Consider the following 141,817-nt stretch of genomic DNA (forward strand, 5'->3'; position numbering starts at 1 on the left):
TTCCTGAGCTATCATTTTGTTTTGTTTCAGATTGCATCCTCTGCTAAGTTGAGGTCATCAATTTCTTCTTCTACCTTTAGAAGGCATTACTAGGTTATGTTCATTTTTTGAACTCCAAATTGGACGATATTCCAGCTTAAATATGTTAAAGCTTTAGTTTGTTGAATTAACAATATAACAAGTTTATGACAAAAACGAACCATGATACAGTGCATAAAAGAAGGGCCCGGTAAAGTCAAGGGTCAGAAGTCAAAAGGACGTGGCAGTCAGAAGTCAAGGAAACATGACAGTCAGAAGTCAAGGGAATGTGGAGTTAAGAAGATGTGGCAATCAACAATCAAGGAAAAGGAGTTGAACCGCCTCACGTCATCAGCCGCAGAATTCCCGGTCGGTCATAGTCAGGGCAGACCCAGATCTGATACATAAGACGGAGGTTGAACTAGTTCCTGACCTGCCCCCGACTGATTAGACCTCCCCAGCTCGGGCTGCATGAATGATCTTGGTACTTTTACTTATACAACTCCCGATCGGCTCTTCAATGGTCAAACTATAAAGGATGGATTTCTCGCCATAGTGTCAAATAAAGCCTGGTCAGTTCACTACAGCTCATTCTCCTCATCAAAGCCCAATCCCGGCAGTACAGCTAAGTGGTCATCCCGAGCTGTCTGTAGCTGAACCCGGACAGGACGAAAAGCGCTAAGCGACAACAATGTCAGGGAATCGTAACCTCCTGTCAGAGAATAACTCATACGTCAGTGAATATTCCAGTGGTCTGCTATCATCTGCGAATGGAACTTTCCTTCCACCAATAGGAGGCCACCATACCTCCTCTCTCATCCGACAGGCCCTAACACCCGACATTCTCTGATAACATGCAGGCTCTGAAGGTACGCAGCATCTTATAAAAAGGAAGGTCCTCTTCCTTAGCCAAGTACGCGCACATTTACACTCGTCTTCTACAGTTCTTTTTTCCTTCGTACACTGTTCTTTTGGGGAAAAAGTACCTGACTTGAGTGTCGGAGGGCCTACGCTGGGGACTTTTTTCTTGGTTTCTGGTCTCTAACACTCCGTGTACTTGTCTGAGTGTGCGCAGAGCCTAAGTACCGCCGGTTTCGTCACCACTATCCCTGAGTTCCACGTGGGGATTCATTTTTCCGGTCCACATACGCTAGGTGTGTCAAAGTCGCCTCTCCGTCAACACCAACATCATCTCAACCGGCCTTCGTCTGACTCAAATTCCGAACGAAATCAAACCATGGGTCTCAATTATTTGAATATATGCTAGATGAATCTTATCTCCCCATTTAACTTACATAAAGTTATCTCGGAAATATCCAAAAGATATAAATCACATTTGATAAAATGCAATAGTTTCTCCAGGCTCCTCCTAGCTAGGGCTGTAAACAAGCCGACCCGAGCCGAGCTTTGGGGTGCTCAAGCTTGTTTGATAAGATAACCGAGCCGAGTCGAGCTTAAAATGAACCAAGCTTTTGAAATGAGTGTTCAAGCTTGGCTTGGTTTATTTTTTATGAGCTTGAGCATGTTTGAAGCTTGGCTTAAGCTTGGTTCGTTTAGATGTTATCAAGCTCTCAATTCAAGCTTAGCTTGAGCTTGGTTCGAGCTTGGCATGAGCTTGGTTTGAACTTGGTTCGTTTAGATGTTATCAAGCTCTCAATTCAAGCTTGTTTGATTGTTTGAAACTTTTAATTGTTTGATTGGTTATTAACATTGATAATTTAAATTTATTTATTTATCTATTTTATTTTATTGTTTATTTATCATATTGAAAAGAGTTTTATTAATAAATATGGTTCGTGAATATTGTTCAAGAACATTGGTCACGAACGTTGTTCACGAACATTAACGAGCTAAACACATATGTGTTCAAAATCGTTTGTTTAGCTTAACGAGATGTTCAAGCTTGTTTATTTAATTAATCTTATGTATATTGAACGAACATAAACAAGCTCTTACCAAGCCGAACACCAAACTTGTTCACGAACGTTTGGTTCATTTACAGCCCTACTCCTAGCCCACATTCCAATTGATTCAACTTGACCAACTACTAAAGCTGTTAGTACTTGGTTCTTTTGGAAAATGTTCATACCATTTAACCATATTTTATAGAGGTACACTCAATTTCTTCCAGATAAAATTACCTTTATGGTAACTTCATCTAAGTTAGATTTTTTTTTTTTTTTGAGCAACCATTGTTAGTCTGAGTATTTTTGGTTGTGTACTGCAATCCTATAAATTTTTTCTTTTAATCCTAAGAAGCGACAAACACACAACACTCCAAAAACTTCTCCAAAATTTTAGTCACTATTTATCCTATCTTCACCAATATTTCATTGTTGAATAAGAAGCATCCAACATCTTACATCCAAGGATTACCCATCCATTTAATTTGATTATTCCCTCATTTCTTTAGTAACAGTTGAAATTGCATTTCATATTCTGTCTCAGTTCTGCTTAATTTTAAAAAAAATAGTTTCTCTTTAAAATTCAAGCTTTGAACTTATCCTATATATTCTCATAAATTAATATAATTAGTTACAATAAGAAAGCATACCAGAGTCTACTCTGACATAAACCTACATTATACATGTCTTTTCTTCTCTAAAATCCTTTATAACAACTATTTAATAATTACCACAAACTTTTTCTAACTCGAAAGAAAAATACGTGAAAATCCTTTTTCATTATATTTCTCCATTAACTTCTTCCCATTAATATTATCGACTTTTCATTCCAGTTGATGGATAAGTTCCAACTTTAAAGTGCCATCCAAGTAATATGCATGAATAATCATGAACAGATTGATCAATAAAAAATCAGCCTAAACATCAGAAAAATAATCTAGGATAATCACCAATTTAGAACAATGATCATATGTAGGGAAGTGATAGCTCACTCTAAATAACCCAGTAAATCGGTCTAACCAAATATGACTTAGAATTTATCACTCCATTTTCAAAAAAAAAAATGTTGAAACTACTGACCTGATTATAGTCAGAATCAGTAATATCCTTCTGGAGACGAGTTTTAGCAGCTATGCGTATCTCCTGCTTATTGAGTTTTGCATTAGGTTCTTTGCCCCTGAAAAGATCAATGACAACATCTCTGCCACAAGAAACATGTCTAATATTAGTGCAATTTTGGGAAAATGTAAATAAAAGCAATATAACAAGGCTTGCAAAGTGCATAACCTTAATCGATGGAAATCCGAACTTCCAGAAGATTTCAGAATATATACACCATGTACATCCACCGCGATTTGACTCACAATAGCTTGGAGCTCAGTTACAGGGGCAGATGCACCATTAGTAGCAGCATTGATGATCGCTCTAGTTCTAGGGTCTTCTCTTGGACGAGAGGAGTTACTGATTGCCAAGCCCCTTAATCCATTGATAACTGAGTTCATACTGCAAGCACATAAATTCAAATCATACAACCATAAAATGCATATATGTAAAGTAGTCAAATGCTTAAAGTAACAACCATGCCTGACTATGAATGCTGGAAATAATCTTGCAACTGACAAACTACTGAACCTGGAATATCGGCAAGGTATTTACCTACGAATTTTTTGATCCTGGAAAATTTTCAAGAGAATCTTTGGAAGATGCTCAAGTGTCTCAGTTGACAGTGTCGACATTGCTGTATTCACTGGCTTATCTTTGCCTCCACGCGCACCATCGACCACTTTAGCTCTTTTTCCACTTGGAGTAGGGGCATGCATCCTTTCACCGAAAGATTTAATAATATTATTCCATCTTACCAACCAAGCTTTTTCCTGTTCATCCACTATTTCTGGGTTGTTTCTAATAAAGATAAAATCAGTAGACTCTTTGAACTTCCAGTGCTTGAGGATGCGCCTTTCAATAGCCAATGGAACAAGTATAGATTTTAGACCATCGTAATTTATCATCCTCAATTTGTCTGTTGGAATTATGGGATTCATACTGAATAGATAAAGAAGATAGTCTCTATACAGAGCAGCTTCGCCTTCATGCAACAAGGAGCTCTTTGTAATCCACAATCCTTGAACCAAATCTGCATAATGCAGCAGCACTTTCAGAACATCTTCTTTTGAGTTATCTGGAGCAAGATCCATGAGTGCATTAAAATTATTCACCTGAGAAACCTGCATGTATAGGCAGAGTATGACAAATTAATGAAAGGTATTATCAGAATAATCATTAAGAGAAAACCTTTGAAGCATGGCAACTCTTCTCTATTATGACCTAGCTAATATATCATGAAATGAAACAGACCTCTCCACAAATATCTAGAAGATGTGCAAATTGACTCTTTGTAAAATGCACAGTAACAAGAGCCTCATGCATCAGGATGCCGGTATTATGACCAAGTGAATCTCATACAGAAAAATAATGAAATATATCAGGCGAGGGGAGTAGAATGCACAGTAGCAAGAGCCTCATGCATCAAGATGCTGGTATTATGACCAAGTGAATCTCATACAGAAAAATAATGAAATATATCAGGCAAGGGGAGTAGCTATGATACTTAACTAAAGACAGAAGTCTGATGATCAAATAGTACACAATGGTGATAGGTATTCAGTGACAATTGACGCATAGGTAATACAGGAAGCTTTATTTTAGTTATTTGGTGTGTTTCTAGTGTTTGTAAGCCTTTTAGATTATATGAATAATTTATTGAACTGAACAAGGCAGTCTAACAGTAAGAACAATTTATCCTGGTTCCACTTCCCTATCTCCTCACTTCTCTCATCTCCTGATAGAGTAAACTGATCCCAGTCTTTTCCCCTTTCTCCTATTTTATCTTCCTAGGAATGACATGCAGGAGGCAGGTGGTTTATGCAAAACTTATCAAATCCAAAAACGATATGAAAGATGTTTGCTTTCTTCTTAGAAATGCAGAACCAGATAAAATTTAAGGACAAAATGAGATTAAACCTCAGAAAGCCATTTCTTCAACCGCTCTTCCAAGGGGAGTGAGAGCAAGAACCTATAGACACATGAAGAGTCAGTTTTTTTGCAGTTGCAATATCAACAATAAGAAATCATGTTTTCAAGAAGCATTCAGTTCAACTGGCTATGGCTGACAGGGGTGAAATACAAGGTGGGATAAAATGAGGTTTTAGTAATTTTCAAGTAATGCAGATATAAAATCGAGAATGTAGGTTATGTGATTGACATGGAACACAGCAAAAGAATTCCCAAGTCAACAAGAACTTGTAGAAAAAGCATATATATATATATATATATATAAGGTTGAATAACTCAACTTCCTTCTTTTTTTCTTTTTTTTTTTTTTTTTTTTTTTTTGAGAGTGAGAGAATACAGAAAAGATCAGCTCATAGTAGAAGGAAGTTCCTAGAATGTCATTGTTGTTATTGGAGAGTTGAAGATTTGATATCTGGAATTTTGATATCTGAACAAAACAACACATTTCCGTATTGTGCCGAGCGTGCTGATGTACGGTACCAATTGTGAATTGGAGGTGGAGAAAGGAAGAAGAGGAAAAGATAATTATATTCATAATAGCAAACTTTACAATACCATTCCATACCTTCTAGCTGGACTTTTAATCCATCCAAAATGGTAAAATTTTGACACAATGTTGTGTGGACAAAAACTAAAAAAAAAATATCAAATTTTATTTAAATTCATCTTGACGAATATTGCATCATGCTAAGGGATGTCGAGTGTTTGCATAATCAACACACATGACATAGGAGAGATCACATATACCATTATCAAGATGATATGTTTCTACCATAGCACCTGACATAGTACAAGACTTCAACATATGGGATAGTTACTAGTTATTAGCACTTTAGTTTACAAATAAAAAAAAATTATTGTCTTGGAGTAAAATGAAATTAAGCTTACTAACAGGTTTGGTAGATAAGATGTTCAAATTATAATCCGTGTTTTAAAATGGAGCTAGAAAAGAACCAAAGCAAAGAATATTTTCCTAGAAATGAAAGGTGCATGGCAACTCTTTGTTTGATCAATCATAATATCATCAAAGAAGGCTCCAACTGCAATATGTGTAAAAGACCAATGTATCTCACCCCTTGACCATGTAGTTGAGATTAACAAGGTTCAAAGTGCATCAAGTTATATGGAATAAAGAACAATGCATATCTGCATGGGTTTTGAAATATTTATTACAGTTAAACCATCAAACACCTCAGTGTGAATGAATGGAACTGATATACAAAAAGAGCAATAGTGAAAAAATGTAGTCCAAAGAAAAGGTAAAACCTATTCCTTATTCTGCGAATTGAAGACACAAGCAAAAGATCATAGCTGGAAACCTTACCTTAATGAAGAAACTTTTGTTGTCTTACTGTTTGTTGATGTTCCAGGGTACAATAAGTCGGCGTAATTAGATCTAAAGCATTAATTCAATATGATAAAAGTCAGGAATCTAAATCACATATATGAAAAGGTTTGGAGTATTAATGAGAAGGAAATAACATAAAAAAAAAAATCAAGTTGGGTAGTTCTCTAGTTTGAGGTCTCACGGTTTCATCATAAAAGGAATTTGACGATGATCTTCTGAAATCATTTTCTGATGGTATCTTTCTGTAAGGTGGCTATCAATTGGATGATATTCTAGTGACACCCATGGCTGTAGACAGAGCAATGAAATCGGTTTAACATCACAAAACACATTCTAGCAATTCAGCAGCAAGAAGTTCACAATAAGAACCACCATCCAATACAGGTAAGCAGGTAAAGCTATCAGAGAATCTATTTCTTCAAAGAATTCAATGGAAAACACAAGGCAGATTTACTAGGAAGTCACTTCAACTCTGAAAACTGTTAAGCATGGTTTCAGATTTCATTCAGTGCCAATTGGAGTGGGAAGAATGTTTTGTTCCATCTGCCGACCAGCACATAGAACACCTAGCACCGCGCAACTCCTCGGTTGAGTCTTCCATGAACACCAAATTAGTGCAAGGTTATGAGGAGAGGAGAAGAAAGGTAAACCTAAGCATACTTCAAGTTCGACAAGTGACATAGATGTCCCACATCAGCAGAGAAGTTGGTGGTCAGAGGGGATTTCATGGGTTTCCAAGGCCAATATGATAAAAGTAGGCTGACAAGGGTCCAACACGGCGTAGTCTTCTAAAAATCGGCCTAAACGGTCGCCTAGGCGCTAGGCGCTAATCAGCCTCACCGAAAATATGCTAGCCGGCCGACCTAGACGGCTTTGGCGCCTAGGCGGGATTAGACTGCCCTAGGTACCGACTAATCGGTCGAATCGTCTATACACTACAGAAATAGTGCAAGGTTTTCAAGAATTTTTTATTAGTTTGGACTTTTAAACTTAAAGCCCAATTTAAAACAAAACTGAAATGTAACCTCAAGTTTGTGTCCGACGATGATATTGAGTTTGTGTCCAATGAAGAACAAGTTGTTGAAAATTATAGAGAAGGAAAAGTGGAATAAATTTGTGATATTTTATTAGTTGTGTAATTTTGAACTTATTTTAAATTTGATTTATTGTGTTCGAGTTATAGAATGTGATTTATTATGTAATTTATGTTGATACCATGGAATCCGCCTAGTGGCCTAATCCCCACCTAGGCGGCCTAGGCATTGGTCTGGCCCGACTAGCACCTAGCAAATTTTAGAACCTGTCAGGGCAGGGTGACAAGTTTTAATGATCACAATTTCGAGATTAATAATGGAAGGAACAACGAAAAAAATTTAAGAATATATATATATATATACACACACACGCACAAACTATGATATATGTTATAGTATGTACATATGGATATTGAAAATATGTATATTACTATATTGTCACGATACTAGCACCACATGATACAATACCAAAACTATCTCGTTTCGATTAGTGATTGAAACTACGATACAGTTTGAAATTTTAAGCCTTGTTAAGCCATAATCTAATGGGGAAACAAAATGCATCTTTGATGCATCTAAACAATAGGTAGTTGTTCCTAGAGAGAAAACGAAGGGATCTTTTAACTCCATGTAGCACACTATAGCATCCTATGGAAATATTCATTGATGCTGTGTGAAAAAATAATGATAAAAATACAAAACATATATTAGCTTTGGCTTGTTGACTTCACACGTCTCTTCATATTATAAATCACCCTTTATTCCACCTCTCTAATCCGTTTGTTGGATAACATTGCATGCTTCATTAACAAAGAAGATAATTGAGAACTTAAAATGGAATTCCAAAGCAGAAAATTTAGTTACTTCAATGATGAATCACAACCTATGTAAGTGGTTCCTTCCATATACAAGATTGAGAACTTTGATTGAAATTATGCTTGAATTATCATATCTAAGCTTGAAATTAATCAATTTTAATTGAACAAACAAACAATTTAAGAGACAAGAATCAAACATAGAAAACTAATCAAATGAGTAGTGAGGTACAAGGAGCTTCCAACCTCATCATTTTCTCCTTTATTTAAACTGGCATGGCCAAACCTTTCCTGATCAGAAGAAGAAAAAAAAATGAAAAATGAAAATTTCAGTACAACACTATTTAAATATTAAAAATTAAAACCAGCCCAAGTCATAGATTCTTGATGTTCTAAAGAGAGTATGTATATGTTTGAGAAATTAATATAAATAGGGAAAGCCCTATGTACACAAAGTGGTTAACCTATCATCATATGCAATATAATATTTCCTTTAGAGGAGATGTTGTCCCTCATCCTTTGACCATCTCACCCCTCTTATCATTGTGTCAGCGCAAAAGGCCTTCATTACCGCTATTGCCAACGCAGGAAAAGAGGAATTTGGGGCTCCACTGCAAGTCCTCACTCCAACATAGTATGGCCTCGTGCGCACAATGTTGTCATCTAGTACATTGTCACCTTACGATTGCATGCGACAAGAATCAATTGTGCATGGTAGATGCCTCAGCAAACTTGTTTAATTCCAGCTTCAGCTGCACAACACCTCATGCGACCAACGAGCAGTAGATGATTCTAACCAAGTCTAAACAAGTTCTCTAGCGAATGAAAAAGGATTCAAAGAAGAAGAATAAGCGAACATGGAAAGAGAGAAGATGAATGTATGTACAAGTGTATAACTGTGCAAGAATTTTCTGGGAAAAGATCAAAAAGTCTTCAAATGAAAATGCCATAAACATATCTATAACCCAGGGGACAATATATTATAAAAGAGCTTTTTCAGAGGAAGTGTTTTTTTTTTTTTCAGGAGCAGGGGAGTTAGCATACAAAATTCACCTGCTTGATGGATAACCCAGGTGAATCAACAGCATTGGTGTCAGATTTTGTACTTGATTCGGCAGTCTGCGCATTTTCTTTCATCTCAGGATTTAAGTGTGTCATTGACGGACGAAGTTGGACAACTGCATGGACAGGATTTAAGTGTAACTGCAAGTAATGAGATTAAGAAAAATAAGTTTCTCTTGGACAAAATCTAGGTCATTGATGCAGAAAGTCAAACAGAACACAACATATACACCATCGACTAAAAACTCAAAAGTAACCAAAAATAAGAAATAATATGAGAGATCTAAGCAACACTATCCATTGACTATGACAACGAAACCCATGATTAAAGTTTTGTTTCTTTGAGAAAGTAAAGTAACAAGGAGAAAAAAAAAGCATTTCCTTTGAAGTAACCAGGGTATGAAAAGGCAATAGAGGAAAATTTTTCTCCCCTCAAAATTGATCCATCTAGAGAAAAAATTATAAATGCAGAGAGACACCTTGTCTCCCCTCACTGTCAGCTTGGCCTCTGCCCTAAACTATGAGCCAGTCTGTTGCATCTCCAATCTATGACTTTGGAAGAAGATGAACATGTTATAGCATATATATATATATATATATCACCTATAGAAAAACTATTCTTCTTTTCCTTTCATTTTCTATCTCTATCTCACCTCTTTTCTTTCTCCTGTTCCCATACTCCTTCAAGGAAACAAAGATTAACTCATTTTGCTTCAATTTACCAGGTAAATAAATTGAACCTATAACTCTAAAAGAGAGATTGCATCCTTTTGTTCATCATTAAAGCCCTTGCTCAAAGAAGTTAAATTTTTAGTGCTAAATAGTGACCAGGCTATGAGCTTATCAGTGAAAGCGGGTATTTGTGTAAAAAGATTGTTCTAAGATTAATACTCATGTAGAGTAGTAATCTATTTGAAGCAAATTAGACAAAGATATTGTATAAAGATAGTTGATCGTTTTGATCAGGTGGAATGCAAATGAGTAAAATTTTGCTTTCTTTATGGCACATCTAACATCAATCTTTAAACACTAAAGGAAAATGATATGTAATTTGTAGTTATAGACCCTGTAATAAGATAAGATAAATGCGCTAATCATACAAGCCGAAGCAAAGTTTCAAAATTTATAGTTAAATTCCCATTATAACCTTTATGTATTCTTTAAGCAAATATCTAGTACTTGACACATCAAAGTATCAAACCCATCTGCTAGTGATATGTAATTTGCAAGGCCATCTGATATATAATTTCCAAGGGCATCTAGAATACTCATATCATAAAACACATCCATGTTGACTAAAACAAAGCTTAAATGAAATTTTAAGTTTGTTAGGATGAATAGAAAATCTGGTAATTTGCAAAAATCAATTTTCATTTTTCTCAAAGCAAAATGTGAACTTTGTTCCAATTTAAGCAAAAGAAGGTACCTGGTTTCCATCCAAAATCCCAATAGCATAACTAGCTAATGAAGGTGTCAGTGATGAAGACAAAATCTGGAAAAGTTCAATTTAACTGTCAGGTTGAAGAAAAGCTGACTTTGCAATACAATTAACCTTCATTTATTACTTAAGTTTATAAAATTAGCTATCTAGCAATTATTTGAAATGCTCTGAAATGTCAGTAAGTTTGATGCCAATGAACTCAGAGGTGAAACAAAACCAGGTAGGAAAGGAAGATATGTTGAAGCATAAAATATTAGGATAAGTGAAAATGAAAAACAAATAAATAAAGCCAATCCATTAAAAATATAACCCAGTCCATAAAACTAGGGTTGTAAATGCATAAAACGTCTATGAACCAACTTAATGAGAGCTTTTTTATATTAATTTACATATATAAAGAATGGTAAAAAAGAAGATTTTTGTGAATTTAACCTTAATGTTCATGGAATGAGGAATGCCAATGAATAGATTTGTTTAAAAGCTTGTCTAAGGCTCATTTGTGATCTTCTATATTTAGCCACGTTATCCAAACATATAAAGCATGCAATAACTGTGTATATGCAATTATGTAGATATATATATAGGGATGGCAATGAATGGGATAACACACTTAATTAATTAAATACCTACATCTCCATGAAACAATATGTTACATGTGAGGACTAAGAGAAAACACTAACAAAATAAAATCTGCAATTATACAATATGTTACATGTGAAGACTAAGAGAAAACACCAATCAAAGCAAAATTTAATGAATCTAAAGCATAATGGCCATTGACGATTAAAAGTCAGACTACAGTAATGTTTGCCATAGATTCAGCTACATTCTCAGCAGTGTAAATGACTTTTATTATGAGTATCCAGCAATAAGAAAGAGTAGAAATAGAAGGTCACATAGTTCTCCACCTGCTTCTCTAACCTTAGGGGACCAGAAACATCTTGGTCATAGTTCTCACTATCAATATCCAGACTCAAATCTATCTCAATCTTTGATTTTGTTGGCTTCACTCTAACCTGAAACAACAAAAAATAGTCAAAGAAAGGTTATAATAATGCAAAATAAACATATAGAAAGATCTGAATAAATGTATACAACAATCCCAACAAAAAAAAAACCTAAAAAAGGAAACTACACTTGAAACTGAATCTACTGAACATACCTTTTCACATCTTTCATTCAATTCGTATGGTCTCCAAGAAGGTCTAAGTACATACTGCAAAATATATAGCTGAAAAAGAAAATGTTTATAAATGAATCGTATATTAAATATGATTGAAAGTAGTGTTCATTTGAGACAACTGAAATCCATATGAAACTACGTACAGTTGATAACAACATCAAGATTGTATTGTTTTTCCCTCGTCACTGAGACTACCTAGCCCTGAATATCTTAAGAGACAATGCTAATGCTTATTTAGGTCCTCATTGAAAAAAATAAATTCTTTGTTTCTATTTATGTTGGGTAGAGAGGGGGAGCGTGCAGAATAGCAGAGGCAGCAATCAGCGGCAAGAGAGGCAAAGAACTAAAATGAAAAAAAAAAAAAAAACATATTTCCAATAAGCTTATTTGTTTGGACTGCTTAAAATATCAAGGAGAAGAAGTTCTAGCTTGCAAAAGTTGGGATTTCCCAACTCAATAAAGAACTGACAGATAAGTATAACCATGAAGGTAGAAAAGTTAATTTCCTAATCACGGGTAAGGACCAGAATGAACAGCATTTCATTCCATTCCATTCCCCCAAATACTAAAACTGCGGTCCAATTTCCTGAAATCTCATTTTTGACAAGACATTACAATCTCTTTTTAGGTTCCAGACAATGCACACAACACCAAGCCAAAATGACAGTGACGGCACCTATTCCTTGAGACTTAATCAGCAAACTTGCAACAATGGACTTCCAAACTTAAGATAGTAAATAAGGAAAGACTTACATAGGAATCCACATCGAGAGGAGCTGGAGAACAGAATACGTCAATCTCCCGAACCACGGGATCCTCCTCTTCCACTTCCTCCTCGAAACCTCCATCGACGTCCATCGCACAGCTCGCTGCGACCTCAGCGTCCGGTCGGGATGACGAGGGACCTTGAGACGAAGAGCCAAGTCCAGGATCCTCCTTGACGGGGTCTGGGGCGGGAGGGCCGGTGTCGGGGTCGGGCTTAACCCGGTTTGGGGGCTCGATCTTGACCTTGCCCTTCATCTTCGGCTGGAAGCGGGCGGAGCGCGCGGGGCGCTGGGATGCACCGCGGTCGAGGTTGAGATCGAGGGCCATGTCGAGGTCCGACGCGGCTCCGGCGGAGGGATCGATGCCGTCGTCGCCTCCGTCCATGTCTCTCTCGCCTCTCCTCTCCTCCTCGAAGGCGCCTTGCGTTGTGTGAGCTCCAAACGGTTATCGAAGGAGCTCGAAGTTAAACCCTCGCTATTGCAGAAGAGGTGCCGGTGAACCGGCGACTAGAGGTGTAAATGAGCCTCGTGAGCTCAGATTCGTTAAGATAAATCAAGTTCAAGTTTCGTAATATTCGATTCGTTAACTTATGAACATATTCATTAAACTCATAAATCAATTTTTAAATAAAAAATAATAATAATTTTAATATTAAATATATAAATTTTACATTTTATTTATGAAAAATATATATAAATATATTAAATTTATTTATTAGAATAAAATTATAAATGTTAACAAGAATATTATAATTTTTAAAAAATATATAATTTAGTTTTTAATGAATATTTAAATTTATAATTTATATTTATTAAACTCGTTTAGAAGCCATGAATATATTAAATAAAGATCGAGCTTGACTCGATTATAAATGAACCAAATTCAAATATCCAAGAGTTCGACTCGGCTTGGCTCGATTACACCTCTATCGATGACTGGATCAACGCAAGCCGGTCAAGCCAAACTAATTGACCTGGATCCGACCGAACCATGTCAAATTTTGGAGTCGCAACCAAACCCTATCGGTATCTCAAGATAAAAGGAAGTTTTGGAAAAGTAAATTCCAAACAAGAAAAAATAAATAAAAGAGTAAGTTGTAAGTAAAGAAAATATTTAAGAAATGAATTATGAGGCAGTGAGAAGTCTAAACTAAAGATAATTCTATCAAAAAGTGAAAGTTTCTTTAAATTCATGAAGCCTAATTAATGTTTAACATAAAATTTGAAACTCATATGGTATCTAATTGAAAATATATATATATATATATATAGTAAAGCAGCAACAGCAAAACAGCAAGAACAATACTGAGTAGTAAAGGAAAGGTATGGGAGAAACCTTTTGATTGATCATGGCAAATGCCTTGGGAAGTGTGGTACCAATATTGGAGAGGACCCTTCTTCTAGTTGTTGAAGATATCCGCTGAGCATTGAGATTGTAGTAAAAGTAGGAGTATTGATTATTTTAGGATGGTCTTATATTTTTTAAAAGGAGACAAATTATGACGGAATATTTACTATACTACTTTGCACGAGAAAAGTTAATCATCCAGGAGATATTTAGTACCTATTAGAAATTAATTTCAAGACCTATTGTAACAATCATATATACAGATACCAACTGCATTAATTGTGTCAATATATAGGACGCTAACCCTTGAGATTGAGCTTTTGCCTAATAGTAGCTCCTACGAAGAGGTTTCGTCTCAAGTGTTGATGGTCGCTCTTTATTAGTCAGGCAAAGTGACATATAAGAGTGTTAAAATGGACCTCTTGAAGTGATCCCGAATGAATTTATATAAGGGATATAGGTCAAAAGTAATCAAATCAAGGAAAAAATAATGGTTAATCAGAGAGCACAACTAGACTATAGTTGTAACAATGATAATAAAAGATAATTACGTTTATCTTAGACATCTCTCGTAGCTCATCCTAGGTTGATGTGGCAATTCACAGGAGGTAGTGTCACGTGGCGTCAAGAAGTCAACATACCAAATGATGTGGTAGTTAAAATCAATGACAGATACCTTACTTGGGTAATGATCAAACTAACCGAGTGTGAGTAATTTATTCACTAGAAAAGCTTTTAGTGGTTATAAACCTTACTAAGTGGGTCTAGCATAGAGCTATCGTTCGGCGCTCTGATACCCATTTTAGGTTTTAGAAACCGAGTAATAGTGTGATAATAGCAGGCATCTTAATAGCTCGGGAGGCTAATCCCGAGTCATCTCTTGGGATACTCGTTGCACTAATTCTGTACGTTGTTGTGACCTCTATTAAATGCTTAAACACCGCTTATTTTCAGTATTCATTTATAATGAGATTGTAGATATGTGAAGAAGGGGAACAGATGGAAGAGTCAAAATGTTAATCGCGTGCATTCATTATGTCCTCTTCAATCATAGTCTCATTTAAAGTTTGGAGGTGAAATATCTCTTATAATTAAGGAATCAAGTATTGGCTCATTACTCTTCTATAATAAATACATATGACCTCATTAATGAGGAAGAGGAATGGTTGAAAAAAGGAATGTATAAAAGGATTGATCCTGTCCGAACCAGAAGTCAACAGACGCTGGGCACGTGACGCTCCAAGGCTCGCCGATGTAGGTCTCCAACTAGTGTCGAGATGCTCCGGCTATCCTGCACAGAAGTCGAGCCGGGAAGGGGATTCCCAGCGACGACCCTCCGACGCTCAAGTCAGGTAAATCACGATGAACAAGGTGGCTCCAGAAGTCTCAGAGTACATACCAGAATCCCTTGTCGATGAAACCTGAGGTTCTTTATATAGAGCTGTGAAAGGTTTGGGCACGCGTACCAAGGTGCATAAGTGTCCCCTGTCCTATCCTAGGTATGCGGCTGTCAGAAAGCTTACCTGTCCTTTCCTAGGTACGCGGCTGTCAGAAAGTTTACCTGACCCATAGCATGCCCTCGATGGGACAGCAGAATCCCCTGTCACAAGATTTGGAGCATGACACACACGTGAAACCTACAGGTTGTCAGAGAAAGAAATCCTCTGGCCCTTTCCTTTGCTCCAAACTTGTAGTCCGAGCGGAAAGATACCTAAACATCCGACCGGACATCCGCAGTGGTTTACTTGTGCTTTGTGGAGACTCAAAAGGTCAGCTCGGTCCATGACCTTTTTAACTGAGCGTCGGAACCCCGATTTGACAGGGTGCCTACCAACTATAAGTGCAAACCGGCCGGACCCTTCCGGGTACTCGATTCCATCGGCCGGCCGGCAGTCCAGTCGGACCGGCCATCTATGGCCGTCCGTCCGGTCGGACCACACTCTCCTCTGGGTGGGCGGCTGTTCCGGTGACTTCCACTTGGCGTTGACTTTGCAAGAGAAAGGGGGGGCCCGATTGGAAACCAAAAATAAGAAATAAGAAATAATATGAGAGATGTAAGCAACGCTTTCCATCGAGTATGACAACGAAACCCATGATTAAAGTTTTGTTTCTTTGAGAAAGTAAAATAACAAGGAGAGAAAAAAGCATTTCCTTTGAACGAACCAGGGTATGAAAAGGAACTAGAAGAAAATTTTTCTCCCCTCAAAATTTATCCATCTAGAGAAAAAATTATAAATGCAGAGAGACATCTTGTCTCCCCTCACCGTCAGCTTGGCCTCTGCCCTAAACTATGAGCCTGTCTGTTGCATCTCCAATCTATGACTTTGGAACAAGATGAACATGTTATAGCATATATATATATATATATATATATATATATATATATATATATATATATCACCTATAGAAAAACTATTCTTCTCTTCCTTTCATTTTCTATCTCTATCTCACCTATTTTCTTTCTCCTGTTCCCATACTCCTTCGAGGAAACAAAGATTAAGTCATTTTGCTTCAATTTATCAGGTAAATAAATTGAACCTATAACTCTAAAAGAGAGATTGCATCCTTTTGTTCATCATTCAAGTCCTTGCTCAAAGAAGTTAAATTTTTAGTACTAAATAGTAACCAGGCTATGAGCTTATCAGTGAAAGCGGGTAGTTGTGTAAAAAGATTGTTCTAAGATTAATACTCATGTAGAGTAGTAATCTATTTGAAGCAAATTAGACAAAGATATTGTATAAAGATAGTTGATCGTTTTGATCAGGTGGAATGCAAATGAGTAAAATTTTGCTTTCTTTATAGCACATCTAACATCAATCTTTAAACACTTAAGGAAAATGATATGTAATTTGTAGTTATAGACCCTGTAATAAGATAAGATAAATGCGCTAATCATACAAGCCCAAGCAAAGTTTCAAAATTTATAGTTAAATTCCCATTATAACCTTTATGTATTCTTTAAGCAAATATCTAGTACTTAACAAATCAAAGTATCAAACCCATCTGCTAGTGATATGTAATTTGCAAGGCCATCTGATATATAATTTCCAAGGGCATCTAGAATACTCATATCATAAAACACATCCATGTTGACTAAAACAAAGCTTAAATGAAATTTTAAGTTTGTTAGGATGAATAGACAATCTGGTAATTTGCATAAATCAATTTTCATTTTTCTCAAAGAAAAATGTGAACTTTGTTCCAATTTAAGCAAAAGAAGGTACCTGGTTTCCATCCAAAATCCCAATAGCATAACTAGCTAATGAAGGTGTCAGTGATGAAGACAAAATCTGGAAAAGTTCAATTTAACTGTCAGGTTGAAGAAAAGCTGACTTTGCAAAACAATTAACCTTCATTTATTACTTAAGTTTATAAAATTAGCTATCTAGCAATTATTTGAAATGCTCTGAAATGCCACTAAGTTTGATGCCAATGAACTCAAAGGTGAAACAAAACCAGGTAGGAAAATAAGATATGTTGAAGCATAAAATATTAGGATAAGTGAAAATGAAAAACAAATAAATAAAGCCAAACCATTAAAAATATAACCCAGTCCATAAAACTAGGGTTGTAAATGCATAAAACGTCTATGAACCAACTTAATGAGAGCTTTTTTATATTAATTTACGTATATAAAGAATGGAAAAAAAGAAGATTTTTGTGAATTCAACCTTAATGTTCATGGAATGAGGAATGCCAATGAATAGTTTATGAATAGATTTGTTTAAAAGCTTGTCTAAGACTCATTTGTGATCTTCTATATTTAGCCACGTTATCCAAACATATAAAGCATACAATAACTATGTATATGCAATTATGTAGGTATATATAGGGATGGCAATGAATGGGATAACACACTTAATTAATTAAATACCTACATCTCCGTGAAACAATATGTTACATGTGAGGGCTAAGAGAAAACACCAACAAAGTAAAATCTGCAATTATACAATATGTTACATGTGAAGACTAAGAGAAAACACCAATCAAAGCAAAATTTAATGAATCTAAAGCATAATGGCCATTGACGATTAAAAGTCAGACTACAGTAATGTTTGCCATAGATTCAGCTACATTCTCAGCAGTGTAAATGACTTTTATTATGAGTATCAGCAATAAGAAACAGTAGAAATAGAAGGTCACATAGTTCTCCACCTGCTTCTCTAACCTACGGGGACCAGAAACATCTTGGTCATAGTTCTCACTATCAACATCCAGACTCAAATCTATCTCAATCTTTGATTTTGTTGGCTTCACTCGAACCTGAAACAACAAAAAATAGTCAAAGAAAGGTTATAATAATGCAAAATAAACATATAGAAAGATCTGAATAAATGTATACAACAATCTCAACAAAAAAAAACTAAAAAGGGAAACTACACTTGAAACTGAATCTACTGAACATACCTTTTCACATCTTTCATTCAATTCGTATGGTCTCCAAGAAGGTCTATGTACATACTGCAAAATATATAGCTGAAAAAGAAAATGTTTATAAATGAATCGTATATTAAATATGATTGAAAGTAGTGTTCATTTGAGACAACTGAAATCCATATGAAACTACGTGCAGTTGATAACAACATCAAGATTGTATTGCTTGTCCCTCGTCACTGAGACTACATAGTCCTGACTATCTTAAGAGACAATGCTGATGCTTATTTAGGTCCTCATTGAAAAAAATAAATTCTTTGTTACTATCTATGTTGGGTAGAGTAGCAGAGGCAGCAATCAGCAGCAAGAGAGGCAAAGAAAGTATAACTATGAAGGTAGAAAAGTTAATTTCCTAATCACGGGTAAGGACCAGAATGAACAGCATTTCATTCCATTCCATTCCATTCCCCCAAATACTAAAACTGCGGTCCAATTTCCTGAAATCTCATTTTTGACAAGACATTACAATCTCTTTTTAGGTTCCAGACAATGCACACAACACCAAGCCAAAATGACAGTGACGGCACCTATGCCTTGAGACTTAATCAGAAAATTTGCAACAATGGACTTCCAAACTTAAGATAGTAGACAAGGAAAGACTTACATAGGAATCCACATCGAGAGGAGCTGGAGAATAGAATACGTCAATCTCGCGAACCACAGGATCCTCCTCTTCCACTTCCTCCTCGAAACCTCCATCGACGTCCATCGCACAGCTCGCTGCGACCTCAGCGTCCGGTCGGGATGACGAGGGACCTTGAGACGAAGAGCCAAGTCCAGGATCCTCCTTGACGGGGTCTGGGGCAGGAGGGCCGGTGTCGGGGTCGGGCTTAACCCGGGTTGGGGGCTCGATCTTGACTTTGCCCTTCATCTTCGGCTGGAAGCGGGCGGAGCGAGAGCGGCACTGGGATGCACCGCGGTCGAGGTCGAGATCGAGGGCCATGTCGAGGTCCGACGCGGCTCCGGCGGAGGGATCGATGCCGTCGTCGCCTCCGTCCATGTCTCTCTCGCCTCTCCTCTCCTCCTCGAAGGCGCCTTGCGTTGTGTGAGTTCCAAACGGTTATCGAAGGCGCTCGAAGTTAAACCCTCGCGATTGCAGAAGAGTGGCCGGTGAACCGACGACTGGATCAACGCAAGCCGGTCGAGCCAAACTAATTGACCCGGATCCGACCGAACCATGTCAAATTTTGGAGTCGCAACCAAACCCGATCGGTAACAAAGGATCTCTAGATAAAAGGAAGTTTTGGAAAAATAAATTCCAAACAAGAAAAAAAAATAAAAGAGTAAATTCTAAGTAAAGAAAATATTTAAGAAATGAATTATTAGGCAGTGAGAAGTCTAAACTAAAGATAATTCTATCCAAAAGTGAAAGTTTCTTTAAATTCATGAAGCCTAATAAACGTTTAACATAAAATTTGAAACTCATATTGTATCTAATTGAAAAAAGAACTATATAGTAAATTTGGCAATCCAAGAATCTATTTAATGCCTTCTGAAACTTGACCTATTTTATTGATAACCTCATTGACCTACCTCCACTGCCTTGCTTTAGCTTGTTTGTTTCTTTCTTCTTCTGAAACTTGACCTATTTTATTGATACCAAGAAATAATGGTGTGAGATCAAAACAAGCAGGAACAGTGCTGAGTAGTAAAGAGAAGGTATGGGAAAAACCTTTTGATTGATCATGGCAAATGCCTTGGGAAGTGTGGTACCAATATTGGAGAGGGTCCTTCTTCTAGTTGTTAGTGTTGTTGAAGATATCCGCTAAGCATTGAGATTGTAGTAAAAGTTGGAGTAATGATTCTTTTAGGGTGGTCTTATATTTTTTTTAAAAGGAGATAAATTATGATGAAATATTTACTATATTATAGTAGCTCTTTGCATGAGAAAAGTTAAACATCCAATGAGACATTTAGTACATGTTAGAAATTAATTTCAAGATCTATTGTAATAATTATACATAGAGATATCAATTGCATTAACTGTATCATCATATAGGACGCTAACCATTGAGATTGAACTTTAGCTTAATAGTAGCTCCTATGAAGAGAGTTCGTCTCAAGTGTTGGCTACTCTTTATTAGTCAAGCAAGGTGACATATAAGATTGATAAAATGGACCTCTTGAAGTGAATTGATGCAGGAGCGTCCATTGTTTTCGTTCGGATGCAGGAGCGTTCCCACAGACGGCGCCAAATTGATCCTGTCCGAAAGCTGAATCAACGGACGCTGGGCACGTGGCGCTTTCCGGTTACTGACGTGGGTCTTCGGCCGCTGGTGTGAACTTCCGGCGATCCTGCAAAGAAGTCGGGCCGGGAAGGGGTTCCCGGCGACGACCCTCCGACGCTCACGTCAGGCAACGAATGGCAAGAAGGTGGCTCCAAGGATTTCAGATTGCATACCTCCGATGAAGTTTGATGGTGTTTATATAGAGCCATGAGAGCTTAGTGCACACAACCCGAGGTGTACACGTGTCATACCCCATACCGCAGCATGGGCTTGCAAGAAGAGCATGTTTGTCTCCATGCCGCTACAGTCTGAGCGTTTGATTGATGGGACAGCAGAATAATCGATCGTACCATACTGCGTATGGTTTAGTCTTCGAACATGTCTGTTGTCAGCAACAGGGGTTACTGAGATGACGTCCACACTGTCCCCTACTCTTTGACTTCCTCTTCTAGGATCGACCATCCAGCCGAGGCGCTCGTCTTTTGTCCGAGGTAAGTGGTTACCCGTACGGGAAGACTGAGGGTCGTCGTTCTTCCGCTCGGCCCTTCGTTCCTGGTCAATCGAGCGCCAGAACCCCGACTCCTGCCGAGGCGCCTGTTGCCATTGGTTACTTACCGGTCGGCCGGGCGGGAGGTCGGCCCCTCCTTCTCCGGTCGGCCGATCGGTCCGCCCTTCTCCGGTCAGCCACCTAACCCTTTGACCACCACGTGGCGTTGATCCCTCAAAATGGAGGTCCCCTGTTCTAACCGCCGAATCACTTGCCTCCCCCTCAAGTCTAGTCGAAGGAGGCAATTAGTCCGACTGACTGGACCACGAGTCTAGCCGGGCGGCACCTTCGTGCCCTTATCCTCCGCTCGGCCTACCACATGGATGGCCTTGAAGATTATTCCACAGCAACATCTCTTTAACCTCCTCGTACTCTACGCCAATCTTCGACATTAAGGTTGAGCATGCGCACATTAAATGCTTCAAATGGCGGAATGCCACGTGGCACACCGTCGTCATCGTACGGCGGCGGCAACGTGGTGCTTTGACGGGATCGAGGCGGTTCGAAATGGACGGCGCGATGCGCGCTTCGATTACCGTGACCTGGATCCAACAGTGGAGGTCGTCCGGCCTTTACCCTATAAAGCCTTCGTTTTCTCTTCCGTCGCCTCACTCCTCCTTTCGCGTGCCCCTGGTTGCCTCTCGCATTTTATAGCTCCGGCGATCGTGTCTCCTGTTTCCGGCGATCCCCAGTGTTCTTCCTTCGATCCTCCTTTTTCTTGTAAGGCTCTCCCCCTTTCTTTCCTATTTCCGGTGCTTTCTTTACATTTCTCTCCCCAGTTTTCACCTCCGGGTACTGTTCCGGTGCCTTCTCTTTGTTTTTGTCCCGTCATCTTTTTTGGTTTCATTCGCTCGGACCATGGCTAGTTCTTCTCATTCCGAAGACCAGTCTCTCGGCCTATGGTACACTACTATGCAGTTACGCTTCGACCAGCGTGACTTTGATATTCTGACCGATAATTTTGACATCCCCGCTGATTTTGAACTTCTTTTAGCTGGTCCCTCCGCTCGACCGCACAGGCTGCCGCGCGGAGCTTCTGTGTCTTCCGTGACCAGTTTACTACCGGTCTGCGTTTCCCTGTACATCCCTTCATTCTAGATGTTTGTAATTTTTTCGGTGTTCCGCTAGGCAGTCTAGTACCCAACACCTTTCGTCTTCTCTGTGGTGTAGTTGTTTTGTTCAAGATCCACAACATCCCTCTCCGACCGGAGGTATTTTTTTATTTCTATTACCCCAAGCAGTCCGAGCCGGGCACCTTCATGTTCCAAGCTCGGCCCGGGCTAGTCTTCTTTAACAAACTGTCTTCTTCCAATAAACATTGGAAGGAGTATTTTTTCTATATTCGTATGCCCGATCAGGCAAATTTCCGGACCAAGTGGCAGGTCGACCTACCCCCCACTCCTGAGCTGAAGAAGTACAAGACCCGACCGGAGTACCTTCATGCTGCAAATATGCTAGCCGGTCTACGTCTTGACATCAATAAGCTTCTTCACGAAGGAGTGATGTACATCTTCGGCCTGAGTCCAATACGGACCCCTCTTCCGACCGGCTTCGGTAAGAATTTAACTTGGGTGTATGCTTTAATTGCTAACTGATTTCTCTTTTTTCCTTTGCAGCGAACATCGTCATGGAGTCGGTAATGGCCGGCATCTTGAAGAGGAAGGCGGCGGCCAAAGAAATGGAAGCGCTTGGTATCCAGCCGGTCGGATCGCATGAAGGAGAAAGCGGGACTCAGGCTGAGTCGGTCGCTCAGGCTTCTCAACAGAACGTAGCCAGCGGAGCCACCCCCAGCGGAGGACCAACTGTCCCTGAGGAAGGTTCCGCTCGGGAGGAGGAACAACCTCTACAAAAGAGACGTCGAGTGGAGACTCCCCTGCGGTCGGCTACCTCCGCGGTCCAACCATCCGAGCGGGTTACTGCGACAGCTCGGGGCAAGGCGCCAGAGGTCGAAGCCATTTCGTCCGACCGGACGCCTTCTGAATGGGACGAGCCGGCTGCTCCAATTGAGGCTACTCCGGTCAGCACCCTTCCGCCCGCTCATCCAGTCAGGCATTCAACCATCCACTCTCAGTTTTCGACGCCGGCCTCTGACCCTTTACCGGATGCCGGTCGGACGACCCCAGGTCATGGCCGAACAATACGAGTCACTCTTCATCTTCCCACTGAAGAGTTGCTGTCAGAGGCCGACCAACCGACAACGCCCGAGCATACCATCACTCTGAAAGGCCCACAACCTGAGATGTGGGCCGACGCTCGGGCACGCGTCGCGCTCATCCCCCTTCGAAATTTGGCCAATAGTCATATGCAGCAGGCCACTGGGTAAGTTTATTTTCTTGAGTTTTGTATGTATTCCTTCCGATCGGCCAATAACAACTTCTTTTGTCAGAGATGGGTGGAAGAGATTGTTGCCTCCAACCGCTTGGCCTTAGAAGATGAAGAACTAAGGCAACTGAAGGCGGCAGTCGGTCCGTCCTGCCCTCAAGGCCCTTCATATTCTGAGCTGCAAAAGGAGCTGAAGAAAGCTCAAAATCTGCTAGCGGCCGAGCAGAAGAAGACAGCCGACCAGGCTCACCATCTGGCTGAGTTCGAGCGGCAAGTCAAGTCGCTCGACCAAAAATTTACCCTGGCCACCACTCGGAAGAATACGGCCATCTCCGACTTGGAGAAGAAGAACGTGGAGGCTCGGGGCCTGGAACTGAAGGTAAAAGAGCTGATGGAGTAGCTCGACAGAGAGAAGGCGGGCCGCTCGGCCGACGTGGAAAAGCTTCAACATCTGAATAAGGCCCTTACTGGCTCCCAGGCGGCTCTCAAAGAATGTCAGGAGGCCAAGCCGAGTCGGGTCGCTGCCCTAAGACAGAGCTACATCCGCTCACCTGAATTCTCGGAGAAAATTTGCGAGCGGATGTACACAGCCTTCGACTTGGCTATAACCACCACCACCACGTATCTGAAGTCTAAAGGTCTTCTTCCGAAGTCCACTACTATTCCAGCCGGCAATCAAGTGGCGCTCCTGGACAACATCCCCAAGGACCTTTATGATTACATTGAATAGATGCTTGTATATGTAGTAGGCCGCTAGGCCAAAAAATGATCCCTTTTTGTACTTAGGCCGCCCGACCTAAAGTTTAATTTTAATGTAATGTTTTCCTTTCGCGTACTTTATCCTTTTGCTAGTTAATATGTGTGTTGTCCGCTCGCCTATTATCACACCTCTGGCATTCGAAGGGGATTTTTGCGAAGTACTTGGCGCTGTCCTTCCGCTCGGCTAAATATTTCGAATGCGTAACCTTCCGCTTTGATGGCAGAGATCTCTCGCTAGAAGCCGACAAGTACCTTTGGGCTTTGAGCCGAGCGGGACGTAGAGTCGGTCGAACGATATTGACGGCGAGATTCTCGGACTCTTGCAGTCCTTTTTTTATTGCCTTCTTTCGCTCGGAGGGTTTATAGACGCCGACTCGTCTCTCGATATTTAACGTCGGAGCTCGACGGTCTTCCGCTCGGAGGGTTTATAGACGTCGGCTCGTCTCTCAATATTTAACGTCGGAGCTCGACGGTCTTCCGCTCGGAGGGTTTATAGACGCCGGCTCGTCTCTCGATATTTAACGTCGGAGCTCGACGGTCTTCCGCTCGGAGGATTTATAGGGCTCGTCTCTCGATATTTAACGTTGGAGCTCGGCGGTCTTCCGCCGGAGGGTTTATAGACGCCGCCTCTCGATATTTAACGCCGGAGCTCGACGGTCTTCCGCCGGAGGGTTTATAGACGCCGCCTCGTCTCTCGATATTTAACGGCTCGACGGTCTTCCGCTCGGAGGGTTTATAGACGCCGACTCGTCTCGATATTTAACGTCGGAGCTCGACGGTCTTCCGCCGGAGGATTTATAGGCCGGCTCGTCTCTCGATATTTAACGTCGGAGCTCGACGGTCTTCCGCTCGGAGGGTTTATAGACGCCGGCTCGTCTCTCGATATTTAACGTCGGAGCTCGACGGTCTTCCGCTCGGAGGATTTATAGACGCCGGCTCGTCTCTCGATATTTAACGTCGGAGCTCGACGATCTTCCGCTCGGAGGATTTATAGACGCAAGCTCGTCTCTCGATATTTAACGTCGGAGCTCGATGGCCTTCCGCTCGGAGGGTTTATAGACGTCGGCTCGTCTCTCGATATTTAACGTCGGAGCTCGACGGTCTTCCGCTCGGAGGGTTTATAGACGCCGGCTCGTCTCTCGATATTTAAATTTAACGTTGGAGCTCGACGGCTTTAAAGGCTAATCTTTAACACAGCCGCTCGGCGAACACATTAGTCATCCTTTAATTCATTTTTGCTTCCTGCATTACAAGGACATGGGCGACTAGAATATACACAAAAATGAGTTACATCAGTGCACCTTTCACCCAGCTCGATAAGGCTGGAGATGATTTGCGCTCCAAGGTCGGTCCAGCTGTCGCCCGTCTTCATCCTCCAAATAGTAAACGCCCGAGCGGAGCTTTTCAATGATTTTGAAGGGGCCCGCCCAAGGAGCTTCTAGCTTGCCAACGTCGCCGACCGGCTTCACATTCTTCCAGACAAGATCGCCGACCTGGAATGATCTGGGGATTACGCGCCGATTGTAATTCTGCTTCATTCTTTGACGGTACGCCATCAGCCGGACGGACGCCTTGGCTCTTTCTTCTTCGACCAAATCCAACTCCATGTTCCTCCGCTCGGCGTTGTCCTCATCATAATTCTGGATCCGAGCGGACTCGACGCCAACTTCGACAGGAATAACCGCTTCACCTCCGTACACCAGATGGAAAGGCGTGACGCCCGTTCCTTCCTTTGGGGTAAGAGTGTCAAAAATGAACCCGACCCGACGACCCAACCCGAATCGACCCGAAAAAAATCGAGTTCGGGTTGGGCATTTTCGGGTTCGGGTTGGAGGGTTGGAGAGTAAAAGAGTCTCGGGTTGGGTCGGGTTGGGTTCGGGTTGACCCGGGTTGACCCGGGTTGACTTAAATATAGGGTTTTATGGGGGTTTTTTGGGGTTAAATCAAATTTTATTTTAAAAATTTAGATATTTTTATGTATATTAATATCATGTTTGTATGATAATGATGGAATATTGAGATAAAAGTGAAGAATTATAGGGAAAATAGCCCAAAAAAGTCGTTTTGAATCGGATTTTCGGGTTATATGGGTCGGGTTCGGGTTGATCGGGTTGGTCGGGTTCGGGTTCGGGTTGAGGTGTTTTGGGTTGAACTCGGGTTCGGGTCGGGTTCGGGTTGGGTTAAAAAAAGAAAAACCTCAACCCGACCCAACCCGACCCGACCCACCCGAATTGACACCCCTACTTTGGGGTCGTTCGGATGGCCCACAGGACGCCCGGCACCTCATCCACCCAACTTCCACCTTGATGGTCGAGCCGAGCGCACAAAATGCAAAGGATTTCTCGATTGGCTACTTCGGCTTGACCATTACTTTGGGGATATGCCACGGACGTGAAGTGTTGCTCGATGCCGTAGCTTTTGCACCAATCTTCGAGCAACTTTCCTGCGAATTGCCGCCCATTATCGGAGACCAGCCGGCGGGGGATGTCGAACCGACAGATGATGTTCCGCCAGATAAACTTCTTGACCATCTGCTCGGTAATCTTGGCTAGCGGCTCGGCTTCCACCCATTTGGAAAAATAATCTACAGCCACCAGTAGAAATTTCCGCTGACTGGTCGTCATAGGGAATGGACCCACAATATCCATTCCCCATTGGTCGAACGGACAGGACACAGTAACTGCTTTCATTTCTTCCGCCAGTCGGTGAGAGAAATTGTGATACCTTTGACAAGAAAGACACGTTGCGACGGTCCGAGCGGCGTCTCCTTGTAGGGTTGGCCAGAAGTATCCGGCCAGTAGTATCTTTTTAGCCAGTGACCGCCCGCCCGGATGTCCTCCACATGATCCTTGGTGCACTTCTTGAAGGATGTACGCCGCGTCTTCCGAGCTCACGCATTTCAACAGTGGGCGGGAGAAAGCCTTCTTGTATAATTGATCCCCAATGAGTGTGAACCGACCGGCTCTCCTCCTTAGTAGCTGGGCTTCATCCCGATCGTACAGTGTGACACCCGAGCGGAGAAACTCCATGATGGGTGTCCGCAGTCGCTCGGAAACGTGAGACCCTCCATCCGGTCGATGTTCGCCACCAAGGATACTTGTTCAATTGGCTGCTGGATGGCGACCGGCGTTATTGAGCTCGCGAGTTTGGCTAACTCATCGGCCGCTTGATTTTCCGCTCTGGGTATCTTCTGGACAATGACTTCTCTAAAATTGGCTTTAAGCTTCTCAAAAGCTTCAACGTAGAGCTTGAGCCGAGCGTTGTTAATTTCAAAGGTGTCAGAGAGCTGCTGCGCGGCCAACTGCGAATCCGAATGAAGCGTTACCCGACCGGCTCCCACATGCCGAGCTGCCTGCAAGCCGGCTATGAGGGCTTCATACTCTGCTTTATTGTTTATGGCTTTATAATCCAGCCGGACGGATAAGTGCATCTTTTCTTCTTGGGGAGAGAGCAGCAGTACTCCAATCCCGCTTCCGAGCCGAGTGGACGATCCGTCCACATATACTCTCCACATAGCTTCTGGCTCGGGATTCTGCACCTTAGTCACAAAGTCTGCCAAGGATTGTGCTTTAATTGCCGAGCGGGGTTGATATTGAATGTCGAATTCACTCAACTCCGTTGTCCACTTAATAAGCCGTCCGGACGCTTCTGGATTCAATAATACTCGTCCGAGCGGGCTATTTGTTTTGACAATGATGGTATGTGCCAAGAAGTAGGGACGAAGACGCCGAGCGGCGAGGACCAGAGCGAAGGCTAACTTCTCGAGTCCAGTGTAGTGAGATTCAGCATCTTTTAAAATATGACTCAGAAAATATACAGGCTCTTCTCCGCTCACCCTCACTAATGCCGAGCCGACTGCTTGCTCATTTGAAGATAAATAGATACAAAGAGGCTCACCTACGGCTGGCTTGGCTAGCATAGGCAGAGAATTCAGATATGTCTTCAGTTCTTCGAACGCCCAATCGCACTCGTCGTCCCAGTGAAATTTAGTGGCCTTGCGCAATATTTTGAAAAAGGGCAGGCTCCGATCGGCGGTTTTGGAAATGAATCTGGACAGAGCCGTTATCCGACCGGTCAAACGCTGCACTTCCCTCAGATTTCTTGGAGGCAGCATATCTTTTAGAGCTTTCACCTTGCTGGGATTTGCTTCGATACCCCGCTCGGTCACTATGTAACCCAAGAAACGCCCTCCTTTTGCTCCGAACAGGCACTTCTGGGGTTTAGCTTGACTCCATATTTCCGTAGCGTTCGGAAAGTTTCCTCCATGTCTTCGAAGAGATCGGCCGCTCAGACGGACTTGATAAGAATGTCGTCCACGTATACTTCCAGATTTCGCCCGATCTGCTCCATGAACACTTTGTTCATCAGCCGCTGATATGTAGCTCCCGCGTTCTTTAGTCCGAACGGCATCACATTGTAGCAGTAGGTGCCGTCGGCTGTAACAAAGCTGACTTTTTCTTGATCTTCCGGGGCGAGCGGCACTTGATGATATCCTTGGTAAGCGTCAAGCATACATATCTGCTCACAGCCTGCGGTGGAGTCCACCAGCTGATCGATCCGCGGCAGAGGATAAAAATCTTTCGGGCAAGCTTTGTTGAGATCCTGAAAATCTTTGCACACTCTCCACTTGTTGCCCGGCTTGGAGACTAACACTACGTTCGCCAGCCAGCTCGGGAACTGAACCTCGCGTATATGGCCGGCCTCCAAAAGCTTCTCAACTTCCGCCCGGATGATGACATTCTGTTCGGCGCTGAAATCCCTTTTTCTCTGCTTCACCGGCCGAGCGTCCGGTCGGACATGTAGCTCGTGCTGCGCTATGCTAGGCGAGATTCCGGGCAGCTCGTGCGTCGACCAGACGAAGACATCACAGTTTTTTCGGAGGCATTTGATTACTTCCTGTTTCTGGCCTGCCTCCAGGTCGGACGCAACGAACGTTGTGGCCTCCGCTCGGGTCGGGTGAATCTGCACTTCCTCTTTTTCTTCATAAACTAGAGAGGGAGGCTTTTCAGTTATAGCGTTCACCTCGATCCGTGGCGACTTCCGAGCGGAATTGGCTTCTGCTCGGACCATCTCGTCGTAGCATCGCCGAGCTACTAGCTGGTCTCCCCGTACTTCTCCCACTTTGTCCTCGACTGGGAACTTGATCTTTTGGTGGAAGGTGGAGACGGCCGCTCGGAACTCGCTGAGCGCCGGTCGTCCCAAAATGACATTGTATGATGAGGGAGAGTCCACCACCACGAAGTTTGTTATCCGCGTCATCCTGAGCGGCTCTTCTCCCAGTGAGATAGCCAGCCGGATTTGTCCGACCGGCAGGACTTTATTGCCCGTAAACCCGTAGAGGGGGGTTGTCATGGGCAGCAGCTCGGCGCGGTCAATTTGTAGTTGATCGAACGCCTTTTTGAATGTTATGTTGACCGAGCTTCCTGTGTCAATAAAAACGCGGTGAATAGTGTAGTTGGCTATTACCGCTTTGATAAGCAGAGCGTCGTCGTGGGGCACTTCAACTCCTTCCAAGTCCCCGAGCCCGAAACTGATTTCCGGTCCACTCGCCCGCTCTCGGCTGCAGCCGACTGCATGAATCTGGAGCTGCCGGACGCTCGCCTTTCTTGCTCGGTTGGAGTCTCCTCCGGTCGGCCCACCAGTTATGATGTTGATCTCGCCTCGGGAAGTATTGCTTCTATTTTCTTCTTCCCGAGCGGACGGTCGGGGACGTTCCCTAGACATCCGGAGATTCTCCCGCCTCGGAGAGCGATGCCGCTCGGGAGTCTGTTGTTGTCGTCTGTCAGCTACCATCCGATCAGCTTCACTAGGCCTCTGCCGCCTGTCGGCTAATGGCGACCGACGACCGCCGCCTCTGGGAACGGGGTGGGCGATTAAAGGAAGACTGCGGCAATCCCTGGTGTTATGTGTGTCCGTCCGGTGGAAGGAGCAGAACATTGGGGTCCATCTCTTCTTTGTCCTGGGCCGCTCGGCTGCTACTTCTTGGACATGAAGTCTTGGATGAGCACGAATTGCTTCGGCCCGTGGTCCTCTGGGTGGCTGATGAGCAGCGTGAGGCTTCCGTTCCGGGCCGCTTGCGCTTCCTCCACGTTGATGTATTCATTGGCCCGATGCACCATGTGGTCGTAGTCTCGAGGCAGCTTCCGAATGAGTGACCGGAAGAAATCCCCATCCACGAGGCCTTATGTGAAGGCATTCATCATGATCTCCAAGGTGGCCGTTGGAATGTCCATGGCCACTCTGTTGAACTGCTGGATGTAAACTCGGAGCGATTCACGGGCTTCCTGTTTGATGGCAAACAGACTAACACTGGTTTTTTGATAGCGCCGACTGCTTGCGAAGTGGTGGAGGAAGGCCGTTCGGAAGTCTTTGAAGCTTGTGATAGATCCGTCCGGCAACCTCCGAAACCACCGTTGAGCCGATCCGGAGAGGGTGGTGAGGAAAACTCGACACTTCACCCCATCTGTGTACTGATGCAGGGTTGCAGTGTTATCAAATTTACCCAAATGATCATCCGGGTCGCTGGTTCCATTGTACTCGCCGATCGTCGGAGGCACATAGTGTTTGGGCAGAGGGTCTCGTAGAATTATGAGTGTCAAAAATGAACCCGACCCGACGACCCGACGACCCAACCCGAATCGACCCGAAAAAAATCGGGTTCGGGTCGGGTTCGGGTTGGAGAGTAAAAGAGTCTCGGGTTGGGTCGGGTTGGGTTCGGGTTGACCCGGGTTGACCCGGGTTGACTTAAATATAGGGTTTTGTGGGGTTTTTTGGGGTTAAATCAAATTTTATTTTAAAAATTTAGATCTTTTTTATGTATATTAATATCATGTTTGTATGATAATGATGGAATATTGAGATAAAAGTGAAGAATTATAGGGAAAATAGCCCAAAAAAGTCGTTTTGAATCGGATTTTCGGGTTATAAGGGTCGGGTTCGGGTTCGGGTTGAGGTGTTTTGGGTTGAACTCGGGTTCGGGTCGGGTTCGGGTTGGGTTAAAAAAAAAAAAAAAAAACTCAACCCGACCCAACCCGACCCGACCCACCCGAATTGACACCCCTACGTAGAATAGCCTCTGAAAATTGGCGGTTGATCCGCTCGGGCGATGCATCCGCTCGGGGGGCTTTCCCTTTTCTGCTATCTCGTCTTGGCATTTCATCCGAAGATGATCCCCGATCTCGATTAGTTGCTGCGGCTTCAGAAGTGCGGAATAGAGCTCGATGGAATGGAACCGTGGCCGGTGGTGCTTCCGCTCGGCCACCTGATGCTGATGTGGCTTGCTGCTCAGGCCGCTCGGCTGGTGCCTTGTGTTTTTGTTCCACAAGCTTAGCGGCCCTCAACTCGATCAGAGCATCAAGTTCCTCCGTGGAAAGCGTCACCGTGTGCTGTCGTCCAGCCTCGTCCATTGTTTCCGTTCGGATGCAGGAGCGTTCCCACAGACGGCGCCAAATTGATCCTGTCCAAAAGCTGAATCAACGGACGCTGGGCACGTGGCGCTTTCCGGTTGCTGACGTGGGTCTTCGGCCGCTGGTGTGAACTTCCGGCGATCCTGCAAAGAAGTCGGGCCGGGAAGGGGTTCCCGGCGACGACCCTCCGACGCTCAAGTCAGGCAACGAATGGCAAGAAGGTGGCTCCAAGGATTTCAGATTGCATACCTCCGATGAAGTTTGATGGTGTTTATATAGAGCCATGAGAGCTTGGTGCACACAACCCGAGGTGTACACGTGTCATACCCCATACCGCAGCATGGGCTTGCCAGAAGAGCATGTTTGTCTCCATGCCGCTACAGTCTGAGCGTTTGATTGATGGGACAGCAGAATAATCGATCGTACCATACTGCATATGGTTTAGTCTTCGAACATGCTTGTTGTCAGCAACAGGGATTACTGAGATGACGTCCACACTGTCCCCTACTCTTTGACTTCCTCTTCTAGGATCGACCATTCAGCCGCTCGGCCAGCGCGCTCGTCTTTAGTCCGAGGTAGGTGGTTACCCGTACGGGAAGACTGAGGGTCGTCGTTCTTCCGCTCGGCCCTTCGTTCCTGGTCAATCGAGCGCCAGAACCTCGACTCCTGCCGAGGCGCCTGTTGCCATTGGTTACTTACCGGTCGGCCGGGCGGGAGGTTGGCCCCTCCTTCTCCGGTCGGCCGACCGGTCCGCCCTTCTCCGGTCGGCCACCTGGCCCTTTGACCACCACGTGGCGTTGATCCCTCAAAATGGGGGTCCCCTGTTCTAACCGCCGGATCAATTTTCTTTAAATTGAACATAACTTTTTTCCTACTTAATATAATTTATTCTAAATTCAACACCATTTAAATAAAATATAGTATATTTTCTATCCAATTGAGTATCATTTAAAGAAAATCTAGTATATTTTCCATCTAATTGAAGTGGAAAAAGAGTCGTGCTTAATTTAATAGAAAATATATTGAATTTTAATTTAATGTGTTGAATTTAAGAAAAATTATATTCATTTTTAGACTTTTTATACCTGAAAATATCAGAGATGATTAGGTAAATTAGTATCTATTATATTTGACTAGGGAGTGGGAATAAAGATTTTAGTGAATAGACGAATACGCTCGTCCCCAGCGCTCCCGTCAATTCGTCCCAAAGTCAACACGGAGCAGGTAAATCACGGATAGCTACTAGCCTTTGGAATAGTGACTAGTACATAAAGGAGACATTTATCTTGACTTTATCGAAATTCAAATCTCATATCTCATATCTCATAGTAGCAACATTTTATATGCTAATCATTAGTCATTCGAAGAGCCCTAATGATAACTGCATGTAAATTTCCTCATAAAATAGCCCTAATAAAATTCGTACAATCATTGTAAAGTAAAATTCTATCGATCCTGACCGTTCCTATTCCGACTCCAGACTGTAGAATATCCTACGGTCCGAATAAAGATTCTGTAAACTATGAGATACCACAAGCGAGACTAAATGCACCTGGACACGGTACAAGACATGTTTAGGCTTCCCATGCGAAGAAGTACTTAGAAAATGGTACGGGCAGTGTTGAGCATGGTTTTCTTAGTATTGTTTGTATACTTTCTCTTGTTTAAGCATCAAGGAGAAATAGTTTGCTTTACGGGGAATGAGGTCAATATTTTATTTATTTATTTATTTATGCCAAATAATTATTTATTCTTCCAAGTAATTTGTACAATTTCTCACTTATCTTTGATTTTTTTATTTATTTTTATCAGGACCATTTCATTTTTGTCCTTTTAAATACACCGACTTTATATATGTATAATTACTGATGTCAAAGTAATATATAATGCTAGATTGAGTATAATATGAATAATTATAGAGTATAATATGAATAATATGTATAATTATAAGATTGTACTAAGTTATGTATGGTTCATAACTAGTGGCTTAGTTAAGATTTTTATTCAGGAAGAATAAAGTGACGGAGTCGACGAATGATGGTGGTGATACTAACAACAAATAACGATGTCGATTAAGCGAAAGAAATCAATTAAGTAAATTTCACTTTAATTAAAAGATTTTTTTTTTATGGAGCATCGACGAAGTGACGACGTTAGCCAAGTGAAGACAACGACCATGCAACAAATGACAGTGACGATGGTAGTAATCGATGTCCAACGATAGCGACTTGGGCTATAATGGCAACGACATGTCGCGAAAGATTTTGTGGGTAAAATTAGAGTTAGAAAAAATAATATGAAAGAAATTATAGGAAGAAAAAAATGAAAAGAGGAAAATAAAAGTTCGGATTAGAGGAGGAAGAAGAAAAATAGATAAAGAAAAAAAATTAATTTGGGAAAAAAGGAAAATGAATTAGGTTGAAAGCGTTTTAATTAATTTTTTTTTACTAGAAAGACGAGAAAATTTCAAAATTTATGATTATACATTTTTTTATTTTTTTCTCACCGCATTAATATTTTTCTTGAATTTCAAGGGATGCAGTTGCACCCCCTAGCCTTATAGAATTACGCCTCTGTTCACAACCTATGAGTCATGAATCATATCGTGTTATCTTACTTGTTAATCTAGTCTATGGATTGAGCTAGGGCTGTAAACAAGCCGAGCGGAGCGGAGCTGAGCTTTAGAGTGTTCAAGTTTGTTTGATAAAGTAACCAAGCCAAGCCAAGCCGAGCTTAAAATGAGCCAAACTTTTGAAATGAGGGTTCAAGCTTGGCTTGGTTTATTTTTTATGAGCTTGAACTTGTTTAAAGCTTGGCTTGAGCTTGATTCATTTAGATGTTATCAAGCTCTCAATTTAAGCTTGACTTGAGCTTGGTTCGAGCTTGGCATGAGCTTTGTTCAAGCTTGGTTTATTTAGATGTTATCAAGTTCTCAATTCAAGTTTGTTTGAAAGTTTTAGTTGTTTGATTTATTATTAAACTTGATAATTTAAATTTATTTTATTGTTTATTTAGCATATTGAAAATAATTTTATTAATGAATATGGTTCGTGAACATTGTTCATAAACGTTGTTCACGAACTTGTTCACGAATATTATTCACGAACGTTAACGAATTGAACACATATGTATTCAAGTTTGTTTATTTAACTTAACGAGCTGTTCAAGCTTGTTTGTTTAATTAATCTTATGTATATTGAACGAACATAAACAAATTCTTACTAAGCCGAACACCAAACTTATTCACGAACATTTAGTTCATTTACAGTCCTAGATTGAGCCACCCCATATAATTTAACCTACGAACTAAGTTGAGTTCAATATAGTATAATTTAGTTGTATCAAAAATGAATTCCATCTGTTAATCCAAATCTCATATTAGAATTGGAAGTTTTTGGATTTAGATTGAATTCGGATCAGAAGTTTTTGGATTGATTTAAGTTTGAATTGATCCATATTTAAAATTTAAGGATTTTTATTAAATTAAATTTTATTTTAAAAATTAAGATATTTTATATAAATAAATAAATGATAAAATATTAATATAAAAGTAAATAATTATAGAATAATAATAAAAAAGTATTTTTGGGATTATTTAAGTTCAGATTTAGAATTTTCAATTTGGATTCGATGGTTAAATTTTATTTTTATAATATTTTTGTTTGAATTCATCGAACTGACACCTCTAACATAATCCAACACCTATCTTGGCGATAAGAACTATTTTATAATTTTATAATTATTAATACTAATATTAATAGTAAATATTTTAAAAATCGATTTTTGAATAGTATAAATTATATTTAAAATTTATAAAAGTCATACATTTAATATAAAAATATATAATTTTAAAGAATGAAAAAAATTAATGATTAAAAAAGGAGCAGGTGATGACGTGGCGAAACCCCATGTCTCCGCCAATTACAAGCTTTCGCCTTCGCGTTTTATTTCTTGATCTTTCGCTTCCTCCGCAGCACTCGAAGAAGAAGAAGACGAAGAGAACAACAATGGCGGAGAGAAGCTCCAACTCCCTCCGATATCTTCCTTTTTCTTGTTGTTCATTCAGTTTCTTGTGAGAAGAGTCCAAGATTTTCTCTTCCTGTTCCTCGGAGGAGGAAAAGATGGGATTTTTACCTCTTTTTGATCGGTTGTTCTGCGGAGAAGCGAGCTCGGAGGTGGAAGGCGGCGGAGGGGAGGAAATGCCGCCGATGATGGTCTCCGTAGGCGAGGAATATTGGGCGGAGGCGCTGTCTTCTCTGACAGCCAAGGAAGCAGAGTCCTCGCCCTGTCTCATCGCCGGCGGCTGCAGCGATTCCCACCTCCGGGCGGCGAGGGAGGAGGCAGCCGAGTGGATCGTCCGCGCCGCCTCTTTCCAAGGCTTTTCGGCGCTCACGGCGCTCCTCGCGGTGACCTACTTCGACCGGTGCTTCCTCTCCGAGGCCGGCGGCGGAGGCGGCGAGCTGCTGCGGCTCCACGGTGATAAGCCCTGGATGGGGCGCCTCGCCACTGTGGCGTGCCTCTCCCTGGCGGCGAAAGTGGAGGAGACCCGCGTCCCCCTGCTGCTCGATCTCCAGGCGCCTCCACCGCCGGAGGAAGCCGGATACTTGTTCGAACCGAAGACCGTTCAACGAATGGAGCTCCTGGTTCTCGACGCCCTCGGCTGGCGGATGAATTCCATAACCGCTCTATCCTACGTTCACCACCTTCTTGCCGCCGCCAGCTGCGGCGGCGGAGGCGGCAGCGCTGCCGTCCGTAAACTAGCAAGGAGATCGGAAACGGCCCTTCTTGTCGTAGTCACCGGTGAGCAATTCAGATGACAAATTTAATGGAAAAGTAGCTAAAAATTTAATAAACAAAAATATTTAAAATGTATTTTAATATTGATAAAGCTAATCGATTTCTCCGTCTGCTTCACAAAGACTGGAGATGGGTTCGACATCCAGCGTCGGTGTGGGCGGCGGCGGCGCTGCTCCACGCGACGGAGTGGCCGGAAATCCACCGCCGCCGCCTCGTTTCCCTCCTCAGAGCCCCAAAGGTTGGATCTTTTCGCCACTCTCATATCTCCTCCATTTCTGTGATCTCCCCTGCTCATCGCTGCAACACTCCGCAGGTAGCCACGGAAGAATGCCGCCAGCTAATGGCCGCCGCCATGAACGGCCGCAAGCGCAAGCACCAATCCAGCTCCAGCGAGATGGTCGGCTCCTGCTTCAGCGCCGGCGAGTGCTCGTCGGGTTCATGGCCGCCATGGGCTTCCCCTGTCGAGGCTCCTCCTCCGAACAAGAAGCTCAATGGCGGCGTTAATGGAGATCAGAGAAACTACTAAATTTTTTTCATCTCTTAGAATCAACCGATCGAGGAAGAGCTTGTTCTATCAGATTCTCATCGAAATGCACTGCTTTGCTATTTTTGCCCCCATATTTTATCTATCTTTACACTTTTACCCATCATAGTTCAAAGTATTTTATTTTGCTCTATAGTTCTCAAAACAAAAACAAAGGAAAAAGTTATTCAATAAAAAAATTTAAAATACTTTTATAGATTTACATTTTTAATAAACATATCAAATATCTTCTAAAATACATATTACACTACCATTAAACTACATGAAAATAAGGTACATTAAGGAGCAATTCTATATAAAAAATATAAAATACTTAAAAATTATCAAAAATAAATAAAGATTATGACTTGCAATATTAAGGTCAAGATTATAGTGAGCAAATGTAATATTTTAACTTGGAGAAGATAAAATGGAAGGCTGGGAAAAGTGTGAAGGGTAAAAATTAAATTATCTTAAATTTTGGGGTGAAAATGAAAGGACAGAAGAAAAGAGAGACAGCTTCAAGCCTTCAACAACTACACAACAACATTGACAACTTTGTTTCCTTGTCTGCAAATGGAAAATGTTGAAAATAAATAAACAAATAAATAATGAGAGATTTTGTTTGACCTTGAGATGCTCAAGTGTGGACTTTTGTGATTGAACTGTTTTTAATTAATTTAAGAGGAAAATTTCAATTCACCCCTAAAAGTTATGCACAGTTAAAGGCTGAAATTATTCCCATTGAGATTCAGAGTATCACATCAGTGGAGTTTATAGACATTAGTTTTGAATTATGAGGGATGAATCGATGATTTCAATAATTTTGAGAGGCTAAAGTGAAATGTTGTCTTTATAATTTATTAATCAGAAGCTTAGTCCACAAGTCTTTCTTCCCATGTGAGCTAGTGCTGAAACTTTGAATGATGTACTACTCCTTATTACTTGTTTCAAAGCATAAATCTAATCTTTTTAAAAAAACAAATAAACTTATTTTAGATAAAATATACTTGGTTTAAGTAAAAGAACTTGTTCTAGTGTACGACAGGTAATAACTTACACCCCAAATCCAAATGTTTCTCCACGAACTACCCTAAGATATGTGGAAGGATGACAAATTACAGTACCGAACGACCTCTTAGAAACTTATTTCCTAAAAGAATAGATCCATGAATTCGAAACTTACTTCTATCATCTTAATACCATTCGACTACATATGTGGGGGTAAAGAAAAAAGAGAGAAAAAATATATCCTTGGATGAAGTCTTAATTTTTTTTTAATGAGCACTAGGTATCCAGCTTCCACCGATTAATTCTAAATAACAAAAGTTTTTACAATATTCTTAAGCCAATCGTCCACTAAAAAAAATTGAAATATTTTTCCCTTAACATTCTGACAATTAAATTGATAATTAAATGAAATGATTAATTGAATGTCTGAAATTAAATGCTGGATGAGTGTGGGACCAAACAGTCTTTACTGCTTGTCTTCAATGATTTTGTTATCACCTACAACTACACTCTGACAGCACTACATATCAGTCGATTGTAAAAGCACAAAAATGTGAGAGCATTCAATTACAATTATTGTAAAAGGAAGGAGGAAAAATAAATAAATTTCATTTTCTTCATAAATACTTTAATACTTTTGTTTTCTGAAAATCATTCCCCCCTTTATTTATGACACAAGTACTTTATTACAGAAGTGGTCTTTTGTGTACTATACTTTTTTCTTTTTCTTTGAATGAGATGAACAAACATAAACTTTAAACACTCGTTATCCTTTTTCACTCAACCCTAAAAATCTGAAAGTGACAGCTTTGAATGTTTTGTTTAAGGCTTAGGGGAACGTTTGATTGAATCTTCTTTTCAGATTTAGAAAAGATTTGGGGGTTTCATTGTCATGCGCATTTGAGATTTTAGTTGGATTTGGGGTTAAGGGGGTTTAGGGTTTAATAAGTTTAATCCATCGTAATTAATAGATCAAGATAGTTAGTCGTGTTACATTTCATCGAGCCTTAAGATAACATAAATAGATTCAGACTTAAGGATACCCATAACTTGTGATACTCTAAGAGTGCATATTCTAAGAGTGTGTTTGGTTAAAATTTATCCTTGATAATCTTGATTATCTATCCAAAGTTATCAACAAAAATCCTATTTGATTTAGATAATCGATGATTCCCAAATATGTTCCATGTTTGACTCGTCAACAAAAGGAGCATGTAATTGAAATCGAAAAACTGAAATTTTTCTTAATTCCAGAGTTAATAAAAACTTTTTACCCAAAATACCCTTGAATAAAAAAATGTGATAAAAAAGAAATATATAAAAATATATAAAAAATAAAATAAAAAACATTAAAAATGTAAAACAACATTAAAAATTTAAAAATAGAAAAATATATAAAAATAATAAAAAAGGAAAAAAAATAGAAAAACATAAAAAAATAAAAAAATAGAAAAAACATTCAAAATAATAAAAAATAGGGGAAAAATTTAAAAAACATAAAAAATAGAAAAAATAGAAAAAACGTTTAAAATTTAAAAAAAACATAAAAAATTAAAAACATATATATATAAATAGAAAAATTAGAAAAAATTAAAAAACATAAAAAATAGAAAAAAAATGTAAAATTTTTTAAAAATTAAAAAATAAAAAACGTAAAATTTTTTTAAAATTTTAAAATAAATAAATAAAACTTTAAAAAAAATTTTAAAAATACAAAAAAATAAAGAAAAATGTGAAAAAGAAAAAAACATAAAGTTTAAAAGATATACATGGTTAGTTTTGTAACTAAGGGTAATATAGTAAAATATTAAATTAGGTTATTCATTAAAACCTTCGTGTAAATAAATTTTGTTGCATTAAATAAGTTGAACCAAATAACATTTGGTTATGTTTTATTCTCCATAATTTTGGTCACATAATCAAAGTTATACATGATAACTTGAACCAAACGCACCCTAAAAATGTCTATATAAATCTCCAAGTGAATCTTTTGCGATCTTGTGTAGGTATTAGTGGTTCGTTAGGCAAAGCAAAGGTCGACTGAAGAAAATTAAGATATTTTAAGAACACATTAGATGTTAAAATTACCTAGATTAGGAATATAGAAATGACCATAGCTTGCTAAAACCTAAATTTCGACAATTAAAGTGAAATTTTATATAGATAAATGAAGAAGAATAACTTTATGTTTCATGTCTTACCATCTCTTATATTTCAATATTTGTCACCATAAAGAGTTTATGAAATGATTGATGAGCATAATAGTGACTCAAATATATAAAACTAACACTAAATGAGAGATCAATAAATAAATAAATAAATGGAACCCTATTAAAATTTTACTGAAATCTAGACCAACTTTGAATAAATCAATTGGTACACAATTATCCAGGGAAAACAATGACAATCTTTGAGTCCTCATCATGATCATCAAGTTAGTGTTAACTACAAGTTTCAAACATAATTACCTAATAATACTTAAATCAGATGATTGAAACTTAAAGAACAAGATAATGCGCAGATAAAGCCCTTTCACAGCTAGTAGAAAAATGGAGAAAATACCTAGCATTGCCGAGGAAGGACAGGAGAATGAAGAATACATCTATATTGACTGAATTCCGAGGTGCGAAGTCAGTTCATTCATATCGGATGCTTCGTCTTGTAAGCGCACCGCGTCCAGCTTCTGCTTGAGGACGTCAATTGCGTTGATGAGCATTTGTGAAGCCTTGATGGCACCTGTTGATTCAATGGTGAATATGAAGCTGTCTTCTTTGGCATAAATCTCGACAAGGCCTGGTTTCCCCATAGCTTCAGATTTCTTGAGGACTTCATCGTCGTATGTATAAGCCTCTGAGTCAATAACTACAACCTGATATTGAGAAAAACAATATCAGAATGGAAAGCAGATTCCATATGTATATACTAATAGAAGGCTAAGGAAGGATCGTCTTTGAAGGACCCTTATTATGAATCAGTTTCTCCATGGTATGGGAATCGCAAGGACACTTGGACATGAACAATCGACCAAAGAAGAATGTGCGACATGACGTGATGTTATTATATCATAAGTTGGTCGACTAAAATCGGGTGGTTCATTATGCCTAATAAACTACTATGACCTACATGATTCATCGTGGAAGACTCACTTGGAGATGTTAAAATATATTGTCAACTGAGAGAATCAGGGAAACATCAAAGAAAACCAGTCAAATTACCATTAGAGCATTACAAGATATAGGGATCCTTACTTGCAAACTCGGGCATATCGAATTATGATACCTTAAGGCACAATACATCACACAATAATGCCACATCTCGTTCTCTCAAAGTGGATTGGCATGTCCACGAGGTGAGTATTTTTGAACCAAGATTGTGTTTATGGATAATGAGGGTAAATCACAAAGTTACCTGCAACTTAACCAAACCAACAATAATTAACTTTAGTAAATCATCTTTTGTCACTAGTTCCTTCATTGAAAAGCCATCTTAAAGTTTATCCATCAACTTTAAGTCTAACATTCGAGGACTGTCACTCCAAATTCCAAAATTGAAAAACCCTCTTATTGAAGAGGAACGCTTACCAGTTTGATCAATGAATAGACTTGCAGAACACATATAATTTGAGCAAGAGGCAAAAATTTGTGCGTGTAATTTCTTTGGTACAATCTTTTTATTCCTTAACACTACAAAGTATAAAGCCACAGGTATTAAACCATTCTTTTTTTACCAAAATCAACATGTTTTCAAAGCAAAAGCAGGAAATGAAACTAATACCAAATCCACCTTTGTAGGAATCCCTTACCCATAGAATTTTCAGCAATGAAATTTTAACACCAAAGGAGTGAAAAAAAAATTGGCTATGATGAGAACCAAAATGGACAGTTTATTAAACACAATTATGTAATGAAGCCAAGCTGGTGACTTTAGATAACAATGGATTATCCTATATATATTTATGTTCAGTTTAGAACTCCCAACAAGGCTGTAACTCGTGGCAACTTGCTCGGCAAAAGGACATTGTCAATCTCACAATTATAATTATATGATATTCCTATTGCTATTCAGTCTAAATGGTGCTGTGGTGGAGCCATAACTCACTCTAACATAGCATGGATTCAAAATGGTTTGACTTTTCGAGTAAAAGTTGTTGGAACCTACAACCTATATATTCTTTTTACATTTTGAGTGATACCAGGAAATACTGTTAGAAGAGTGTAGCATTCTTGTAACTGGTACGAAACCAAATGTTAAAATATCCAGCCCAATTGAGTGATCCTATTGTGCAAGATCATAATGAGAATAAAATTGTTTTTTAAATTGTTATCAAGGAAATTTAAATCAGAACACGAGCTTCATTAATTCATGAATTATGGATCTCTTTAAAGACAGGATCACCCTTAACTAGTAAAAAGAGTAAGATTGCCTATAAATCTGGCAATTTGGGGGAAGAGTCAAACCAAGACCACACTGGGTCTATCATACCCCGCCTTACTTTACATTGCAATAGGTTGTTTCCGTGACTCGAACCCGTGACCACATGGTCACATTGCAACAACTTTACTTTTGTACAAAGGCTCCCCTTCTACTCTTGAATTCATATACTTTCACAAATTCAAGAGTAGATATGAACTTGTGTTTCAAAGATTACAAAGAGTAATACAAATGTCAAATATGTGAAAAAATTCTTGGAGGAACAAACATAAAGTAAAGCAAATTTGTGGAGCTAACAATAGAACAAACCTGTTGAGTATTTGGATCAATGCCAAAAACTTTTGTAGGACTGCTCTCAACCCAGCTTCGTTTCTCTTCAAGCGTCAATGTTTCCATCAATTCCTCATTTATATGGATCTGTGGCTCATACATAAATGTAACAGTTGCAGCAGGTGACCATTTAGCGTGATCCTTACCAATCCCTTTTCTAGCAATAGCCCTAAGTCTTAGTTCTTGCCCACGGCGTAATTTCACAATGAGTATACCCCTAGTATAAAATTGACAACCATAAGGCATGTAAGTTAACAACAAGATAACATGATCTTCTAGCACATACATGAGCAACAATGTAGAAGTGACATATAGATATTCAAAGGAACATAATCAACAATACCACCATTTAGAAGTTGAAAAGAACCTAATTTTGTATATAAATGACATTGATATATGGCATACATAAGTTTCCTTGTATTATTATGTCCCAAAACTCCACTATATCGATTAGAAACACTGTATTTATGTATTTAGCTCCCTGGAAAATTGAGAAGATAATTTGGCTCCATAGACACAAATACAAACATCTGACTATAGCAAAATTTATAGACAACCTAGAGAGTAAGAGTCAAGCTAGATGGAATAGGATTGCAACTCTAAGTCTTTGTCACATATACAATGTCCAGAAACTATGAATATATTAAAATCATCGAGAAATCCACAAGAAAACCAGAAAATGCACCAATTTCAGACACAAGAGGAAACATTAGATAAGAAGACAAAGAGCCCATCTTGATTAAATAAATGTCATTCTTGCCATAGGCTACATGCTTCACATCTGACATTGAAGACTATCAAAGGTCCACTAAATCATAGAAGCTTTCTGCCAAGGATAGGGAGGATAATAACATTATATAGTAACTAAATTTCATGAAAGAAATTAATGACATTAAAACAGAAGGCCAACTTTTTTATGCCAACAACTTCAACAATGCCCAAAAGTGTCACTCCTAAACGTTGTACAGGGATCAATCGAAACTTCTAGCAGAAAGCACTTAGTAGCTAAAAGGAGCATGGCTAATTAACAACTTAAGGGATTCATATAATTACAGTAATGAGAAAATTTCAAATGACATGCTCTAGTGAAAAATACTAGAATCAAAATAACATGAATAATGAATTGCAAAGTCAAAGTGGTAATTCAAGAAGATTGAGAGCCAGTTGTCTAGGGTTCTGTTGATGCACTCTGCTGACCTACTTGGTATAATCAACAAGAATATCTATCTGTGCTACTAGTAAAAAAGCAAGCCAACCATTCAATTGAAAACAACTTTATCTGTCCAATAGAGTGTGAGCTAACCTAGATCCTTTATAACATATAAACAACTAGCATCACTGTCACAGGAACGTATATTTCGATTGTTAATACTATATCAAAATCGTACAAATGCCGACTAAGAGTAGCAACAAATAAAATACATGGGAAAACAAACAGCATATCAGCAGATAGCATGCCTAACTAGCAGAAGATTCAAAATCTTCAAAGATAAGGGTTGCAAGTGTTAAGGCGAAATATCAATGATCCTAGTTCAGTTACTGATCCCAACCTTCATTTGTTTGACTCTTAATAGAAACCTTTAAAAGGAATTACTTGGGGATCTAATAAGAAATGGTTGAGGGAACAGAGTTATGGCTACAAGACTGAGGTCAGGGAAGCGCATGGCTTGGGATAATGATCAAACCTAGCATTAGGCACCAATCGAAATTGCTCTAGTCATTCCTAGGGTTTTAGGCTTAACCATGATGAATTGAATTCAGGTTACGGGTTTAGAATGTCATCTATCAAGGAGCAATAGAAGGGGATAAGAAGAGGAAAATGACTACTTTTGCTCGGGGGATTCGTAGCCGCCGGGATCGGCTGACATAGCGCTCGCGATCGCCACATCGACAGGGCAGACGCGGGGATTGGTGCTCTGGAGGTCGGCGCTGGTGACGTCCATCGTCTGGTCAGAGTCGCACCGGACGCTGAGGAAGAACTCGACGGAGCAGAACTCGCACTGGCCGTCCCCGTCGCAGGCGTCGCAGTCACGGGAAAAGCGCATCGTCATGGCGTCGTCGCTGGTGAGAGGGATGAGGCCGAGGCGGTGGGCGAGGAACTCGTCGTTGAGGACAGAGGAGTTGGACTCGATCTCAACGAGGTCGATGGCGACGGTGGGCACCTCGGCGATCATGACGCGGCGGAGGGCGTTGGCGATGCTGACGTCGGTGTCCCGCAGCTCGAACTTGAGGTAGTCGTCCTTCATCTCGCGTATCCGCACCTTCGGAAACCGCTGATAGGACGTCCGCGAAGCCCCGCCGCCCAACATCTTCTCGCTCGCCATCGCCTCGCTCTCCGGAACTCCCTTTCGGCCGCCTCTACTAACAAATTTACAGGGCGGCAGTAAATCACGAGAAAATTTCGTTTTAACCCTTTAAAGCTTTTGCACCGCTCGCAAAGATGATGAGACAATTTCGTTTTAACCCTCTGATTTGTATATGTTTTAAATATTTCTTTATTGAAATTAATATCTTAGAATTGATAAAAATCAAAAGAAGTATAATTTTTTAATCTAAATATCTAAATTTTCGATGGAACTAGTCCGGAAGTGAATGGTCCGATTTCACAGACAAACATTAGGTAAATTTCATAAGAAGTAAATCGTAGCATGTCATCCAATATCATAAGTGATTCAAACTCTAGGGTTATCTTATTTTATTTTTTTAAGTTGGTATCAGGATTCAATTTATATTAATTAATTTTGAAGTATGTTTGATTTGAATTATCTTGATAATTTTAATTATCCAAATGTTATCAATAAAAAATTTTATTTGATTTAGATAATTATTGATTTTCAAGTAATATTTTATATTCAACATGTCAGTAAAAGGGAAATATAATTCAAAATCTAAAAATGTTAGATTTTTGGATTAACGAATTTTTTTTTATCTAAAATATTCTTGGATAAGAGAAAAATATGATAAATAAAAAAATTCTAAAGAAAAAAATAAAAAAAAATAAAAAATAATAATAAATGTAAAAAATAAAAAAATCATTAAAAAAATAAAAAAATGTAAAAAAAATAGAAAAAGTAACAAAAAAATTTTAAAAAAACGTTGAAAAATTTAAAAATACATAAAAACATAAAAATATAAAAAATACATATAAAATTAAAAAAAAACGTAAAAAATTAGACAAAAAGTTTAAAAAATAAATAAAAAAAAAAAAATAAAAAACATTAAAAACATTAAAAATAAAATAAAAACATAAAACAAAGGGGGGAAAAGAAAAAATAATAAAAAACATATAAAAATTTTAAAAAAAAATGAAAAAGAGAAAGTAATGTAGGATGGATTTTGTAAATAAGGATAATATAATAAAATATTAAAATAAGTTATTCATTAAAATTTTTAAATAAATAAATTTTTTATATTAACTAAGTTAAATCAAAAAATATTTTAATTATATTTTATTTTTTATAACAATAATTATTAATTATTATTTATATAACCAAAATTATCATATATATATGATAATTTGAATCAAAATATATCCTTAGAATCTGTTTAGCTTTATGAAAATCATAGAGGGCACCCGGTAAATCAAAAAATACTCAGAATAAACGATTCAACATTATTAAACCAATCATCCATTAAAAAAGTTATCTTTTATTTTATTAAAAATAGAATTCGATCCTTAGAGGTATGAAAAAGGGAGAATTGCTGGTGAGTAATCTTTATTTCAAGATCATTGTAGTTTCTAAAATTACTAAAAGTCCTTGTTTTAAAAATTATGCTTATGTTTTTATATGAAATACTAAAGTTATTAAGAAAATTTAAAATATTATTTCAATTCTAATTATTTAAATCAAATATGTACATTGTTGAAATAGTTTAAGTGCATGCCAAAAAAAAATATTGATACGGTCCATAATGATAGGATCTGGAAGTCAAAAGTCAAGAGAACATGACAATGAGAAGTCAAGGGGATGTGGCAGTCAGAAGTCAAGAGGACGTAACGATCAGAAGTCAAGAGGACGTGATAGTCAATATACGGAGTGGGACCACCCGATGTCATTCGACGTATCAAGCCAGGGCAGGGTCAACCGGTCAGGAAATCAGGTCTGCAGTAGGAAGTGTGATCAGGGCGAAGCCTGACCTGGCTTTACTGGTCAGGTTTTCTCAAGCTAGCCTGCGTAAACAGACTTGTCATTCTTAATCGAGTCTGAAACATAAAAGCCAGAAGAGAGGGACTTCGATCGCACCCTTCCATCCATCAAATATGTTCATCAGCACTTAGCGGACCAACCCGAGTTGGCGCGACAACAGATCAGCGAATCGTAACCACCTGTCAGAGAATATCTGTTGAATGTCAGGAAATATTCTAGTAATTGGGGTCATCTGCAAGGAGAACCTTCCTCCAGTCTATAGGAGAAGGTCATGTGTCCCCCACCACTCGATAAGTCCTGACACACGACACCCTCTAACAAGGGTCAATCTTCAAAGATATGCACGGTCATATAAAAAGGGACGCACTCTCATTTGCGTAGGTACGCTCACCCCGCACACTTGTCTTCTACTTTTCTTCTTCGTACACTGTTCATCTAGAAAAAAAATACCCGACCTGAGCGCCGGAGGGTCTGTTTCAGGGATTTTTTCTCTAATTTTTGACTTCTTACGTTCCGTGTACTTGTCTAAGTGTGTGCAGAGTTCTAGTACCGCCGACTTAGACCCAGCAGTCCTTGAGGGCCACACGGAGATTCGTCCGCTGAAGCCCGCAATATTACAATCTTCTCCCCGTCAATGCCCATGATACTTCATCCAATCTTCAGACTTCATCCGGCTCAGATTCGGGACAACATCAAATATATTTAAAAATTCTAATTTTTTTTTTAAATAATCAGAAGCAAAAAAAAGGGAGTGCGAGCGCTAATCGATTATGGTTTGGGTTTCGGTTTTAAACCCAATTAATAGATCTTGACCGTCGATCAAACTTGGTGTCCGAATTGGATGGTCAAGATTGTTTTAACGACCTGGCACGCTACTGCACTGAAAAGTCAAAATGAACAATTTGTAAATTCTAGGGGCAAGTTGATATTTTTCAAAGATATTAAGGTGAATTAAAAATTTAGATAAACTTTGAGGGGGCAAAGTAAAACTTTCTCACCAGCCAAGCGTTATAGGGCAGGAGGCCACCACTCTGACTGCGCTCCGTTGGCATCTGCTCCGCCTCCCAAATCGCCGGCTTCTTCCTGCCGAGGCTCCTCCAGGTTCGTCCCTCTACTTTCATTTCACCCCGTTGCAGTGATCTGTTCCTTTGGTTGATGTCGGCGTCGTTGGATCTATTCGGTACCTAGATCTTCCAATTTATGGTATTTCTCGGTGGACTTTTCTTTCTGAATCTAAAGATTAAGTTTATTACTGGCGTCGGCTCCATATTTTTCTCGATCGATGCTGGATTTTTTTACTTTAGGCAGGATTTAGGTTTTGGTCATTCGGTTATCGTAGTAGACGACTCTTGCTTGTGCTTGCAGAATTCCCCTATTAGGAAAAGTTGGAGCGCGGTTCCAGGCTTATGATTCTCATTGGATGCTTTGATATTTTGTTGTTAAGCTTCGTAGAAAACTCCCTTTTTATAAAAGGGAAACAAAGCGTCCTAATTTGATATTTTTATCTATAGTTGTTCTCAAAATATTTTTTTTTATGTGGTTTGTGGATTCCACGTTACAGTCGCCTATATGCTTAGTTTGATCAGTTAATTAATAAATCTGAACTCAAATTACAATTGATTGCTCTGTGAATTGTATGCCAAATTGATATTTTTTATCTGTAGTCGTTCTCAAAATCATATCTTTTTGTGCTGTTTGGGGATTCCACTTTGCACTCGCCTATATGCTTATTTTGATCAGTGAATTAATAAGTCTGAACTCAAATTACAATCATTTGCGCTGTGGATTGTATGCCACTGACAGTTGTATTACTTTCTTAATTGTGTGAAATTGCCTTTGTGAACGGTGTTTCTCTCCTGTCTGTTACCTTTCTGATTACATCTTTCTCAGAACTTATCGCAAACTACTCAATGGCTGCTGGACGAGGCATTGGCCAACTCTTGAGAAAGCACCTTCAGTTTCAGTCAGCAGTAAATATTTATCACTTTCCCCATTTTTACAGCATTCGCTCCTCTCACTCTGTTAGAAACATATCATAGGTTACTAGTCCATTTCTCTTGGACAGCCATATCATGCTTTACTTGCCTCAATGCATATACATCACATCTAAGTGAATGGTTTGTGTTCGATTCATGTAAAGACACTATTTGTTCTTTAGTTCTTGTGTGTCTAAACATGCTTTTAGGGTATTAAAATGCTTCAAAACAAGGTTTGCTTCTTCATCCTCGTCCTCTCTAGTCACATGTAAGTTCCCACACTCAGGAATTTGTACAAAAACAAGGATTTTCACACTATCCTTTATTTTTTTTTTTAAACCTCAATAAGTGATATAAATTATGCCATCCTCAATAAATGTTTTGTTCCTTAAATTGAGTACAATACATTGAGGATTACTAACAAATCTATGGTTATGTCTGCGGATTCCTGCTCTGGTGTCATCGCAAAAGCAGGAAGAGGCTATTGTATCAGCTGGCATGAAATCGTTGAAAGCTTTTGCGTTACTTGGAGTTGGGATTACTGGTGCTTTAAGCTTTGCATCCTTGGCATCTGCTGATGAAGCTGAGCATGGTTTACCGCCTTCAAATTATCCATGGCCTCACAAGGGCATCCTGAGTTCATATGATCATGCATCGTAAGTAAAACAGTGTTCGCATTTTGTTTTTCTGGTTTCCTGAAAACTGAAACTTTATTTGTTACAAAATGTTTTTCTTTAAAACGGTTTATAATTTCTGTATTCTTATTCCATGCTTGGGATTTTGCAACTGTCGCCTGTGCACGTTATTGTTGATAATCATTTATGATCGTCTTTTAATGATAATGCGTACTTATTCAGTTTAAGACTGGTTTGAAAACTTACTTGATATGCACAGAATTCGGCGGGGCCACCAAGTTTATCAACAAGTATGTGCTTCTTGCCATTCTATGTCTCTGATCTCATATAGAGATCTTGTTGGCGTGGCATACACTGAAGAGGAGACCAAAGCAATGGCTGCTGAAATTGAGGTCGTTGATGGCCCCAATGATGAAGGGGAAATGTTCACTCGTCCTGGCAAATTAAGCGATCGGTTTCCTCAGCCATATGCAAATGAACAAGCAGCAAGGTTTGCAAACGGAGGGGCATATCCTCCAGATTTGAGCCTGATTACGAAGGTACTACCTCTCCTTGTCTATCTCAGTTACTTGTCACTCATGTTTTCTTCGACAAGCTTGACTTTCTGTCCCTTTTTCCTAGGCCCGACACAATGGACAGAACTATGCGTTTGCTCTTCTCACTGGCTATCGTGATCCTCCTGCTGGTGTTTCGGTAATTGAAGCAATTATATGTGATCTTTAACCTTTTTCATATCTGCAAATATAATTTACAGTTTATTGAACTCGTAGCAGTATAATTTCTCAATGATAGCATTTTTTATATTCTTTTGTTCACAACTTCCTCCAAAAAAAAATTTCTTCATTACAATGAAAACAAGGCCTTGTTTCTTTGAAAAGTCCATATATTGAAAAGATAGACAACATCGAATGTAGTTCATGATTGTCCACTAGGCAAAATTGAACTCAATATTAACTTCAAATTTCATAAGCTAGGGAATTGCTTTCGCCTGTGCAATCTCGATGCGTTTTTAAGAAGATTCAAAGCAATCGCTCGCTAAGTCTTATGTTTCTTATTGATGTGATTACAGATTCGTGAGGGGCTCCACTACAATCCATATTTCCCTGGTGGTGCAATAGCCATGCCGAAAATGCTTATCGATGGTGCTGTCGAGTATGAGGATGGTACTCCTGCAACTGAATCCCAGGTAATTGAACTGAGGATGTGTGTTTGTATTCATAAACTGTGTTTGGTCGGATACTAATTTCTCAAATGCCACTATTGCTCCAGATGGGTAAGGATGTTGTAACATTTTTATCTTGGGCAGCCGAGCCTGAGATGGAGGAGAGGAAACTGGTAAACTCCAGCCTTTTCGTGCTTATTTTACCAAGATTCGCTTCGTGACTAATTGTTGTGCTTTGTGTTTTGGTAGATGGGATTCAAATGGATTTTTGTACTCTCGCTTGCACTTCTCCAGGCTGCATACTACCGGCGGTTGAAGTGGTCAGTTTTCAAGTCGCGCAAGTTGGTCGTAGATGCTGTCAACTGATGCTTTTATTTCTTCACGGGAAAGACCACCGGAATAACGACATTGGATGATGTACATTGTCAGATTGATCTAAAGCAATTTTTGGTTCATTCTCCATGCCGGAGAAGTATGTTCTTCTCAGACTTTATTTTTTGGATTGTCAAGGTTTGGAATGGCGGTCGACGGATGGTTTGTTAGTTATTTTCGAACACCAGATGATATGATTCTGTTGTTTGTGTTGCTTTTGCATAAATAATCAGCATAATGTTTTAACATTTTTGTGATGTTCTTGGAACATTTAACTTTTAAACAAATATCTGAATAGCACACTTCTTTATTCCAGGTAGGTTATATGGATATTTCTACATTATTTGGTTTTATGAGGTTTATGGTTTATTTTATTATTATTTATATTTATATACATTTTATTTTATTTTATTATTATTAATTAAATCTTTTTAGGTTTTTATTGTGGATATTTGTCATACTTGCAAATTATCGGAAATATTTATTAATTATTTAAGTTAGAATTGTAAATTAATCAAATCTTTACTATGAACTTATTTCTAATTGTTTAATACATATAAGATTATTTCTAATTATTTAATACACATAAGATTGATTAAATGAATAAATTTAAATAATTTATTCTTATATTAAATGAATAAATTTAAATAATTTATTAAATTAAACAAGTACATTTGAACACCTACATTCCAATTGGTGCTATTCATGAATAATATTATTAATAAAATTTATATCAAACGGAAAAATATCAAAATGAATAAATAATTTTATTTATCAAGTTTAATAATTAATCAGACAAGTTTAAACTGTAAAAATTTTTAAATAAATTTAAATTTAGAATTTAATAACATCTAAATGATTCAAGTTTAAGTAAACAAGTTTAAACAATAATTTTAATGATTTGATATTCGAATCAGCTTGATTCAATTATTTTATCAAACCAGTTTGAACATTATAAAAATTAACTCTAACTTAGCTAATTTATCACTCTAATTTAAATATAAATTCGTATCATTTTAAGTATCTTTCAGAGTTTTTCATTTTCTCTTCTATTCAAATTATATCATTTATATATATATATATATATATATATATATATATATATATATGTTAACTAACATAATCATTGTCTAATGTACCATTTTATAATCTAATTTTATAGTCAAAGTTACAATTAATAGTCATAATCTTGCAACATAACTACAATGAATGATTACAGTCAATCAGTACAATTAGACGCAAAATTATGGTCGATCGGCGATGGATGATAGTTAAATTTATTTTAAAAAAAACCTATTAATAAAAATAAGCAAGACTTTTTTTTAGATATTTTTAAAAATTAAATGCATCCTTTCATAAAAAATCATGTTTTTTTTTATAATATGTTCCAACTTCATTCAATTTATGTTAGAGGTAGATAATCTTCTCTTTAGTTATCTATAGAGTAAATTCATAAATTGACCATTAAAGGTAGATAATCCTCTCTTTAGTTATCTATAGAGTAAATTCATAAATTGACTGTAGTTTACTTTCTTTCACATAATTTAAAAACGGACTATGAAGAACATATGGAATTAGTGTAATCATCTTTTGCTACAATTTACAAAGTAAATTCAAAATAAAACTTACATTATTTAAAAATTGATATTAAGTATTCAACTTATGTCAACTAATTCTAAGGGTGACAAATCCGGTTTCATAGAAATTTCTCACTAACAAAAGGTAAATTGAGAAACGCTCACACCCAGTTTTCTTAGATCAACCGTTCATTAAAACAAATTTATACATTAATTCATCAAAATTAAAATTTGATCTTACAATTCTAAAAAACTGAGGAGACGTCTTACTACTATGCCATTGCTTAGAGGGCATTGTTATATTGCTTATTCGTATCCATAAATGATTGTCATCGATATAAATAAAGTTACATAAGAAGATCTTCCCTGTTATTGATGCTTAGAATTACAATTATTCTTCTGACTTGTACCTGCAATTCAATAATAATAATTATTATGTGAAAATAATGCAAAAGGTAATTTGAATCTCATTAGCAATGTACTTGTATATAATCAATTAGTGTTGAAAATGAATGATAAATAAAAGTAGATCTCAATTGAATGCCAAACACTATGTAAATTTTCTCAATTGAATGTCATGTTATCACTTACCATGAATATTATAAAACCAATTGCAAGTAGAAGAATTCACATTTGTGTGAAAAATAATCATCAACTTCAAAGGGCTTGTTATTTGTCGAAAGGAAGACTAAAGTTTCCCCCATAGTACTCGCTAATAGAAGCCTGTTGTAAATTTTTTTTTAAAAAAAAGAAGATAGAATTAAAATTCTTGTGTTTGATTTTGTCGACATTTGAAGAAAATCTCATGTGGTTCTTTAGAAGGATGCACAATTTGTAATAACATATTCTGAGCATGAGGAAAGAACATGAAAGACAAGAGAACAATCGATTCAAATTATTCTTAGACATGATGGAGTGAGATCTGGATGTAAACAATCTTTAACTACTAGAAATTAGATGACTCGTCGAAATGAGCCAAGTGGTGCTAGTTTGAATTCTTATCAAACTTAACACCGAACGAGCATAAACAAACTCTTATCCGTTTATGTATGGCTTGTTATCATTTACAGCCCTAAGGAAGTGTATTTGAGCAAAGGAAAAAAGATCATATTTTGGCATGTATGTTAAAAGGATAATTCTTTTAGAATTTATACCTGAAGAGTAGGAAGGATCAGGTCATACACTTGAAATAGGAACTTGAAATCTGTTGCAAACCTAAATGACCAAATTTATCATAATTAGTGAACCAAAAAGTTAACTATTGTACCAAAAAAGTGAGCGAAACATTGATATTCGAAGAAACAAGAGGCTGAGAGGAACTTCTAAAGGATGGTGCAAAATTCTATCTACGGAGGCAAAATTAAGTGACTAGTAGGCAAACGCGTGGATGATTCAAGTGAATATTCAAATGACAAATGCATTACAATTATGAACTTCGATATGTCAAAACACAGGAAAAATATTGAACTTATGAAAAAGGAAATTGCAGAAGAAGAGAATAATGTTGATCTTAGAAAAATATATATGCTACTAAATATAAAGGTGCACCTTCTTAAAATCCGAGAGCAAACATACAACTCTTCGATATCTGATTCAATCTTCAGCTTAATATATTGCTTGAAAAGCTCAACCAAGCTGCAAATCATTTCCTCTGATTCCATTGAACTTAAGTCAGAAAATGAAGGTAGAAAAGGACTCAAGGACTGGAGTGTCAGAGAAAGAAGGCCATTTGTATCAGATCTGGCAAACTGTGTTGCCATAATGTTCAAGACGAAACAATTACTATGTTGGAACTTCTCAACCCAACTTGGAGGAGTTCCTATCCACATAGACATATTAGAATTTCCAGGATTTTCATCTGGGTTAGAGGGCATATCCTTCTCACTAGTGCTGGGGTCATTTCCAGGATAATGATGGGTTCTGTGTGGAGGCAGTGATGCAAGAATATCAGCCTTCAATTCTTTAGGTAGCTGATCAAGCACGGAGTAATCTAACTGACTAAGAGACTGAGGTATCATATCTAAATGATTATCATCATGAGCATCTGCGTGTAAATCATCTGGCCTCGAATAAGATGCCGTACAAGTCTGAATTTGTTGGAAGTTGTCCTCGTTTGCTCCCTAGAGATGCGGATATTACTAACATGAGCATAAATATAGCCAATATTAAAAGAGGATCAACAAAAACTTAAACACAGAGAATCTAAGATAAATGACATTATTTATCTTTGGAACTTGCTCTGCTACCAAATTTTTAGAGATCCAGTAAACTTTATCTAGCAGAAGATGATTAAAATCTACTCTTGTACAACAAAAATTTCAAATAGGAGTTACTATTAAGATAAAGAGCAGATTCTCTGACCTGATGGCAAGCTAAACTCAATAAGAGGAAGAAACATATAGACAGGTTGCCAATGCCAAATACAGAAGGAATTAATAAAAAAAAACAGAAGTATAGTGTGTGAGCTGTCTCTACAAAAGTAGTTTTATTGGCATCAACGAACCAATGTTGAATACTTGCTTGCAAAAAAAATGAGAACATGTAGTAGAATAAAAATATGAATGCAACAAGAAAGATGAGAAAGACAATCAACGACGTAACAGGTTGATATAAATAGTATTTATTTGAAAAATTGGTTTGTAAGTCAGAGACTTCTAGCCAACAGTTTCATCCAATTCTAGATGAACCTAGCTTGTTTATTCAACATACAATTTAGAAAAGACTTAATAGCATTTCCAAGCAAGGACAAACTCAGTAGAATCAGTAACACAGCTAACATAACCATATAGAGTGTTAGATGGATTGCTGAGTGGACAGATGTTTACATAAATTAAAACATTCATGTATTGTAAACCGTGTTATAAATCTAAAAAATCAAAGGAACATGAATACCAATAAAAATATAACAGATAAATAGATACATGTATGTTGAATGTTAGTAGATGAAAACATTTTACCTCCTGCTGCTGATTGCAAGGTCCATTGTATGGATTATCTAATTGTTCCTTCAGCTTTACTTTGTTCACACATGCAAAACTCTGTCCCATCTCTATTCCCTTATGCTTTTCTTTCATATCATTAATACTTGGTGCTTCATATTCCACCTCACAAAACTTTTCCGTTCCATTAAACATAGCTTCTCTATATGTTGAGCATTCACCTTGCTCATCAACTATCAACTGATTCATTTTTTCATTCTTTAGTAACAACGGCCTTCTGGTAGATAGTGAACTAAGAGCTATAGTGGTTTTTTCATCCCTCCGATTTGACACGCTCTTAGAAGTAAAAAAGGAAGACAGCTTTTGTTGCTTATGAGTCCCATTCTCAAGCTCATTTAACTGGTAAGGAACCCCTAAGCAAAATAAGAAAAAAGGCTAAATAAATGAGAAATACATTTCATTTAGCATCAAATAAAATCAATTTTGTTGGTATTTCCAACACGTATGCTAAATATTTCTCAACTATCATTTATGAGGAACCTCACAAGGCCTTGAAGTTAACCAATACTAATCAATTGTGAGAAAATGGAAGTAGAAACATATTCTTGTGATAACATCATCGTCATCATCAAATCATGTTCATTTCAACTATGGGATCTGCTACATGAATGTGTATCCCTCCATCAAGCTTCAAGCAAGATTGTGTCATTGGATTTTGATTGGCGAGGCATTAATTCATTTCATGTGTCATTAATTTAAATACAAGAAATTATGCTAATTGCAAATGCTTTGCTCAAAGCTGAAGATCATATTCCACAAAGCTACCATCTAAAGGGTAAAAAAAAAAAAAACTTCTTTAGCAAAAGGTTGTAGGGTTGTTGCCAAATATCATATGAATGCTAAAATTTTAGGAAACGATAAAAAGGAAAATCATGAGTAAAGACATTTACAGCTCAAAAGCTTATTAGCCGCCACAGATTCAATCACCCAAGCAGGTTTTACAACTGGAAGCCCTCGACTGAATGCCCTGAACCATCAAAAGATTACCATAATCAATTAAAGAATTACTTTAACAAACACATCAGATAGATACCGTGATGCTCCAAGGTGACCTGAAGTTCCTCATTTTGCTGTCAGGCAGATGGCTGCAAATGATATGCGTTACAGAGCGCCTCGAGAAGTAATTCTCGTACCGACCACCATGAATCATCATACAAGCTCTGAGATCCTACAGGAATCCATCCAAGAACACACTATCACAACTAAATCGACAGATCTACTGATAAAATTTCATTAAAAAAAAAACGTAAACAGAAATTAATGGCATACCTGACTGGAAGGGATCGTGAATCCGTCAACGAAGATCGAGATACCAAAGAAAATGCCCTTCCCGCTTCCGAGCCGGCCACGGAAGACCGCACTAGCATCGAATTGCTCCCGAAGCTTTTGGCTTTTCACCGCCATGTAGCTGCGATGGAAGGAGAGCTGGAAAGATGAGGAGCGAGCGAGGACGAGGAATAGATGACGAACCTGAAAGGAGAGCCGCGTGCCTTCCGGGGTGTGCGAAAGGGGGTTTCTTAGCACCGCGACGACCGAATTCTCTAGGGTTCCTGGTCCGTGCGGGATCGGATCTGGTCGCTGTCCATGGAGATAGCGAAGATCTTGACGTCGCCATTCCGAAGGGTAAGGAGGAGTAGGCAGTGGTGGTGGTGGAGGAGGAGGAGGCCAGGCGGCGGTGTTACTGATGGGGAAATGGGCGCCGCCGGATTTGAATCTTAAACGAGCACAGCGTACGGGGGAAGAAAGACGTTGCTGACGCATTCTAGTGGATGTTTTTTAGAAAAGGTAAACTTTGTGAGGTGAAGTGAACCCTTTTATAGGTCTTAATTGACAATAATGGAAACTAAATGGGCCAAATCGCAAGTTTTCCATGCACATTAACAGGTGCAAAATTTTCTAGATCAGAAGAGGTTCTGTCCATTCATTGGATGGGTGGATTGGACCTCACCTGTTAAACAAGTAGGATCCAGCTCATCTAACCAATGAATGAGCAAGGGATCAGGAGTGGTCTAGGGATTCGAGACCAGAGGATCCCTGCCCTGTAGTCCAGATCTTCTAGTAACCTAGTTAAAAAAATGACCAGGATGACCGCTTCTAATTATGATCGAAATCATATTCAGATTGTGATCCTTTTTTAGGTTCATTGTCCTCGAGTTATAGTTTGAGTCTCTGACCATCGAAAGGCTGCCCCTGTTTGACGGCAGGGTGCCTGGTTACTTGTCCATTGTCGACGGTCTCCGAGTGATCTCTGGCCATCCATCCTAACTTAAATTATAATCTAGAGAGACGATGAACCCAATCGTCAGCTGATTGGACACCACATGTTGCGTCCGGCCGGCTGATAACTGGCCATCCATCTTAAAATCGAGGCCAAAGCAGCACGGAAAGCTCCACGATTAGAGGTAAACGCTATTACCGAGAAACCTCCTACCTTGATATATGAAGAAAAAGAGGAGGCACAGATCCACCTCAGTCGGCTGGAAGCCACGACTCTCGTGGCTACCGACTTAGAGGAGAAGCAAAAGACGAAATTGATCCTCTGCCTTAAGAAAAATCATGGCATATTCGCATGGTTGACACATGAACTGCCCGACATCTCCCCAAGCGTGGTCCATCACGAGTTGCACGTCCGACCGGACGCTCGGCCGATCAAACAAAGAAAATGGGACTTTAACGGCGAGCAGAACATAATCATCCGGGCGGAAATAGAAAAATTGTTGGAGGTCGACCACATCAGGGAAGTCCAATTCCCAAGCTAGATCGCTAACGTCGTCCTCGTCTCCAAGCGGGGCAACAAATGACGAGTCTGCATCGACTTTCGTGATCTGAACAAAGCGTTCCCGAAGGACTTCTACCCGCTACTTTGGATCGACCAGATGGTGGATTCCGCTGCGGGATGCGAGCTGGTTAGTAATTAACCCTAAGAGCCAATCATGAGATGATTAGGCCTTTTGATTACTAATTAAGTTAGACTCAAATGAACTCACTCATTGGACTGAGTCCAATCCGAATTAGACACATTGAATTAATCGGTTAGACTCAATGAGTTAGACTTATTGGGTTATTAGATTAATGGTTAATCCAATATAATAAATTCAACCCATTAAGAGGAATACAAAGAGACAAAAATCCTTGGTATTCATTAGATGAATATAAATAGGTTTTTGTCATTTATTTTTCATAAGATGAATAAGATGAGAATGTGAAAAGAAATGGTGACTCTTGATCTCCCCTCTTCTTCCTCCTCCTTCCTTCTTAGCTGATTCTTGGAGTTTTGGATGAATCATTCTTCTTGCTAGCACAAGAAGATGGTTCTTCTCCAAAGGCTTCGTTCATGCGACAAACGAAGGATATGCTCGTGTGGATACCATAGAGGTGCGGACGCTTGAACGCGTTGAGATCTGGATCCAAAGAAAAGGTTGCTGTCAGGATTGCGAATGGCACGCAACAAAGGTATAATCCTATCATGTAACTTAGTATAGATTGTTTGTATGCAATGTTTTTCCCTTCGCATGGATATGCTGGATAAGAGGATCTAGTTAATTTCCACTGCGCTTTCACGTGTTTAGCATGCAAGATCCCAACAATCTACATGTTGGATGCCTATCAGGTGTAGGACCGTTGGGCCGGCTAGGAGAGGGTTGTTGGATAGTCCTGTAAATACAAAAAGCAAACAACAACCTTTCTCGAACTCTTTAAGCTAACACTTGTATATATAAAGTAAGCCGATAAATTGGGGTTCAAACACCAGGGTTATCATCAAGTGTTGCTCGCCCGCGAAGATCAAGAAAAGGTCAGTTTCATTATGACCGACGAAACATACTACTATAACATCATGTCGTTCAGGCTCAAGAACGTCGGTGCCACTTATCAAAGACTGATGAACAAAGTGTTCTGACGGCAGATCGACCATAACATAGAGGTATACGTGGATGACATACTGATAAAATCCCTCCGAACTGCTGATCTATGTGCAGATATTGAGGAGACCTGCCAGACACTTAGGACTCATGGGATATAGCTAATCCGGGCAAGTGTCTGTTCGGCGTAAAGAGCGGATGCTTGTTAAGTTACATGCCACCAAGTGGGGCATTGAGGCAAACCCAAGCAAAGTAAAAGCACCGCAAGACATGCCACCACCTCGAAATTTGAAGGAAGCTCAGCGTCTCACCAGTCGGATCATGGCGCTATCCAGATTCATCTCTAAGTTATCCAATCGGAGCCTACCATTCCTCAAAATACTACGCCAAATGACAAAATTTCAATGAGACGCGGAGTGCGATTGGGCGTTCGAAGAGCTCAAAGAATATTTCAACTCCCTCCCTATCCTAGCTAAGCCATGTGTCGGCGAACCACTCCGAATCTACTTGTCATCTACAGAGTATGCGATCGGTTCGACATTGGTTAGGCAGAATGGCGAAGAATAACCAGTATACTTTTTAAGTCACATATTAAAAGATATTAAGTCCCACTACACTGGTCTTGAGAAGTTAGCTTACGCTTTAGTGCTCACCACGTGAAGGCTTCGCCCGTACTTCCTTGCTCACTCGATAATCGTGATGATCAACAGTCCCTTGGGAAGAGTCCTTCTCAATCTTGAGGCGTCCGACCAGTTGATCAAATGGACGACATAGCTTAGTGAATTCGACATCCAGTATCAACCCCGTACATCTATCAAGGCACAATCATTGGCAGATTTTGTTACCGAAGTCCAAAGCCCCGAGAAAGAGGTCGTTTGGAGGATATACGTGGATGATTCTGTGGGACCGTTAGAGTCGATAGAGGGAGGGGGTGAATATCGATTCGAAAAAGACGAGTATAAACGCAGCGGAAAAATAAAATAGACACAGATGTTTTTACTTCGTTCGGAGCCTGTGACGACTCCTACTCGAAGGCCCGTGGTCCTTGACCACTTTCGTTGGGCAATCACTAACAAGTCGAAATATGATTACAGAATGAGTACAGGAAATGCAAGTGAAAATAAAGCAATACCGACAAGGAAATTAAATAAAAATCGAAGTAGCACTTTGTCGGAACTTTGTTGGCGTCGCACTGAACGTCGAGCAGCAAGACCGGCAGTAGAAGAGTTCTCAGCTTAAATTCCATTCCCCTGAAGCTCCTGTCTGGGGCTTCTTTTATATGTTGTTCCAGGCGCCTGGATCCCTTCCGGGCGCCTGGAATGTGACGTAGCTGCACAAACCATGATGCTCCATGTGGCGATGACTCGGCTGGATAGAATTCGCCTTCCGGGTGCCCGGATCCCTTCCGGGCGCCCGGATCCCTTCCGGACGCCCGGATCCCTTCCGGACGCCAGGACCTCCGGGCGCCCGGATCCCCTCCGGGCGCCCGGACCACCTTGTTTCAGAAAACTCCCTTTTCCTGCAAAACAAAGTTAGTCCGAGGCAAATATGTATCCTGTAAAACAGATTGTTAGCACAGTTAAAGTTCAACAGATGGATAAAAAGAGTATGACTTAGATTCCGTCTTTCCGAGACCGGAATCTAGTCACGATCTCGACTTAGACATTCGAAATGGATCTAAGCCGGATCGACGCCTAATGTTCCCTTCCCGGGAACGCGTCCTCGCAGTCACTCCCCTCCTGTGACTTACCTCACTTACCTGCCAGACGTCCAGTCAGCCCGTCGACCCGTCTGGACTTCTCGCCAAGCGTCCGGTCAGCCCGTCGACCCGCTTGGACTTCTCGCCAGCTATCCAGTCAGCCCGTCGACCTAGCTGGACTTCTTGCCAAGCGTCCGGTCAGCCCGTCGACCCGCTTGGACTTCTCGCCAGCTATCCGGTCAGCCCGTCGACCTAGCTGGACTTCGTGCCAGACATCCGGTCAGCCCGTCGACCTGTCTGGGCTTCTCCTGCACACTTGATCAAAGTGTCAGACAATAACAAACTAACTTAACCTGATTTGTCATTCATCAAAACCTGGGTTAAATCGTTAGTGCTAACCGCACCAACAGATTCGCCCACTCGGCAGGGGAGCGGCATCAGCGTATTGCTCATCTCACCACAAGAAGACTGGATGCAACTGTCCATTTGGCTGGACTACAAAGACACCAATAATGAAACAGAGTATGAGACACTAATTGCTGGCTTACAGGCCGCTCGGCATATAGGAGCTGGCAAGGTCCTCATCCACTCGAACTCTCAGCTGACCTCGCAACAGCTAACCGGGGCGTTCGGGATAAGTAACGCCCGACTCAAGCTTTACGCTGAAGCCTTCGAAAAGCTAAAAGCCAATTTCCGGGAGGTCGTCATACAGAAGATCTCTCGATCAGAAAATCAAGCTGCAGACGAGCTAGCCAAGCTTGCCAGTTCACTATTGTTGATCGTCATAGCGCAACCAATCGAGCAGGTATCTTTGGTGGCTCATATTGACCGAATGGTGGGGCTCGTCTTCCCAAATGATTGGAGGACAACTTTGATAGAATTCTTATGTACGGGGGCTACGCCGCCCGATTAGGAAGAGGCCCGCCTGTTGAGGAAAATAGTTGGGCTGTTCACCTTGATCGGAGATCAGTTGTACAAGAAGGCCTTGTCCAGGCCTCTACTCAAGTGCGTGGGGTTAGAGGACGCTGCCTACATACTACAAGAAGTGCATCAAGGATCCTGTGGAGGGCATCCGGGCGGCCGCTCATTAGCGAGGAAAATTCCGCTGGCTGGATATTTTTAGCCGACCCTCCAGAAGGATATCACTCGGATGGTGGCCACGTGCTTGTCCTGCCAGAAGTACCACAACCTCTCGCACTGGCCAATATAGGAAATGAAGGTTTCCACTGTATCATGTCCGTTCGACCAATGTGGCATGGACATCGTAGGACCATTCCCCATGGCGACCGGTCAGTGGAACTTCTTGCTCGTTGAGGTGGACTACTTCTCCAAATGGGTCGAGGTCGAGCCCCTAGCCAAAATTACTGAGCAGATAGTCATTAAGTTCATATGGCAGAATATCATCTGTTGGTTCGGCATCCCTCCCCGGCTCATCTCAGACAATGGAAGACAATTCGCCGATCGGATGCTCAGGGAGTGGTGCGAGGGATATGACATCCAGTAGGCCTTCACTTCCGTGGCCTATCCGCAGAGTAATGGGCAAGCTGAAGTCACCAATCGGGAGATCCTTCAAATCCTTCGTACTCGGCTCGACCACATCGGAGGTAGTTGGGTTGATGAGCTCCCAAGTGTGCTATGGGCTATCCGCATGACCCAAAAGGAAGGCACAGGCATGCCCCCTTTCACCTGGTATACGACGGTGAAGCGGTCGTCCTGATGAAGGAAACATCGAACGAAGGTAAATGGAGCTCGACTTGGTGGACGAAGCACGAGCAAAAGCAGCCATTCGCCTGACAGCCTACCGGCAACGTATGAGGCAGAATTATAATCGGTGGGTGATCCCGAGATCCTTCTAGGTCGGTGACCTCGTCTGGAAGAAAGTGAAGTCAGTCGGCGATGTCGCTAAGCTCGAGGCACCATGGGCGGGACCATTTAAGGTCGTGCAAAAGTTTCGTTCGGGTGCCTATTATTTAGAGGACGAAGAGGGGAGGCAGCTCGAGAGGCCTTGGAGCGCGAACCATCTGCAACCCTACAGGGTTGGATGAGAGGTCCGTAAGTGAATCCTGTATTTTGTGGCTACTGAGTGGTTGCCGAGTGCAGGGAAAAGTTTAAATAAAAAAGCAAAGGCCTCTTTTAAGTGTGTTACCATCAACGATCGAGCGATGACCTAAAATCCAGGTACAAGTATAAACAAATCATCGAGCGACGACGTAAAACATTTGTCTCCCCTAAGGGTCAAGCGACGACCTTAAACCCTCATCTCCATCAACCGTCGAGCGGCGACGTTAAACTCGAGTCCCCAATAAATCGTCGAGCGGTAACATTAAACGCTTGCCTACATCAGCGGTCGAGCGGCGACCTTAAATCCTCGTCTCCAACAATGGTCGAACAGTGACCTTAAACCCTCGTCTCCATCGACGGTCGAGCGGCGACCTTAAACCCTCGTCTCCATCGATGGACGAGCGGCGACCTTAAACCCTCGTCTCCACCAATCGTCGAGCGGCGACGTTAAATGCGAGTCTTCGTCAAATCGTCGAGCAACGACGTTAAATGCGGGCCTGCTTCGAATCACGACGAGGTTGTATCCGAAGCTTCATCAACTAGACAAGCGGCAACGACAGACCCAAGACTACGCAGGCGGTCGAATGGCTGACTGCAGATAAGGGTTGCCCAAAAGCCCCAAAAGGGCAAATGAAGGGCATGTTCGAGAAAACGCTCCAGAATACTTCAGTCCCAGTGACTTGGAAAGAAATGTGAATCGAGTGGACGCTGTTGGTGCAACATCCCTCAGGTCAAGGTTGACCTGGTTGACCAAGCTTGAGTCTTGGTTTGAGTTTCGATGTTTGACAATGCAAGGTTGATTGAAGAAGAGTCAAGTAGGTCAAGGTTGACCGGATACTTGACTGGGAAGTCCTAGTGAGTAAAGCTAGGCAGGAGGAAAATCCTGGTGAGTGAAGCCAGGTGAAAGACCTAGTGAGTGAAGCTAGGCAATTGGGAAGTCCTAGTGAGTGAAGCTAGGCAGGAGGAAAATCCTGGTGAGTGAAGCCAGGTGAAAGACCTAGTGAGTGAAGCTAGGCAATTGGAAAAGTCCTGGTGAGTGAAGCCAGGCAAGAGAAATCCAGATGGGTCAAGGTTGACCAGACATCTGGTGAGAGTCCAAGTAGGTCAAAGGGATTGACCGGATACTTGGCACGAGGAAGAAAAGTCCAAGTAGGTCTTAGGGAGTGACCGGATACTTGGCAAGAAGAGAAAAGTCCAAGTGGGTCAAAGGGATTGACCAGACACTTGATGAGAGAGTCCTAGCTGGTCAAGGGTGACCGGATGCTAGGTCTTATGTACCAACAAGTCATGGTTGACTAGATGTTGGTTTAGGGGGCTTTGGACTTGGTTTTGGGCAAAAACTAAGGTTTGGATTGATCCGTGGATTGATCCAGCAGGTTTGGATTGATCCGTGGATTAATCCAGCAGGTTTGGATTGATCCGTAGATCGATCCAGCAGATCTGGATCGATCGGTGGATCGATCCGGAAGATTGGATCGATCCGCCGATCGATCCGGTGAGTCCCCGAGAGCCCCTGGATCGATCCGTGGATCGATCAGAAGTCAATCGATCGGTGGATCGATTGGGGCCTGGAGAATGGCCGGATCGATCCGTGGATCAATCCAGGCATGTTTCCAGAGCACAGAGGCGCTCTGGATCGATCCGTGGATCGATCCAAAGCCTCCCCGATCGATCGGGAGCAATCCAATCGATTGGGATTTGACCGTTGGCGTCATTTATAGCTGTTGGCGTGCGATTCCTTCGGCATCTCTTCACCGATTCAACTCAGATCTTCACCAGCTCCTCCACAGCTTTTCTCAAGCTCGAGATCGCCAGTTCTTGAAGGTTCTTGGAGGCTCTTCCAAGTCAAGAGGCGGATCAAAGCAAGAAGAAGAAACTAGGGTTAGGGTTTTTGTACTCATTGTAAGCTTGTAAGCTTGTATTTCTTGTATCCCTTCCCTCTCTTCTTGTATTGAGTCTTGTAGGGCTTCTCCGCCCTTGGTAGTTACCATAAAGGAGAGGTTTATTTAGTGGAGGGTGTGTGTGTTGGTGTAGATCCTTGAATTAGTCACCTCTTGTGAGGTGGATACCAAGTAAACCAACCGTGTTAGCGTTGTGTGATTGTTTCTTTGTATTTCCGCTGCACATCTTTGAAGAAACAAGCACCGCCGAGCACCGAGCGAACGCGACGAGCTATTCACCCCCCCCCCCCTCTAGCTACTTTTGGTCCTAACAAGTGGTATCAGAGCGAGTCCGCTCTTCACCGGAATCATCGCCGGAAGGGTCAAGCATAACAAGAAAAGCTAGAGGGTGAAGAAGTTGGAGCAAATTCTTCAAGTTCAAGACTTTATCAAGCTCAACTTCAAGATGCAATTCCAAGATGGACTTGGATTTGACACAAGGGTGGCTCCACCATACACTTCTACGAGTTTCGATTCTTGGAAATCAAGAATCGAAAATTTTCTTATGATGGAGATAGAGCAATGGTTTGCTCTAATGGAAGGCTTCAAGGCTCCAAGAAACTCAAAGGGTAAAGTTCTCAAGAGGAGCAAGTGGAGCCAAGAGCAAGTCCAAAGGTGCGAGGCCAATGACAAAGTGACCAAGCTCTTGGTCAATTTATTGCCAAACACCATCCTTTGCAAAATTGGAGAATTTGAAGATGCAAAGGAATTATGGAGCAAATTGGCCAAGCTTCATGAAGAGATCCCCTCCACTGTACAAGAGCAAGAAGAATCCAGAGAGGGTGACTCTTTGGAGCAAGACCAAAAGGAGGACTCCGAGGTTGAGAGATACTCAACCTCCGAAGAAGAGGAAATCCAAGAAGTTTCATCCTCAAGGGAATGCAACGAATGGAACAAGGAGGGAGCATACTCCTTGTTTCATATTCAAGATGATGAAGCCTCCACTTCTAGGATTGAGGGGGAGCAATCCTTGGTGACGCCGGATCAAGAAGAAGGAGAAGCTTCTACATCCGGGTCGAGAGAAGAAGAGGAGGAAGAAGCCTCTACCTCCACAAGTCAAGAAAAATCAAATGGAGGAGAATCAAGGTCCGATCTAGAGGAAGCTTCTACCTCCGGATCCAAAGGAAAAGATGTCATCCCTACAAGCAAAGGTATAAATATTTTAATTAATAATAAAAATCATATTATATGCTTTGAATGTAGGGAACATGGACACTACAAGAGCAAGTGCTCCAAATTGGCCAAGAAAAAGGGCCAAATGGCACAAAAAGACAAAGAGAAGCTCAAGGAGACCATCCCCGGAATAAAAAGGAGTAAGGAGCACATTGTGTGCTTCCTGTGCAACCAAAAGGGGCATTACCGAAGTCAATGCCCCAAGGGGAAGAAGATGGTCAAGGCTCAAGGAGGAATTAGTCAAGGAGAAGCCTCCAAGGTAAAGAAGAAGGTAACATTTATTGAGCCTACCCCGTTACATTATGGTAAAAAGCATGATAGTTCAAATTTTTATCATTTTAATGCAATTTACCATAAGAATAGAAAGCATGAGGGCTTTAAGGAAAAGCATGTGGCTCTACATGCCAAAACTACCCAACCTAAGGTTAGGAAGGTAAATGGACACTTGGGCGGGAACACTAAGGATAATAGATACATGCCCAAGAACAAAAATGCTCATGGACCAAAACCTAAGAATTTAATGATAGAAAATCAAGTCTTGAGGTCAAGACTTGATAAAATGGAAAAGACCCTAAAGAGGATGGAAAATATCCTACAAGGGCAAAATGAGAAATACCTAGGGCTAGAAAAATCAAAGCCATCCAATGGTCATAGAGGGTTGGGATACAAACCAAAGGCTAAGAAGGATGTGCCCTCGTCCCATAGAGTTCCATATAGTTATGGAACAAACCCTAGGTCCAGTGGTCAAGCCAAGAATACTAGGGAAGTTATCCCTAAGAGTATTTTTGCGAAAAATGTGACTAAGACTTCTAAGAAGTCTAAGAAAGTCACTAACAAGGTCACAAGGGAGGCTATCCCTAGAGTTGACCTAGAAAATGTGACCAAGGCTTCTAAGAAGCCCAACAAGGTCACTAGGAAGGTATCTAGGGAAGTTATCCCTAGTGAGTACCTAGAGTATCCAAGGAGCACCAATAGGTGTTGGGTTCCTAGGAGCATTTTCTCTACCCCATAGATGGGTTAGAGAGTGTCAACTCCGATTAGAAGGGTAGTTAACCCAACTTTGAGGAAATTGACACTCAAGGAGCATTTTCAAAGTTTTTGTTAACCTTTGAAAATAAATTGGAATTATCGTTTACTCCTTGAAAGAGTAAAATGTGCCTAATGGTGGAAGAATTGATTTTAATCTTAAATGGCACATATTGGGAAATTCATAAGAACCACCAAGTTGGGATTTTGGTATGTTCTTCGGAAATTTAAGGCAATCCGGGCTTAAAGTTAAAAGTGCCACTCTTGTGGAAAAATGAAATATGCCAACATTTGAGGATATGCTTAATTTCGACTGGCAAAAATTAATCAAGGGAATTAGAAATGCCAATTTAGGCTTTGACATTTTCTTGAAGCACTTTAGGGCAATCTAGGTTTAAGTTGTAAGTTTGGCTAAGGTTTTAAGGATACTTAGATAGTTAATCTGGTATATTTTATTTATGCTAAATCTTGCCATGATTGTTTGCCCATCATATGCCATGACATCATGTCTATTTTTGCATTCATGTTTTATTATGAAAAATCCAAAAATATCATGTCATGTCATACATACATCATGTAGTTATAGGAATCTTTCTTTTGAAAGTTATTTTCTTTTGATGTATGCCATAACATTATCATGCATTAAGTTTAATTCCTTGTAATTAAGGACAAATGGCATTTAACAACACTTATTAACAAGTGACATCCTAGGTGGGTGTCTAATATCTCCAAAATGCCTAGATAGATATGCATGATCCCTAGATTAGGGCAAAACCAAAATCTACATCTCACAAAGACCTATAAGATGACTTGTATGTGTTTTTAGTACACATTAGATACAAGTGAGATGTTAGGATGATGAACAAAACTCAAGATGTTGATTTAGTGCATTCTTTTGAGTTTTAGGTTCATCAAAACACATAGTTATGTGTTTTCCCATCATTGGGAAAGCTAATGTACAAGTCATGTGCATTATGCCCAAGGAACATGATGGGATATTGGTTTTGAAAATATTTTTAAAATGCTTTTGGAAAACCTTGGTGAAGGATATCTTTTGATAGTAATCACCATTGAATAGTTAGACACAAACTTGAAGAAAGCACTAAAGTTTTTACAAGTTTTCAAGTTTGTATCAATCTTTGAAAATATGAAGTATTTTCATAGAAAACTATTTTTCCATGATTAAGTATGCCCTAAATAATGTCTACACGAAATTTCATGATTTTTGGATTTTTGTAGAATTTTCTAGGGGTCTCTGAAGTTGACTGAAATGGAATTTCAGCAACTATCAGAACTTTGATCGATCCATGGATCGATTGGAGTGCCTGAATCGATCAGTGGATCGATTCAGAAGGCAATTCTCGCGAGCAGAAGCTCGCTGGATCGATCAGCCGATCGATCCACACATCTTGAATCGATCAGTGGATCGATTCAAATAGGTTGAATCAATTGGAACCCAACTCCAATCGATCCAGGACGCTGATTTTGGCTGGGAAGGCCTGATTTCAGCATCTTTGAACCTTGTTTAGTCAATGTAACCATTCCAAACCCCTCAAAATATATTTGTATACATAAAAAGGGTGTTTTCGTGTTGAAAACAAGGATGGAATGGTTAAAGAAGACTTCATTGAAGTTTAGTTTGAGGTTTGTTTCAAAGTTTGAATATTTGAACCTCAAAACTTCAAAGTTTGGGTTTCCTAAAGGTTTAGGGATTCCAAGTCATTATTGGTGCAGTGACAGAAGTTACCACCATGTCTTTAGGGGGAGGGACTATTTAAAGACATGAAAATTATTTTTCATGAACCTTGGAAGGTGGTCAACCTTCCGTTAAGAACATGCTCAAGGTTGAGCGTTTGAACTTTAATGGGGAGTGGATATCCTCATTGTTCAAGTGGCTTCAAGTGGATAATGCTCAAGGATGGGCATTTGCCTACATTGGGGGAGAATGTAGAGTTAAGGTTAATGAAGGGTATGGGACATTCATTATCGTGTTGGTCACAACGAGTGAAGTTGTGAACAACGATAAGCAACTCTTCAGGGGGAGAGTTTTCAACAATGGGGCATTTGTTGAAGAGTGCCAAAAATTGAGGCATGGTTTGATGTGTGCCAATAGGGGGAGAATGAAAGGAGTAAGTTAGGCTTTCATTACCTAGAGGGAGTTTGCCCTCTTAGGGGGAGAATGAAGGGCTTAACTTATGTATTCATTACCTAGTGGCATGAAGAAGGTTTAGGCTATGGGATTAGCCTAACTTACATGTGGTATTGTAAGTGATAGTGTTGGTATTGTCAAACATCAAAAAGGGGGAGATTGTTGGTGCAACATCCCTCAGGTCAAGGTTGACCTGGTTGACCAAGCTTGAGTCTTGGTTTGGGTTTCGATGTTTGACAATGCAAGGTTGATTGAAGAAGAGTCAAGTAGGTCAAGGTTGACTGAATACTTGACTGAAAGTCCTGGTGAGTGAAACCAGGCAGAAGGAAGTCCTGGTGAGTGAAGCTAGGCAGGAGGAAAGTCCTAGTGAGTGAAGCTAGGCAATTGGGAAGTCCTAGTGAGTGAAGCTAGGCAGGAGGAAAATCCTGGTGAGTGAAGCCAGGTGAAAGACCTAGTGAGTGAAGCTAGGCAATTGGAAAAGTCCTGGTGAGTGAAGCCAGGCAAGAGAAATCCAGATGGGTCAAGGTTGACCAGACATCTGGTGAGAGTCCAAGTAGGTCAAAGGGATTGACCGGATACTTGGCACGAGGAAGAAAAGTCCAAGTAGGTCTTAGGGAGTGACCGGATACTTGGCAAGAAGAGAAAAGTCCAAGTGGGTCAAAGGGATTGACCAGACACTTGGTGAGAGAGTCCTAGCTGGTCAAGGGTGACCGGATGCTAGGTCTTATGTACCAACAAGTCATGGTTGACTAGATGTTGGTTTAGGGGGCTTTGGACTTGGTTTTGGGCAAAAACCAAGGTTTGGATTGATCCGTGGACAGGTTTGGATTGATCCGTGGATCGATCCAGCAGATCTGGATCGATTAGTGGATCGATCCAGAAGATTTGGATCGATCCGCCGATCGATCCGGTGAGTCCCCGCGAACAGAACCCCTCTGGATCGATCCGTGGATCGATTGGGACGCTGCTGCTTCGCACGATAAGCGCTGGATCGATCCGTGGATCGATCCAGGCATGTTTCCAGAGCACAGAGGCGCTCTTGATCGATCCGTGGATCGATCCAAAGCCTCCCCGATCGATTGGGAGCAATCCAATCGATTGGGATTCGACCGTTGGCGTCGTTTATAGCTGTTGGCGTGCGATTCCTTCGGCATCTCTTCACCGATTCAACTCAGATCTTCACCAGCTCCTCCACAGCTTTTCTCAAGCTCGAGATCGCCAGTTCTTGAAGGTTCTTGGAGGCTCTTCCAAGTCAAGAGGCGGATCAAAGCAAGAAGAAGAAACTAGGGTTAGGGTTTTTGTACTCATTGTAAGCTTGTAAGCTTGTATTTCTTGTATCCCTTCCCTCTCTTCTTGTATTGAGTCTTGTAGGGCTTCTCCGCCCTTGGTAGTTACCATAAAGGAGAGGTTTATTTAGTGGAGGGTGTGTGTGTTGGTGTAGATCCTTGGATTAGTCACCTCTTGTGAGGTGGATACCAAGTAAACCAACCGTGTTAGCGTTGTGTGATTGTTTCTTTGTATTTCCGCTGCACATCTTTGAAGAAACAAGCACCGCCGAGCACCGAGCGAACGCGACGAGCTATTCACCCCCCCTTCCCTCTAGCTACTTTTGGTCCTAACAGACGCGTATAAAAATCATGGCCAAACGGAAGAATTATGAGGCTACAATATGGTTAGAGGAAGAACGACATGCGAAAATAATAAGAAAAAGTCACGCCAAACGACGGAACATGCATTAATACTTATAAAAGCTTATAGAGGAGATTTCAAAAGATTGAGTTCTCAACCTCACCCTAAGTAGTCTAACACTTCGTCTGGCAGAGTGACGATAAGCTTATCCTGACTTATGACTTTGCTCGTCACAGCGGTCCGCAAGTGGCCCCCCTCGTGAAGCTGGCCGATCGTCCCTTTGATCGCCAAGTTAAATAGGCGAAGGGCTTAATCGGTGAACCTGTCATAGAACGCATTCGAACGGAGGTAGGCTTGCTTCATGGTTCAAACCTGCTCCCTTCGACGTCCTGGTAGATCTGCAATACCACGCGGGAGCCCTCCAACTCGTCCTTGGCGACGGCTAACACGGCATCCCGGGAGGTCACCTGGTCTCGGAGGGACTTCTCCTCGGTCGAGCGGCTGTTCCGCTCTACCACTAAAAAGTTCTCGCCCTCCTTAAGCTTCTAAGCAAGCTTCCGGGCCTCTTGGGTCTTCAACTCCATATCATTGATGGCCCGCTGCTTCCTGGCGGTGGTCGACTCTATCTTCTTATCGAAGGTGGCGACTTGTTTCTTGTATTGAGCCAACATCACCCCTGGTCGACAAACTTTTTCCGCTCGGCCTCCAGGAGCTTGTTACCTTTCTCCAGATCGACCTTCAGCTTCTCGACCTCGGAGAGGGATGACCCTTCGGAGGAAGAGGCGCCGCTCGAGACCTTGAGTTTCCTAAATTCATCCTCCAAATAAGTCAGCCTGTAGCACATGGCCAATCTCTCCACCCAGTACTATAGGTAAACAAAAGAAGGTTAGAGTCGAACGGAGGTAAGCCATGAATTTATAGAAAGAACTTACTCCGGTGGCCATTTGGGTATGGCTGTTAGCCAAGGCGCCTGGAGGAACCATCATCGCTCGAGCCCGGGCATCCTGCTAGACTTCGACGAGCTACCCCCGAATGAGAATCTGGTGCTCAGGGGTCCGGGATTGGGCGCTCGGCTCGTTGTAGTCCTCAGTTGACAGGTGGAGGATCGTCGTGATAGAGCGTCGACCGCTCAGAGCCAAGTAGGAGGAGGTCGCTGTGCCAGAAGCCGGTAGGATCCCGGACCGTTGAACTGCTACAGGCTTTGGTGGTGGCAAAATGAAGGCAACAGGTGATGCAGCCACGACACCTAGCGGCAGCTCGGCTAAGGAAGGCGCCCGGTCGGACGAGGAAGCCTCCACAGTTTCAAGGAGAGTGGCTGGAATCGAGGTTTCGACCCTCTCAACTAGTTACGCTCCCGAGGCAGTAGAACGCGGAGATGGCTTCGCTCGGCGCCTCTTGCGCCGGGTCAACGACACGTCGAAGGAGGTTGATCTAGAGTGTTCCTCAGCAGGAATGATTTGGCGCTACTACGTTTGAGGCTGGGAGCTCGGGGTAGCTCCCTTGTTCGGCGCATGGCTGGCCGCACCTTCGCCTACTTCTACGGGCATCCCCTCGCTCAGCCCGAGTGGGTCTTCACGAGAGCCAACTGGTTGTCGACCTCGGCTCGCCAGCCCTTCGGCAGCCACCACCTCGATTGCGGCGTCCGAAAGCTTCGCTTTGCCGGCCATCCATGCTCGCATCATGACTCCGGCTGCAAAAGAGAAAGAAAGATCAGTTAGCATCAAAGGGAAAGGCTGGTCGGCAGCCCGGTACGGATCAGACTCAGGCCAAAAATGTACAATACACCCTCTAGCAATAGCTTGTTAATGTGATATTTCTGATCGGCCAGCATGGAAGTCGCATGGAGATAGTCCGAGCGGCTCTTATATCCCTTCAGATCGGGCAGAGGCGCCAGTTCAAGTTGTCAACGGGTCGCGAACTCTGGTCGCTTGGGGAGGTGCATGAAAAAGAAGTATTCTTTTCAATATTTATTAGAGGTCGACATTTTGTCAAAGAAAACTAAGCCGACCCGAGACTGGAAGAGGAAGGCCCCGACTCGGATTGCTTAGGGTAATAGAAGTAATGAAACATTCGAGGAGTAAGAGGGATGTCGTGCAGCCGGAACAAGACAGTGACGCTGCACAGCAAACGGAAAGAGTTTGGTACGAGTTGGGGAAGGAAGATGCGAAAGTATTTACAAATGACGACAATATGACGACAATAAAGGATAGATGGGGAATCGCAGACGGGCGACAAAGTGATCTCTGAACAGATAGATAGTGTCGGTTGGAAGATTATTGGGTCGATCAGACGGAAAAGGTAAAACGATCTCGTGCCCAGGGGGAGTTCAAAGGTATTTCTCAGAGCCTCCGCGTCATCCGCATCGAACCGGGACTCCATGGCGGTGTACCAGAGTCCGAGAACGACAGCGGACGGTTGCGAAGAGCTCGCCATTACGATAGAAAGCAAAAACAGCGGAAGAAATGCAATCGAAATAGATAAAAGACCACCGAAAAGCCACCGGAACAAAGCAAAACAGAGGCAGAGGAGAGAGCTTACTGAAAAAGGAAGAGATCTCTAGGAGAGAAACGCAGGTGGTCGCCGGAGCGAAGTGGTCAGAGGAGCAGCGATCGCCGGAAACACAAAGGAAGACGCAAGTGCGGGCGAGAAGCTGACGTTGCGGGTTTATAAACGCTATACTCGGCCGACCGGAGCCGTCCGATCTAGGTCGTGAAAATCTATGCGAAGATCTAACTGTTGAATTTAAACCGCCAAACGTCGCCATCAATACCTGTCACATTAGGTGTGTGATGGCTGCGGGCGTGACACGTGGCAAGCTACCATGGGTCGGCAATTAAGGTTGGCATGGGAACTTGCTCCGCCTTAATGATAGGAGATTTGCACGCTTCTCGAGAAATCAGGGTGACGTCCGGCCAGCCTGCGTTCACCTGAGATAGATGTAAGAAAAAGCCTACAAGTGTAAGCCTTTGCTTGTCCGATCGGATCAAAGGAGCATGCTTATGACCGAGCGATCAACTTCAAAAGGACGATCGGCGAGGGTCAGGCCTAGCCTGATCAGCCCCCATAGAAAGGAAGGCCGATCGGGATGGAATCTGTTCACGCAATAGTCCAGTCAGTCGGACAATGACCTCCTTCGACTAGACTTGAAAGGGAGGTATGTGTGATGCGGTGATAAGTGTTGGGACCGATTATGTAGCTAGAGGGGGGGGGGGGGTGAATAGCTCAGCGCGATCCTCGTGCTCTTCGTTGCTTGTTTCTTCAATAATATGCAGCGGAAATACAAAGAAACAACACACACAATGCTAACTCAAGGATTTACTTGATATCCACCTCACAAGATGTGACTAGTCCAAGGATCCACACACTCACGCACCCTCCACTAGTAAAAACACTCCTTTATGGTAACTACCAAAGACGGAGAAGCCCTACAATACACTCAATACAACAAGAAAATAAGAGAAGACAAATACAATAAATCTCTTACAAGATATGCAAAGAAAACTCTAACCCTAGCTTCTTTCTCTTGTTGTAGTCACGCCTCTTGACTTGGATATCTCTCCAAGATCTTTCAAGAACTAGCGGTGAGAGTGGAAAACGCTGTGGAGAAGCTGCTGTGAAGATCGGGAGTGAACAGTGTGAGCTCTGCCGAGAGAACAGCTCACCAGCGGCTTTAATCGACACCAACGGTCGGATCCCAATCGATTGGATAACTCCCAATCGATTGGGGAGGCTTTGGATCGATCGGCTGATCGATCCAGAGCGTCTCTGTGCTCTCGGGAAATGCCTGGATCGATCGGCTGATCTATCCAGGGCTTATCGCGCAGAATCGCAACTCCCAATCGATCCACTGATCGATTGGGGGCTCTGGATCGATCGACCGATCGATCCAGAGCTGCTCCGTTCGCGTGACACTTCTTCCCAATCAATCCACTGATCAATTGGAAGAATGCTTGTCGTGGTGACTCGCCCAATCGATCAGCTGATCGATTGGGCATGAGCCAATCGATCGGCTGATCGATCCAGCTCATGGTTTTTGCCCAAAGCCAAGTCTAAAGTCCCCTAAACCAACATTCGGTCAACCATGACCTGTTGGTACAGCATGCCTAGCATCCGGCCATCCTTGACCTGCTAGGACTCCCTCACCAAGTGTCCAGTCAATCCTTTTGACTCACTTGGACTTATCTTCACCAGATGTCCGATAAACCTTGATCCACCTGAATTTCCTGTGACAAGTATCCTGTCAATACCTTTGACCTACTTGAACTTCCCAACACCAGATGTCCGATCATCATTGATCCATATGGATTTTCCTTGCCTGGCTTCACTCACTAGGACTTCCCTTCTGCCTACCTTCACTCACTAGGGCTTCACTCACTAGGACTTCATGTCTGCCTGGCTTCACTCACCAGGACTTTCACCTGACTTCACTCACCAGAATTTTTCTTCTGCCTAGCTTCACTCACTAGGACTTTCACCTGACTTCACTCACCAGGATTTTTCTTCTACCTAGCTTCACTCACTAGGACTTTCACTTGGCTTCACTCACCAAGATTTTTCTTCTGTCTAGCTTCACTCACTAGGACTTTCACCTGGCTTCACTCACCAGGATTTCTCTTCTGCCTAGCTTCACTCACTAGGAGTTTCACCTGGCTTTACTCACCAGGATTTTTCTTCTGTCTAGCTTCACTCACTAGGAGTTTCACCTGGTTTCACTCACCAGGATTTTTCTTCTGCCTAGCTTCACTCGCTAGGACTTTCACCTGGCTTCACTCACCAGGATTTCTCTTCTGCCAGACTTCAGTCACCAGGACTTTCACCTAGCTTCACTCACTAGGATTTTCCAGTCAAGTATCCAGTCAACCTTGACCTACTTGACTCTCCTTCACAATCTCCCCACATGAACAATTGCACCTGTAATCTTCATGTGTTGTCTATATGTATTGTCAAACATCGAAATCCAAACATCAAGACTCGAGCTTGACTCAATTCAAGCTCAGTCAACTTGGTCAACCTTGACCTGGGGAATATTGCACCAACAATAAGGAGGGGCCCATCTTGGGAAAGGTCATCGTCACAATAAAGGTCAAAGTCAAGGCGGTCAACACCCCCTATCACAGGCCGAGCAAGCGAGTGGTTCGCCCGACTGAGATATGAAAGGTCCGATCTGACATCATCACTAGCTCGGCCGCCAGTTGAGCTAAGACGCTCAAGATAGGAATGAACGGCAGGTGTCTACAGAAGCAAGCCAAGCGGCTACCCCGCTCGACCTTACATCAATACTCAGATTAGTAGAGTGGAGTCATAGCCGAGCAGACCACGCATAAACAACGCTAACTCAGTCGAGCGGCTACCTGCTCGGCCAAGGTGCACGCATAGCAACTAGACAGTGGAAGTATTGGCCGAGCGACTACCTCGCTCGGCCAAGTAGTAGATTCATCAGTCAGACAATGAAGATTCAAGCCGAGCAGTCATCCCACTCGACCCATCAACTGACGACATTAGGGCAGGGAACTCTTAGCCGAGCGACCATCCCGTTTGGCTGAGCAACATACACCGCGGGATATCCTTCAACATCCTTTTGGGAGTTAGTGTCGCCGACGGGTGGCATGGTTAGGCAGAAAATCGTACGGCGGAAACTTCCACTGTCATTTCAGAGATATGCTCGACCCGTTAAGATACTGTGTCAGAGACATTTTATTGACATATCTCTTCAGGGAAAGCTTGGGATTGCGTGATCACTTTAAGAAGCGTGCACACACGCTACAGGAGCCCTATATAAAGGGGGTCCAGGCATCGGCGGAGGTATGCTTCTCTCGCGATCTCTACAGTTGCGCTACAGTTCTCTTACTTCTTGCTTCACCAGAGACTGACTTGAGTGTCGGAGGATTATCGCCGAGATCCCTTCCTTAGCTCGGCACTGACGCTGTTTGTGTTGCAGGTAGGAGCAAAGTTCCTCGGAGGTCAACAAAAGTGTCACATCCCCTGCATTCATCTCCCTGACTTTTGGACAGGATCAATATTAATATTTAGATTCGAGTTCGAAAAATAAGCTTGTCAATTTAAATAACTTGAACTCGAGCCTAATTTAAAATAAAATTTGAGTGATTCGAATGGTTCAAATCTTCAATAAGCCCATTCGAATTATAATTACTTAAATTTGAATTAGGTTGGAATTATTCACCTTAATATATTTAAACTAAAATTATCTTAAAATAATTAAAATTTCATTCGAATTGGCTCGTGAACCAAAAGCATAGTATAGATTCAAATTCAGCTTAAAAAATATTCGAATTTAGCTCGGAAAGTTCGAAAAATTCACTAACCGACTCGATTCATTTGCACCAGGCAGGCCTCCTAAACTTCTCCCTCTCTCCAAGTTTAGGCTGTTTAGCATTCTACCAGAGAAGCATGGCCAATGCTGGCACGGTCCCCGCCCTCCCCTTCGTTAAATACCTCCCTCCTCCGCTTCCGCCTCTCTTGGAGCCCTTGAGCGTTCATCCTCCGCTTGGTTCCGCACCAGACGCGAAGCATTTCCCCGGTTATTGTCTCTTCATGGCGGTGAGTCCATTTCTTTCCCCAATTGAGCGTGTGATTTCCTCATTTGTGTTTCCTGGGAAGTGTTCGTGCTTTAATCGCTGCAAGATCGTCCTTTTGGCTTTTTGATTCCGTCGCTTCTGGTTTTCGGCCGCTAAAAGTTGATTTTCGATTGCTTCGAGATCGATTTTCGTTCGTGATGCCGTATGCTTCTGCCGTTTGGGGTTCTTATTTTCACTGATACAAGATGTGTTTTGTGATCCATGATTCCGCCATTTGGCATGTTGATCGGATTGCTTTCTGATAAAGTTTACACTTTTCTTTTTAGGGTTCGGTTTGCATTCTCTGTGTTTTAGTTTTCCCCTTTGTTCTATAATCTTTGACATTTCTCAACTTAAGCTGCAAATTTCTATTGCATTGCTTAGAATCAATTTCTGAAAGAAAACAATCTAATTCCAAAAGGAAAGTGAATTCTCAAGAACTACGGTCTCACATATTGTTTTTGGATCGATTGAATCAGGATTTCGGTTTCTTAGAAAAAATAAGTAAATTCACTCTGCGTACCTACAAATAAATAAATAAATAATCTAGCAAAACACAAGAAGGGTTGGTACAGAAATGCTATAACTCTTTGTGAGATCGGGGACTAAAATTTTCGACAACCAGAATTTGAGTTCCAAAACTTCTATGTTTCCTCATGAATGAATTCATTGTTACTATGGAATTGGAATTCCATTTTTTATGTGTCCTAAGATTTTAGTTTGCAACATAATATCCTGTGTATTCCTTGAGTAGCATTTGCAATATTTATGATATGAGCATCTAGGTGGCAGTAATTGGTTCGCATTAGCTTGTACATATGTACGTTTATGATCAACTTCCATTTTTTACGACATAGGCATCAGGAGTTGCCTGAGAGAACTTGCATTTATGTTTTTGGGGTTGAAATCAAATAATAAATTCCCTTGGTTAGAAAATATTGTGTATACTTTTGTGTTATGTCTATGAGAGATAATCTTATGGTGTCATTGGGCCATATAGTGATTTGCCTATATTTTCATGCAAAGCATGTGGTAAAACATTGGAATTAGTTTGTTAATTTGTTTAATTAGCATGGTATTTTGTTCTTTGTTTTTCAGTTTCTCATGGTATGTATCCACTTATAAAAATTCCTCTAATGATGTTTTAATCTTACAGAATAGAACTAATCTAATAGTTGAAATAGGTTTTACCGATTCTAGATCATGTTCCCCAGTTATTAACTGTTGTTTTCTTCTGTTCTTTATTTCGCAGCAGGGGGCCATGTGCCACGCTTTGGTGATTGGAACCAAAATGCTGCCTACACAACAAACTTTGATACGGCACGCAAGGAGAAAGCTTCTGGTACTACCATTCTCAGTCCATATGATCCAGAGCGAATGATAGAGCTCCACAAACCTGGAGACCTGGCTGTAGAGCCTCAATATCCAAAAGAAGGCCAGCACAGGGACAAACATAGGGAGTTTGGTGGGCGGAATCACGAGCTAAAAGCAAATGATGACAGGGAGGAAAAGAAATGCAAAGGTAGAAAACAACGAGACCATAGGAGTGTAGGTGAAGCTGGATACTCACCTTCTCAGTCCCCCGTCGTGCAGAGAAGAAAAGTAACTGCTCAACAAGGAGGAACTGTAAGAACAATTTTCTTTCTCAAGTATCGCAAAGCAGAGAACAACTAAGCTAAAGTATTCGGTTTCATATGTCGAAGTTAAATCATGATAGTTTCATTTAGAATTTGCTTTCGCTGTTGCTTTCTCATAAGATTATGTTGCTACAAAGAACTTGACATTATATTTATGGCAAAGTCAAGAATGGAACCATAAGAAAGGCGAAGAACCTATTCGCAAGGAAGCTAGGAATTACGTAAGAGAATAACAAAGCAAGAAAGTAATGATTTATGGTGTGCTCAAATCTCAGTCACATATGAGGCCTCTGCACTCAGCAAACACAAGCCAGAATGCGAGCTTTCTGTTCGTTTGAAGTGACCTTATTAGTTTGATCGAGAAAGACTTATCTCGATTGAGGTGGATCCAATTCATCCGAAGTTGAACTATTTTCTAACTATTTATAACTGCCCTCCTAGCCATATCTCCAACCTATAATTGTCTTATTGGTCATCGTGCCAATTGATTGTTACTAACTCTAATTATGTATCTTTATTCCTCATGTCATCCATCTTGCGGTTTCTATTAATAAGCAATTGTTCCAATATCGATCATTGTCGAAGAACTTTATAATTTTTTCTGTTCTTATTTTGACAGGGTCGCCAAAGAGCCACCGCATTACCAAAATTCGGAGAATGGGATGCAGCAGATCCTAATTTGGCCGCTGGATACACTGTCATCTTCAACAAAGTTAAAGAAGACAAGAAGGCGGCAGCTGCAAGTACCATTCCGGCATTTACTCCTCAACCTGTGTTTCCGCCGAGCCACAGGTCTTACCACCAGAAAGATCATTCCTTTTGGAGTTGGGTAAGTTCTAAATTGTGCTGAAATTTTGTTTGTGATGTCATTGAACTATAATTTGTCATTTTACCAACAAAAAAAGCTTTGATCTTAACTTTGAAGCATCTCAAGTAGAACACTTTGAAACCCTATTGTGGCTCTAAATCATCGTAACCCGATTTGCAAATCAGCTTGCAGTGCATTATGTTTCATTTTTCATAGTGCCAACGGAGTTTGCAAATCAGCTTCACATTGCCTGGTTTTCAGAAATTCTAAGTCGAACTTTTTAATTTGCATTGTGACAAATCTCATATTTAGCTTTGGATCAAACACTTCAAGTTTCAAATATGTATCTTTTCCTCCTAAGTTTTGTTGCTAGCTGATTCGTAAATTTGCTTATGGTACCTTTTAGCTGAACAAACAAACTCAGTTAGACAAATGCTATCAAATTTACAGAGGTCGTGTCGAATTCTTGCCTTTTTTTTTTTAACTTCTCATTGGTTTCGCAGATGTTTCCATGCCTACATTCAAGCCTCGGAAACAGATCAAATGAATTCCCAAATAAGGCAGTCTCTCATCCAATGTGAATGTTCCCGCAGAAAGATTTCTTGCTACGAATGGAACTCCCAGAAGGACGAAAACATTAGAAAGATTTCTTGCTATGTATGTATTACAATCCATTCAACCAAGCTACTGGTTGATGCATTTGTTCGATATGTTCAATATGTTACTACTATATTTGGGGGTCGAATGCTTTGAGAGGCTCAAAACAGATGAAAGATCTTACCAAAATTTCAATGTAATCTTTGTATTTGGGTTGTACTTTGTTCATTTAGTAAAAGTTATTGCTGGTGCCTTGAGGTTGTGCCCATGCTACACCATTCGATACACACAGAGATGAAACAAAGAGTATGGTTGCGTTGAGATCGTGCTTGAGAGTCATGCGAGCGTTTCTTAATTTCTCCGAGTGGTGTGGAAAATTTTCGAAGAACTAAATTGGTTATTTTGTAAGTAAGTATACATTGGATATCTAATACATTGTTCTCGGGGTCATGGTATTATGGTAGGATATTCAGGTTATTATTCAGATATCCACGGTTCGTATCCCAACTACGATGTATTTGTAGGAATTTTTTCTCCAAATAAGAGGTGTAACCAAAGGATGCTAGATTTCTGGATTGATTATCGCGTGTGCTTTCTGATTTATTCTAATGATCGGTAGAAAAATTTCGTAAAATCGGATCGGTCATTCAGATATTGTCAATGAGAGTAACTGGGATTTAAAAATTTGGGTACGATAATGCTAAGAAATTATTCTAACCATTAATACAAGGAAAGAAATAAAACAAATTAAAGCTGAATTTTTAATTTATACGTAATTAAAGAAAAGAAATTAAAAATTTTTAAAAATAGAAAATATTCAAGATTGATGAGTCATCTATAATAAATGAAAGGTTTGTTTATTATTATTTGTTAATTAATATATTCTATTTTATAATAAATAAAGAGTAATTATAATCCTTATTAAATTAGTTTATTTTTTATTTAGAATATTTATTTTTATATTAAGTTTTTCATTTTAATTAATTTTAAATTAATACAATTTTTAATTTGACTTCTTTGCAAAGTTATTTCCTTAGTTGCTATATCAATTACATTCCTAATTTTTTTTAGGATATATGAACATAGCGTGATTTTGAGAATATTAGAGGCTAAACTGTAAATTAGGAACTTGTTGGAGTAAAATGGGAAAAAGTGTTTCTCCCTAATATGATATATAGTAAGTACATCTCGCCATAGCTTTGCCCGCACTGGCTTTGGTTTACTTGGGAGGACGAGATATCCAACCGAGGCGGAATGAGGAGATTAGAGGGCAAGGTCGCGATCGTCACGGCCTCCACCCAAGGGATCGGCTTCGCCATCGCCGAGCGCCTGGGCCTCGAGGGCGCCGCCGTCGTCGTCTCCTCCCGGAAGCAGGTCCGCTTCGCCCCAAGTTGTACGGCTTCAATTTCTTTGTATTTGGTAATTTATTGTTTAGCAATCGATCGGCGTTTCCTCGTTTGGGAGAACAGAATAACGTCGATGAGGCGGTGGAGAAGCTTCGGTCGAAGGGAATCGAGGTGATAGGGGCAGTCTGTCATGTGTCGAATCCGCAGCACCGGAAGGATCTCGTGGAGAAGACCGTTCAGGTGAGCGCTTTTTTGCTTGAGTAGAGAGTGATGTTCCTGTTGAGATCTGATTTGGGGTCGATATCCTGCGAAAGGAAATACCCTCTTTTTTTTTTTTTCCTTTTTTGGATTCTGTGAGGATTTTGGTTTGTGAATAAGGCGAATTCGACTTTTGGATTTTGGTATGCAATGCTTAATGAGTGTTCCTGCATCTCCTTGCTGGTGAATTCTGATTGAGATATCTCAAACTAGTTCATGGTGATCAAACCGGTCTTAAGGGATCTGATCATGGGGTTTGCTGTCTCAAGCGATCTAACTAGATTGGATTTTTTTTCCATTTTCCTGATTTCCACCTTCAACCAAACTGGATTGGCCTCTGATTCTTAGTTAAAATGGTTGAACCCTAGTACAGAAGATTAATAGAAAGCTTCAGTTGCAACAAAGGTAGTAAATTGAGATAAAGTAGAGAAGAAACTTGATCACCGTTGTGGTGTTGTATTAATTCTCCCAGAACCTTGTTAGACAACATTCCAGTTAATAGAAACTAGTAGTGGAATTGAAACTTTAATTGCCAGTTTTTCCTTGCTCATGGTACACGAGAGGATAAAACTATATCTGCATCGATAGCCTGATCCTTTAAATTTGATCACTTGACTGGCAACAAGCAATAACCACCTTATGGTCTAGCCACCTTCAAAAACTGACTTGGCCTGCTACAGAAACCATTGAGTTAGTAGCTGGTCTGCATCCCTAATTGACGACTTATTTCCATTTGTTGTGATGCAGAACTTTTTGATTGCCACTTCTCATTCTTCCTCATTTACTTGAACTGACTTTGATGTAAGATACTAATCAAGACATACCATCATGATGAAGCTGAATCTTCAAATAAACTAAAGAGGTTACAGAACATATTTAGATTGCACCACAAGAGAATGTCTCTTTCCTGATTGAATCAATGATGTATCTAGTTGACCTCCTGCAGGTTTAAGCAACAAACTCAGACTGAAACTTTTTTTTTGCTTTGTTGATCCATTGTATTAAGTTAAAATTTAGTACACCTATTTTTCTTATGTATCCCCCATAGAGGATGCAGAAAAAGAAGATTCTGAGATTTCAATGCTGGTTCAGTTGTAACCATTTTACAAAAAAGATATCATTAATTCATTTTTTGTCTATCCTGTTAAGAGTCGATGGGAATGAAGACATGCATTAAATTGCATACTTGAACGGAACACTTGGATTTGAGTGACCAAATGACTACAATGTCAATTCCTTGACTTGTGTTAATATAATAGTTTGGAGAATGTTGAAGTTTTGTTTATTATCCCTTTCTTCTGTAAGTCTTCTGCTCAGGGACTTTCCGTCATCTTGTATGACATTAGTATTTGACACAGATCTGACAGATGTTATCTCTGATACTCTTGTAGAAATATGGTCACATAGATATAGTCGTGTCAAATGCTGCTGCTAATCCATCAGTTGATGGGATACTGTATACCAAAGAGTCAACTCTCGATAAGCTTTGGGACATCAATGTGAAATCTTCCATCCTTATCCTCCAGGTAGTTTGCATCTTGTTCTTGCTTCACTGTCTTGTTTGCGTATATTAACTTTGTTCCTCTTTCAGGCTGCCGCATCTTACTTGCAGAAAGGATCTTCTGTTATCCTTATATCGTCAATTGCAGGTTACCACCCGCAGGCTTCCATGGCCATGTATGGTGTTACAAAGACTGCCCTTCTTGGACTCACTAAGGCACTTCTCTCTTTCTTATTGTTGTATCATATGGATCATATTCCTTAGAATATCATGGTGCATCGATACGACATTTCATAGATTAGACAATTTTACATTACCAGTCTTGCATTAAAGTGAATTTCGACATTTCTATTCTACATGTAGCTGAAAATAGCAATAGACATTGTTAGATTTAGTAGTAGTAGTTTGTGATACATCATATGACAGTCGTCTAAATTTCTTGTAGGCCCTTGCTTCCGAAATGAGCCCGGATACCCGTGTCAACTGTATAGCTCCTGGATTCGTCCCTACGCATTTTGCTAATTTCATTACAAATAATGACGCTATGGTGAGCATTCTCTTCTTTTGTTCAAGGGCACTAGTGATTCCTACTAGTCATTTATCATGCACCCCCGAAGTCTATTCAATGTATTTTGCTTTAGATCGAGGTCACTGTTGGTAGGGCGACATATATAAGGTAGGCATAAAAGAGAGGGGTTGTGCATCTCACCGGTTCAAATGTAGCCTCTGCAAGAGGGACAAAGAGAAAGTGAGATGTCTCAGGTGCGATGGGGAGGTTTAGAAATGACAATGAAAGTAATACATGTTGCCTTCTTTGCGTCGTCATCCCTTTAGCTGAACACACCAAGTGGTATGCCGAAGGAACAAAATGTCGATGCACTTGAATATATAGTACAAATACATGAAATATTTTTCCCTAATGACTTCAGCCTCGGGATCAAGTAGTTTCATACTCCAAAGTTTTCTCACACCATTCTTTTCATCTCTCATCTTTTGCATAGATGACCAGCAGGTTCCTTTTGCTTAAATGCAGAGAAAAACTATCGAGGATCAAACTTTGCTGAAGAGGCTCGGAACTACAGAAGACATGGCTTCCGTTGCCGCCTTCCTTGCTTCGGATGACTCATCCTACATCACCGGAGAAACACTTGTGGTCGCGGGAGGAATGCCTTCCAGACTATAATCCCTCCCCCAATTCTATGAAACCCTTGTGATGGCGATTCACTGGTAGATAACTTTACATTTACTGAATCAACCATTTCCAAAGTCTACGAAGTTACTGAGGCCTCATTTCATTTGATTTGTAGAACTAAAAAAATTTAGACTTATTTAGGCTATTGAAGCTAGATGAATTGTGTTTATGGTTGTTTTCAGTAAATGATAAAAATATGAAATAAATGATTATGCAAGGGCTTTTTCTTTTCTATGATAATTATTGATAAATTTATTAAGCATTTTGCCTTCCTTTTCAAAAATTTGGCCAAAACATTTTTAAAAGGCCTTTAATTTTGAGTTTTTTTTTTGTTACTTAGTTCTCTTCATTAAAAAGGCCTCTAATTTTGGTTATTTATATAGAACAGGGCCGTGGAGGTGCCCTGTGACCACCAAATCTAGGAGGTGGCTCAACTGGTCAAATTAGAGGGGCGTCTGAGACGAGTATAATTATCTTTTTACTCCAATGATTCAGTATAGAAATTTATAGTGGCATCGATTTACTGATTATAAAAAATAATCTTCGATAAGATTCTAAATCTATTCGTGGATTATTTTATCGTCCATCTAAACTCTGAGACAACAAAGTTTCCATCTTCTCTCACAAAAACCTTAGCCGGTAAGCACGAACTCAAAAACAACAACCAACAATCAGTCAGGAACCCTGCACCGACAAATTGGCAGCCGCGAACCCCACAAGAGCCTGCAGAATAGCTGCGAATTGCAACTGTCGCGGCCGCAAATTGCAGATTCCGCGAGCTCATGGCTAAGCCGCAAACCACTTGCAGTCTAACTGCAATAAAAGAAACAAATATGAACACAACTCATCAACCATTTCTTGACTCTAAAAAAGATCCAACTCAACTCATCTTCCTTCAAATATGAACACAAGAAGCGAACAAAGCCTACAACCACATTTTTAATTAACAAGAACAAGTCAAACACTCTACAAGCAAGTTGAAGATTAAGACCATGTGGAATTATTGATGCAACTAGATTAATACCATCTAAATCACAATCTCAAATATTCTTAATCACACAACTTTCCAACCCACTCAATTTGAGAGCCCTAGAAGGCAAAGGCAAGAAAAAAGAAGGAAAAAAGAGATGAAAAATACCTTCACCAGCATGTTTTCAACACCCACTAGATCTCGTTGTTGTGGATCTGCAAAAGCCAAAGCAGACGAATCGAACCGTCAAATACGTGCTTCAAACAAGATCAATGAAGTCGATAATTTGGTCCAACCACTGCATCAACTTTCCTTCACAAATTGGGAAGGTGAGACTTGCACAACACCTAAAGTTGATATGGCCACAATGAATGCATCACAAGTTGAGGGTTGCTTTCTGTGGCTGGAAAGGGGGATAGAAAGAACTTGCAATGCATGTGTTCACATGGTTAACATTAAACATCCCGCGACCCAAATTAATAGACATCATACGAAAGGTTACAAAATAATCGAGATCAATTACAATAACATTTATGCAAGAATAATTTAGCCAAAACAATGAGATTCCCAAATTTGAGTAAAATCGTTCGGTAGGCAATAATAACATTAATGCTGCAAGCATTTGAGACAAAGCAAAAGCAAAGCAAATGACTTCTACTTAGAATGGGGAAAGAAACCAGACAAAAATTGCTAGAGAACAAGGGGAAGTTGAAGAACAGTGGCATCAGCTAGATTAAATGTTAACCGTGTCGGGCAAGCATATTGTGGCCGATCAATGCCAACACCAAATGACAAAAGAGAAAGAGCCAAATCATGCTTGAGAGTTTAAAAATGCATAATGTCACAAGAGGCGAATAGATCCCGCCAACGTCAAAAGTAAAGTGGATTTCAGCAGCCTTAATTTAAATCAAAGTTATATAATGCAAATTGTCTATAGGAGTTGAATTTGTCTACCACAATAACATTCAACAACATACAGAAATGACTGCCTACTAACTTACAAAACTGTAAGAACATAATAAAGAAACTAAAAGCTGGATACCTTGAGTAAGAACATAATGTTAATAACATAACAGTCGTTTCAGGAAAAGTTGGTTCAGAAATCTAACAAATAAGCATAAATTTGGTAAAAGGAAAAACAGATCATCAACAGGAGAAAGAAAACCTGTAGGTAGCTGAATTCCAAGAGCATAAACATGGAGGTGAGTGGCTTAATAGCCGCAAAGACCAGTAACTTGAATATGTAAACAACATTAAGCTGTGCAAACTGCCTTGTAGTTAGAAAACCTCACTTTAGCACAATGCCAATGCAAGCACAAAGAACATCACAACAAAGATTAAACAAGAAAAGAATGAAGATACAGATCCGTGCACTCTGTAGATCTGTTTACACTCAAGTGGGATTGAAATCAACAATGGTAAAGGGAGATTACCCATAAACTTTGATCAGGATAAAACCTTGTAGCTTCCCATGAAATTCTTATCAATAGGTCCTGTTAGAGAGGCAGGCATCAAATAAGGAATAAAAGGTTGAAATTTTGGATAAGAACAATTTAAGCTTGATACTTCTTTAGTTTCTATATCCATTTTGACAAATTGGGTAGAGAACTGTTCGTGCATTGAACAAAAGGCAAAAGAGTAACAAACTAAGAGAAACCTCAAATATGTTCTTACACAATTTGATCCATGAATTATACTCATCGTCATATAGCTTTCAAAACTTAAATTCAACCCCGTACATGTAGATCGAAGTATAAAAAGACAGGGTTCGAATGTTTTCGTGGGGAGAAATCAGAAGAACTCAGGAGAGAAGGGAAAAACCAGTTTTTTTTTTTTTCTGAATTTGTTCTCTTCTCTCGGCCGAGAGAACGCTCATCAGAGGCGGAGAACCGTGTCCTGGATATCATCATCTGGATACGGAAGGTTAAGATCAAATGGCAGTGGCTGCGGCCAGGAAGATATGATCATGTCGTCGTCGTCATCGACGACGGAAGAAGAGGATCCGCAGTCACTGTGGCAGTCACCGTCGCCGTTTAGAGGACGCGGGGGCGCCGGGGGGTTGGCCTGCCGCCTTTGCTCTGGCTGCCGCAGACGGATCGGCACAGAAGAAGACGGCAGCCTCGGACCGCTGGACGACTCCACGGTGCTGCTGTGGCTGCTAGAAACCGGCCGCTGAGATGGCTGTGACGGGTGCTGCAAGGAGAAATGAGCGGAAGCCGCGGCGGCGACGGAAGGATGAGTTGGTAAGGACGATGGCTGCAATGGGAAATTAGTCTTGGCCTTAGGTCCTCGGAGGGCGACAGCCGCCGCGTCGTAGGCGCGTGCGGCGTCCTCGGCGGAGTCGAAGGTGCCGAGCCAGATCCGCGTCTTCTTCCACGGGTCACGGATCTCCGCCGCGAAACGCCCCCAGGGCCGCTTCCGAACGCCACGGAACCGCATCTCCGCCGCCGCCGCCAAAGCAGTTGCCTCCGCCGCCGCCGTCAGCTTCGAGGACTGCGCACGGCCCTTCCTCATCGCCAGCACCACAATCGTAGAAAACAAAACCGATACAAAAGGGGGAGAAAAAAACTATTCTTATCCTCTCCGATTTCAGATGCTTAGGAACCGATAATCCCCGCAAGAAGGGATGTGCAGTAGATGACACACGCTCAGCGGTCAGAAGGCGAGTCTGGAACGAATCATCACCATCTTCTCCGGCGAGAACTCGAACGACCACCGTCTCGGCGTCGTCGTCTCTTCGCCGGTCCTTCTCTTTTATCGACTGCGGTGATAGCACATTTTGCGCAGCATGAAATGACGAAAATACCCCTCAATTATTTATTTTTCTGGAAAAAAATGAAGAAAAAAAACTTGTATGTCGTTGGCGCCACATCCTCATACGTGACCCGTTCCGTACCTTTTCTTTAATTCGTCCTAACGCGGGGCCTGTTTCCCCGGGTCGGGTTCGGAAAACCGAGTGCGATCAGACCGGTTTGGACAAGACCGAAGCGCTTCTTCGTTTTTTCCTTTCCTCCCTAAAAGAAATTATTTTTAAAAAAAAGTTATGGGAAATCGTGTAATTTATTATGGCAAGTTGCGGTCGAAGCTGGCGTGGGCCGTGTCCGGCCAGACCGGACCGAGCTGGACCGGCCAATCAAGTCTCGTTTTTTTTATGGCAATAAATAAAGTTTTTGGATAAATTAAAAAATTAATTTAGTGGGACGGGTTTCTGGTGAGAGGAGCGTGGAATTGAAATCGGCCTATAAATAAATGAAATAAAATGTAAATATAAATGAAATAAAAAATGAAAATGGAAATGAAATGAAGATGGAGTTGGTTTTGGGGACCATCATTCGTCGCGTCTCAATCCGTCGAATTCCATCCGTCCATCGGTCTGCGGCAGGCGGCTGACACTGAACCATTTTTTTTTTAAATAAAACAATTCTTGATTTCCGATTCAATATATCGCGTTTATCCATTAAATCTAATCAATTTAAAACGATTAAATCATTTTTTTAATAAGCCGAATTAAATTTTATCATCGAAATTAAACAATCAAAATCAATATAAAATCGATTAATTACTGAATAAATTGAGATTGTGCTTGAGGTATGACTCCCGGCCCAACGACAAGCTCACGGTTGGCTGTGAGTTTATTGGTGTTGTTGGTCCCCGATTTTGTTTACTTTGAGAGTTCGAAGGAGGATGAAAATTAGTTCCTTCTAATTTTGGATAAATAAAAATATGAAGTATCAAATAAATAGAGAAAGTTATTTGCATTCTAGTACAAATTATTACGGGTGTAAATGAGCCAAGTCGCTCGTGAGCTATTCGAAACTCGATTCGATAAAAGCTCGTTTGAGCTCGTTTAATGAGGCTTGTTAAGATAAACAATTAAACAAACCAACCTCAAACTTCACAATATTCGGCTCGTTAGCTCGTGAACATATTCGTTAAGCTCATGAATCAACTTTTAAATAAAAAAATAATCGTTTTGATATTGAATTTATATATTTTATACTCTACTTATGAAAAACATAAACAAATATATTAAATTTATTTATTAGAATAAAATTATAAATTTTACCAAGAATATTATAATTTTTTAAAAATATATAATTTAGTTTTTAATGAATATTTAAATTTATAATTTATATTTATTAAGCTCGTTTAGGCTCGATAAAAGCTCGAATAAGCTCGTGAGATATGAATATATTCGTTAAATAAAGCTCGAGCTCGGCTCGATTATAAACGAGTCAAAATCAAACATCCAAGAGTTCGACTCAGCTCGGCTCGATTACACCCCTACAAGCTACCCTTTTTTAATCGAGATTGGATTTTTTTTATTTCACTTTTTTAGATTAAGGAATGGTCCATGATGCAACTATAGCCGGATTACGACCGTGATTCAATCATAATTAGTTATAATTTTTTTCTAGGTTCACATTTCTATCCAAATTATACTTTTGAGTTAGGGTGGGCGGCCAAAGGTCACCGGCGATGGATGGGTGGTCGTCCGATCCAAACTACAACCTGAATGAAAAAATAAATTCAAAAAAGAAACACAAATAATTACAACTGAATCACAATAATAACCTGATCACAATTATATTATGGATCATAATGGACCAAAGGATCTTCTCTCCTTTTACTCCATCTTTTGAAATAAATAAAGTATTAGCATTTGACAACAGTCAAGTCTACTAATTAGATGGCCCTCACTTGCAAATCTCATCGCTAACATGACCTAACTTAGATGGACTCATCTGACAAATTAAACCATGGTTCTTATTACAAATTAGTCTATTGGACTAGTTTAGCTCCGTCAATTAGATCTACTTTACTCGATCGACCTAACCAATTGAGGTGGATAGTCACGAGGTCATTATTAAGGGTTTATAATGAAGTTCAAATTCATGTATATATTGTTGACATTTAGAAGTGTTCATGCTGTGAGGGGCAACCACGTGGGGCTTCTCGTCCTTCCTTTTTTTAATTATTAAAAAAATTAAAATATATATAAAAAAATAAAATCAACGAAGAAGTGGCTCTATAACGATAGAGCCATTTTTTTCGTTCGAGTGAAAAACCTCCCTCTCATTATGGGAGGGAGGTTTCTCCCTCATGACACGTCGAAGGAGCTCCCACTGTGGATGCTCTTAGGATGATTCAACTATCAACTTGTATATCATTACCATATTAAAATTTTTAATATAAAAAAATTCATAATGATACATTTTATATATGATATTAATTTTATATCGTAAAATTTCAATATTAGGTATATTAAAAATTTTGATATAAATCCATAGATAATTTTAGTACGATATTATATTTTATCTAATAAAATTGATATATTTTAATAAATTTCGATACGACAATATATCAAATTTTTTAATATTTATTTCCTCTACTAAATTGCCATATCTGCTGCTCCTTCACACGGGATAGCTAAATCAATTAGAGAGAAATTAAATGGTTTAAAATCAAATAAAGAGGATAATCAAAGGATAACTAAATATATCGAGAATGTGAAAGAAAGTTCTAGTAAAATCAAATGCCAATTCGACAACCTCATATTCTTCATCTCTCTCACACCACCCAATTGGGTTAAAATTATTTTTTAAATAATAATAAATATTTTTTTTAAAAAAAAAGAGAGGAAAATATTAGAAGAGACAAATATACACGTGTCCATGAGGCAGTGGCCGCTGGGATTGCTTGGACTCCTATAAATCGTACGGGAGCGACCGCCCACGGCAGGGTTGTGTAAAACCGTCGTCTTCCTCGTGTTGTACGCAGCGCCATGGCAGGCACTTCCGCGTCTTGGAATTCCTTAGCCGTCAACGCGCCTCCGGCGGTGTTCTCCTCTCCCGCCGGCCGCGGTCGCCGCTCGTCCTTTGCGCTTTCCTCCCCCCGCCTCCTCAACTCCGCCAAATCGACGAGCGGGCGGAGGCGCCAGTACCTCTCCTCCCCGGCCCCCTTCCTCCCCCGGGCTGTCGCAGACGACGACGAGTGGGGGAAGGAGAGAAGCGAGGATCCGGAGGGATCGGGGGTAGCTGTGGTGGAACCCCCGGAGGCGACGGAGCCGGACGAGACGGCCGAACTCAAGAAGAAGCTGATCGATCTGCTCTCTGGCACCGACAGGGGATTGAAGGCGTCGAGCGAGACGAGGGCGGAGGTCGTGGAGCTCATCACCCAGCTCGAGGCCAAGAACCCCACGCCCGCCCCCACCGATGCCCTCTCCCTCCTCAACGGCAAGTGGATCCTCGCGTAAGATTCGATCTCCTTCCATCCCGATCCCTCGATTTTTTTTCACTAGAAACTTCTTCTCGATTAGCTAAACCTAGCGGAGTTCGGACGCAGCTATACGTCGTTCTCGCAATTGTTTCCACTTTTGGGATCGGGGAGGCTGCAGCGGCTGGTGAAGGTGGATGAGATTTCTCAGACCATCGATTCGGAGAGCTTTACGGTGGTGAACTCGGTGAAGTTTGCAGGGCCTCTGGCCACCACTTCTCTCACCACTAATGCCAAATTTGAAATCCGGAGTCCCAAAAGAGTGCAGGTATAATCTTGGATGCCCTAATTGACACTGTTTCATGTCTTACAATCCACTGATTCATCATCATTCATCATCTTAATTCCCTTCGTCTAAAGCAACTAAATTCGATCTGCTTCTTAGGCTAGTGAACTTTTCTAGTTTCTACTCAGTGATATATAGCTAAAAGATCAATCGAAGAGTGACGAGTAGACATTGAAATGAACACTTGTGTGACAACTTGCAATTCAGGTCTCTGGTTCTGTCTCCGAAGTGTTCTTTGCGTTTAGAAATGTTATTGCAATGTGTTTCTTTTCCATCTCAATGCAGCTTCGAGTTGTTGTGGTCCTGTTCATGTAAGAGTGAAGAGTAGATATTGAAATGAGCTTGTGTGACTACTTGCAATTCAGTTTAAGGGACACGGTAGTCCTAGATAGAGAGCTTCTCATCAGGTCTCTGGTTCTTTGTCTCTGAATCTCTGAAGTGTTCTTTGCATTTAGAAATGTTGTTGCAATCTGTTTCTTTTCCATCTCAATGCAGCTTCAAGTTCCAAATAACACACAGAAGATCTACATAGAGTTGTGATCTCTTATCTTTTATCGCAATGCAGAGACAGGATTTCAGCTATCTAATCTTCTGATATATACTCTTGAATTCGACAATTTCAGATTAAGTTTGAGGAAGGCATAGTAGGAACCCCGCAGCTGACCGACGACATCGTTGTACCAGACAAGGTGGAGTTCCTAGGGCAAAACATTGATCTATCTCCGTTTAAGGGAGTCATAACTTCCCTCCAGGATGCGGCATCTTCAGTCGTAAAGACCATTGCCGGACGACCTCCACTTAAGATCCCGATCAACAACACCAATGCACAGTCCTGGCTGCTCACCACCTATCTCGACGAGGAGCTCAGAATCTCAAGAGGTGATGGGGGCAGCGTCTTCGTGCTTCTCAAGGAAGGTAGCCCTCTCCTGAACTGAGGAGGACTTCATGTTGGTTTGTTTAGCTAACGTGTAGTGGTACACTAGTTGAAATGTATACATCATCTAGGGTTGCATAGTTGTTATAGATGATAAATGTCAATGAACTATTTACTTTTTATTTAATACACAATAAATGGGAGCCGGATTACATGTGGTGTGCATTTGTCTAGTGATTAGATACAGGAAAAATGTTTCAAAAGGGGAGATATAATTGACAAGTCCTCAATTATTGCCGCGAAACAAGGAAAAAATAAATAAAATTGTCACCAAACCATTAATGATTCAATATGAGTGTTCGATGCCGTGTATGACTCAAGAACTTTTAAAATTTATCACGATACAAAAATGTGCTAGGATCGGATCAATCATCCGTTTGAAAAAACAAAAAAAATCTCATTTAGCTATATAAGATACAAAATATTTAATTGAAAAAATATGAACAAAAATCAAATAGGAGACAAATGAGCGCTCCATTTAGGATTAAAGTCAAATCAGCGCCCCTTTTAAAATGACGTATCCAAAATACTAATATATTAAAATAATATACAAATATACATCTAACATTTTATATCTAAATATGTAAAAGGGCGTAAAAGGATGCTCATCCGAGGGATATATCCAAATACTAATATATTAGAGATTTGTTCCGTTTTGAATGACATCAACTATTACAATAATAGGGTACTCATTCGAGGGAGCATAGGAAAAAGAAAAATTTCATCAAGGGTTGATGTCCATCATACCGATCGGTACAGATAATGAATTATCACACTGTCGAGCCACCGATTTACTATCTGTCTTTGTATATATGATTTGAACAGACGTAAATGCAGCATAATCTTTTGATCCAAGCAGCATAAACTCAGGAGAGTGGTTGGTTCGATCGGACGTGGAAGTCACCAAAAACTTTACTGGTACAGTCAGTCGGACTTGTAACCTCCTTCGACTACACTTGAGGGAGAGACGTGTACAACGATAGAGGGGGACCCACCCGGTATGGCTCAACTGCTAAGTTAGAAGTCAAAGTCAAGGTGGCCAACGCCAAGATTTCAAAAGACTCGTGTATGGTGGTCGAGCGGACCAACCGTCTAGCTCAGACAATAAATGTCCAGGCATGCCAACTGTCTAGCTCGGGTAATATGGTAAAACAGCCAGACGCTCAGTGTGGAGCAACATGACGCTAAGGAGACTGGAGAGCTTGTCCGAGCGAGGAGGGCATGCTACTATACAGTCACCGCAAGGAAGAGCAGTCAAGGTCGACATAGCGGAGGGATCCTAGTCGAGCGGCTACCTCGCTCGGCTAAAAGTGAGACCCTTGTTATCTCTCTGAAGCCGACAGAGAGGAGGAATCCCGACCGATTAGCTATCCCACTTGGCCAATCAGCGGGATCATTATCATATTTCTCGATATCCTTCTGAGAGATAGTACTGCTAACACGAGGCATGGTCGACAACTAGATTATACGACAAAAATTTCTACTGTCTTGTTATGGATATGCATGCCCTGATAAGGAATAATATCAGAGGTATTTTCTTGACAAATCCTTTCATAGGACACATTGGAGAACGTGTCTACACCTCGAGGAGCGTGTATATTGCTACCAGAACTCTATATAAAGAGGGATCCAAGCACCGGCAGAGGCACACTTGATTAATGTTTGCGCTAGCGTTACTGTTACTCCGCTTTCTTCTACACTTTCGGTGAATGACTTGAGTATCAGAGGACCAACGCCGGGGACTCCTTCCCTGGCTCAACACTAACATTACTTTTTTTACAGAACAAGATGCGGTCTTTAGTCAGTCAGCACATCAACCACATCCTTAGCTTTCTACCTTCTCATCATATGTAAAAACTAACATTTAACTTCTACAACATGGATAAATTAATTACTAACTTCTATGATATTTAAAATCTAGTTGCTAGCTTCTACACTAGTAACTTTATAATATTTTAAGTTTATTTTTTAAAATGATAAATTAATTAAAATAACATTTTAATAAACAAATCAAAGGATAGGGACTGATAATGAAGCGTATAACTTCTGTACATAGAAATTAGCGGTAGCTTCTACAACCACACAAAAATAATAAAATCATGAGAGATATGGCTTATTTAGAAAAAAAAAATGTTAATATGATGTTTCTAATTATTAAGGTGCCCTTTTGATTTTTGTTTTTAAAAAAATTAAAATAAACTAAGAAAATAATACTACCTGCAAATAAATCCATCTGGATTCCACATGGCACACTCCTCAATCCTCGTGCCATAGTAGTTGAGGTTTTTATTTTTTTTTGGAGCTCCTCCCGCCTCAGACGCTGTAGCCGACCGCGCTTCTCCTCGAGATCGATCGATTCCGAATCCCAATCCAAACTAATATTAAACCAACGTTCGGTCTCCATCTCCAAACTCGTGATCCATGGCCGTGTCCAACTAGATCGATCTCGCCTGGAATAGCTCGGGCGAAATGGAGGGTGGTGGCCGGCGTAAATGGAACCGCCTGCGGCGGCAGATCGCGCTCATGGGCTGCTGCGCCAGCGACTGGGGCTTCCGCGCCACCGAGGGCGGCCGCGATCTCCCGATCGATCCAGATCAGACGGAAGCGGCCGGGGAAGTGGATCTGGCCACGGCGCTAGCGGTGGAGCGGCGACGGCGACACCGCGCGGTGATGGAGAGAGAACGGGCCTCGGGCGGGAGGGAGGAGGGGGATCAGGCGCGGGCGCCGACGCTGATGAAATTGTTGGAGGAAGAGGAGAGGGGCGATGGGGAAGGCTCCAGCGGCAGCGATAGGTGGTGCTGCTGCTGCGTGTGTATGGGACGGCGGAATGGAGCAGCGTTCATCCCCTGCGGCCACACCTTCTGCCGGGCGTGTGCTCGGGAGATGCGGGCGGCGAGAGGCGCCTGCCCTCTCTGCAACCGTCCGATCGCCGACGTCCTTGACATCTTCTGAACCGACGGCCGCCCACCCAATTTATTTCATTTTTTTTTTGCCAACAGCCCTCTCAAATGTTCCAAAATCATTTTACTCCTCTGCCATTAGTACCAAAATGTTTTATATATTTATTTACAAGTATATTTGTGATTATATACAAAATAGCAAAAGAATGGGCTCCTTTGTGTATGCGTGTGACAGAGAGATGGGAGAATTATTATATTAGCGATGAAAAACCTGAATAAAGAAGACAGGGAGTGATTTTAATTTTAAATCCGATTAAATAATCAGACAATGATCTAATAAAATTCTATCCATATCAGAGAATATATATATATATATAATTTTTTTAATCTAAAATCAATTAACTATTTTTTGTTAGTATTTAATATATTTTTTTATTAAATATGATTAAATTAAATGTTTAATAAGTTTTTTCAATTATATTTTTTAAAATGATACAAATTGGATGGAATGAATGATATTAGAACCTGTGATGGATATAAGTATGAAATGAATATCCGATTTCTTGATGGATATAAGAATGAAAATTAAAAACATGATGGATAAATATAATAAAAGCAATGATATGTAGAGAAAAGTTCTGTCCATCATTTTCATTTTTATTCGCCCCATCACTTTATCTATCTCTGAGATTTTTCCCTCTTCATATCATTTTTCATATAATAAATGATATGAAATCGACTTATTGCCATCCAAAAAGCTATGGTTTAGTGAAGAGGGTCAAGGCAAAATAGGCATGCAGTGTTACCAGGGTTGGCGAGAGTAGAGCTTCGACAAGGAAAATGTCGTCCCTACTCACGTCGTGGAGATTGTGTAGAGAGATAATTCAAGTGATAGGTAAACACACAATAGAATAGTAATTCAAGTGTTGTGTAGAGATAATTCCAGTGGTAAGTGTGTTGAACAAGAAGGGCCTGAAATAACTGTAATGATAATGTAGTTTTCGGTAACAAATTTAAACGATAAAAATGGAGTCTAACCGAACTAGGACGCCAACCTTGGTTCCGAGGTTTCAGCAATGCTTGTACAATTGGAGTGTTCTCGATGAGGTTCAGCAATCCTGGCAAGGTATATACAACAGAAATTTGAATGTAAGCTGGCCAAAATAAATGCTCAAAAAGTCGATGCTATTAAAATAGAGGGGGAAAAAGCTTCAGATATCACCAGAAATTAGTAGAAATAAACAGATATGTGAAGAGGCATGAATTCTGAACTATCAGGTTTAGCTTTGAGTGAGCATAGTCATATACTATCTACAATTCTCAATTTTTTAAAAAAATAAATAATTTCAATGTACTCATCTACTTTTCCTCATCTCACGCTCCTTCGATCAGATGAGGATTTCTCGTGAAAAAAGAAGATGAGATACGTGTTGATGACCGAGTAAAGAAGTAAACTAAATTTTTTTTTTTCCTGAAACAAGAAGTGGGCTAAAGTTTTTTTCTTATATATCGGATATGGGATATCGGATAGGGTATTAATAGGATTTTACCACATCTACCTCCACACCCTAATCCAAAAATACCCATACCCGATTATTATAATGGGGTCTAAAAATTCTTGACATACCCTCCATTCGGATAAGATATCGGATTCCACATCGGATTCAGAGAAAATTGACATCCCCACCAATAATACAAATGAAAGCAATATTAGATGCATTTCAGTTGCATTAAAGTAATTTTACCACTATCTCAATTATTTATGCTCCCACCTTAAAGGAAAATGATAAAAAAAAACATGAAGAAAATTTGAGTAAAAAGGGTCATTTCATATACTTTGTGATAAATATCTGGGCAACTTTTAGCAATGTAGTATGTTGCTTTAAACACAAGAGATAATAATCTCCCACAATCTTGTATGACCAAAATGTTATTTGACCGTTTTTAATAGTTTTACAAGTAAATATTGCATCACTACAGTATTCTGTTTATTTTCAAATCTGTAGCATCTGACTAAAAGTTGTGTGCTCTAAAGTATATATTAAACAAAACTTCATTAAACCATAAAGACTGCATCTACTTATAAGGCTGGGAGATAACTGTGATTAGTAGGTTCATTTAGTAATCTAAGGATCTCTCTGTCAGTTAAGAGAAGGATCTATTTTAGTTTAAAAGTCTTTAGGGACTACATACCTCATTGACCAGAGCAGCAGAAACTTGCTCCATTAAAAAGTCAAAAATACCACAGCTGCCAATAAGATGATTCCAAGAATGCAAAGTTAGACCTCTGCGCAAGATAAACAGATATATGAAATTCCATTTCACTGATCGATAACCAAGTCCTACAAATGTTAATTTTCCAGCATATGTTTATCCTCATCCTTTGAATTTGATTCAGATGCTTCACTGTTTGAAATTGTAATTTTCTTCTCATCGCACTGTGCTTCAGTTTCATTGGATGCGTGTTTCTTAAGAACTGTGGATATGTCCCCTTCAGAAGCCCCTGCTAGCTTGAATCTTTCGGTAGCAGCATCAAGATTCTTTTTCCAGTTGCCAAAACCAAGCTTAAACTCAACTTGGGAACGCTCAAAGAGCATGTTTCCCCAAAACAGGTGTATTTGAGATCTCATTGCCGCTGCCTGCTCTGCAGTCTCCTCAGCTGATAACTCCCCGTGACCATCTGCAGCTCTTTGTTTTTTTCTCTTCTTCAACAACTCCTCCTCCTTGCTTTTTCCAAGGTCTTTAAGCTCATTTATTCTCTGCTGTTCCACCTTCTCCCACATATCAGTAGCAGCCTTCATCTTTTCCTCTGCGCCATCAAATAGTCTGATTGTTTCTGAAGAATCCCAAGTTGATAGATCAAGCTTCTTAGCCAATGCAAAAGACCAATGGAGCTTTGCTGTTTCAAACTCTTGCTGCCCCAAAGCAAGCAAACCTTCAAAAAAATCAGGCTTGATTTTAAGAGCTTCTTCATACTTCTTACCAGCAAGAGCATATCGCTCACTGACCCAGTCATAAGCAGTTTGAAGCTGTGTAGCCAAAACATCTTCGGGTGCAGACTCATCCAAAGGGATGCGTTTCCTTGCAGCACACATGTGCACATTCCCCCAGTTGAAGAAGGCTAGGGCTGCCACTTCCTGAAACTTAGATGCAGCTAAGTCAAACAGGCATTGAGCTTCCTCTCCTGTCACTGTCTCCTCAAGTGCCTCAGAGCACAACTCCATTCCAAGCTCATGCAAGTCTAAATGTGCTTCAGCATCAATCCCAATTTGATTCCTAAACAGTTGAGCAAATTCAAACAACCAATCATCGATATCAACTTCCTTACACTCAGGATGATCACATCCCTTGTGTAGCACTCCAACCTTATCTTTTGCAACTTCTTTTGCTTCCAGACCTGTCTTTATGACCTCATTGCTCATTGCTTCTTCAATGGAATCCCCATTCACAGAATCTGAAACACTCTGGTCAATGTTCATTCCTTCCTCCTCCAGAAGGTTCTCATCTTCAGGAACCTGAGGTTCTTGCTCAGGGTTCACCTCCACAATGTGCAACCGCAACAATTGTAGTTTATCGTCCTTATCAACTCCAGAACCTGCCTTTACTTCATTCTTATTGATCTCATCAACAAAGGATTCTGCCAATCTTAACTCTGCAGTGCTGGTCACAGTTATAAGATCTCCATCAGCATCCTTGTACTTTATCAGCACAGATTTGGATGAAGGAAATCTGTTAGTCACGATATCCCTTAGAATCTTGAAGGTGCAAGTTGCAGGCATTTGGGCAAGTCTGATATCATGGTCATACACGAGCTTCAATGGCCTCCAACGGATAGACTCTGCTTTTAAAGTCTTCTTTTTGACACTATGCTGTGAACTGCCTCTAGGTGACACAATTTGTGATGATTGGGAAGGGGTCTCACCATTAGGAAGCGTAGAGGGAACCAGCCGAAGGGGCTGGGATTTCGTCTGGGGGCCGTTAGGAAGAGATGATGAGCTCGGGAGATGATGGTTTTGAGAAGGAACTGCTGGCTTACTGGCAGTGGGTGAAGACTGCGTGGGCGTGGATGCCTTTTTGGGGCGGGCAGGAAGGCAAGGGCCGAGACCAGAAACGGGAATACCAACCTGAACAACGGAGGCGCCTAGGGCTGCGGGAGAGGGTCGGCTTCCGGGATCGACGGCGGAAGGGGAAGTCGGAGCAGCAGCACGGAGGCGGCGAGCGAGATCGAGGGCGTCGGGGTGGGAGGAATCCTGCGCGAGCAGCGCGTGGACATCCTGGAGGGCGAGGTCGTACCTGCGGAGGGCCTCGAGGGCTCTGGCGCGGCGGAGGAGCGCACGCTGGAATCCCGGCTGAGCTTGCAGCGCCAGCGAACACTCCGCCGCGACGGCCTCGTGGTCGACGGGCCGCATCTGCATAAGGCAGGCGGCACGGTTGCTGTGGAAGATAGCGCGGTCCGGGTGGCCGCGGGGGGTGAGCTTGAGCGCCATCTCGTACTGCCCCAGCGCGCCTCCATAGTCCTTCTCCTGGAAGAGCCGGTTGCCCTCTTCCTTGAGTTCGTGGGCACGCTTCAAGAGGACGGACACGTCCACCTCCACAACACCATTACTCGGAGTCGCCTGCGGAGGCTTCGACGGCGGCGTCGCAGCGGCGGTAGTGGCACCCGCTGCGGCGGGCGCAGGAGCCTGGGATGCGTTCTTCTTCCGGCGGCCGGACTTCCCCATCCCGACGATTGAGTAACTAGGTTTTCGAGGCGGATGAGATCGCAGTTGGAATTTGGGGACGACGATGAAGCAGAAGACGGGGACCTTTTTCACGTTGTCTTCTGGGTGCGTATTTATAGCAGCAGAAACCCTATCACTGGAAGTCCAAAGGTGATCGAGGAGATGGAGACGGAGATAATGAAGCCTGGAAGAGACAGGATCATTCTAGAAATCCAATTGGCCCGATCCCGGGCCTCGCCCTGGACCGGCCCAAGTGACTTGGCTTAAGGAAAATTAAGCCAATATTCTGCTTAAAAATATAAATAGATAGTAATAATAATTAATCCACCACACTGTATTTAAATACCCTCCTAATCATTATCTTAAGGTTAGACAGGATGTAGAAATGAGCCTTATCATTCCGGCACATAAAAATATCCGATTGGGTATGAGAAGGCACTTGTGATTATCTATTCAAACGATCAATTTTTTTCAAATCCTCTATCCATTAAAAAAAAAATTTCTGTATAATCCATCGTAGCTAAATCTCTGACCTTGAAAATTTTAAAATCCATATTTAAAACCACTACATTATAGCCCTAAGGCAACTATAAGCTTTCGTAACAACACGTAAGAGTTATTAGGAGCTAAAAATATCTACATCAATTACCCTATTTAAAGATTTTATCATAAATTTTAAATAAATAGTTAAAAAACTTTTATATCAGCTAATCCATCCATTCCTTAAATTATGTAATTATGAACAATACTTTTATAAATTTAGAGAATAAATTTCATTTACTAAATGTTATTAGAGAAAAAAATAGAAAAATTGATATATGATATATTGAAAATTAGATATCCAAATTTAATAAAACAATTTTTTAATCTTAAATTATACATTATAATTCAAAATTTTAAATGACTAAGAATCCTATCGAACCTCTATATATATATATATAGTTATTACAATATTTATAATTAAATTGTGACATTCATTTACTATGTTCATACGACTCCAATTGAACTATTACCCATACTTTAACTGTATGTATCTAACCAGGGAACCAGAAGGATTCACCATTTGAGGAGGGTGCCTACATCTTGCATACTTTATCATCAGTGCATATTTCACCCTTGATCCAAACAAAATTAAGATACATCAGAATCAGAATTAGTAAATGAACTAGTAAATATTTAAACAAAGAGAAGATAAAATCATCATTTCTAATATATTCATTATCAACTATTTATCAACTAAATTTATTATAAATAAATGATTTCCTTGAAACTGCCTACTTTCATTCATTTAAAAAAATCATTTTCATTTCTTATGTAACTTTATACTTAGTAAAAGAATATTAAAAGTTAAATTGAGTAAGAGCAAGTACAATTTTCATTTGAAAATAGCACACTAACAAAAGTGCATATTTTAATAAAACAATTTACATCTAGTAAATAACAAAGAGTTTTAGAAGTAACATCTAGTAAATCAAGATGAAGAGGGAAATAGTTGATGGTTCTCGAAGATCAATGTTTTATTTAGTTGGGCGAAACAAGAGAGAAAAGAAAGGGCATGGAACAAAATGATTTATTTCTCTTGTTTACTTGGAAAGAAACAGAGGGGAAGAAAATTTCTAACTTTGTCTATTTCCTTTTATTTTGGTTCTACGCAAATCTAATAAAATTTACACATCTCATAACTCAAAATCCTCTCCCTTCAATTCCATCTAAGTAAACAAGACAAGTAAAGTTGGGTAAAACTAAGAAACAATTCATTTCCTCTCTCCTTTTTACTCAAAATAAATTATTCCCCTTTCTCTCTGGTCATGTTCTTAAGTTTTATACATTGGTACAAATATATGAAGTTTGATGTCTGGCTTTGAAGAAATTGTTAGTGATATCAAAATGGTGAAGGAACATTCATAAAATGTGCACAATAAATCTAGAAGAGTAGGATTTTTCCAAATCCTTCAGCAGAGTGGCAATAAGTTTCCACAAACACCTAAAGCCCAAGAGAAGATCTTAAGCAACAAATTATTGCAATTAAACAAATCCAAACACTTGAGATCATCTATGGAGTTTGGATTGCATTTGGAATGAAGGCCAAGACAGGCAGGTACTGACATTTAGGAGACTATCAAATTAATGACTCTTGAACCAAATTTTGCCTCTTAGTTAATGATAGAATTAATAAGTTCTTAAGAATGATGACAGTAACTGATTAATGAACAAAGGCATCTATTTAGATATTCAGATTTCTAAATTATGCTGTCAATTGTACTTAACTGCATTTTTCCTCCTCAATTCCATAATGTCTTCCAATGGAGGACGCCCTATGAAAAGGGTAAACATTATACGCTGTTAACCGAAAGAGGATCCACAAACTTCTAAGTACAAATAAATAATCAGGAATCGAGCAGGGAAGTTTAATAAAGCAAAATTACTTTTCTCAGACTTATCTTATGGAATTCATGTTCATCATCAAGTTGTTTATTCCAACTACTTAGGGTCTGCTTCATGGATTTTATCCCTGCATTGAGTTCTAAACCAAGCTATATCACTTGTAATATTCAGATCAATTAAATCGCTTTTCAATAAATTAACTAGAATCCTTTTGGTCTGGCTCTATCCTTACACTTTCCCTTCTGCTCAATTCAACTCAATTCCTTCTTTTATCATCTATTGGAAATACACTTACAAATGTTCTTTTCATTCTTTTTATAGGACAAACCGTGCACATTTATCTCACAATCCTCATCTCTACTAAATTAATTTTTTTGCAATTTTATTTCTTAACAAAACATGGTGATCCTAAAGTAGAGCAGTTCATACCAAAATTGTGTAAGACTTTTCATTTAGACTAAAGAGCATCCAAAGGTCACTGAAGAATCTACAAGCACATCTAGCTTTCAACTACCCATTATTTATTCCATTAATACTATCTTGATCAATATCTCATTGTAGAATAATATATTCAAGATATCTTAAAACTCCTGCTACAAATTTATTTTTATCAATCTTATTTGCTTTCTTAGTTCTTTTCTTATTGTTGGAATTATATTTCATATATTCATGTAGCATGCATGTTCTATTCTACCCATTTTTTTTCCTTATGTTGGTATTAAAACTGAATGCCCAAATCACCAGAAAAACAAAGCATGTTTTAAGAAAACATGCATAATGTGGACAACACAATCAGGGATAATAATTATCAAAATTTGCATTTCAAATAAATGAAACTTTCAACAGCTGTCGAGCTATTTCACTATATGAGTATACAAAAAATGTAGCTTTCACCATGAATTCAATTTTATTAGATTTGTCATTGTTTTATTGCTTCAGATACAACTGAAGCAGTGTGGAGTTCTACTGTTAACATTGATTAAGCAAATTGTTAAAGCCTAAGAGGGAACCCAATACAATTCAAAATGACAAGGCATTTAGCCGAGCAGCCTCTTGGTATTTAAGTATAATTCTGAGAACCTTATTTTGAGAACCTATCAAAAATAGTTAGACGTGAAGGTCTGGTTTGTAGTAGTGAGAATAAGAAGATACACACTGATGTGAAGGAAATGGCATGTTTAAGTCAATAAGTACCTGTAATTTCCAGACGGTACTTTGCCCAAACACTGTAGATTGCATTTGCTATAGTAGCCATCTGTATCATTTACTGTCATATCAGAAAAGATCGCCTTGTTTATGCTCAGAAACCTATAAAATAGATTGTCTGAATCTAGCATCATCCTTCTAGTTCTTATAGTTTAATGACTTTTCAGTAGATAGAGGCTCAAGTGCAGCGGTAACTTAATCTATTTTATCAAAGATTTCTGAATAATGGAGACTGCAACATGAGGTACTCGAGTCAACACTGAAAACATATACAACTAATAATTAACTAAAGAATTAACATGGATAATATCAATAGTATAGCAAATAAAACTGTCCTAGATATGAAAATTATCTTCCCATATCTCATCCTTCAAGTCCATCTCCAAAAGTAAAAGGAGAGCAAAGGTGAAGAGAGTACCAACACTTGTTACTTACTATATGAATATAAGATTTTCTTCCCATGAGTTACCCTTCAATTCCGTTTGTTGATCATGAAGAGTAGATAAAATACTAAAAAGAGGGGAGGAAAAGGAAAGGGGAGAAGAGAAGAGAAGATGCACCAACTGAAGCACAAGCAATATCAAAGAGGTCAAAGAGGAGTGATGCTGGAGTAGAAGAAACCAAGATACATCTATATTTTGTTTCAGTTTCAATTGTGTCAATTCAAATCCAACTCCATTGGTAAACTACTATAGATATATTTGTAGATGTGAAGAAATCAATTCCAATGCTTAATATCTAGGAGCATTATTTAGTTTAAATTTTAGAAAATTATTAAATTAATCTCACCATTGTGCTACAAGAAGCAATGCTCAAATTATATTCATTTAGTATCAAGAAGGTATAATCACTTGTAATATTTATGTAACTTATTTCTTTTAAACTTTAATTCAATTGATCATAATTTTTATAGGTTTATATTTGGAGGTAATTAAGCAAAGTGAAAAGAGATTATCATATAAAAACATTTGAGTTGATCTCAGAAGACTCTGAAGCATACTAAAGTAAGCCAAGTGTTGGCATGACACAATACTAAAACTGTACCCTTCAGGCCACAGTCTTCGGCAACTATTGGTATTTTAAACCTTGAAAATATAAATCATTTTTAGGTAGGAAATTAGTTTTATGAAAAAAAAATCCATAGTAAAAGTCACTATGAAGCATCACTATCTTATGAACTTTCAAGTAAGGTTGACTTTGAATTTCAGCACAACTTACTGGCTTATATTTTGTAATGGCATAAACCCATCCTAGGCCAACCTCCTCATACAATCTTCGAAATGCCTGTGAAAGAACTTTGATTTAGAAAATAACCTATTACAATGGACGTTAGATGCAAAGTTTAAGCAGCAGATGACCAGATAACTAAAAAAGGCAACTAATTTTCTTTCCATTTCCATTATTCATCTCTATTTTCCACTTCTTTGGCAGAAAATGTTCTTCTAATCTGTCCAGAATATTTATTCTACGACAATGTGCCAAAACATTCAAGGTTGAGCAATGAGTTCAATGTAATCAAAAGTGAATGCTTGTATGTTTGTTATCAAGGAGCTTCGTTCATATCCCTATATCAAATTTCTGGATCTATTGCTAGAAAGTAGAAAACAAGACCAATGAGAAGTGTTCTTCAAAATTATAAGATATTAATGTATTCACTGGTTTCAGTTGCATCTATATAAACTATTAATGAACTGAATATGATACCAACTAGCACAGATGAAGAAAACTTAATTTTCCCACATAGTAGGTCTTCTCTAATATCATTAGCATTTATCAAGAACTCTTAACTAAGTTTATTGAAACATCACAATCATATTTAAAGAATCAAGCAGGAATTAGACACTATTCGATTTTGCATTGGAACCATTTTCTCTCATTTCCCAATAAGTTCTAAAAAAGTTGGAACGGCAAATTAGCATAACCAAAATTGTTAGTATCAAAGATACTAAGGCCTTGTTTGGCTGAGCAAATTTACTAATTTCTTTTTGTTTCTTAGGAAATAGAATTTAAAAGCTGAAAAGGATAAATAAAATAAATATTTAAAATTGACTTTTTTGACACATAAATTTATTAGAAGTAAATGATGTGATAAATATTTATTTTTTATTTTCTATAATTATATTTTATTTTATGAAAACAACAAATTGAAAATAGAAATTTTCAATTTAAACAGGATATTAGTTTTCTTATGCATTATGCTTTCCCTAATACCATTAGGATTTATCATGAAATCTCAGCTTAGTTTAATGAAGTAGCACAGCCGTTTATATTTAAAGAATAAAATGGAAATGAATGAAACTGACAGACATTTTATTGGAACCATTTTTCTCTATGCACTTCCCATGAAGTTCTGACAAAGTTGGAATGGCTAATCAACATACCCAAACTCGGTAGGTGATTTAGGCACCCCAACTATGATTCTCATGTTTCATAAGAATAACATAATTAGATTTGAAAACAGGTAAAAGCTCAATCTATCTTAATTTTTCCACATATTAGGTCAGCATCTACGAAACCAATTGATCCACACCCACTTTACTACAAGAGTTGCTAGGATTCATTATGATTATCCAAATTGATTATAATATTAGAATAATGGGAATTCTTAATCTGATAATTCAAACATCATATATTATACTGAAAAGGCCACTTATCTCAGACAGTTAAAAAGAAGTTCAAAATGTTGGACCCCGTGGTAGTTTTGATGTGATCAACCAAGTTAGTTAGGTCCTGCTGTGTTTGATCCCTGTGTCTGAGTGTGCAGGAGCTTAGGAGCACAAGAAGTCGAGCGGAAGACGCAGCTAGCGAGAAGGACGGCACGGGAAGGGAGCCGACGGGCTCGGTGCGTCCGAAGGACGAGAGAGTTGCGGAAGAGTACTCCGGTGGGCGTGAAGAGCGTGCGTGGCGTTCGAGGGACGTTAAGCCGGGACGGAAGGCTGCTCGAGGAGAAGGCCGGGAATTGGGTTCGGGTGAGCCCTATTCCGGTTGGCCGTAATCACCCAAAAGAACGGAGCTTCGGAAGCCAAAGCGAAGAAGAAAAGGAGTCAAAAGAGGCTGGAAATTACTGTAGCAGAAAGTTACTGTAGCAGAAGTTACTGTAGCTTGAAGGCGCCTTAAACAAGCTTGAAGGCGCCTTCAAGCCTGTTCAAGGCGCCTTCAACAGTCTGTTTTGACCGTTTGCGCTGCGGATAAAGTTTTATCCGCTGACCGAGCTGGAGGCGCCTTAAACCTTGTTGGAGGCGCCTTGGACCCTCGGGATAGATTTTCCAGAAGCTATAAAAAGACCCCTGGAGCTAGGAATTCAAGAACAACTCAAGCATTCAATCTATAGTGTTTCCTAGCAATAGTTCTGAGCTTTTGAAAGTGTAAAAGGCTTCTCCGCCTTCGGCAAAGGAGAGTTTCTTTTAGTGCTCTTTTACTGCCCTGGATTAATAACCTTCTTGGTTGTAACCAGGTTAATTCTTCTGTGTCTTTCTTTTACTGTTTTATTATTTTGTTAACTATTGCACTAACTGAGTTGAAAGCGAGGAGGGTATAGTTTAATTCTTGTTTTCAGCAATTCACCCCCCTCTTGTCGGCGCTCCGCTGAACCAACACAAAATTCATTATGATTTAGTATTGGATGCTACTGCTAATCTGAAATTTTAGAAGCTGTAAATTACAAATACTTTCCACCAGAACCTACAAATGAATACCAATTGAGTTGTTGTATAATTTTCCAGTAGGGTGAGTATAACATACTTCAACATCTGTAACCACCATGCCATCAGATTGAATTGCATGGATTCTTCCCATCACCTTCACAAAAAAGAAAAAAAACAGAACATATTTAGAGTCTTCAGTAGACTTAGTATAGACTAATCATAATCATGAATTAGGGCATCCAAATCCCTCTACAATGAATTGTGTGATCACAGTTTTTTTTAATTTTACAACTACTTTTAATCCATTTTTCAGGAATATGAATTAGAACAAATATATATAGATGTAGAATTTCACCAATTTAACCTAGTGGGAAAAATTGTTGTGTAAAGAAATTCCCATATTTTTAGATGATTAGTCATCAGTGCTACGGTGTTACCTTTGCAGCTAGGAAGGATAAATAACATTGACTCATCTCATGTATATTAGAGTTAGATGTTTGACAACCATGGAGAAAAGAGCAACAAACTAAAATAAAAGTAAAATAGAATCCGTCTTATTTACCATTGGTTTACTGACTATAGAAGAACATTATTATCTTGGCAACCATGAACTGCAATAAGTTACAAATACTCAAATCATGCAATTTGGTTAGACTTTAGATTATGTGAGAAAATAAGAAGAAAAGTGATATCCAAGTCAACTGCCAGAATTCTAAGATTACTAAATAGATAAGAAAGATTCTCTAAGTGATCCCATTCTTATATTTAATTGTTTTCATTCTCAAATGATACAGCTTTGATCAGTACATACAGTTTATCATGAACATGATAATTACCACATACAGTTTTGTAATCGAGACCCTGGTTCTCCTGAGGGGAGTAATCTTTGGAGCTTATGTCAACAAATTTGATAGCACCATATGACTTGTTCCTTTCTCTTAGAAAGTTTACCTGGACAGCAAAGTAAATGGAGAATATATATGTCAGGACTACTCAACCTCACTTCAACAATGTACTTACAGTACAGTTACAACTTAACTACTACTGGTTAAGACTTCATCTAATTCTAGATCATTCCCACATAGTTGCTTCTATGAAGTTGGTCTTCATACCATTTTAAAGGAAAATGAATCTATGTCCTTAGGCCCCGTACTAAATTACTAATTAAAAAGATCATCATATATGATGATAGCATTGAACATTCTATTTTCTTATATAGACAAAACTAGTCAAGTAAATCACGCACAATATATACGAGAAGGAGAAGTGAAAATGCCTAAGTAGATGGGTCAGTTGACCACCAACACAACTAATATACTCCTTGCTTGATATCATGATATGATACAATGCTGTTATCTAATTTATTTATTTATTTTCAATTCACCACATTTAACAGAAGATAGCTTTTCTCCTCAAAAAACAAAAGAAAGTTTCTGTGAAATAGTAGTTTAACAGCTCCAATCAAGTTATAATTCACTACGAACAAAAGGTCACCATAGTATTTGTCACCAAAGAAAAATTGACCTCGCGCATACAAAGAGGACAATCTCCATCGTAAAGCATTTTGATCTTCCATGCGTTTGATGTTCCATCACTCTGATCCTCCTTTACTTGAGTAGTGGATTCCAACTTGGCCTCGGAATGAACCCGAAATCTGAAAACTAAATGGAACAACCAAGTTCTGTAAATGTATTCTTCACTCTTCGGTAAATAGGGGGGCGAAAATCTCCAGATTTGATTTCTGAGGTTCAGAATGAATTAAAACTGAATCTTCTCATCGTGTACAACAAGAAGCTCAACGAATACAAGCTCCGATGATGAATAATTTACAGCGTAAAACAAGACCGAGTAAAGTAACATCTCGATGAGTGTATTTATCGAGTTAATATCATCGGAAAGAAGGGATCGGGGAGAGAGAAGACAATATTACCTCGATTCGAAGGGAAAGGAGAGATCGTGGTTCTTCGCAACGGGGAGAAGGAGACGGAAGGAGATGAAGAAATCGGAGCCCGGAAAGCAGAGCGAGCAAGCGCGGCACGAGAAGCCATGACGATTCGTCGCGAATCGCTCGGGCGGAGAAATTTCTGGAGGAAATAAAGGATTTTTTTTTAAGGGAAAGAATTCGTGTCGCCACGTACACCATAGGGCATAGGAGGCCAGGAAGTTTTCTTTTATTTAATTAATTGTGGTGATTTATTTTATTCCACTATTTAAAAAAATTAATTTTATCATTTTTATCTTAAATTATTCAATATCTTTTTATAGGATTATAAATTAACCGAATGTTTATGAATAAAATTCATCTTTAGTTTAATAACATCAAATCAATTAAATAAATAAATTTAAATAATTTATTAAACTAAATAAATAAACATGAATATATATATGCTCAATTCATTAATATTTATAAATAATATTTATAAACAATATTCATCAATCATATTTATTAATAAAATTATTATTAATATACTAAATTAATAAAAAAACATATTTACAACGAAGAAACAAATCAAATTATCAAACTTAATAATTATTTAAAGTTCGATAACATCTAAATAAATCAAGCTTAAGTCAAATTTGGATTGAGAGGTCAATAATATTTAAACGAGCAAAATTTAAACTAAGTTCAAGTTGATAAAAAAATAAACTAAATTAAACTTCAATAATTATTTTAAAGACTTAGTACATTTTAGCTCCTATTTAATTCAATTACTTTATCAAACAAGTTAGCTCAGCGGGTTTACAACCCTAACTTTTGAGATGTAAAGGCTTTCTTTAGAATTGAGCTCAAGTGTTTAAGATTTTTTATAAGAAAGCTTAAAATCTCATCTTGAATAATTAATTAGTACATAATAAAACCTTCAGAATGAGATGATTGACTGAAAAAATATTCAAATGATAAATAGGAAATATTGACTTCTGAGATAAATAATTTTTCACTCAAAAATAAATAAATAAAGATATTGACTTCTGGATTTGATTTAATCAAAAGCTAGTATATACGTGCAAAATGCTGCATAAAGCGCCAAAAAGGAAAGAAGTTTTTATGAGAGGAATAAATAATATCGCTTCACTTCAAGGTTTGCTTTCTTCATTGAAGAACAACTTTTAGCTCTTTCCTATCGGCACCAAATGCCTGCACAAAGCAGAAATCCAAAAAGAATGAAGTGGTTATCGAAATTTAACGATAAAGAGATCGTATCGAAAGATTCAAGGCACAGCGACAATGAGAGCACACTGACTATAAGGGTTTCAAATGGAGATGCTGAACAAGTTGGGACCCGAGTCTCCCGTTCGGATCTTCTATCCTTAAATTTTTTTTGTCCCCGTGTCCCCTATTGATCGGACGAATCAGATTACATTTCAAGGCATCATGACATCCTTGAGATGTAATTTGGTCCGTCCGATCAGCAAGGGGACACAAGGACAAAGAAATTTAAGGACAAAGGATCCGAACTCCCGAGTCTCCGACCCCTACTGGCTTATTACGGTGTGGCCAGAACACGGTCCAAGCATGTATCCAGCCATGCTCAACGTCCGAGCTAAGTTCTACTACATCTAAAATAGTTTAGCAAACAATAATACTAATACTACTAACATACTCTTAAAACATTTAATTTCTTTATTTTTTTCAATTTGAATGAGAAAACCTATCAAAGTAATCTGAGCATGGCTCATCCCAAGGCTTGTACTAGGCCTAGAATTTGAAATGATATAGGTTAGATAAGTCATATCTAACTCTACCAATTCAAAGTCATGACTCATGTTCGGCCTCATACTCAGCACGGGCCATTCGAAGCCATATGGCAGACTAAAGCAGATCGGAGAATCAACATTATCACTAACAAGTATTTTATATATATATATATATATATATATATATATATATATATATATATATATATATATATATATATATATATATATATATATATTTCTTTATAATATATCTAAAATTTAAAATAAATTTATTAGTGCAGTTTACAGTAACGGTTTAACTCATATTTTATGAATAACAAATAAGTTAAGTTAGGTATTATTATGATCTAACCATCTTACCAAATGTGCAGGAAATTAATTAGATAAGTCAACGGGTTGACCAGATATCTGGTACAAAGTCTAGATAGGTTAACGGGCCGATCGGATATCTGGTAAGAAGTTTAATTAGTTAGGTCAATGGGCCGACCAGATAGCTGGTGCGAAATTTAGATAAGTCGACGGGTCGATCGAATAGCTGGTGCGAAATCCAAATAGATCGACGGGCTGACCGGATAGCTGATGCGAAATCCAGATAGGTCGATGACCTGATCGGATATCTAGTACAAAGTCCAAATATGTCAACGAACCGACCGGATATCTGGCAAAAAGTTCAACTAGGTCAACGAGCCAACCGGATAGCTGGTGCGAAGTTCAGCTAGGTCGACAGACCGACCGGATAGTTGGTGCGAAATTCAAATAGGTCGACGAGCTGACCAGATATCTGGCAAGGAAGTCTAGTTGGGTCTACGGACCAGACAACTGGCAAGTTGGTAAGTTAAGGTAAGTCATTGGAGGAGAGTGACCTTGTGAGGGCGTGTCCTGGTTGAGGAACAGTAGGCGTCGATCCAGGTTAGGTCAATTTCGGATCCCTAATATGAGACCTTGACTAGTTCCTAGTCCTGGGAGGGCAGGAACTAATTCATATTGCTCATTATTATTGTACTAATATTTGTCTTGTAGGTCATTATTTTATTTATTGGACTAACGTAGTTTTGCAGGACAAAGGAGTAAAATTATCTTCAGATGAACAGTGTCCGAAGGTGCCTTCAAGCTTGATGGAAGACAACTTCTTACTATTCATAGAAGGCGCCTTTCGCAGGATGAAATTTGGACTTTGTCATGGATAAGTGTTGGGCTATTTAGGATCGAGTTTTTTTAGGTCAAAGGTGCCTTCAATAACTATGAAAGACGCCTTCCATGCTCTTTATAAGTTTATTCACTCAAAACTTCAATATAGAACACACATACGAGCTACTACGCATTCGATTAAGCATTCGATTGCTTTTGCTTCCTACTGTTACTCTAGAAAGTCTATCTACCTTCAAGCTACGCTTCCGGGACGTTCGAATTATCTCCGGCAAATCGACAGCAACACACCGAGCTCTCTATTTTGTTGGTAACATTTTTATTAGTGTTGCATTCTTAATTCTACTACTTTAAAAGAGAAGTGTAGGCTATTACATTGTCCCTATTCTTGTACTCGATTATCTCTTTCGGTGGTACCGGAAGAGACCTTCAGTGGATTGCCCGTCGATAAGTCTTTGGGACCTAGGTCTTGAGTAGGAGTCGTCGAAAACTCCGAACTAAGTAAACTGATTGTGTTCTCTCTGTTTCATTTTTGTTCATCTATTTTCTTTTTCAACTATGCATACTCGTGATTTTAAACCCAAGAAAATAAGTTTTTTAAAAAACACATGATTCACCCCCCTCCCCCCCCCCTCCCACACACACACACATGCGTCTCGATCTAACAAGTAGTATCAGAGCAGATTTTGCTCTGATTTGGTACAACCACCAATCAAGCCAGGGGAATCATTTTAAGATTTCTTTATTTTTCGCATTCTATTTGAATTGATAAAACTTTACCTATTCAGATAATTTTTTCATTCGGTTTTAACTTGAGATTGGTGTAACACCTCTCAAATTCTTCTATATTATATATATATATCAAACTCTGCTAATCCAAGACCAAGTCTTGGTACCTTCTTTAGTTTATCCTTTTAGCACTCGAATAACACAACTTGAAAGATATAACACCATACATCCCCCACTCTTCAACAGGGATGCCTTCCCATACTGTTAGAAGCGGATAGAGGTGTACCTTAAAACTGACTACGACCAATGGTTTAGCGTCACCAAAGGATACAAGACGCCCGTCGATAACGCCAGAATTCCAATGGACCCGGAGAATTGGAATATGGAAATGAAGAAAAAGGCTCAGATTGATTTCAAATCCCTCAACACCATCCAGTGTGAGTTAACCAAGAAGGAGCTGAACTGCGTCGGCCTACACGAAAATGCCAAATAACTATGGGACAAGCTCATAGAATTACATGAGGGAACCAACAACGCAAAGGTAATAACAAAGAGAGATTTATACTTGAATAAATTATTTAATATAAAAATGCAGGAATGTGAGATTGCCAATCAGCTGCACACGAAGATAAAAATATCCTCAACAGACTTCACACAATTGGCTGCTAGATGAAGGATCGGGATCTAATCAGGTATGTTCTAAACGTATTTCCTCTAAATGCACTGTGGGCATCTATCGTGGATGCCCATAAGATTTTGAGGAATTTGTCCAAATTAAAATTAGACAAACTCTTTTGTGAATTAGAGCTACACGAACAGGCTAACGCCAAACCGAAAAAGGTATTGGCTCTTATTGCAGGAATGTCGAAAGAAAAATCCAGGACCAAGCCGGAACCTGAAATCGAGTCTAACCGAAACTCAAAAGATGAAGAATACCTAGTGAACTTGGTAAGGAAGATGTTCACCAAGAGAAAGAAGAACTTCACCAACAAGGACCTACAGAAAATCAACTCCTCCTCTAACTCAAATAGCAAGAACGTGACATGCTTTGGATGCAACAAGAAGGGGCACTACAAGACCAACTGCCCGAGTCTTAAGAAGAAGAAAGCCTTGAAGGTGACTTAGGACGAATCGTCAAGGGAAGACTCAGACGGCGAAGAATTGAAGCACTCCAACTACCTCGCACTGATAGTGTACGAACCAGAATCGGAGGGTAAATCGGAAGACGGGTCCGAACCCGAGTAGAGCCACGAGTCCGCACTTGTTTCCGAAGGTTTGAATGATGTATATTTTGATTTAAGTAAAAAAAATTTTAAATCATTTCATGTTTAAATAAGAAATTAACTACTTCTGAAAATGAAATAATTGAACTAATCCAAGAAAATAAAATACTTAAAGAACAATTAAAATTGGATCCAACAGTTAAACCAATTCAACCTAAAATTCCAACTCAAGTTGCAAAACTTGAAGAGGACAATCTCAGGTTGAAAAGCAAAGTAGTCAAACTAAAAGAGTTATTGGAAAAATTTACAACTAGATCCAAGTACCTTGACATGATGCTTGGATCACAAAGAGCTATGTACAATAAGTCTGACCTCAGATATAAGTCCAATTCAACCAACAAAACCTTTATTTCTTTAGTTAACCAACAAGGACCTACAGAAAATCAACTCCTCCTCTAACTCAAATAGCAAGAACGTGACATGCTTTGGATGCAACAAGAAGGGGCACTACAAGACCAACTGCCCGAGTCTTAAGAAGAAGAAAGCCTTGAAGGTGACTTAGGACGAATCGTCAAGGGAAGACTCAGACAGCGAAGAATTGAAGCACTCCAACTACCTCGCACTGATAGTGTACGAACCAGAATCGGAGGGTAAATCGGAAGACGGGTCCGAACCCGAGTAGAGCCACGAGTCCGCACTTGTTTCCGAAGGTTTGAATGATGTATATTTTGATTTAAGTAAAAAAATTTTTAAATCATTTCATGTTTAAATAAGAAATTAACTACTTCTGAAAATGAAATAATTGAACTAATCCAAGAAAATAAAATACTTAAAGAACAATTAAAATTGGATCCAACAGTTAAACCAATTCAACCTAAAATTCCAACTCAAGTTGCAAAACTTGAAGAGGACAATCTCAGGTTGAAAAGCAAAGTAGTCAAACTAAAAGAGTTATTGGAAAAATTTACAACTAGATCCAAGTACCTTGACATGATGCTTGGATCACAAAGAGCTATGTACAATAAGTCTGACCTCAGATATAAGTCCAATTCAACCAACAAAACCTTTATTTCTTTAGTTAACCAAAATAAAAAAAAAATCAAATTAAGGCCTAGGTTCCAAAAGCGTGTCTAACCACACAAGTAGAACTTAATCAATATTATATACCTAAAGATAAAATTTATTACATAAATCAAAATAAATTAAATAACTCTCCCTTAAATTCTAAAATTAAATCTTCAAAAATAAATACAAATCAAAAGAAAAACCTTAAGTTAATTAAACTTAACTTAAATGAATACAACATAAACACAAGTTATAACCCAGTATACTACAACTATAAAATAAATTGACATAAACCCAAAGTTAAATCTAAATGTTCAATAATTCAGGGGAGGCTCTAAATTAGTTGGCACCTCCAAAAATCAATAACTTACCTAGATGGGTAATTAGGACTAGTCTAAATAGGGACAAAAGTTTTACTTAATCAACGATACTGATGAAATTTTTGGATGATAGTAGGTTAGAGAAACTCTGTCTATGTGTGTCTAAGAAGATATGACTTCGACCTGGTGTATCTAGCTTAGTGGAACTAATTGAAGCTACCCCTTACGGATCCTAACTAGTTAGACCAAAATTTTGTACTATGTTCAGTGGATAGGACTATTTGGAAAACCTCGAAGACATGATTACTCTAATGATTTTGTAAGGAAATATGTTGCTAAACACGCAAACACGTAGCGGAAAAACATATTTCCTTCAGAAGATTCATGTGAAGGGAAAGAGAAATTCCTACATATACTAAGTTTTCTAACATAGCATAAGAGATTATACTTTTGTAGCGTTCTCACGGACTCCCGACAGCTCAGATCACAACACAATCTCGCGTTCGTGCCTCTACGATATCCACACGAACAAGCGTTCGTTTGTCTCACAAACTTACAAAAGGAGAAAAGGTTGTGCTAGCAACCTTGAAAGTGGATTTCAGCCAAGAGGAGAGGAGCAAGGAGAATGAAGAGAATTCATACTCAGAAATGAAGAACAAAAAGCTTAAGTATTTTCATCCAATGAAAATACTTAATTAGCATTAATAGCCTTAATGAGCATTTACACTTCATTAAGGACCAAACTTGTAACTCCTCATTTCAAATGAGTGTAACTCTTCATTTCAAATTCAATTTCAAAAATTGAATGAAATGAATAATTGAATTTCAAAATTCAATAATTATCTTCATTAAATCTCACTTGAGTCTAACTCAAGTCTCCTCACTTGAGTCTAACTCAAGTCTGCAATTTAAATTCAATGAATCACTATCTCATTAATTCAAATTAACTCCTTGAGTCATAATTTGAATTGGACTTAATGTAACAATTAGATCCAATTGAGTCCAACTTAATAAGTCCAATTCGGATTAGACTTAATCCAATGATTCATCATATGAACCCATCTCCAAATCTACTTGTTCTTTGTGTGTGACCCAATATGTTCTCGTAACGTTGGCAATGTACCCAAATCAATATTTAGATACATAAGCAATGAGTGACATCTAGCAAGACATCATTGCTACCCAAGTGACGAGAAGGTCAAGATCCGACCTAACCTGTCCGTGGCTATTATCTTGTATGACTTTGTCCCTCTATCCTTGATATCTAGGTTGATCAATGAGGCATAGACCATGTCATCCTCTTATCAACCTTTGTGTTTCTTGATCTCTAAGTAGACACACTCAATCAAATAAGCTCAATATCTCATATTGACTCATTTGTGTATGATCATGCTTTCTTATGTCCTACTAATCAAGAGGTCCACAGATATCGCTTCCGTCATATGGAAGGGATAGATCCCATCTACATCACTCAGATCCCTCCACATAATTCATTGCATACCCAGTGATCGACTTATTGTCCACCTTGTTACAGGTGACGTTTGCCGATACCAGAGTACACAACTCCTTATGTAGGGAACCGTAGCGACTTCAGGTCTAAGGACTATTCATACCAATAGTCACATGAGAATATTTATGACACTCATATAACGATCTATGAAACATTCTCATGGCGGGTCATTCAGTATATATTATCTAATATATACTCATATGTCAAACTGATATCTCATATCCATGACTTGTGAGATCAAGTCATATGTTGACCTACATGCTAGTCTCAACGCATTAATATTGTCCTTGTATATTAATGCTCGACTAGGAACAGTTAAGAGTAGTGTTCTCTACAATATCTCGCTATCAATTCAACCAATTGATATATTGTAGATAAGAATCTACTACCTAAGGACATTATTATACTTATTCAATTGGTACTGAACTGAAATAAATATAATAACCAACTTTGCTTTTTATTAATAATGATATATGATACAAAATGAGTCCTTTACAATCATCTCATAATTGATATTAGGGCTAATACTAACAGTCCAAGTGACTCACCATAACCCAGAAGTTTATCCAAAGAATACCTATTTGGTGAGCCCAAAACTAAACTTGAATCTAACACAATGTTAAACTAAATCTTGAAATTAAACCTAACTCATTTTACAAAATTATAGGATTCCCTGATTGAAAACGTAAATCGGGTGAGATAAATAAGGACGTTAAATTAAAAATTTTAACTTAAATTAAAATTAAAACTTAAATTTAAAAAAAAAATAGGCCTACCTAAGACGCCTCTAGGTCAACCCAAACCTAAAATAAAAAATTAAACTTAAACTTAAATTAAAAATTTAAACTTAAACTAAAATTAAAACTTAAATTAAACATTAAACTTAAAATTTAAAATTAAACTTAAACTTAAAATGTAATTTAATAATTAAACTTAAACCTAAATTTTAAAATTAAACTTAAACCTAAAATTAAAAATTAAACTTAAAATTTAAAATTAAAATTAAACCTAAAAATTAAAATTAAACCTTAAAAAAATACCTACCAAAGGGTGCCTCCAGGTCAGAAGAGTGGGAAAAATCTCGCCTTAACCGACCGAAGGCGCCTTCCGAAGCACATGGAAGGCGCCTTTGAGCTGGATTTTTCCATTGAACAGAGCGTTGCTCTGTTTACGATTTCAGAAGTGACAAGGCGCCTTCCAGCCACTTTCTCCCGCGATTCTTCATCCCCAAATCTCAAAATGCCTCCTAGGTATACCTCAACTTAGTCTATCTCGTCAATACTTAGTTCATATGTGTTTTCTTTGTCAATTTATGCTTATATGCTTGTATAAAATTAGGAAAAGACAACATGTTGCCCCTAGGCCCAGTAATACTCCATCTACTATTTCTAGATTCCCCACTGAGTAACTTAGGTTATCTTTTTTACAACATACATATGTTACCTTAAAATCTAGGTTTCTGAGTAAGACTTTCTTTATCCAGTACTGTGCATTGATCATAGAGATTATTGATTACTATGAATTAGATAGACTAGTTTACTGTAGCCATGCAGTAAATCTAGATCTGTGTGCACAGTTTTATAACAATCTAATAAAGATTGATGATCTGATCTATTCTACTAGATTTGGAGGAAAGAACTTTCACTTTTCCTCCACCTTATTATATAATAGCTTAGGACTTAGGAGATCTGCATGCACATTTTTGTGCTACCCTAGTAGGGATCTTCCATTTGGCGAGCCCTACTCTCATACTACATTAGATACTATCTATATGTATTTTTTGGGGGAGGAGAGACTATTTACAGTTACTAACTTTAGGTTACTCTCTTTTAGGGTCCATGACTATATCTTATATTGAGTCTTGACTACCTGCATTTTGCTGATTACAACTCATGATGTTGCGATGATGCAGGCGTCTCATTCATTTTTTCTGTATGCACTATGCCAGTGCCTTGACATTGATATTGCATTACACATATTTCACAATGTCATTTATGCATCTAGTCTCATCACTAGACGTTAGGTTCATATATCCTATTGTCACATCTTAACATACATATTTTCGACCATAGGAGTAGATATGACCCAGGGTACGTCTAGTTCTCTTAGTGCATATAATGAGATTGTTAGCATCAGCTAGCTTTAGTGCATATAGACATCACTGCTCAGCATGGGCGGATCCACAAGGGGAGGGCAGCATCGGCGGTCTCCCCCCTTGTCGGCGGTGCAACCCCTAGTATTATGAGGTTTCACTGGTGAAGATGGAGGATACCGCCCCTTGTTCCTTGTAAAAATTGATTGCGCTCAGCTCAGATCATGATCACCTCTCTATGTTTAAATTCCTGGATCCACCATTGTTGCTCAGGAGATTCTAGCTTGGAGAGCTAGGCCACAGCTAGCCATACCAGTCGAGGCCGAAGATGATTTTCCAGCTGAGGGAGAGGAGTGGCCAGCGTTTACGGCTGAGGAGCTCTTGGGATATCCTTCGACTTTGACCCAACCCTCGACCTTGACCTAGTCCTCAACATCACTATCCATCGAGGATCGACTCGCTCGATTTGAGGAGTCCTCCGCACAGCTTCGGAAGTCAGTCTCGGTTGGATTCAGCACACTTCAGGGGAAGATGATCACCAGATTTACTTCTCTTCGAGATGACATGACCACTAGATTTGAGCAAATTCTTCAGGCTCTGCGAGCACCTAAGCGACCCCTACCACTGCCACCTGCTGACGATGATCAAACTTGATCATGTTATATACACTATTATGCATTGTATATAGTACTTACTATCTTAGTTAGTTTTTTCCCTTTAGTCTATTTGTTAAACTAGGAATGCGTTTAATAGACTAGGACCACTATTTTTAAAATTATTTTTCAAATAATTTACAAATTCTATGGTACCATTTTTCTTACATTTTTCTCAAAGTTTCCTTATTTTTAGAATTTTCAAAATCAATTTTAACCTTAGTCTAGATCAAATGCATAGAAGAGCATGTTCCTATAGATTTAGGACTTGAGCATCTCACCAACACATTAAAGTTACCTTATTTGTGTATTGTCAAACTTAGAAAGGGGTGAGATGCATATGCAGGTTGTTTGGACTTAAGATACTTATATTAATGCATCAGCATAAGTCTGGGCATTAAAAGCTAAATTTATAGTGATTAGGTTAAATAATTCAGTTTAATCAAACACTAACTGGATAAAAAGACTTAACCTGACTAACCAAGTGAACACTGCTAGCTTATGCTAGTCAGTTAGTAACTAACAGTTAGATAGTTAAGGACAATTTTTAGATGATCAGATTATTTTTTAATATCAAGTTTAGGGGGAGAATATTTAAAAATGTCTTTCAAAATAATTTTTAAACATACTTTGAATAGATGTTTTCAAAAACATATTTTCCAAAAAATCTTTTTCAAAATGATTTCTTTAAAAATTATTCTTAGCACATTTTGAAAAATCACATGTCTTGAAAAATTCTAATCATATGTTTTAAAATTTATTTTGAAAACTGACTGCTTCAATTTTGTAAACTGCTTTTAAAAGTTTCATTTTTTCAAAACCTAGTTGTTTGAAAATTTCATTCCTTAAAAGTATTTCTTGAAAATTTTTCATTTTTGCAAACCCTAGTCATTTGAAATTTTCATTCTTTAAAAATATTCCTTAAAATTTTTTGAAAAAGTTTCATTTTTGCAAACCCTAATTGTTTGAAAATTTCATTCGTTAAAAGTATTCCTTGAAAATTTTTGAAAAAGTTTTATTTTTGCAAACCCTAGTCATTTGAAAATTTCATTCTTTAAAAGTATTCCTTGAAATTTTTTGAAAAAGTTTCATTTTTGCAAACCCTAGTCGTTTGAAAATTTCATTATTTAAAAGTATTCCTTGAAATTTTTTGAAAAAATTTTATTTTTGCAAACCCTAGTCATTTAAAAATTTCATTCTTTAAAAGTATTCCTTGAAAATTTTTGAAAAAGTTTCATTCTTATAAAACTTATTTTGAATTTTCCTTAGAACTTTTCATGTTTAAAGCATTTTCAAATTTTTTTCTAAAACTTTCTTGTCCAAAGTATTTTGAAAAGCCAGTACACATTGAAATTTTTTTTTAAAAGTTTCTTAATAGCTATCTGTGTAAAAGTTTAAAATTCTTTAAACTCTCCCGATAACTTTGAAATTTTATTATTACTAAAATTTCACTACTTTTTCAATCAGGTTGAACAAGTTTTAACAAGTGTTTTTTGCATTGTCTTATTTACTCTTGTTTTTTATGAATGCCAAAGGGGGAGAGAGGGCTAGGGATTAGGTTAGCAAACAAAAGAAAAATCAGAATAACTTAAACCCTACAAATGATCAAGACAATAAAAATAATTTACTCATGTTTTATTTTATGCTTATTTTGCATATTTTTCCTAACTTAACCTAAGTTGTCATTGCATCAAAAAAGGAGAGATTGTTGATGCAGTTTGCACTAACGGTCTAACTCAGGTTTTGATGAAAGACAAGTAATATAATCATCTTACTAAGTGTGTAGGAGATTAATAAGATAGGTTAACGGGCCGATCGGATATCTGGTACGAAGTCCAGATAGGTCAACGGGTCGACCGGATAGCTGGTGCGAAGTTCAGCTAGGTCGACGGGTCGATCGGATAGCTGGTGCAAGGTGCGAAGTTTAGCTAGGTTGACGAGCCGATCAGATAGCTGGTGTGAAATTCAGATAGATCAACAAGCTGCCCGGATATCTGGCAAGGAAGTCTAATTCTAATGGATAGCTGGTGCGAAATCCAGATCATTCAACAAGCAAATCTAATGGATATCTCAGATCTGACAAACCTGTCAGACACCAGAAATCTCTTCACGTGTGCGATAAGTGCTCCAAGGATCTGACATCAATGACCATGGTACATCTATGTGTTCATCCCAAGAATATGTGGGATGAAAGAACAACGAAAAGAAAAAAGGTAAGTGCCATTATGAAACAAAATTTTCATATTTCTCTCATAGTTTCAAATATAATAGTTGTTTTCATTGAACTTGAGATGCAAAGGTATACTTCAAAATTTAATAGCTAAGAATAAAAGATGTAATAGATGATTGAACAACACACGGGGAGAGTTAACTGTATACGTTATAGGAATAAAAGCATGGTGTCAACTTTGTAAAGCAAAGCCAAAGAGAGATCAACTCACGACGGATGAGATCCTCTAAACCACCTTTCTTGATTTGCTCCTGGACTAGAAAAGATAGATTGGTGGGAGGTAATAGTCCCCACATGTTAAACAGGCGGGGGCCATTACCTCCCATCAATGCAAATGCTGGATCAGGGAATGGTCCAATATTTACGGACCAGAGGATCCCTTCCTAACTCAAGAGCCCAAGTTTCATCCCTATTGAAGAACAAACTAAAAAATGTGCTAACAGAATATAGTTATATGAGTATGAAAAAATTATACATTAGTTATTCATTCTAAGATTAAAAAAACTACTGGAGATATTTCCAATTCGCAATTTCAAGATTCTCTGAAGGTATGACTAATTTTTCCAGTTGAAAATCTGAATGAAAGATTGATCAAGAAAGATGATACTCACAATAGGTCCATTTTGCAGAGCATACTCCTTTGCAAAATTGGTAACTTGCTTGACAGCCAGAACATCCATTCCATCAATCTATTCAGATAAGCATTACATTAGGGGTAAGAAAACCTAATACCATATCTATTCCATCAACTTTAAGCTTTCATGCTTGATCCTGTCTCGAATCAGGAAAGATGACGCACTAGTTATGTGGAGTCGATATTGATCGTGAGGAGACTTCAAGCAATAAGGACTTGACACTGCTATCGAATCTGTGTACCATAAAGAAGAATTAGAGGCAAAAAATGTCAGTCAGGCCAGGGAGTGGTCTCGGTGCAAACACTGCGATACTTAAGTCAAGCAAATGGTGGTAGAGAAGATGAACAATAACAAAGAAAAAATGAACTTTGATAGCGCAGCTTGGCGTACCTGCACTTGTAACTGGAGGTCCCCTTATATAGTACTATTTTTTCTTTCTACATGAATCTCAATGCATTACAAAAATAAAATCAATCATTATGGTTTTTTGATACCTTTACTAGAATATGTCCGTAATTCCTGTGCTTTGTAGGGTAAAAGTTTCTTGTATACAGCCGGCAAGGAGAATATTCTCCTCTTTGACAATGGTTATACAAGATGCCAAAAAGAAATATTGGGATGTTAAGCTGATAGGTCCCCACTATGCTTTGTTGATAGGCCAATCGAATCCTCTCCAACGTCTAGTCAGACTATATACTTGAGCGAGATTGGATTGAATAGATGTTGACCATTATGAGGACTTGGCCTCCTTAATGACTCAACGCCCGCTCGTGCAAGTAGCCCGAGCCGGGCGGACTTGGCGATCCGTTCGCACAAGATGTCTGATCGGATGGTTGGTTTGGCCGAGCCATATGATTATGCCGCTTTGATTTGAACTGAACTAGGTCGCGACTCGGGATTCCGTCAAGCCGGCCGGGCAAACTTGGGGATCTAATCAGACAAGAGAGAAGATTACTTGCGCCGATAGATGGATACCCCTTATGTATTGTTGTTTTCTCTCTACTCCAATATCAATCGTTTCTAAAATAGGACTAACTATTCTGACAACTTCCCTGAAAGGCTGAAATAGACCACCCATCCTGCATTTTACAAGGTAGAAGATTCTATCGTACAAATTGCATAAAGCATATTGTAGGGGATTGGTGGTCGGCTAGAAGGGGGGTTGAATGGACGATGCCCCCAAATCGATTGCTTCCTACGTATTCGTTAGTGCGCAAGCGGAAATACAATAACAAATACTAATACGAATACAAATATAAACAAGAAAGAAATACAAACCGCTAACACGTTCATTTACGTGATTCGGAGATAACTTGCTCCTACTCCACGGCTGTCCGTAAGGTGGATGATCTCTCAATCCGTCGGTGGATTAGTCCCCGGAAGCTCCGGCTAGCTCAAACCTCCTTGTGGGTAGAGAAACCTCACCACAACACTCACCAAGAACACTTGGACACAAGGGAAACCTTGAGCACTTAGTGACTACTAATTAGGCTTTAACCAAGTCTAATTTTGTCACCTTGGCCAGCCATCCCAAGCTCCTTTTTATAGAGCTTGGAAGAAATCAGCAAGTTGATTTGCTCGTTACCAGTCGACTGGTCCTTGCACTAGTCGACTGGTGCCAACCTAACGACATGCCAATGACTATCTACCAGTCGACTGGTCCCAGGACCAGTCGATTGATCCCAGCCATTTCGGGCACAGAGAGCTTCTGTGCTCACCACCAGTCAACTGATCCCAGTACCAATCGACTGGTACAACCCTATACCTAGGGTTTCCATCCCGAGTACATTTCTCTCAGCACTCGGACCCTCACGACTCACTTGACTCTTCTTTGCAGCTTTGACCTCTTGCCTTCAAGCATACTTCCTTTGGCTCTCGTCCCTCTGATGCATCCAAGCTTGCGGCTCGTCCCCAATGTCATCCTTCGCGTATGCCTCGAAGTTGCTTCCCTCGGTCCTTGTCCTTGCTGCCTTGTCCACGATCCCTCAGATGTATGCAAGCTCGCGGCTCGTCCCCAATGCCATGCTTCACCGGACCCGAAGCCATCAACCTGAGTCACATGTGTATCCTGCAATCCTGCACAACTCAAGTACACATATCAAATACAATGGTGAACATAACTTAAACGCTTTGCCCAAACACCAAAACACATGGTCGCACGGACCATTGGGATTGCTCCAACATATATTCCCTTGATTCTCTAACAACGGTTATACAAAACGCCAAAAAGGAATATTAAATCGTTGGATGATAGATCATTAATATGTTTTGATGGTTGGTCGATTGAGTCCTCTCTAATGTTCGATCGGACCTTGTTCTCGAAAGGGGTCGGGTCGGCTAAAGAATGCTGACCATCTTGAAGAATCGACCTTTTTATGGACTTGACCTCCTCAAGGACTCGACATCCTTAAGGACTCGGCATCTGCTTGAACAAGGAGTCCGGTCGAGTCGAGAGGACTCGATTCTAAATTGAACTAGGACGACTTGAGATTCCATCAATGAGGACTCGATATCCTTGAAAACTCAGCATTCGCTTGGACAAGGAGTTCGATGTGTAGGTCCCCTGGATGCCAGCTAAAGGGGATAGCCCTGCATAAGTAGACTCAAACCTTTCTTGATGTTTCAAACTAAATTAAGAAAACACTTGTTTAATAACAAAAAGTAAAAGCATAAACTAAAGACAGAGGCAAGAGAATTTACTAGGTTTGCAATAAGAAGATTGTGAATCCTAGATAAATGAAGTTCACTCAAATATCTTTTGGGCGGAGTAGCCTCTTTACAACGTTAACAGTTTACAAAAGTAGTAGAACAGAAAGAAATCGTTTACAAGTGTTATTCTTCAACTACTAAAATTAGGGTTGTATTTATAACATTGATCCGGACGGTTGGAAGCGTTTCGGGTGTCTGGGTGGATAAAATTTTATCCACGACACAACGGATCGCGACAAATCGACAAAAGATAAGTTTTTTGACCCTAGCGCCTGGACCAGAGTCGAGTGCCCGAACTGGGTTGAACCAGCCCTCGACCAGGGCGTGCACCCGGGGTACCCTGGCTACCCCGGGTGATCCGAGCGCCTGGACCAGGTCCGAACACCCGGAGCAGAGTCAACTTCCAATTGACTTTCTATCCAAGTCTTTCGCTTCGGTTTCACTTGTTTGGCTATCCAAAATAAGGCTCACCCGAACCCATTTTCTGGCTTGATCTCGAGCAACTTTTCGCTTTGACTTCTCATCCCTCGGAAACGCCACACGCCTCCTTCTCATCCGCCAGCATACTCTTCTACAACACCTCGTACCTCGGACGCGCCAAACCCATCGACTCTCTCCCGTGCAGTCCTTCTTGCTAGCTACGTCTTTCGCTCGACTTATTGTGCTCCTAAGTTCCTGCACACTTAAATACAAAGCATTAAAAGATAATATGACCTAACTCTGACTTGGTTGATCATATCAAAACTATCACGAGATACTTATAATCTTCCTCTTTTTGATGTGAACAACCCAAGTTAAGTTAGGGAACAGGACATTTGAAATAAATGAATATACAAGTTTAAAACATTAGATTTGTAATATTTTGAAAAAAAATGTATCTCCCCCTTAAACTTAACTTCTAACTCTCTCCCTTTAATCACATTAAAAATAGAAGATTTACTAAAATAAATTGAAATTAAAGTCTAAGGAATGCACAAAATAGTAACTAAGACTTGGAAAAAAAATTAAAATTTATTCTCAAAATTCTAATTATTGTGATTAAAAAATAATTTTCAACAAAAATAAATTGAAAAATTATTTTAGTTATTGAAAAATTTTGAGAATTTTTATAAGTGTTAAACAGATATATCTAAAGTAGTAATAAAATTTTCATTATTTAAAAGTAAAATCAATTTAAGTAGTAATAAAATATTTACTATAGAAAGATAAATTTTTCTTTTAAAATGTTTAAAAATATATTTGAGGTTCAAAAAATCTTGAGAAATTTTATGTGACTGTAGTAGAGTAAGTATTTTTGCAAAAAAAATAAATTTTCTAAAATTAAATATTCAATAATTCTTAATATTAAAAATTATGATTTGGATAAATAATTTATAGAAAATTAAATATTAGTTAAAATATTTTGAAAATATTTTTTTGGATAGAGAATATTATAAGTTTTTAACTGAAAAATAAATTTTATAAAAATAACTCTATTTTTTTTAAAATTGAAAACTATAATATTTGAAAAATAAAACCTATAAAAAATAATACAAAGGTAAAACAATTTAAAATTTTTTCTACATATAGGAAATAAGATCCTCTTTTTCGAAAAAATAATAACTAATTAATTTTGAATAGAACTTATATGAAGCAATTTATTTTAGCACAATATGCAATTAAAAGATAAATAGTAAGCCAAATTAAAATTAGGAATATGCACAAATTAAACTAAGCATGACTTTGGAACTCAATATAGGTTCCTTCCTACTGGATTGATCAAGTATTTTCTAGGGATATATGCCTTTGTCACTTTTCTGATTTGACCCTTATGAAATCTATAATACCAATTTAATCCTTGAAAATATCTAAAATTTGAGCATGCAGTATTTTTTAAAATTTCTATTTGATTATTTAGATTTGCATTTTCAGTTTTCAATTTTTCAAGATACTCTATTAAGCAAGATTTTGCTAAGATCCTTTTTATTTTTAAGTTTTCCTTTTTCAAATTTTCATTTTTAGTTTTTAATTTCTACATTGATTTAGTCATTGATTTAATATCGAAATATAGTTGATCATGAGGTAAGAGGCATACCTCACTTACCATATCAGATCTGAAGCTTGATTCACCTCCTGCTTCGTTGTATTCATCTGATGTAGCTCCCCCTTCATCGATGCTGGCTTCTGAGGTATTTTGTTCTTCGTGGCTAACCATTAGTGATAGTCTAGTGTACGCTTCTATTTCTGACTTGGATGATGAGCTTTTGTTCCAAGTGGCCTTGAGATTCTTGTGCTTGCTTTGCTTGGGCCTCTTGTCCCTTTCCTTTTTGAGTTCTAGGCAGTCCTTTGTGTATCATTCTTTTTGACACTGGTAACATCGAACCTTCTTTCTATTTCTTGGATTTTTTCTATTCTGCATTTCTATAAATTTGTTAGATCTAAATTTTTTTCTAAATTTCCTACCATGTAAGATTCTTAGTCTCCTTCCAGATCTGAGTGTGACTCGGGTTCATCCTTTTTGGTGGCTTTTAGTGTCTAGTTTGATTCTTTTATTGTATCTACACATCTGGTTTCATGTAATTCTAAAGTTGAAAAGAGTTCATCTAGGGTACTTACCTCTAGGTTCTTCGAGATGTAGTAGGCGTCGATTATTGAGGTCCATTTTGGAGTCCTGAGAAAAGCGTTGAGTGCGTAGCGTACCGAGTCCCTGTTGGATACCGTTTCGCTGAGGTTGACTAGTTCGATGATCAACTCCTTGATCTTCGAGTGTAGTTAGACTACCTTCTCGTCTTTTTCTAGACGGATGTTCGTTAGCTTGTTCTGAAGAATGTCCCGTCATGCAAGCTTCGCTTTAGATGTTTCTTCGTGGAGTTCTGGGAACTTCTCCCAGAGGTCTTTTGCCAATGTGTAGTTTCCGATGCGATTTACTTCTTGAGGCAGTAATGCACTTAATAAGTGATATTCCGCTCTACTGTTGACTACGAAATCGCTTTACTTCTTCTTCGTCAGAGGTACTTTTCTTTCTCTACGCCTTGCTGGTCTTTGGGAACTATAAAATTGTACTTAATTATTAAAAGAATTTCAAAGTCAATTCTTAGGAATACTTCCATTCGCCGCTTTTAGTGTACGAACTTCCCCTCAAATTTTGGTGGAATGAGGCTTGGTCCGACCATTAATTTTGCTTTGGTCAGCAGTTAGTCCTTCTAAAGTGTCCTTGCTCTGATACTGATTGCAAGTCCCCTGGCGGGCGGCTAGAGGAGGGGGGGGGTTCGTTTTCAGTGTACGAACTTCCCCTCAAATTTTGGTGGAATGAGGTTTGGTCCGACCATTAATTTTGCTTTGGTCAGCAGTTAGTCCTTCTAAAGTGTCCTTGCTCTGATACTGATTGCAAGTCCCCTGGCGGCCGGCTAGAGGAGGGGGGGGGGGTGAATAACCACCCTGCACAAGTAAACTCAAATATTTCTCGACGTTTCAAACTTAATTAAGAAAATACTTGTTTAATAACAAAAAGTAAAAGCATAAACTAAAAACAGAGGCAAGAGAATTTACTAGGTTTACAATTAGAGGATTGTTGATCCTAGACAAATGAAGTTCACTCAAATCTTCTTTGGGTAGAGTAACCTCTTTACAACGTTGACAACTTACAAAAGTAGTAGAACAAAAAGAAGTTGTTTACAAGTGTTGTTCTTCAACTACTGAAATCAGGACTATATTTATAACGTTGATCCGGGCGCTTGGAAGGATTCCGGGTACCTGAGGGTGGATAAAATTTTATCCATGATGCAACGGATCACGACAGTTGGGCAAAAAATAAGTTTTCTGGTCCGGGCGCCTATACCAGATCCGGGTGCTTAGACCAGGCTGAACCAACCCTCGACTAGGACGCACATCAAGGCGCCCTAGCTGCCCCGGGTGATCTAGGCGCCCGGAGTCTGGGCGCCGGAAATAGCTCCGAACGTTCGGAGTAGAGTCAACTTTCAGTTGACTTTCTGTCTGAGTCTTCCGCTTTAGTTCTGCTCGCTTGGGTGATTTCGACCATCCGAAACAGGTCTCACTCGAACCTATTTTCTGGCATTCTCGAGTAATTTTCCGCTCTGGCTTCTCATCTCTCAGAAATGCTACACGCTTTCTTCTCGTCCGCCAGCGTACTTTTCCTGAGCATCTCGTCCCTAGGACGTACCAAACAATCGATTATCTCTCGTGCCGTCCTTCTCGCTTGCTGTGTCTTTTGCTCGACTTCCTATGCTCCTAAGTTCCTGCACACTTAGAGACAAGACATCAAAAGATAACAGGACCTAATTCTGACTTGGTCTATCACATCAAAACTACCATGGGGTATTTACACAATAAAGTCGAGAGGACTCGATTATGAATTGAACTAAGATGGCGTGGGATTCCATTGATGAGGACTTGACATCCTTGAGGGCTCGACATCCGCTCGGACAAGGAGTTCGGTCGAGCTAAGAGGACTTAGAAGTTAACTAAGATGGCTCGGGATTCCATTGAGTCGGGAGGACTTGGGATCCGATTGGACAAGAGGTCCAATCTGCTAAATTATTCAACAGAGCCATACGACCGTGCTATCCCCAAGTGTTGACTCCTCATTAACTTTGACCGCTACATCAGCCAGCTTTCTTGACTTCGACCTCAACCTCGGGGGCCCTACCTTATTCTTTGTTTTAAGAAGGAATAAAGTCACTTCAGATTCTTGTACAGAAGCAATTCTGAGCAAAGAAAATTCTTCTTCGTACACAAGAAAGCAAGATAGTTCTTCTCATTCAATCCCTCATTTCTTTCTCTTTTTTTTGTCGTCAATTTTCATTCAACGGATATCTATGACAGTTGATCCTGTCCGAACGCTGAATCAACGGACGCTGGGCACGTGGTACTCTCCGAATTGCTGGCGTAGATCTCCGACTGGTCGTACGGACCTCCGGCGAACCTGCAAGGAAGTCGGGCCGGGAGGGGGTTCCCGGCGACGACCCTCCGATGCTCAAGTCAGGCAAGTGGACAACAAAGAGGTGGCTCCGAATATCAGAGAATGCGTACTTTCGGCGAAGTGTGAGGCCCCTTATATAGAGCTGTGAAGAGGCTCACACACACATACCGAGGCGAATACGTGTCCTCTAACCATACCTCAGTATGGGCTTGTCAGAAGAGCTTACCTGACACCATACTGCTACAGTCCGAGCACATCTCTGATGGGACATCGGAACCCTCTGTCGTAAGATCCTGCGTATGGCCTGGTCGTTGAACATACCCGCTGTCAGAAGGTGTTCCCTTGTCCTTTTGTCTCTTCTTACCCCATTCCGAGCGTCCGGCCGGTCGGCAGTCGCCTCACGTCCGGTCGGTCGTATGTGCTGGTCCGCTCGGGAGATTCTCGGTCGTGTGCTCTGTGGAGACTGTTCGCAGTATTACTGCTTTATGCCATCGGCCGAGTGGGCTACCCGCTCGGCCATACAACCCTGTTCAACATGAGCGTCGGAACCCCGACTCCCCACCGGAGTGTCTTTGCTTCCGTTCGGAACGTTCGGCCGGTCGCCCCAATCTTTATCCGCTTGGCAAAACCCCTGATTGACCTTTTACCTTTGAACCTCCACGTGGCGTTGACTCTGCTTAAAGGGGGGTCGCCCCTCCTCACTGTCGGATCACTTGCCTCCCCTTCAAATCTAGTCGAAGGAGGCGATTAGTCCGACTGACTGGACCATCAGTTGCTCCGAGCGGCGTCCATATGAAACTACCCTCCGCTCGGACACAAAGGGGGCAACTAAAACGCCAGTCAACGCCAACCCTCCTCGGTATCTTTTCGAAGTTTTCGCCAATCTCCATCATTAAGGTTGAGCATGCGCTCTGTGCCTCGTTAAGGCGCTCCTTAAATGCTCCCCCGTGATGGAATGCCACGTGGCCTTGCTAACGTCATCGTACGGCGGCGGCGTCGAGGGTGATGAGACCGAGGCGGTTCGAAATGGACGGCGCGATGCGTGCTCCGATTCTCACGACCTGGATCCGACGGTGGAGGCCGCTCGGGTTCCACCCTATAAAGGCTTCTCTTCTTTCCTTCGCCTCACTTCTGCTGTCGCATGCTTACCGTTAATTCTCGCGTTCTAGATTTCCGGCGATCTTGCTCTTCTGTTTTCGGCGATCTCCGGTGCGCTTCCCTCGATCCTCCTCTTCGTTGTAAGGTTCTCCTTCTTTCTCTCTTTGGTTCTTATGTTTTCTTTGCATTTCTCTCTCGAGTTTCGATCCTCGGGGCATCGTTTCATTTGCTGTCTTCTTTCTCCTATCCTCTACCTTTCTTCGCCTTTTTTAGTTTCGTCCGCTCGGCCAATGGCTAGCTCCTCCCAACCTCTAGACCAATCCCTCGGCCCATGGTATACTACCATGGAGTCGCGCTTCGATCAGCGCGACGCCGATATTTTGATGGATAATTTTGACATCCCATCTGACTTCGAAATTATCTTACCCACTCCCTCCGCTCGGCCACACAAACCGCCGCGCGGAGCCTTCTGTGTTTTCCGCGACCAGTTCACAGCCGGTTTGCGATTTCCCATTCATCCCTTCATCGTTGAAGTCTGTAATTTTTTCGGCATTCTGCTCGGAAGCCTAGTCCCCAACACTTTCTGCCTTTTATGCGACGTCGTCGTCTTGTTCAAAATCCACCACATCCCCCTCCGACCAGAGGTTTTCTATTATTTTTATTACCCTAAACAGTCCGAGCTGGGCACATATATGTTCCAGGCTCGGCCCGGTTTAGTTTTCTTCAATAAACTTCCTTCTTCTAATAAGCATTGGAAAGAATTCTACTTCTACCTTCGTATGCCCGAGCGGACACCCTTCCTAACGAAGTGGCAGATTGGACCACCAACCTCACCAGAGCTCAAAAGGTTCAAAACCCGACCGGACTATCTTCATGCCGCCAACATGCTGGTCGGTCTGAGGTTTGACATCAACAAATTCCTGCATGAAGGGGTGATGTATATATTCGGTCTGAGTCCGATCAGGACCCCCCTTCCGAGCGGCTTCGGTAAGAATTTTACTTTGTACATTCGTTTTAATTGCTAACTGATTTTCTCTGTTTTCCTTTGCAACAAACATTGTCATGGAGTCGGTGATGGCTGGAATTTTGAAGAGGAAGGCGGCGGCGGCCAAAGAAATGGAGGCGCTCGGCATCTAGCCGGTCGGCTCTAATGAGGGGGAGAGCGAGACAAATGCTGGGGAGTCGGCTGCTCAGGCTTCTCTCCCAGAGCCAGCGGCTGGCGCAACTGCTAGTCGAGAGCCTTCCGTTCGGGATGAAGGCTCGGCTCAGGAGGAGGAGCGCCCCTTCGTCAAAAACGACGCCGCACGGAGACACCGCTCCGCTGGGCTACATCTGCGGTTCATCCATCCGAGCGGGCCACCACCGCTTCTCGAGGCAAAGCGCCAGAGGTGGAGGCGATTTCGTCCGATCAGACGCCCTCCCAACTAGACGCGTCTGCGGACCCCCTTGAGGCCGTTCCGATCAACGCCCTTCCACCCGCTCCCCGCCAGGTCCAACGTTCAACACTTTTGTCCCAGTTTTCGGCGCCGGCCTCTGATCCTTCCCCGGCTTCCGCCCAGACAACGCCCGGTCGACGCCGCACCATCCGGGTTTCCCTGCATCTCCTCACCGAGGAATTAATGCCCGAAGCCGATCGGCCAATAACGCCCGAGCACCTGATCACAATGAAAGGGCCCTTAGCTGAAATGTGGGCCGATGCTCGAGCACGCGTCGCAATGATTCCCCTCAGTAATCTGGCCAACAGCCACATACAACAGGCCACGGGGGTAAGTTTGTTTTCTAGTCCTTTACGCATTCTCTCCGACCGGCTTCTAACAACTTTGCTCGTGACAGAGATGGGTGGAGGAGATTGCCGTTTGCAATCGTCTGGCGATGGTGGATGCAGAATTAAAGAGGCTGAAGGCTCCGGGCGGCCCTTCCGGCTCACAAGGTCCATCATATGCCGAGCTGCAAAAAGAGCTCAAAAAGACCCAAGATTTACTGGAGGCCGAACGGAAGAAGTCGGCCGACGAGGCGCACAATCTAGCCGAACTTGATCGCTTGAACAAATCACTGGATCGCAAGATAAGCCTGGCCACCGAGCGGAAGAAAACGGCTATCTCCGATCTGGAGAAGAAGAACGTAGAGGCTCGGGGGCTGGAGCAAAAAGTTAAAGAGCTGATGGACCAACTGGCCAACGAGAAGACTGGCCGCTCGGATGAGGTGACGAAACTCGAGGCTATTTTACAAGAACACCAAGTAGCCGCCGATGCTTCCCGAGCGTCACTTAAAGAATATCAAGAGGTCGAGCCAAGCCGGGTCGCCGCCCTGAGACAAAATTACATCCGTTCGGCCGAATTTTCGGAGAAAGTTTGCGAGCGGATGTACATGGCCTTTGAACTTGCCATGAATGCCACGACAGAATATTTGAAGTCCAAAGGGCAACTTCCCGATTCCGCTGTTATCCCCGCTCAGGACCAGGCAACACTCCTCAACAACATCCCGAAGGATCTCTACGAGTATTTAGAATAGAAGTTTGCCTGTTATTCGGCCGCTCGGCTAAAAACTATCACTTTTTGTAATTCGACCGTTCGGCCATAATTTTTCTAATGATATGCTACCCCCTTGTCTGCTTTTTTCTTTTGCTAAGCAATATGAGTGTTGTCCGCTTGGCTCTTATCACACCTCTCTTGTGTTCGAAAGGGATTTTTACGAAGTATTTTGCATAGTTTTTCCACTCGGCTTAATATATCATGTCTCGACAAAAGAGGTTGTTCCCTGGACGTTGATGAAGTACTTTTGGGTACTTGGCCGATCGACTAAACGACTCAGCAGCGAAACCTATTGCATTCGTCCAGTCGGAGGGTTTATAGTCGCCGGCTCGACTCTCGATATTTAACATCGGAGCTCGACGGTCTTCCGCTCGGAGGGTTTATAGTCGCCGGCTCGACTCTCGATTTTTAACGTCGGAGCTCGACGGTCTTCCGCTCGGAGGATTTATATCGCTCGACTCTCGATTTTTAACGTCGAGCTCGACGGTCTTCCGCCGGAGGGTTTATAGTCGCGGCTCGACTCTCGATATTTAACGTCGGAGCTCGGCGGTCTTCCGCTCGGAGGGTTTATAGTCGCCTCGACGATATTTAACGTCGGAGCTCGACGGTCTTCTGCTCGGAGGGTTTATAGTCGTCGGCTCGACTCTCGATTTTTAACGTCGGAGCTCGACGGTCTTCCGCTCGAAGGTTTATAGTCGCCGGCTTGACTCTCGATTTTTAACATCGGAGCTCGACGATCTTCCGGTCGGAGGGTTTATAGTCGCCGGCTCGACTCTCGATTTTTAACGTCGGAGCTCGACGGTCTTCCGTTCGGAGGGTTTATAGTCGCCGGCTCGACTCTCGATTTTTAACGTCGGAGCTCGACGGTCTTCCGCTCGAAGGGTTTATAGTAGCCGACTCGACTCTCGATTTTTAACGTCGGAGCTCGACGGTCTTCTCTCGGAGGGTTTATAGTCGCCGGCTCGACTCTCGATATTTAACGTCGGAGCTCGACGGTCTTCCGCTCGGAGGGTTTATAGTCGCCGGCTCGACTCTCGATTTTTAACGTCGGAGCTCGACGGTCTTCCGCTCGGAGGGTTTATAGTCGCCGGCTCGACTCTCGATATTTAACGTCGGAGCTCGACGGTCTTCCTCTCGGAGGGTTTATAGTCGCCGGCTCGACTCTCGATATTTAACGTCGGAGCTCGACGGTCTTCCGCTCGGAGGGTTTATAGTCGCCGGCTCGACTCTCGATTTTTAACGTCGGAGCTCGACGACCTTTAAGGCTAATTTCAACACCGCCGCTCGGCGAAGATATTTGCCATCTTTTATCATTTTGCTTCCTGTATTACAAAGATATGGACGACCAAAACATATATAAAATTACATTTAGCGCACCTCTCACCCAGCTCGGTACGGCTGGAGATGATTCGCGCTCCATGGTCGGTCCAGCCGCCGTCCGTCTTGATCCTCCAAATAATAAGCACTCGAGCGGAGCTTCTCGATGACTTTGAAGGGGCCCGCCCAAGGAGCCTCCAGCTTGCCAACGTCGCCGACCGGCTTTACTTTCTTCCAGACAAGGTCGCCAACTTGGAATGCTTTAGGGATCACGCGCCGGTTGTAGTTCTGCTTCATTCTTTTCCGGTACACCATCAACCGGACGGACGCTTTGGCATGCTCTTCATCGATCAAGTCCAACTCCATGTTCCTCTGCTCGGCATTATCATCGTCATAATTCTGGATCCGAACGGACTCGACGCTGAATTCGATCAGAATAACCGCTTCGCCGCCGTACACAAAATGGAATGGCGTGACGCCCGTTCCCTCCTTTGGGGTCGTGCGGATAGCCCATAAAACGCCTGGCAGCTCGTCCGCCCAGCTTCCTCCCATGTGTTCAAGTATAGCCCGAAGAATTCTAAGGATTTCTCTGTTGGTTACTTCCGCTTGGCCGTTGCTTTGGGGATACGCCACGGACGTAAAATGTTGTTCAATGCCATAACTTTTGCACCAGTCTTCGAGCTGCTTCCCGGTGAACTGTCGTTCGTTATCTGATACGAGCCGGCGAGGGATGCCGAACCGATAGATTATATGTTGCCAGATAAACTTCTTGACCATCTGCTCGGTGATCTTGGCTAGTGGCTCGACCTCCACCCATTTGGAAAAATAGTCGACCGCCACCAATAGAAACTTCCGCTGACCGGTCGCCATAGGAAACAAACCCACTATGTCCATTCCCCACTAATCGAACGGACATGCTATTGTAGATGCCTTCATTTCCTCAGCCGGTTGATGGGAGACATTGTGATACTTCTGGCAGGAAAGGCACGTCACGACGGTCCGAGCGGCGTCTGCTTGCAGGGTTAGCCAGAAGTATCCGGCCAGCAGGATCTTCTTAGCTAGCGATCGTCCGCCCGGATGCCCTCCGCACGATCCTTGATGCACTTCTTGGAGGATGTACGCCGTGTCTTCCGAGCTCACACATTTCAAAAGTGGGCGGGAGAAAGCCTTCTTGTAAAGTTGGTCTCCAATGAGTGTGAACCGACCGGCTCTCCTCCTTAATAGCTGGGCTACTTCCCGATCGGATGGTGTTGCCCCCGACCGAAGAAACTCCATGATGGCTGTCCTCCAATCACTCGAAAACTCGAGGCCCTCCATCCGGTCGACGTGTGCCACCAAAGATATTTGTTCAATTGGCTGCTGGATGACGACCGGTGATATTGAACTTGCAAGGTTGGCTAACTCATCTGTTGCCTGGTTTTCCGCTCGAGGTATCTTCTGGATAATGACTTCTCTGAAGTTGGCCTTAAGCTTTTCGAAGGCTTCAGTTTAGAGTTTGAGTCGAGCGTTGTTAATCTCAAAAGTGCCAGAGAGCTGCTGAGCGGCCAACTGAGAATCTGAATGCAGCGTCACCCGACCGGCCCCCACATGCCGGGCGGCCTGCAAGCCGGCTATAAGGGCCTCATACTCTGCTTCGTTATTAGTAGCTCTGTAATTCAGCCAGACGGATAAGTGCATCCTTTCTTCTTAGGGAGAGAGTAATAGCACACCAATCCCGCTCCCGAGCCGAGTGGATGATCCGTCCACAAATATTTTCCACATAGCTTCGGGCTCTGGCCTTTGCACTTCGGTGATAAAATCTGCCAAGGACTGCGCCTTTACTGCCGAGCGGGGTTGGTACTGAATGTCAAATTCGCTCAACTCCGTTGTCCATTTGATGAGCCGTCCGTACGCTTCTAGATTCAACAGCACTCCTCCCAATGGACTATTCGTCCGGACGATGATTATATGTGCCAAGAAATAAAGACAAAGTCTCCGAGCGGCGAGGACCAAAGCAAAAGCCAGTTTCTCGAGCCCAGTGTAGCGAGATTCAACGTCTTTTAATATATGGCTCAAGAAGTACACATGTTGTTCTTCTCCGCTCGTCCTTACTAATGCCGAGCCTACGGCCTGCTCGGTTGAAGATAAGTAAATACAGAGCGGTTCACCCACAGCTGGCTTGGCTAGCACAGGCAGAGAGTTCAGGTATGTCTTAAGCTCTTCGAACGCCCGATCGCAATCTTCATCCCAATGAAACTTAGTAGCCTTGCGCAAGATTTTGAAAAACGGGAGACTCCGATCGGCCATCTTCGAGATGAATCTGGACAATGCTGTTATTTGACCGGTCAAGCGTTGTACTTCCCTCAGATTTCTTGGGGACGGCATATCATGTAGTGCTTTCACCTTACTGGGATTTGCCTCGATGCCCCGCTCGGTCACTATATAGCCCAAGAAACGCCCGCCTTTTGCCCCGAACAGACACTTCTGAGGGTTCAGCGTAACTCCATACTTCCTCAGCGTTCGGAAGGTCTCCTCCATGTCTTTAAAAAGATCGGCCGATCAGACGGACTTGATGAGAAAATCTACGTACACTTCCAAATTTCGCCCGATCTGCTCCTTGAACACTTTGTTCATCAAGCGTTGGTAAGTTGCTCCCGCGTTCTTCAGTCCGAACGGCATCACATTGTAGCAGTTAGTGCCGTCGGCTGTAACAAAGCTGACCTTCTCTTGATCTTCTCGGGTGAGCGGCACTTGATGGTAGCCCTGATAGGCATCGAGCATGCATATCAACTCGCAGCCGGCTGTGGAGTCCACCAGTTGATCGATCCGGGGTAGAGGATAAAAATCCTTTGTGCATGCTTTGTTGAGATCCCGGAAATCGATGCAAACTCTCCACTTGTTGCCCGGCTTAGAGACTAGTACTACATTCGCCAGCCAGCTCGGGAACTGGACCTCACGTATGTGGCCGACCTCCAGGAGCTTCTCAACCTCCGCTCGGATGATGACATTTTGTTCGACGCTGAAGTCCCTCTTCCTTTGCTTCACCGGCTGAGCGTCCGGTCGGACGTGGAGCTCGTGCTGCGCTATACTTGGCGAAATCCCGGGCAGCTCATGTGTTGACCAAACGAAGACATCACAATTTTTCTGGAGACATTTGATTATTTCCTTTTTCTGGCTTGCCTCTAGATCGGCCGCAATGAATGTGGTGGCCTCCGATCGGGTTGGGTGAATCTGCACTTCCTCTTTTTCTTCATAAACCAAAGAGGGTGGTTTTTCGGTTATGGCGTTTACCTCGATCCGGGGCGCCTTCCGAGCGGAATTGGCTTCAGCTCGGACCATCTCGACGTAGCATCACCGAGCTGCCAGCTGGTCTCCACGCACTTCTCCGACTTTATCTTCCACTGGGAACTTGATTTTCTGGTGGAAGGTGGAGACGGCCGCTCGGAACTCACTATGCGCCGGTCGCCCCAAGATAACGTTGTATGCTGAGGGAGAGTCGACCATGACGAAGTTTGCTGTCCGCGTCCTTCTGAGCAGCTCTTCTCCCAGCGAGATAGCCAGTCGGACCTGTCCAACCGGCAAAATTTCATTGCCCGTAAACCCGTAGAGGGGGTTGTCATGGGCAGCAGCTCGGCTCGATCTATTTGCAGTTGGTCGAAGGCCTTCTTGAATATAATATTGACCGAGCTTCCTGTATCGATAAAAACGTGGTGAATAGTATAGTTAGCTATTACCGCTTTGATGAGGAGAGTGTCGTCATGTGGCACTTCGACTCCCTCCAAGTCCCTGGGTCCGAAACTGATTTCGGGACCGCTCGCCCGTTCTTGGCTGCAGTCGACCGCATGGATCTGAAGCTGTCTGACGCTCGCCTTCCTTGCTCTGTTGGAATCGCCTCCGATCGGCCCCCCAGCGATGATGTTGATTTCGCCTCGGGAAGTGTTGCTTCTATTTTCTTCTTCCCAAGCGGACGGCCTAGGTTACTCCCTAGACCTCCGGGGGTTGTCCTCACACCTCGGAGTATGATGCCGCTCGGGAGTCTGTCTCTGCCGCCTGTCGGATATCATTCGATCGGCTTCACGAGGGCGCTGTCGCCTGTCGGATGATGGCGATCGACGGTGGCCACCCCGGGGCACAGGGTGGGCGATCAAGGGAAGGCTTCGACAATCTCTTGTATTATGCGTGTCTGTCCGGTGGAATGAGCAAAACATTGGGGTCCATACCTTCTTTTTAGGTTTGGGTCGCTCGGCAGATACTTCTTGAATGGTGTGGGATCTTGCATGTTGCTGGGGGCGGGTTGCTTCAGTTCGCGGTCCTCTGGGCGGCTGATGAGCAGTGTGCGGCTTCCGCTCGGCAATGGGCGCCCGCTCGGTTGGAGCTTCCTTCCTTCAGGCCGCTTGGGCTTCCTCTACATTGATGTATTCATTGGCCCAGTGTAACATATGATCGTAATCTCGGGGCGACTTCCGAATGAGCGAGCGGAAGAAGTCCTCGTCCACGAGGCCTTGCGTGAACGCATTCATCATCGTTTCTGAGGTGGCCGTTGGAATGTCCATGGCCACCTGGTTGAATCGTCGTATATAAGCTCTGAGCGGCTCTCTGGGCTCTTGCTTGATGGCGAATAAGCTGACACTAGTCTTCTGGTAGCGCCGACTGCTTGTAAAATGGTGGAGGAAGGCCGTGCGGAACTCCTTGAAACTTGTGATGGATCCGTCCGGCAACCTCTGAAACCACCATTGCGCCGATCCCGAGAGGGTGGTAAAGAACACTCGGCACTTTACTCCATCTGTGTATTGATGAAGGGTGGCTGTGTTGTCGAACTTACCCAGGTGATCGTCCGGGTTGGTGGTTCCATTGTATCACCGATCGCCGGGGGCACATAGTGCTTTGGCAGAGGGTCTCGCAAGATGACCTCCGAAAACTGACGGTTGATCCGCTCGGGGGAGGCGTCCGCTCGGGGGGCCTTGCCTTTTCTGTTGTCTCGTATTGGCACTTCATCTGATGAAGATCCTCGATCACGATTGACTGTTGCGGCTTCAGGAGGCGTGCGGAATAGGGCCCAATGAAATGGAACCGTGGCATGCGGTGCTTCCGCTCGGGCCCCTGATGCTGATGTCGTTTGCTGCTCAATCTGCTCGGCTTGCGACTTCTGCCTTTGTTGATCCACAAGCTTAGCTGCTCTTGTTTCGATCAGAGCGTCGAGCTCCTCTGTGGAGAGCATCACCGAGTGCGGTCGTCCAGTTTCGTCCATTGCTTCCGCTCGGATGCAGGTGCGTTCCTACAGACGGCGCCAAATTGATCCTGTCCGAACGCTGAATCAACGGACACTGGGCACGTGGTGCTCTCCGAATTGCTGGCGTAGATCTCCGACTGGTCGTACGGACCTCCGGCGAACCTGCAAGGAAGTCGGGCCGGGAGGGGGTTCCCGGCGACGACCCTCCGACGCTCAAGTCAGGCAAGTGGACAACAAAGAGGTGGCTCCGAATATCAGAGAATGCGTACCTTCGGCGAAGTGTGAGGCCCCTTATATAGAGCTGTGAAGAGGCT

The 141,817-nt window shown here is 40.7% G+C and overlaps 12 protein-coding genes across 16 annotated transcripts in view; 6 read left to right on the forward strand and 6 right to left on the reverse strand.

The window, feature by feature from the left end:
* LOC122028885 (DNA-directed RNA polymerase III subunit RPC5-like) overlaps window positions 1-19,488 on the reverse strand; it is a 20,760-nt gene extending 1,272 nt beyond the window's left edge. For 2 of the 3 annotated variants that reach the window (XM_042587836.1, XM_042587835.1), the window contains exons 1-15: window positions 19,028-19,488; window positions 18,397-18,465; window positions 18,145-18,252; window positions 17,214-17,279; window positions 11,857-11,925; window positions 11,603-11,710; window positions 10,680-10,745; window positions 9,245-9,394; window positions 8,438-8,482; window positions 6,524-6,630; window positions 6,319-6,390; window positions 4,944-4,995; window positions 3,579-4,147; window positions 3,210-3,425; window positions 3,003-3,123 (exon numbers count right to left, since the gene is read on the reverse strand). In XM_042587836.1, coding sequence (XP_042443770.1) covers window positions 3,003-3,123; window positions 3,210-3,425; window positions 3,579-4,147; window positions 4,944-4,995; window positions 6,319-6,390; window positions 6,524-6,630; window positions 8,438-8,482; window positions 9,245-9,394; window positions 10,680-10,745; window positions 11,603-11,710; window positions 11,857-11,925; window positions 17,214-17,279; window positions 18,145-18,252; window positions 18,397-18,465; window positions 19,028-19,423 — 2,214 coding nt within the window. In that variant the 5' untranslated portion in view covers window positions 19,424-19,488. Of the gene's footprint in view, window positions 1-3,002; window positions 3,124-3,209; window positions 3,426-3,578; window positions 4,148-4,943; window positions 4,996-6,318; window positions 6,391-6,523; window positions 6,631-8,437; window positions 8,483-9,244; window positions 9,395-10,679; window positions 10,746-11,602; window positions 11,711-11,856; window positions 11,926-12,630; window positions 13,277-17,213; window positions 17,280-18,144; window positions 18,253-18,396; window positions 18,466-19,027 lie in introns of those variants that run through there. The other variant, XM_042587837.1, reaches the window with a different exon arrangement.
* Window positions 19,489-35,605: 16,117 nt separating this feature from the next.
* On the forward strand, window positions 35,606-37,094 carry LOC122030181 (cyclin-D3-2-like). Its single transcript, XM_042589351.1, has 3 exons — window positions 35,606-36,485; window positions 36,605-36,720; window positions 36,796-37,094. The coding sequence occupies exons 1-3, from the start codon at window positions 35,807-35,809 to the stop codon at window positions 37,006-37,008; spliced, it is 1,008 nt and encodes a 335-aa protein (XP_042445285.1). The 5' UTR covers window positions 35,606-35,806; the 3' UTR covers window positions 37,009-37,094.
* A 3,259-nt stretch (window positions 37,095-40,353) lies between these two features.
* On the reverse strand, window positions 40,354-45,166 carry LOC122030054 (DNA-directed RNA polymerases II, IV and V subunit 3-like). Its single transcript, XM_042589207.1, has 3 exons — window positions 44,605-45,166; window positions 42,757-42,994; window positions 40,354-40,885 (listed from the first exon to the last, which is right to left on the reverse strand). Exons 1-3 carry the CDS (start codon window positions 45,099-45,101, stop codon window positions 40,619-40,621), a joined length of 1,002 nt encoding a protein of 333 aa, XP_042445141.1. The 5' UTR covers window positions 45,102-45,166; the 3' UTR covers window positions 40,354-40,618.
* A 2,742-nt stretch (window positions 45,167-47,908) lies between these two features.
* LOC122029838 (cytochrome c1-2, heme protein, mitochondrial-like) lies at window positions 47,909-51,318 on the forward strand. 2 transcript variants are annotated; one of them, XM_042588969.1, is made up of 8 exons: window positions 47,909-48,026; window positions 48,816-48,895; window positions 49,346-49,557; window positions 49,796-50,075; window positions 50,158-50,229; window positions 50,606-50,722; window positions 50,806-50,871; window positions 50,948-51,318. In XM_042588969.1, exons 2-8 carry the CDS (start codon window positions 48,836-48,838, stop codon window positions 51,062-51,064), a joined length of 924 nt encoding a protein of 307 aa, XP_042444903.1. In that variant the 5' UTR covers window positions 47,909-48,026; window positions 48,816-48,835; the 3' UTR covers window positions 51,065-51,318. The 2 variants fall into 2 exon arrangements, with proteins under 2 accessions (XP_042444903.1, XP_042444904.1); XM_042588970.1 differs by having other exon boundaries at window positions 47,956-48,026; window positions 49,376-49,557.
* Window positions 51,319-52,804: 1,486 nt separating this feature from the next.
* On the reverse strand, window positions 52,805-57,349 carry LOC122028720 (DNA repair protein REV1-like). 2 transcript variants are annotated; one of them, XR_006124927.1, is made up of 9 exons: window positions 57,137-57,349; window positions 56,916-57,054; window positions 56,699-56,814; window positions 56,537-56,613; window positions 55,605-55,999; window positions 54,196-54,767; window positions 53,802-53,862; window positions 53,239-53,370; window positions 52,805-53,057 (listed from the first exon to the last, which is right to left on the reverse strand). XR_006124927.1 is itself a non-coding variant. In XM_042587584.1 (8 exons), exons 1-8 carry the CDS (start codon window positions 57,259-57,261, stop codon window positions 52,995-52,997), a joined length of 1,548 nt encoding a protein of 515 aa, XP_042443518.1. In that variant the 5' UTR covers window positions 57,262-57,348; the 3' UTR covers window positions 52,806-52,994. The 2 variants fall into 2 exon arrangements, 1 of the variants encoding a protein (XP_042443518.1); XM_042587584.1 differs by lacking the exon at window positions 53,239-53,370 and having other exon boundaries at window positions 52,806-53,057; window positions 57,137-57,348.
* Window positions 57,350-72,694: 15,345 nt separating this feature from the next.
* LOC122029281 (RPM1-interacting protein 4-like) lies at window positions 72,695-81,042 on the forward strand. Its single transcript, XM_042588215.1, has 5 exons — window positions 72,695-72,896; window positions 78,857-78,865; window positions 79,011-79,384; window positions 80,015-80,224; window positions 80,707-81,042. Exons 1-5 carry the CDS (start codon window positions 72,695-72,697, stop codon window positions 80,782-80,784), a joined length of 873 nt encoding a protein of 290 aa, XP_042444149.1. The 3' UTR covers window positions 80,785-81,042.
* A 965-nt stretch (window positions 81,043-82,007) lies between these two features.
* Window positions 82,008-85,329, forward strand: LOC122029344 (short-chain dehydrogenase/reductase SDRA-like). Its single transcript, XM_042588290.1, has 6 exons — window positions 82,008-82,174; window positions 82,270-82,386; window positions 83,796-83,930; window positions 83,996-84,121; window positions 84,351-84,452; window positions 84,939-85,329. The coding sequence occupies exons 1-6, from the start codon at window positions 82,055-82,057 to the stop codon at window positions 85,086-85,088; spliced, it is 750 nt and encodes a 249-aa protein (XP_042444224.1). The 5' UTR covers window positions 82,008-82,054; the 3' UTR covers window positions 85,089-85,329.
* A 2,339-nt stretch (window positions 85,330-87,668) lies between these two features.
* LOC122029345 (ethylene-responsive transcription factor 3-like) lies at window positions 87,669-88,818 on the reverse strand. The gene has a single exon (XM_042588291.1). It carries the CDS (start codon window positions 88,579-88,581, stop codon window positions 87,943-87,945), a length of 639 nt encoding a protein of 212 aa, XP_042444225.1. The 5' UTR covers window positions 88,582-88,818; the 3' UTR covers window positions 87,669-87,942.
* A 2,971-nt stretch (window positions 88,819-91,789) lies between these two features.
* LOC122029988 (probable plastid-lipid-associated protein 2, chloroplastic) lies at window positions 91,790-93,715 on the forward strand. Its single transcript, XM_042589133.1, has 3 exons — window positions 91,790-92,319; window positions 92,413-92,611; window positions 93,253-93,715. The coding sequence occupies exons 1-3, from the start codon at window positions 91,853-91,855 to the stop codon at window positions 93,562-93,564; spliced, it is 978 nt and encodes a 325-aa protein (XP_042445067.1). The 5' UTR covers window positions 91,790-91,852; the 3' UTR covers window positions 93,565-93,715.
* A 2,317-nt stretch (window positions 93,716-96,032) lies between these two features.
* Window positions 96,033-96,515, forward strand: LOC122029282 (death-associated inhibitor of apoptosis 1-like). The gene has a single exon (XM_042588216.1). It carries the CDS (start codon window positions 96,033-96,035, stop codon window positions 96,513-96,515), a length of 483 nt encoding a protein of 160 aa, XP_042444150.1.
* An 837-nt stretch (window positions 96,516-97,352) lies between these two features.
* On the reverse strand, window positions 97,353-101,214 carry LOC122028690 (protein CLMP1-like). The gene is made up of 2 exons (XM_042587536.1): window positions 98,657-101,214; window positions 97,353-97,581 (listed from the first exon to the last, which is right to left on the reverse strand). Exon 1 carries the CDS (start codon window positions 101,182-101,184, stop codon window positions 98,815-98,817), a length of 2,370 nt encoding a protein of 789 aa, XP_042443470.1. The 5' UTR covers window positions 101,185-101,214; the 3' UTR covers window positions 97,353-97,581; window positions 98,657-98,814.
* Window positions 101,215-101,281: 67 nt separating this feature from the next.
* Window positions 101,282-110,509, reverse strand: LOC122028691 (uncharacterized protein At5g50100, chloroplastic-like). The gene is made up of 8 exons (XM_042587537.1): window positions 110,350-110,509; window positions 109,944-110,080; window positions 109,263-109,370; window positions 108,517-108,573; window positions 105,994-106,059; window positions 104,764-104,824; window positions 103,453-103,499; window positions 101,282-102,299 (listed from the first exon to the last, which is right to left on the reverse strand). Exons 1-8 carry the CDS (start codon window positions 110,465-110,467, stop codon window positions 102,261-102,263), a joined length of 633 nt encoding a protein of 210 aa, XP_042443471.1. The 5' UTR covers window positions 110,468-110,509; the 3' UTR covers window positions 101,282-102,260.
* Between the last annotated feature and the right edge of the window lie 31,308 nt (window positions 110,510-141,817).

The sequence above is a fragment of the Zingiber officinale genome, chromosome 10B (assembly GCF_018446385.1).
Source record: "Zingiber officinale cultivar Zhangliang chromosome 10B, Zo_v1.1, whole genome shotgun sequence".
Taxonomy (NCBI): Eukaryota; Viridiplantae; Streptophyta; class Magnoliopsida; order Zingiberales; family Zingiberaceae; genus Zingiber; species Zingiber officinale.

Coding starts and splice junctions, on each gene's coding strand:
- LOC122030181 (XM_042589351.1), top strand. CDS start 35,807: ATGGGATTTTTACCTCTTTTTGATCGGTTGTTCTGCGGAGAAGCGAGC. Junction 36,486..36,604: donor CCTTCTTGTCGTAGTCACCG/GTGAGCAATTCA, acceptor TGCTTCACAAAG/ACTGGAGATGGGTTCGACAT. Junction 36,721..36,795: donor CCCTCCTCAGAGCCCCAAAG/GTTGGATCTTTT, acceptor AACACTCCGCAG/GTAGCCACGGAAGAATGCCG.
- LOC122030054 (XM_042589207.1), bottom strand. CDS start 45,101: ATGGCGAGCGAGAAGATGTTGGGCGGCGGGGCTTCGCGGACGTCCTAT. Junction 42,995..44,604: donor TACGAATCCCCCGAGCAAAA/GTAGTCATTTTC, acceptor ATTTTATACTAG/GGGTATACTCATTGTGAAAT. Junction 40,886..42,756: donor TTGATCCAAATACTCAACAG/GTTTGTTCTATT, acceptor TCTCAATATCAG/GTTGTAGTTATTGACTCAGA.
- LOC122029838 (XM_042588969.1), top strand. CDS start 48,836: ATGGCTGCTGGACGAGGCATTGGCCAACTCTTGAGAAAGCACCTTCAG. Junction 49,558..49,795: donor AGTTCATATGATCATGCATC/GTAAGTAAAACA, acceptor TGATATGCACAG/AATTCGGCGGGGCCACCAAG. Junction 50,872..50,947: donor AGATGGAGGAGAGGAAACTG/GTAAACTCCAGC, acceptor GTGTTTTGGTAG/ATGGGATTCAAATGGATTTT.
- LOC122028720 (XM_042587584.1), bottom strand. CDS start 57,261: ATGGCGACGTCAAGATCTTCGCTATCTCCATGGACAGCGACCAGATCC. Junction 56,815..56,915: donor TCACGATCCCTTCCAGTCAG/GTATGCCATTAA, acceptor GGATTCCTGTAG/GATCTCAGAGCTTGTATGAT. Junction 56,000..56,536: donor GGCTAATAAGCTTTTGAGCT/GTAAATGTCTTT, acceptor TATTTTGCTTAG/GGGTTCCTTACCAGTTAAAT.
- LOC122029281 (XM_042588215.1), top strand. CDS start 72,695: ATGGCTGGCCGCACCTTCGCCTACTTCTACGGGCATCCCCTCGCTCAG. Junction 79,385..80,014: donor CTGCTCAACAAGGAGGAACT/GTAAGAACAATT, acceptor TTATTTTGACAG/GGTCGCCAAAGAGCCACCGC. Junction 80,225..80,706: donor ATCATTCCTTTTGGAGTTGG/GTAAGTTCTAAA, acceptor TTGGTTTCGCAG/ATGTTTCCATGCCTACATTC.
- LOC122029344 (XM_042588290.1), top strand. CDS start 82,055: ATGAGGAGATTAGAGGGCAAGGTCGCGATCGTCACGGCCTCCACCCAA. Junction 82,387..83,795: donor TCGTGGAGAAGACCGTTCAG/GTGAGCGCTTTT, acceptor ATACTCTTGTAG/AAATATGGTCACATAGATAT. Junction 84,122..84,350: donor CCCTTCTTGGACTCACTAAG/GCACTTCTCTCT, acceptor AATTTCTTGTAG/GCCCTTGCTTCCGAAATGAG.
- LOC122029345 (XM_042588291.1), bottom strand. CDS start 88,581: ATGAGGAAGGGCCGTGCGCAGTCCTCGAAGCTGACGGCGGCGGCGGAG.
- LOC122029988 (XM_042589133.1), top strand. CDS start 91,853: ATGGCAGGCACTTCCGCGTCTTGGAATTCCTTAGCCGTCAACGCGCCT. Junction 92,320..92,412: donor AACGGCAAGTGGATCCTCGC/GTAAGATTCGAT, acceptor GTTCGGACGCAG/CTATACGTCGTTCTCGCAAT. Junction 92,612..93,252: donor GGAGTCCCAAAAGAGTGCAG/GTATAATCTTGG, acceptor CGACAATTTCAG/ATTAAGTTTGAGGAAGGCAT.
- LOC122029282 (XM_042588216.1), top strand. CDS start 96,033: ATGGAGGGTGGTGGCCGGCGTAAATGGAACCGCCTGCGGCGGCAGATC.
- LOC122028690 (XM_042587536.1), bottom strand. CDS start 101,184: ATGGGGAAGTCCGGCCGCCGGAAGAAGAACGCATCCCAGGCTCCTGCG.
- LOC122028691 (XM_042587537.1), bottom strand. CDS start 110,467: ATGGCTTCTCGTGCCGCGCTTGCTCGCTCTGCTTTCCGGGCTCCGATT. Junction 109,371..109,943: donor GTCCTCTTTGTATGCGCGAG/GTCAATTTTTCT, acceptor TTTGCTGTCCAG/GTAAACTTTCTAAGAGAAAG. Junction 104,825..105,993: donor CCATTACAAAATATAAGCCA/GTAAGTTGTGCT, acceptor TAAATGATACAG/ATGGCTACTATAGCAAATGC.